The 144,179-nt window shown below is 43.8% G+C and overlaps 1 protein-coding gene across 1 annotated transcript; it reads right to left on the minus strand.

The window, feature by feature from the left end:
* Nucleotides 1–8,286: 8,286 nt before the first annotated feature.
* On the minus strand, nucleotides 8,287–63,670 carry LOC309551708 (uncharacterized protein). The gene is made up of 8 exons (XM_082252393.1): nucleotides 63,479–63,670; nucleotides 45,812–46,050; nucleotides 42,505–42,685; nucleotides 39,518–39,624; nucleotides 32,641–32,787; nucleotides 30,401–30,481; nucleotides 22,030–22,242; nucleotides 8,287–8,526 (listed from the first exon to the last, which is right to left on the minus strand). Exons 2-8 carry the CDS (start codon nucleotides 46,028–46,030, stop codon nucleotides 8,407–8,409), a joined length of 1,068 nt encoding a protein of 355 aa, XP_082108519.1. The 5' UTR covers nucleotides 46,031–46,050; nucleotides 63,479–63,670; the 3' UTR covers nucleotides 8,287–8,406.
* Between the last annotated feature and the right edge of the window lie 80,509 nt (nucleotides 63,671–144,179).

The raw sequence follows: 144,179 nt of genomic DNA on the forward strand, positions 1-144,179 counted from the left end.
TACACACAGTGCCAAACTCGCTGGTCAATTTTTTGTACAACTGGTGTAATAAACCAGTGCCCCCCCCCCCCCCCCCAATACCACATATTGAAGTTGGGTGTTATTTAACAGTATACTTTTCTAAGAGTGTATTTTAGTCCTGCAAAAATTTGGCCTCTTTTACTGCGTTAACTGTGCTACACACAGTGACAACAGTTACTGGCCCATTATTTGTAGAACTGGTGTGATAAACCTGTGGCCCCAATACCACAGATTGAAGTGGGATGTTATCTGAGTATACTTGTATAAGTTTATTTGTGTCCTGCAACAATATTGCCTCTTTTGCTGCATTAACTCTTCTACACACTCTTCTACACACAGTGCCAAACTCACTGGCCAATTTTTTGTACAACTGGTGTGATAAACCAGTGGGCCCCCCAATACCACATATTGAAGTGGGTGTTATTTAACAGTATACTTTTCTAATAGTGTATTTTAGTCCTGCAAAAATTTGGCCTCTTTTGCTGCGTTAACTGTGCTACACACAGTGACAACAGTTACTGGCCAATTATTTGTAGAACTGGTGCGATAAACCCGTGGCCCCCCAATACCACAGATTGAAGCGGGGTGGTATATACCTTGTTCCACATATACTGCGCTTCTCTAGAGACTTTTGTCAGGGGGAATTAAAAAAATGACAGGCAGAGGAAGAGGCAGGCCCTTACACAGGGGTGGTAGGGGTAGGGCAGGAGCAGTAGGCCGGAGCCAAAGTGGGAAGTTTCAGAAGGTGCGTTCGATTACATCAAAGAATGCACCAGACTTGGTTGAGTGGCTCACTCAGCCTTCCTCTTCTGCACCCTCCTCATCCTCTCTATGTGCACCCTCTTCACTCTCTGCTGTGTGCACCACCAAAGACACCACCACCATATACCCTCTGCTTGAGTCACAGGAAATATTTTCCGATCACAAGACATTTGCGATGCGCAGCGATTGTTGGCATCGGATCAGAAAGAGGAGGTAGCAACAGCCACCACTCAGCAGTCTGACGACAGTACCCAGATCAGCCCAAGGAGGTTGGTCCCCGCTGTTGCTGCCTACTCCGAGATCTCAAATGTTAGTGGTGGGAAAGGTGACGTGGATGATGACGTGTCTATGAACGTCACATGGGTGCCCACAAGAGAGGAAGAGGAGGGAAGTTCAGAGGGAGAGACGGACCAGCAGATAGGGAGGAGAAGCAGGCGGGACTTGCATTGCACAGGAGGGATAAAGCAGACTGCAAATGTATCAGGAGCGAGCCATCAACCATGTACGGTCACATCTGGCACTCCCAGGACGCCGCCACATGGCTCCACAGTATGGGCTTTTTTTTAATGTGTCCGCTGTTGACAACCGCGTTGCCATCTGCAGTCTTTGCAGTCAACGCATAAGTCACGGTAAGCCCAACACTCACATAGGGACGACCGCCTTAAGAAGGCACCTGAACACCCATCACCAAGCCCAGTGGGAGCAATGCCGTCAGAACCCACAAAGCCACACTCTAGGCTCTCACCCTTCAGCCTCTTCTCCTTTTCCTCTCTCCTCACAATTGTCCTCCACTCCACCTTCCATCATGCCGTCCTCATGTTGTTCTGGAAAAAGGCAGTCTTCCGTGGCCCAAATGTTGGAGCGTAAAAAAATGATGACGCCGGATAACCCTCTTGCCCAACGTTTGACTGCTGGCTTGTTGGAACTGATTGCCCGCCAACTACTGCCATATGAACTGGTGGACTCTGAGGCCTTTCGGAAATTTGTGGCCATTGGAACACCACAATGGAAGGTCCCAGGCAGGAAATATTTCTTGCAGAAGGGCATTCCAGAGCTGTATGGCCATGTTCAGCGGCAAGAGAATGTATCTCTGGCACACAGTGTCGATGCCAAGATACATCTGACCACAGACACATGGTCTAGCAAACACGGGCAGGGAAGGTATATCACTTTTACTGCCCACTGGGAGAACCTTCTGACGGCCCTCAAGCATGTAAACCGTGGCACCCGTGTAGATTTGGTTTTACCGCCACAGATTGCATGCAGGCCTGCCATTTCTTTTCCTCCTCCTACTCCATCCTCCCTCTCCTCCTCAGCTGACTCCTTTTCCGCTGCTACCGTCTCTTCCGCTGCGCCGCCCAAGATCCCCAGAACCTATTCCACATGCCAGGTGAGACGTTGCCATGCTGTGCTGCGTCTGTTGTGCCTGGAAGCCAACAGCCACACTGGTCCTGCACTCCTTTCAGCTTTGCATTCACAGGCAGATCAGTGGCTGACAACTCTCAATTTGACAGTTGGTAAAGTGGTGTGCGACAACTGTGCCAATCTGCTGAGCACGCTGAAACAGGGCAAAATAACCCACGTGTCATGCATGGCACACGTCCTGAACTTGGTAGTGCAGCAATTCATTGCCAAATACCCTGGGGTCCAGGACGTCTTGCGGCAGGCCAGGAAAATCTCAGGCTATTTCAGAAGATCTTACACAGCCATGGCTCACCTTGCTGACATTCAGCGGCGACACAACCTGCCCATTAGGCGTCTTATTTGTGACTGCCCGACGCGATGGAACTCAACGTTGCATATGCCTGATAGGCTGCTCCAGCAGAAACGTGCAGTTAACGACTACCTGTACGAACTCGGCGGCAGGACAGGTTGTGGGGAGCTTGGGTTTTTTTCACCTCACCAGTGGCTGCTCATGCGCGACGCATGCAGACTTCTGCGGCCATTCGATGAGATCACCAAACTGGTTAGTCATGGCCAGGGCGCCATCAGTGACATCGTACCTTACACCTTCTTTCTGAAGCGTGCATTGCGTCGTGTCATTGATCAAGCCGTCGGGGAGCAGGAGTAGGAAGATGAGGAAGTCGCAATGTTGGATGAATTCCCAGGGGGTGCGACTCCATCTGAGGCAAGTCAACAACAGGAGTCTGAAGAGGAGTCAGAGGAGGATGGTGCCGGGGTGGATGAGGAGGAGCAAGAAAGGCATGCTTTAAACCTGTCTGGGATCCCTGGTGTTGTCCGTGGATGGGGGGAGGAGAACGAGGACGAGATTATCCTGGATGATGAGCTGGAGCCAGGCCACTACACCGTGCCCAGTTTAGTGCGAATGGGGGCCTTCATGCTCCAGTGTTTTAAGGGGGATCCCCATATAAAAAGGGCAAGGACCAGTACTGGGTATAAAGGGAAAGGACCAGTACTGGGTGGCAATGTACTTAGACCCCGGTACAAACAAAAAATGTCAGAAATGTTACCACCATCACAGAGGGCGGTCCAGAATGCAGCACTTCCAGGCCTTGCTGTGAAAAAAAGCTGCATTCTGCTTTTGCGTGCGCTGGCAGAGGAATTTCCAGTCACAGAGAGACAGTTGTGGGTAGCAATCCAACAGTGCCTGCAAGAAGAGGGTGGTTTGAAGATGTGTTGGTCACTTCAGATATGAGATCCTTCTTTCAGCTGACCCATCGACAACTGTACAAGATCCAGCATCAGGGAACACCTAGACTGACAGGTGTCTGACTACATTGGGCTAACGGCCGATGTGGACGCTCTGAGGAGTTATGAACCCCTGGACTACAGGGTGGGCAGGCTTGACCTCTGGCCAGAGCTTGCAAAATTTGCAATTGAACTGTTGGCTTGCCCCCCATCCAGTGTCCTGTCCGAAAAGGACATTCAGCGCAGCAGGGGGGATCGTGACCGATAAGCGCACTCGCCTAGCTCATGACAGTGTAGACTTCCTCACATTTAAAAAAATGAATGAGGCATGGATCTCTGAGGAATTCAACACATGTGACCAGTAGTCCATGTTTCATTTAAATTCCTCATGACAGGCCACAAATATCTGCCAGACCACCCTCCACCCACAACAATTCATGGTCCTTGTCTTCGGCAAATACAGCAGCATAAAAGGCATTTCATGTCCATTGAATGCCTAATTTTTGGGGCCTATACTGGCCGACACTTACTTCTGTATCCTGTCAATGCCTAATGTACCTTCAGCCACAGAATACAACATTCTTAGCTGTCAGGTAAACCCATGTGGGCTAATTTATGGGGCCTATACTGGTCGACATTTACTTCTGTATCCTGTGAATGCCTAATGTACCTTGAGCCACAGAATACAACATTCTTAGCTGTCAGGTAAACCCATGTGGGCTAATTTTTGGGGCCTATACTGGCCGACACTAACTTCTGTATCCTGTCAATGCCTAATGTACCTTCAGCCACAGAATACAATGTTCTTAGCTGTCAGGTAAACCCATGTGGGCTAATTTTTGGGGCCTTTTATGGCCAATACTTACTTATTTATCCTGTGAATGCCTAATGTACCTTCAGCCACAGAATACAGCGTTCTGGAATTGAACTGGACTGAAATTGAAAATCAATGGGTCTGTAAACGTTCCGCCAAATTGTGGAATGGATGCGGACCCATTTTACAGATGTGTGAATGGACCCTATATGTATTTGGGATGTATTTACCGGCTGCTGTCAGTTTTGGCTGATTTAGGAAAAAAAAATGTTTTTTGCTGTAAAAAAATATATATATATTTTAAGGGCAACTTTTCCAATTGCAATACTTCTGTTATGACAGTGTCCATGTGGTGGGACTATTTGTGCACAGCTAGTAAGTCTTTTGTGGCTACAAATATGACCTAAAGGTTTTTAAAGTTCGCCTCCCATTAAAGTCAATGGGGCCCGCCGCGAACTTGCGGTTCGCAGACATTTGAGAATGTTTGCGGCTAACGTTCGCAAACCGCCGCGGCCGATGTTCGCCCATCACTAGATACTATCTGTGTGTTAATATGTTTTTAATGTTATTTATATTTGGTTAATAAAAGGCTGCTATGGCCATTAAACTCCAGTTGGTGTCGTGTCTGGTTAATTCATGAGAAAGGTTAGTGGGGAAAAAGCATCTTTGGTACCTAGTCATGCCTGTATCAACTCCATCTAGTGGTCAAAATGCAATATAGATTTCTGAAATACCTCAATGAGAAAACTATCCTGCATTTTGGCCACTAGATAGAAAGGATACTTTTGCTACATTGGAACGGTGTGTATGATCAACATAAGTACTTGTGTTGTGCCTCCGCCCCCTCACATCTAATTCGTATATGTGTGAACCCAGCCTTAAGTGGTTGTAAAGGCATGAAGGTAAACCCCCCCCCAATACTTACCTGAGCCCCCTCTCAATCAGTGATGTCTGCGAGAGTCTTGCCTCTTCGGGGACTTGCACTTCTGATTGGCGTTTGGCTCTAAAGATCTATTTAAAATCAAAAGCAAAAAATGTAATACATTGGAGCTTATTAGTCCTTCGGTGCAGTGGCCGCATTTGTTTTTTGTTTTTGTTTTTTCAAGACCTTTTCAGCAAGTCTCCAAAGTCCTATTTATCTCAGTAAAATTCCAGTCTTTTTTGCTTTCTGTGTACTGAACTGAGATCTCAAACAATGGTATCAGCTCCAACCAGTTATCATCTGTGAAATACAGAATGATTTTAACTCTTGGAAATGAGGAGAGGAGGAGACATTCATTATTCAGTACTCCAACTCATATCCATAAGGTTCACAGAGAGAGCTAGAATCACTAACTGATACAAGTGCAATACAGTTAGAGAATACAGGAAGTTATCAGTTCACTAGATTTCTGGCAGGGTCAGCAGGTATTTTTCTGCACTAAATGGATAATAATAATGGATAACAGCATGTTTGGAATGGTATATGTAACAGACCAAAAGGAAACAAAGTGTAGCGCTACCACCACAGGAGCTGCTGGGCCCTTGGTTCTTTGACTCAACCTCCTTGAGTACTTCAGCTTCTCTTGCATACTAGGCTGAGTTTACAAAGCAGCTAATATCACAGAAAATCACTGAACCTAATACCTGGTAGCCAATGATAGTAGTACTATGTCAAAGAAAACAGGCACTGAGCCAGTTAGTAAAGGCAGACTTATTATTTTATCACCCAATATGGTTGGTAACTAGGCAAGCATGAAAATGGATTAACAATTATAATAACATAATTTAGCATGCAGAATGCTTAGTAATAAGGACTAGGCAAAAGATAACACTTGGCGCCCAGATCAGCATAAACAGTAGCAAGGTCACCTAAAGGGAAGCAGTGGACAGTAGTAAAGCTTGATTTACAGGACACAGGAAGTATACTGCCAAAGTGCATCAATGGCAAATATGCAAAATCTAGACCTACTGGATGTACACTGTCCATTGAAATGAAGGAAATGGGAGAAGGGAACAAAGAGGACTTGCAGGATGATTTTTCAGGAGGGACAGTCCTTTATGTTGTTCTTCTGCCAGCTATCATTGGGGCCCTTTAATAAGCGTTGGTGAACTTAACGGCAAATTTAGCAAACCAGCATGCAGTATAGGTGGGGTTAAGGTACAGAAAACATGCAGTAAAGATGCAGTAAATGTGCGGTATAGGTGCCATACTCTTAATGTCCTATCTCCAGTAAGACAGTTCCTGCTAGCAGTGTGACCAATGGGTAGTGCCCTCTCACCAGTCCCTGTGTTGCGACTGTGAACTCTCACCATAGGAAGGGGGGGTCCCTCAGTTTCTCCACAGTATGCCTCCAGAGATTCAGCAGTGGGAAGTAGAGGGTGGGAGGATGTAGTTTCCCTGTGGCAATGGTGCCTAGGATGGCTCTTCTAGTCTGGCCTCTCAGCAGTCTAGTAAGTATGCAGCAGATGTGCTCTCATTAGTTCCCTCAGCCCCAAGAGGAAGAAGTTCTTAGAACAGTCTGTAAATAACTATTCCACCACTCACTGTCTGCCTCAATGTATATGGGAATTGTAGTGTAAAGGGTCTATAAGTCCCATTCTATGGCTGCTGTCCCGGACTTCAAATCCCTTCTTCTCTGGCTATAATTCTCCCTCTGCTGACTGGAGGGGATAGTGCAACAAACTATTCAGCAAAACAACAGAAAATGAAAGTAAACTCATTGTAAAGAGGGAATTGTCTCCTTCTCCATGTCCCTGTAGTCCAGCACCTAGCTACATAAGAGAAGTTCATTGTTAGAATTTACATACACTTTAACGCATAACTTGACCTAGAAACCTAACATTTACACCTTACCAGACCCTGAAAGCTAACCCTTACACTTAACTTGACCCTGTAACCTAAGCATTACACCTAATATGTCTATGAAACCTAACCCTTACACTTAACTTCACCCTAAGTCTAACCCTTACATCTTTGTCCAATAAACCTAATCCTTAAATTAAATTCTGACCCTAAAACCTAATTCTTACACCTAACCCAACCCTAAAATCTAACCCTTACACCTAACCTGACCCTGAAAACCAACCCTTACACATAATTTGTCCTGGAAACCTAACCCTTACACTTAATCAGACCCAGAACCTAACCCTCACACATTTACCTGACCCTGTAGCCTAGCCCTAACTTGACCTTAAAAGTCAACCCATACATGTAATTTGTTGCAGAAACCTAATCTTTACACTTAACTCAACCCTGAATCTGAACCCTTACATTTAACTTGGCCCTAAAAACCCAATATTTGTCCATTATTTGTTATTTTTACACTAAACCTAATGCTTAAACTTTAACCTGACCCTAAAACCTAATTCTTATACTTAACTGGACCCCCAAAACCTAATATACATCCTGACATCCTCACAATATACACCTAACATGATCCTGAAAACCAACCCTTACATGTAATTTGTTCCAGAAACCTAACCTTTACACTTAACTTGACACTAAAACCCAACCCTTACACTTTTTTTGCCCATGAAATCTAACAATTATACTGAACCTGTCCCTGAAACATAACCCTTACACCTCATGACTAGCATCCTGGCTCCATTACTTGTTGGATGACTTGCCTGGAGCAAACAAAAGCAGACCAGGCATTTTTTTTCTCCCGAGGATAATGAGTGGTAGAGGAGAAGACCTCTCCCTTTCTAACCCTCTACTGGCTGTATTCTACCAATAGGGCCCCTTGTACTATCGGGCCTTGTGCAGGAGTATGGTACACCTTCTCCCAGAATGCAGCATGTCCTATTGTCCTACGTTGAATATTTGGATACCAGTACACCAGTGTGTTTGTTTATAGCTCTAGTGCATCTGCTGGCGCCAGGAACTAATGCTCCTCACTCAACATGTGGAGGGAGCTGAAGGTAATTCAGTGAAATAAAACCAGAAGCTTATGCAGCAAAGAGGCTTAATATTGTTTGTATTTACTGGATACATTGCAAAGAAAGAATATATAGAATTGCAACTTAACACTTTAAAGGACTGATACATATAACTACATTAGACAATAAAGTCAGAGAACCTGCTTAAAAAAAATGACATTTCTCCAAATAATTTCTGAAAAACCCTGTACTCTACATCTTTGGTCATTATGGCCTTGACAATCATCTTATCTTTCAGGTCAGCAGAGCTCTGCGATGTGAAGATTTCCTCCGACTCCTGCTACTGCCACGGCCTGGCCACTAGGGGCAGCGTCTACTGTCTGCACAGCTTTGTGGGACAACGACACCTCTCCAAGGACCTGTAAAAGACAACAAAAAAAATTAACATGAATGGTTATTGTTTTATAAGATGTTGGTGAGTTTGTGTCTCCTGATAGTGTTGTATATCTCTCAGTCCTGCATAATCACTGCAACCATTACAAAGGGTTCCTTTAAGTCATGGATCCTCAAATTACAGCCCTCCAGCTTTTGCAGAACTACAGGTCCCATGAGGCATTCTAAAACTCTGACATTCACAGACATGACTAGGCATGATGGGAACTGTAGTTCCTGGACAGCTGGAGGGCCATAGTTTGAAGACCTCTTCTTTAACTGAATCAAATTTTGTTCCAGGTCAGTAACAAACTATGTTGTAGGACAAGAATAGAGATTAGGGTGCTGCATAGTCACATAGTTACATAGTTAGTCAGGTTGAAAAAAGACACATCTGGCTAAACCAATAAAAAACAAAAAAAAAAAAAATAAAGAAACCCCAACCATACAATCCCATACACACATTTCTATACCTGCAGTTGATCCAGAGGAAGGCAAAAAAAACAGCAAAGCATGATCCAATTTACTACAACAGGGGAAAAAATTCCTTCCTGATCCCCCCGAGAGGCAATTCGGATATTCCCTGGATCAACTTTACCTATATATATTAGTACGCATTTATGCTATGTACACCTAGGAATGAATCCAGGCCTTGAAGCAGTCAGATTTAGAGCCAAGAGGGGTAAAAAAAAAACCTAAAATGTATGTCAGGACAAAAATGTCAAATCATAATCAGTACATCTCTGCAATGCTAGTTTGTTTTGTCTCCAGAAGTTGGAAATCACTGTAGTAGACAGCACTACTCCAGAGATCTCCACTAGCTTCTGATTCCTGTCCTGCTGCATTGTAGACATACAGGAGGTCAGCCGCTTGGCTTGGGTGCCACTCAGAGAATGCTTTGCATTTTCTCAATAGATGCAAAGCATTCTCTGATTGGACAAGGTGGGAAATGTGACATCACCATGCCGCCTCTCTACTTCGCCCAAGCAGAGAATGCTCTTCATTCATTAGAAAAAATACAAAGCATTAGCTGAATGGTGCCTATGCAGAGAAAACTAAGCATGGGACCTAGAAGCTATTGGAGCTCACTGTAGTAGCAGTGTAGGCTGTCCTGCATGCAGAATGCAGCCCGCAGTGATGTAAACCCGGAAACTATTGGAGATCACTGTAGTAGCATTGTAGGCTGCCCTACATGCAGAACGCAGCCCGCAGTGATGTAAACCCGGAAGCTATTGGAGATCACTGTAGTAGCAGTGTAGGCTGCCCTGCATGCAGAATGCAGCCCGCAGTGATGTAAACCCGGAAGCTATTGGAGATCACTGTAGTAGCAGTGTAGGCTGCCCTACATGCAGAAAGATAGGCCCGGAGCAAAAAAAAAAAAAAAAATAAGCGCAGGGCCTCATGATAGGGTTGATAGGGGGCACAGAAAAAGGAGGTGGGATAGGGTTAAATGGTGGGCTGTGGCTGGTGGTGCAGGAAGAGGATTGGATTAGGCCAGGTAGGGGTGGGGGCTCAGTGTGGCTGCACTGGGTGGGGCTCTTTCCGGTCAAGCAGAATCGTGAGGATCAGCAGAGGAAGAAGGAGGAATCTGCTGTGCTGCCCCTGAGTTCACTCCTAAGATGGCGGACTTGGACTCTTTGCTCGGGAGGCTGAGGGAGGCTGCCGCTTCGCGCGGCTCCTCCTGGCTGCAGGCGCAGGTCTCCTCCATGCTTGGCGGGGAGCCTGCGGCGGCCGGGGATGGGCGTTCACGCGCTCGGAGGTCACGGCCTCCGGAGCGTTACAGCCCGCCAGTGTCCCCACGCGCTGAGCGCCATTTCGGGAGCCCCCCTGTGGACCCTCCAGGCCCGCCGGCCCGGCGCTCTCCTGCCAGGACCGGCGGAGCGGCTGGGAGGAATCCCCCTCGTCGGCGGAGCACGTCCGGGCGGGGCCCTGCCCGTTCTTCCTCGCCGGCCCCGCCCGTTCGCCGGAATGCAGCTGGATCGGCAGCCACCCCGACTGGTGAGGACCGATCGGTGGGGGCGGCTCAGCGTGGGAGACGGACGTCGGCGGCCATCAGCCAGTCGGGCCGAGCGGCTGGTGGCTCAAGTCTGCAAGCACCCCGGTCGGGGGTGGAGGCGGGAGAGTCGGACGTGGATGGCGGAGGATCGGGGCCTAGCGGGAAGAGGCCCAGGCGCGACGAGGCTGGACGGTCGTCAGGTCTGCGGCTGGGGGGGACTGGCGGTCGGCCTGGCCCCTCTGTGCTGGCTGCTCCTGCACCGGTGGAGGATCGGGACGATCGGGAGGAGCGATCGGAAGGGGAGCTGTCGGGCTCTGATGTCGGGGAGGTGCCGGTTCCTGTACCAGCGGGGGATGCCGGATCTACGGCGGCGGGGCCTAGCCCTGCCCGGCCTGGTGAGTCCTTTAATGTTCAGTCTTCCTTGTTGTCTGTGTTGCAGGCTTTGTCTGGGGGGTTGGGGACTGGGCCTGGCCGGGGGGGGGGGTCGGGGGGACGCCTCTGGGGCCGGGGGTCCCATCTGCCCCGGGGGGCGCGCCCGCTGTAGCGGGCGCCGAGGTCGGGCTGGAGGGATTGCTGGCGGGGCTGCGGTCTCTGGTGCAGCGCTTTGAAGGGGTGTCGGCCGGCGGCTCTCCGACTGCGGCTTGGGGTCGGGGGACGGCCCCTCGCTCGGCGCCGGCGGGCGCAGGTGAGCTGGGGGCGGCGGCTGCGGCTGCCGCCCCGGTGGTGCCTGTCTCGGCGCCGGTCGTGGCGCCGCCCGCGCAGGTGGTGGGGGACAAGGCTGCAGATCCCAAGTCCACAGGTAAGGATGCGGATGCGGTTCGGCTCGCTGATGCGGCGAAGTGTGAGGTTTATGTCTGCTTTGAGGGGCCCTTGGGGGCGCACCTCAAGCCCGAGGTCAGGGAGAAGATTTGGAAGGACGAATATGTGGAGATCTTCACGGTGCTTCCGTTGGAGAAGTTCAACCTGGATCGGGTGAAGCCGGAGGAATCCAAGAAGGAGGATGAGGAGCGGCGGTGCTACAGATTGATTCCGCGCACGTTTAGCAATTGGCTGCAGGCTTTCGCCATCTTTGCGAGTGTGGTGGGGGAGAAGAGGCCGGAGCATTGCTCCGCCTTGTTCTGTTATTTGGACGCCATTGGCGAGGCGTACCGGGTTTATGGCGGGGTTGCTTGGCTTCGGTATGACGAGCAATTCCGCCAGCGCAAGGCGGTCCGCCCTGCTCTGCGTTGGGACCATAAGGACATTAGCCTGTGGATGCGCCTCATGACGTCAGCGCGGGCGTCGTCTTCCTTTTTTCCAGGGACGGCCGGAAGTCAGAGTGCCCCGGGACAGCCGGCCGCAAAACGTCGAGTGTTTTGTTGGCAATTTAACGAGGGGACTTGCAAGTTCGGGCCCTCGTGCCGCTTTAAGCACGAGTGCTCCGGCTGCGGGGGCGCGCACCCCCTCTCTCGTTGTTTTAAGCAGGGCAAGTCACGCTCCGGAGATGCTCAGCAGAAGAGGGATGACGCCGGTGATGGTGGAAAGGATGCGTCCTTTTCTAGGTAGGTATCCGGATGGGGCGGCTGCTCGCTTGCTGGAGGCTGGGTTTTCGGGGGGTTTTGTTATTCCTTGCGCCATGTCCGCCGTTCCCCCGGTGGCGGACAATTTGCGGTCGACCCGGCTTAACCCCGGGGTGGTGTCGGACAAACTGGCTAGGGAGGTTGCGTTGGGCCGCATGGCGGGGCCTTTTCCTCGGCCCCCTTTGGCCGATTTGGTGGTCTCCCCTTTGGGGTTGGTGCCCAAGAAGGAACCTGGCAAGTTCCGCTTGATTCATCACCTGTCCTTTCCCAAAGGGGGGTCGGTTAATGACGGCATTGATCCTGAGGCCTGTGCGGTGTCTTACACTTCTTTCGATGCGGCCATATTTTGGGTGCGTCAGTATGGGCGGGGTGCGCTGATGGCAAAGACGGACATCGAGGCCGCTTTTCGGCTGCTTCCCGTCCATCCCCAAAGCTTTCGTCTGTTGGGCTGCCAGTGGCTGGGTTCCTTCTACGTGGACTTGTGCTTGCCCATGGGCTGTTCGATATCGTGCGCTTTCTTTGAACAGTTCAGCTCGTTTGTGGAATGGGTTGTGCGTGAAGTGGCGGGAGTAAATTCTGTCATCCACTATCTGGATGACTTCCTGTGTGTGGGCCCTCCTTCGTCTACGTTGTGCGGGGTTCTGCTGGCCACAGTGCAACACGTGGCGGTGCGCTTTGGCATTCCGCTGGCGGCTGATAAGACGGAGGGCCCTAAGACGGTGATTCGTTTTTTGGGGATCGTAATTGATTCCGAGAACATGGAATGTCGCTTGCCCGAGGACAAGCTGCTGGATCTTAAGTCGGAAATTTGCTTGCTGGTGGGGAAGCGGAAGGTGCAGCTTAGGCGGCTGCAGTCTCTCCTTGGGAAGCTGGCCTTCGCGTGTAGGATTATGCCGATGGGCCGGGTTTTCAGCCGACGTCTGTCGGCGGCCACGGCGGGAGTGCGGTCGCCGCATCACTTTGTGACGTTGTCCGCGGATCATGTGGATGATCTGCGAGTTTGGCATGTCTTCCTGACGTCATTCAACGGGCGGTCACTTTGGCAACAAGGCCCGGTCAGCAGCTGCGATCTTGAGTTGTACACGGATGCGGCTGGCTCTACGGGTTTTGGCGCCTTCCTCGGTGGTCGGTGGTGTGCGGAGCGGTGGCCGGCGGCGTGGAGCGAGGCTGGATTGTTGCGGAATTTGGTTCTGTTGGAACTTTTTCCGGTGGTGGTGGCGGTGGAGCTATGGGGGGCGGAGTTCAGGGACAAAAAGGTCCGGCTGCATTGTGATAACATGGGCGTGGTGCAGGTTATCAATCGGCTTTCCGGTTCGTCTGCGCCGGTAATCAGGTTGTTGCGCCACTTGGTCTTGCGTTGTCTGCAGTTTAATGTTTTCTTGTATGCTGTTCACTTGCCCGGGGTGGAGAATTCGGTGGCTGATGCTTTGTCTCGGTTTCAGCAGGTCCGTTTTCGGGAGTTGGCGCCGGAGGCGGACCTCCAAGGGGAGCCTTGCCCGCCGGAGCTGTGGCACATTGTGTCGGGATCGCCGCTGGTTTGCTCCGGAGGTCGCTGAGTGATGTCACGTGGGCTGCGTATTCCAAGGTATGGAGGGAGTGGTCGGTCCTGCTGGATTGGGTCGGGGCGGATGCGGTGAGTATGTCTTCTCCGTCTCTTGTGCTGTACTTTCTGTGCTTGAATTTCGAGCGGGGGGTGTCGGCGTCGGCCATCGGCCGTAAGCTGGCGGGTTTGGCCTTCCTGTTTAAGGTTTGGGGCCTTCCGGATGTTACGAAAGACTTTGTGGTCCGCCAGGCTTTGAGGGGTTATAGGCGGGGTTCGCGTCGGCCGGATGGCCGTCGCCCGATATCGTTCGGGATGCTGGGGGAGTTGGTGCGGCAGGTGGGCTGCTCCTGCTCCTCTCCGTACGAGGCGTTGTTGTTCCAGACGGCCTTCGTTCTGGCCTTTTTTGGAGCGTTCCGCATTGGGGAACTGGTGAGTGCTAATAGGAAGTCTCCTGGGGGCCTTTTGGTGGGAGAGGTGAGTTGCTCCGCTGATGCGGTGGTGATTTTTCTTCGGAGGTCCAAGACCGACCAGGCAGGCAGAGGTACGTATGTTCGTTTGTACAGGGTGGGGGGTTCTCCCCTCTGCCCGGTGGCGGTGGTTCGGGAGTTTCTGGGGGCACGCCCCCCGGTTGGGGGGTCTTTCCTAGTACACCTGGACGGGTCGTCTTTGTCTAGGTTCCAGTTCAGGGCGGTTTTGAATAAGTGTTTGGCTGTGTTGGGCTACAGGCCCGGGGATTATTCTTCGCACTCCTTCCGCATCGGGGCGGCTACGGAGGCTGCCAGGTGGGGTGTGGATGATTCAGTGTTGAGGCGTATTGGTAGATGGGAGTCTAACCGTTTCAAGTTGTACGTTCGTCCTCATTTGTTGTGATTTGTGGTACGTCGGGGGGCTCTGTTGTGTGTCTGGTTTTGTCATGTTTTCTTGCTGTTTCATTACAGAGGGAGCTGCATGCCTGATCTGGATCGTGGGGCATTCTTATGTGTTCTGGGGGGCCAGGAGGGCTGAGGTGGGGCCCAACGGGCGCCAATTGGGTTTTTCTCGGGAGGAGGCTGTTGTCCGCTGGATTGGCGTGCCGGGTTTGCTCTGGTGCAAGGTCCTTCCGGAAGTGCATCGTTTTGCGCGGCTGGACCGAGCCCCGGGCGTCCTGGTACTGCACGCGGGGGGCAACGATCTGGGGGTCCGTTCCATGCGCCTGCTCATACGAGATATCAAGTTTGATTTTCTCAAGCTGCGCACCTCCTTTCCCGACTTGGTTATAGTTTGGTCGGACATTGTGGGGCGGTCCTCTTGGCGTTTTGCCAGGTCCGCTGCGAGTCTGCACAAGGCCCGTATTAAGGTGAACAAGGCTGTTGGCCGTTTTGTTTGCCGTAATGGGGGAGTGGTGGTTAGGCATGGGGAGCTGGAAGTGGACACGTGGCGTTACCTGCGGAGTGACGGTGTGCACCTGAATGCTGTAGGTACCGACTTGTGGACTCTTGGGATTCAGGATGGAGTTCAACGGGCTCTGCGAGTGTGGCGGGGCTCACAGGTGTAAGGTGTCACACCTGTGAGCTGTGGCGGTTGGGGGTCTTTGGAGGCGGTAACAGGTTTTTTGGTCAGTGCATAGGGTGACCCATCTACGGTATGGAGCCCTATAGTGTATCCCGGTTAATAGGGGTTTAACCGGGATGTGTTAACAAAGGGTATCAGTGGAAAATGTGTTTGTTCCTGAGCTGGTGTCTCGCGGCTGGGGACCGTTGGGTTTTTGGATACTGATACCATTTTTTGAATTGGATTTTGGTGCCTCCCAAGACCAACAACCCCTGATTCTCTTATGTGTACTGGAGTATTTATGGTTTACTGTTTACAATGTTTTAAATTGGTTGTTAATAAAATGGCCTAACAGGCCACAATTTTATCCAAAGTCGTTGTCAGTATCATTTGTTTAGAAGGATTAGAAAGGGGTGGTTTATGCTAAAGATCAGGAGTGGGCATCGGTCATACCCTAATCAAGATAGGCCCGGAGCAAAAAAAAAAAAAAAATAAGCGCAGGGCCTCATGATAGGGTTGATAGGGGACACAGAAAAAGGAGGTGGGATAGGGTTAAATGGTGGGCTGTGGCTGGTGGTGCAGGAAGAGGATTGGATTAGGCCAGGTAGGGGTGGGGGCTCAGTGTGGCTGCACTGGGTGGGGCTCTTTCCGGTCAAGCAGAATCGTGAGGATCAGCAGAGGAAGAAGGAGGAATCCCCGCCCTCCCGCCCTTTGAGTTTGGGATTTCGGAATGTGAACGTGGTGGATGTTGATTCGGATTTGGAGTTGGGGTTATTGGGGTACTGTTGTTGTTTGTGGCGGTTGGGGGTCTTTGGAGGCGGTAACAGGTTTTTTGGTCAGTGCATAGGGTGACCCATCTACGGTATGGAGCCCTATAGTGTATCCCGGTTAATAGGGGTTTAACTGGGATGTGTTAACAAAGGGTATCAGTGGAAAATGTGTTTGTTCCTGAGCTGGTGTCTCGCGGCTGGGGACCGTTGGGTTTTTGGATACTGATACCATTTTTTGAATTGGATTTTGGTGCCTCCCAAGACCAACAACCCCTGATTCTCTTATGTGTACTGGAGTATTTATGGTTTACTGTTTACAATGTTTTAAATTGGTTGTTAATAAAATGGCCTAACAGGCCACAATTTTATCCAAAGTCGTTGTCAGTATCATTTGTTTAGAAGGATTAGAAAGGGGTGGTTTATGCTAAAGATCAGGAGTGGGCATCGGTCATACCCTAATCATGCAGCCCGCAGTGATGTAAACCCGGAAGCTATTGGAGATCACTGTAGTAGCAGTGTAGGCTGCCCTACATGCAGAACGCAGCCCGCAGTGATGTAAACCCGGAAGCTATTGGAGATCCCTGTAGTAGCAGTGTAGGCTGCCCTACATGCAGAATGCAGCCCGCAGTGATGTAAACCCGGAAGCTATTGGAGATCACTGTAGTAGCAGTGTAGGCTGCCCTACATGCAGAATGCAGCCCGCAGTGATGTAAACCCGGAAGCTATTGGAGATCACTGTAGTAGCAGTGTAGGCTGCCCTACATGCAGAATGCAGCCCGCAGTGATGTAAACCCGGAAGCTATTGGAGCTCGCTGTAGTAGCAGTGTAGGCTGCCCTACATGCAGAATTCAGCCCGCAGTGATGTAAACCCGGAAGCTATTGGAGCTCACTGTAGTAGCAGTGTAGGCTGCCCTGCATGCAGAATGCAGCCCGCAGTGATGTAAACCCGGAAGCTATTGGAGATCACTGTAGTAGCAGTGTAGGCTGCCCTACATGCAGAATGCAGCCAGCAGTGATGTAAACCCGGAAGCTATTGGAGATCACTGTAGTAGCAGTGTAGGCTGCCTTACATGCAGAACGCAGCCCGCAGTGATGTAAACACGGAAGCTATTGGAGATCACTGTAGTAGCAGTGTAGGCTGCCCTACATGCAGAATGCAGCCCGCAGTGATGTAAACCCGGAAGCTATTGGAGATCACTGTAGTAGCAGTGTAGGCTGCCCTACATGCAGAACGCAGCCCGCAGTGATGTAAACCCGGAAGCTATTGGAGATGACTGTAGTAGCAGTGTAGGCTGCCCTACATGCAGAACGCAGCCCGCAGTGATGTAAACCCGGAAGCTATTGGAGATCATTGTAGTAGCATGTAGGCTGCCCTACATGCAGAACGCAGCCCGCAGTGATGTAAACCGAGGCTTAGAGAGTAATCAGCTTCAATCAGTTGTAGTTATCAGAGTTTCTCTGGTATTGGAGTTGATATATATAATGAGAATGGGATTATCCAGGAATGTGACCTCCGTGCTGAATACTGAACACACACGCATGTACCATACACAAACCCAGGACTGTGTGTCTTTGTTTGGAGTCACATTACGTGTCTAAATTAGAACATAATATGTTCTATACCTTCCCCGAATCTGACGTCTTTGCTCCTTATCCAGAGTGTTGAGAAATAGGAGTAAAGCCTGTAATTAATCCTAGATTATCTGTGCTCACAGCAACCAGAAAACACAATACAGAAGCTATGTGACTCAAAATATGATACCAACTGAATCTCCCCTAATACCCACCTACAGAGGAGCCATTCAACGTAAATGTGAAACGCTTTGTTAAAGTTATCTAAACCCTGACCATGAATTTCTCTTATTTGCTTCCTTGTGGCCTGGTCAGGTCTATTCTAACTGTAAGATTAAAAGTTGAAATCAGCTAAATACATTCCCAGAGTAGCAAAATAACATTTGTGCAAAGTCTAAAGGGTTTGTTTTTTTTTCTCACTGGGTCACCCCCCTCCTGCCCAGGCCGATTTTCAGCTTTCAGCGCTGTCGAACTTTGAATGACAATTGCGCAGTCATGCAACACTGTACACATATTCCTTTTTTATAATTTTTTTAACACAAATATAGATTTCTTTTTGGTGGTATTTAATCACCACTGGGTTTTTTTATATTTTGCTAAACAAACAAAAAAAGGACTGAAAATTGTGGAGAAAAAAAATAAAATGTTTCATAGTTTGTTAGAAAATTTTGCAAACAGGTAATTTTTCTCCTTCAGTGATGTGCACTGATGGGCACTGATCAGGAGGCGGCACTGGTGGCACTGATCAGGAGGCACTGATGAGGCGGCACTGATGGGCACTAATAGGTGGCACTGATAGGCAGCACTGATAAGTGACACTGATGATGAGGCAGTGATTGGCAGCACTGATGGGCACTGATAGTTGGCACTGGTGGGCACTGATTAGCAGTACTTATGGGCAATAATAGATGGCACTGATTAGCAGCACTGGTGGGCAACGTTGGGACCGATGTCCCTTTAACAGAAGCCGGTTAACGGCTTTCTTCTTTTCTGCTCACGCTATCAGCATGAGGGAAAAAAGGCAGATAACCGGCTTCTGTTTACTTCCATGATCAGTGGTCATTGGCTGACAGCTGAACACGTGGTAAAGGGCTGCTGTGATTGGCCTTTTACCCTGATCTGTGATCAGCTGAGGCCGCAGGGGGTACACAGGCAGCACGAGAGCGGGATGATGTCCATGGGCGCCCTCTTGGCAAAGGTTGTAGCCGTCTTTCCGCTATAGTGTGGATGGAAAGGGGTTAAATAACACATTTGTTATACTTACCTACTCTGTGTAACGGTTTTGCACAGAGCATCCCCAATCCTCCGGTTCTCTGGGTCCCTCACCCGCGCTCCTGGTTTCTCCTCCCTTTTGAGTGCATGTCTTAGTTTGGCAGTAAAAGAGCATGATCATAAACACCATTAGGGTGTGCCATATGTGACCCAGCAGACTCCAAAGAAAAAGATTTTACAGTAAGTACACAAATCTTTTTTTTTTTTAACTCAAATACAGTCAGGGCATCCAAAAGTAGGCCAAGTGAGAGATGGACAACAAAGCAAAAAAAGGGGCCTGAGAAGTGCTTGCAGCCTAAGAGCATGCGCATCCCAGTTTTGATTCCAGCACAAGAAAACCAAACTCCTACGCTTACAAGGAAGTTACGTCACCCCCTGCTGGCCAATTAAAGTTGGTCAATATCCGGAAGAAGCCAAGAATAAGGTGCCGATGCCAACGTAGGACCTCACAGATGTCAAACCATTGGACCAAAAGTATGTATTGAAGATTTTAGTTCCACTTTAACCACTTTGCCACTGAGTACCATAATACTACTGCGGCAAAGTGGCTCGTTATCGTCTGACGACGTAGACCTACGTCGTCAGACACTCCCCCTTGTGGGCGGCGCTCACGCGCCGCCGGAGGCTTGCTCCCGCTGTATTCAGTCACAGCGGGAGTCGGCCAAGGGAGGAGCAGCGGCGATCGCCGCTGCTCTGCCCCGATCGTCTGGGATCTAGTGTGGAGATCCGCCCGCCTGTGTAAACACAAGCGGGCGGATCTCACAAGTGACAGGGAGTGACAGATCGGAGTGTTCAGCATAGCTGGACATCCGATCTGTCCATGACTCACTCAGTCACCTCCCCCCCTACACGTCAGTAAGCACCAGGCATACATTAACCCCTCCCTCTCCAATAAAAATAACCCCTTCCCTGCCAGTGTCATTTTTACAGTAACAGTGCATATATATATAGTACTGATTACTGCAGTAATGTCACTGGTACCCCCAAAAGTGTCAAAAATGTCAGTCAAGGGTCCGATCTGTCCGCCACAATGTCGCAGTCCCGCAAAAAAAATCGCAGATCGCCGCCATTACGCGTTAAAAAAAACCACCAAAAATGACAGAAATCTTTCCCTTTATTAGTAAACGCAATAACTTTTGCGCAAACCAATCAAAATACGCTTATTGTGAATTTTTTTTACCAAACATAGGTAGCAGAAAACAAATTGGCCAAAAATTTTAAAAAAAATTGATTTTTACATTTTTTTGGGGGGAATTTCATATAAAAAAATGTGAAAAATATTGTTATTTTTTCAAAATTTACGCTCTTTTTTTGTTTATAGCGCAAAAAGTAAAAATCGCACAGGTGATCAAATACCACCAAAAGAAAGCTCTGTTTGTGGGAAAAAAAGGACGTAAATTTCGTTTGGGTATGGCATCGCACGACCGCGCAATTGTCAGTTAAAGTCGCACAGCGCCGAATCGCAAAAAGTGTCCCAGACGTAAGACAGCAAAATGCTCTAGTGGTAAAGTGGTTAAAGCATAATACTTACCTCTGTTCCAGCAATAAGACTGCTGGATTTCTTGCTAACTGCTGACATTTCCCTGGGTGCTGAGAATTCGGCATCTTGGTTGGTTGGCTGGGACGTCATGACTTCCACACTTGTGCATGGGAGTCATTCATCCTGGCACACTGGCACTGTGCTGAGAATGGCTACTGAGCTGCACATGTGCAGCGCAGTGTACATACAGCAAAAGACTACAAGCAGACTATTAGGTTTGTCTTATTGCAGAGGAGATACAGCATGTCTTTGTCAATGATGTTGTTTAAATTTGGCCATGAGGCCATCATGGATGTCACCAGCCTCCCTACCTCTTTGTTACATGCGGCTGTGGGGTGGAAAACTCCCCTGCAGCAGCTGATTGGGTTAGTAGCCTGTTATCTGGGTTTAGTGAGAACCTTCGCTCATCACTAATGTGCAGCACCACACACACTTGACATGTAAGGATTCTGGATTGCCCATAACTCCCTTCCTTCCTCGCCACAATATATTTGGATAACTACTGTAGATATACTTATTGTACTGTTTGCCGCAGTGCAGTCGTACAACTCTACATCACTATTGTTCCCTGAATCTAGAGCAGTGGTCCTCAACCCTGGCCTACAGGGCCCACTAACAGGCCAGATTTGCAAGATAACTGAAATAAATCCCAGGTGATATCATTTGCTGCTCAGTGATTGCAGTACTCTAGTCTGCATCTCCCCAAGGTAATACCTAACATCTGGCCTGTTAGTGGGCCCTGTAGGCCAGGGTTGAGGACCACTGATCTAGAGTCATCTTATAAGGACAAACTTTATTTTGCCCCATTGGGTGGCTCTGCCCCTGCAGGGTGCTGCGATTATGACACGTGCGCAGATGTGCCCACAGGCTCTGCCTGGCCTTCGGGTCCTGGCAGAACCCATGAGCTTATCTGCGCATGCACAGTGTAATTGCCAATGCATGTGCAAAGACAGGGAAGGTTTCCAGCCCAGCAAAACCTGTGTTTGACACCAAATGTGCTGCAGGGTTCGGATCCCTAGAGAGCCCTGCGGTACATCTGCACATGCACAGGGTGTGGCGACAAAGCCTCGCCTATGCGACAGGAGCAGAAGTGCCTTTTTGCAACAGAAATAAAGTCCTTTTAGTGAAAAAAGGAATGTTCATTGGTAATAGAGGGAAGGGAAGGAGCAGCGGAGTACAGCTTCACAGTTAGAGCTGACTCACACAAGGGGGCGATGCGGGGAAGGTGCTTTCCGTGCGCGTGTTCCACATCGCTTTCAATACGCACTGCCTTAGCGATCTGCTGCGGGTGGCAATGCATTGGTAATGGCACCTCAAATGCAGGTCCCAACCACAGTGCACCAGATTGTGTGGTAGCACAGTGCATTCACTACTTTTTGTGCTTTCTAGTGCATTTTTTTTTTTTGTTTTTTATTGGTTGAGCCAGATGGACTTGTGTATTTTTTCAACCTGACTAACTATGTAACTAGTAATTAGCAGCCCATTCAAATTAATAAATGGCTGTCAAATCGCACTGCAGGGGCTCACAGAAGAATCGCACAGGACGCAAAACCTGTTCCTGTGTGATGCTGGTATGAACCAACCCTTACATGTCCACTTTAATTTCTCATCTCATCGCAGTACATGAAGGAGAAGAAATGCAGACATATGGTTATTGTACTGGTAATAAGTCTGTGGGTGGGATATGTATTATCTATTATTATCTTACCTCTTGAGTCTTGATATTGGCCACACGAGCGCTGCAGGTTCCGCTTCCCCCGGCCAGCACCACGCTGTCCGTACAGAATCTGGCTGCGTACAAGAACTCGCCCTGAAGGTGGGACGCTGGAAACGCAATGTCTTGTAGAAGATTACCGGTGCGGAAGTCCCACAGCTGCAGAGCGTTGCGTGCCGCCCAGGAGGCGGTGAGGACATAATTGTTCTGTATGTAGGAGAAAATATCACAATTGACAAACAATAACAGCACAACAACCAATCTAAACCTGTTCTGTACAATGAAACTTGCAGAACGAATGCTCTTCCCTCATGGAATGTTCTACAAGAAGCCATACTGGTGAAGACAATTTAGTCTTCCAAATGATGGAGGTGCCCCGGATGAGCTCTGTACACTGGCCTGGACTTTCCATCATACTCAGAGCTTTGCACCCTTCACTATCCAAAAGATTGAGAGTTAGGACCCTTTCACACTGCTTCGTAAGAAAAACGCTGGGAAAACACATATGCATTTTTTACCCCGATTTGTGGACTCCTGACTGGGGTGACCACATTTCCAAACTGCCATTCAGGGACATCCCCCTTCATCAATGTCCTCTCAGTTACCTGTGTGTCACCTTTATTAGTGTCCCTTTAGTTCCCAGTGTGACCTTCATTACTGTCCCCTCAGTTCCTTGTGTCACCTTCATTACTGACCCCCCAGTTCCCTGTGTCACCTTCATTACTGCCCCCTCAGTTCCTTGTGTGTCACCTTCATTAGTGTCCTTTAGTTCCCAGTGTCACCTTCATTACTGTCCCCTCAGTTCCCTGTGTCACCTTCATTACTGTCCCTTCATTTCCCTGTGTCACCTTCATTACTGACCCCCAGTTCCCTGTGTAACCTTAATTACTGTCCCCTCAGTTCCCTGTGTCACCTTCATTACTGACCCCCCAGTTCCCTGTGTCACCTTCATTACTGTACCCTCAGTTCCCTGTGTCACCTTCATTACTGTCCCTTCAGTTCCCTGTGTGACACCTTCATTACTGACCCCTCAGTTCCCTGTGTGTCACCTTCATTACTGACCCCTCAGTTCCCTGTGTGTCATATTTATTACTGTCCCCTCAGTTCCCTGTGTGTCATATTTATTACTGTCCTCTCAGTTCCCTGTGTGTCACCTTTATTACTGTCCCCTCAGTTCCTTGTGTGTCTTCTTTATTAGTGTCCCCTCAGTTTTCTGTGTCGCTTTCACTACTGTCCCCTCCGTTCCCTGTGTCACCGTCATTACTGTCCCCTCAGTTCCCTGTGTGACACCTTTATTACTGTCCCCTCAGTTCCCTATGTGTCACATTTATTACTGTCCCCTCAGTTCCCTGTGTGTCACCTTTATTACTGTCCCCTCATTTCCCTGTGTGTCTCCTTTATTAGTGTCCTCTAAGTTCTCTGCGTCATTTTCATTACTGTCCCCTCAGTTCCCTGTGTCACCTTCATTACTGTCCCCTCAGTTCCCTGTGTCACCTTCATTACTGTCCCCTCAGTTCCCTGTGTCACCTTCATTACTGGCCCCTCAGTTCCCTGTGTCACCTTCATTACTGACACCTCAGTTCCCTGTGTCACCTTCATTACTGTCCCCTCAGTTCCCTGTGTGTCACCTTCATTACTGTCCCCTCAGTTCCCTGTGTGTCACCTTTATTACTGTCCCCTCAGTTCCCTGTGTGTCACTTTCATTACTGACCCCTCAGTTCCCTGTGTCACCTTCATTACTGACACCTCAGTTCCCTGTGTGTCACCTTTATTACTGTCCCCTCAGTTCCCTGTGTGTCACCTTTATTACTGCCCCCTCAGTTCCCTGTGTGTCTCCTTTATTAGTGTCCCCTCAGTTCCCTGTGTGTCACTTTCATTACTGTCCCCTCAGTTCCCTGTGTGTTACCTTTATTACTGACCCCTCAGTTCCCTGTGTGTCTCCTTTATTAGTGTCCCCTCAGTTCTCTGTGTCGCTTTCATTAGTATCTCCTCAGTTCTCTGTGTGTCACCTTTATTAGTGTCCCCTCAGTTCCCTGTGTGTCACCTTTATTAGTGTGTGCAAGAACATGCAGCAAACGCAGTGAAGCGTACAGTTAAAACCTGTGTGAAGACCGAAGCACAAGAAGATGAATGAGCTGCTTTGACGCATTTGTCATGTGTAGGGTGGCCCACTGAACAGAATACGCTGCCTTTCATGCAAAGCGATGTCTGCTGTCATGCCACAATAGTGTGAATGGTGCCTATACAGTATATTCCCATTATAGAGAAACTCAAGCCACCAACAGATCAACCTTTTTTTCAAGCTGTTATTATACTGCCATCTAGTGGTCAGAATAGATATATATACATATCAGAAAAAAAAAGATGTTTGCTGCAAACTGATCTTTCCGCACCCTTTTATGTATGGACTTTCAAGTTAAAGCGGAGCTCCGATTCCCCCACCCAAAACATTTAAAGTCAGCAGCAACAAATACTGTAGCTGCTGACTTTTACTATTAGGGCACTTACCTGTCCAGGGGTCCCTCGATGTCCTCACCCAAGCTGATATTTTAATCGGCCTCCGGGTGCTGGTTCCGCCATCTTGGGTAAAGGAAATTAGCATTGATGCCTAATGGCTTCACAGCCGGTTTCCTACTGAGTATGCGTGAATCGCTTTGCGCATTTTCAGTGGGCCGGCTGTGGCGAGGGCCATACTTCTGGCTGGGTTTGCTGCTGTGAATTTAGCAGGAAGTGGGCACGAGTACCCAGGGCTGGGACAATAGGGTCAGCAGGAGGGACGGTTGCTCTGGGCGCAATGGTTTATTGCTGGGATGGGGGGAGGTCTTGACCCTAAACCTAAGGGAAGGGTAGCGCAGTTTGGCATACATACTTGCCCTGGGACCTGTCAAAACTAGGTACCTGCTCCCACCCCCCCGCGACAAGGTGCTAAATGTGGGGCCGAAGAGATAAGCCAGACTTCCCCTTTTGGGTGGAGCTCTGCTTTAAGGTAAAACTAAAGGCCCTGTATGACAGATGAAACAAGAACCCTATGGTGTTACTGTTCTCCGCTCCTCCCAAGACTCTCTAGTTCCCTTGTCACCTCTTTCCATGCTCACCTCCAGGACTTCTCCAGAACGTCTCACATCCTCTGAAACTCCTTACCTCAATCCATCCGGGTTAGCTCCTACCCTGTCCGCCTTTTGGCTATCCCTGAAAACTCATTTATTCAGAGAAGCCTACCTAGCCTCCATATAAAATCTGTATGTCAACCACCTGCATCAGATCTTTCCCTGCAGCTATTGCATTTTGTTCCATTTACCTTCAATTTAAATTGATATTGAACTGTATTGTAACTGTATTGTCTCTCTTTATATTGTAAAGAGCTGTGCAAACTGTTGGTGCTCTATAAACCCTGTATAATAATAATAATAATAATAATAATAATAATAGAAATATCACAATAATAGCAATAATAAGATGCATCATAAAAAAAGACAATGAAAAAAACTTCCTTTATCTTCTCTAACTAAGCTAAATCCTCCTTCATTTAGGTCTTTCGCGCTCCCCCTCCGAGGCACTGCAGCTCACAGTGGGAGGGTCTTAGCAACAGAGGAAGTGCTGTCAATCCAGAAAGCAGTGGGTGTGGCTAGGTGTGGCCAGATGCTGATTGACAGGCTTGTGACTCAGCAGTGACGTCACTGCCTACACCCGGGTTTAGGGCGTGCCCATGTGTACAATCACAGTGGGAGTCTGTCAGCAAATCCTGGCCAATGATTCATGGCTGGGACCCGCTGATCAGCCTTGTGCAATCACAGCCCAGAGCCAAGCCCCTGCAACATTTTTATATCCCCCTGTAGTGTAAGTAGACACAGCCAACATGAGAGTGACAACTCTACTCTGAATTCAGGAGCAGGGCAGCATTGTCGCCATACCATCTCAGAAAGCTGCATGGAACTTGCATCTTCTCTCTGTGTTTGTGTGGGTTTCTTCCCACACTCTGAAGACATGCTGGTCGATTATTTGGCTCCTGTCTAAATTGGCCCCAGTATGTGTATGCATGTGAGACTCTAGATTGTAAGCTCCTTGGGGGCAGGGACTAATGTGAATGTGTAATATGTAACACGCTGCATAAATTACCGGTGCTCTATAAACGGCTATAATAAGAAATATATTATTAATCTTTGGTTCAGTTTTGCCACCAATGTGCCAATAATAGTTTTGTATGATTGTGCAGCCAAAAAATGTCTGTCCACCTCTTTTTTTTTTTTTTTTCTATTTTGCCACCACTTCAAGCACTTACTTAGGGATGTACTTCAAACTCAGAGCTGTCCTAGAAATTATGACTACTGTTCTGCCTCCAGTAGGGAAATTTAGCAATATTCAATTTGACCACTAGATGGAGCCCTGAATAAATGTACTGTTTTGCAGAAGCCAAAGACTGTTCAACTTTAATATAAAAAATCTCCCATTATCCTTCAGGCTAAGAAAATGAAACCGGTGCATCCTGGGAGCTCAGACTCCATTTTAAGAACTGTGGAAGAGACAGGAATCATATCTGCAGCACATGTTGTGGATTAAACTTACATTCTCTACAGGCAGCATTGCTGGTAAACGTGGACTTATTGCCATCTGCAGCCTAGTTATTTCATTGTGTTCTGTATGTTTTATACATTGATTTATGTATTTCTTATCAGTTTTTTCCTAATAATTTCACCCCCACCCTGTTTTGTTAAAGACTTATCAACCATCTAGAATGTACTGCGGCCACTGTAGGCAAAGTAACGTGCCTGCACGTCACTGCCTACTCCCGGGTTTAGGGCGCGCCCATGTGTACAATCACAGTAGGAGTCTGTCAGCAAATCCTGGACAATGATTTTATGGCTGGGACCCACTGATCAGCCGTGTGCAATCACAGCCCAGAGCCCCAATCATGGCACAATAAATTGTGCTCCTGCTCCTTTTTAAGGTGCAAGTGTTGCGCGGTGTGATTTGCTGTGATTGCAGCGCGATTTATTGCGTGACAATCGTGGCATAATCACGCCACAATTGGGGTGCCATTAGAAAGTAATTGCAAAAAAAAAGAAAGTAATTGCATCGCACAAACGTTTTTGAAAATTCGATTTAGAATCGCAGGCAGAATCGTGGCGATTCCGCCCGCGATTTGGGTCACTTAGGTGTGAATGGAGCTTTAGAGATTAGTTAGTAAAAGCAGCACACTGTACACATATTGCACATAGTTAGGCACATATTTAACCCCTTGAGCGCCATAGATGTTAACCCCTTCCCATCCAGTGTCATTAGTACAATGACAGTGTATAGTATTATCACTGATCACTGTATTTTTGTCACTGGTGATGTCAGTGGCAGTTAGTTCCCCCCCCCAGCATCTGTGCCAGATCGACCACTGTAGTATCGCAGTCCGGTTCTAAGTCTTTGACTGCCACTATTAGTAGTATAAAAATAATACAAACTCAAGTATATATACCATAGCTTGTAGGTGCTATAACTAAAGGTGCGCCGAATGGGAATTTTGGTACCGAAACTGAAAATGCAGGATGAACTTGGCCGAAAACCGAAATTGACAGCTTTTAAAAAATATATTTTTAGAAATGATTGTATTATATTTGACTTTTTAATTATAATCGTGAATTTAAATGAATATGAATTTAACGTCAGCCATTATTGGAACCTTTAGTGCAAGAAAAAGGCACCCCTTTAAAGTAGAACTATAAAACATTTTTTTTCATTTGGATAGAGCAAGGCACGGTTACAACACCATTTGTGTCCCATTGCAGAGATTTCCCTTCACTTCCTGTCCCATAACCAAACGGGAAGTCAAAGGAAATTCCTGCAAATTAAAAGAATTCCTTGAGGACCCTCAGGTCACCAGAACTAGTGTCCCCATTGGAAGATTTCCCCTCTAATACTTTTATGGGGACAACCCAAAATTTGGGATTTTCTTTTACCTTTACTTTTTAATGATAATGGTAAACAGGAGAAATATAGAGAGAGTGAATCTCCTTAACCGAAGTACAGACAGTAATAAAAACTGACAGGGGTTCTAATCCCTCCCCAGTTTATCCAAAACTAAAAAAAAAAAGTTTTGCCTTTAGTTATACTTTAAATCCTATGAATGTCTTCTCTACACATTGCGCTTCCCATTGTGGTGTTAAAAATCCTGCTTAATGCATTTTTGGTCAGTTAAACGCTTGCCGACCGCCGCAAGTAGATATACTGCGGCGGTCAGCCCCTCACAGGCAAAGTGACGTATATATACGTCACTAGCCTGTGAGGCTCTGGGGAGTGAGCGCGCGCTGCCGCCGACGCGCTCCCACTCCCACGCGGTCACGGACCCCCCCGCGCGTGTGCCTGGCGGACCCGATGTCCGCCGGTCACTCTGCGATCGTCGGGGGAGAGGGAGAAAGGCAGGCGGCTTGTGTAAACAAGCCACCTGTCATTCTCCCCGGTGTAGAAACACTGATCACACGGTTCTACTATGTAAGACCGTTGATCAGTGTTCCTACAGCTCAAGCCACAGCCAATCACAGTTAGAATCACGCCCCTAGGGACACACACAGCCCCTCCCTCTCAAATAAAGTTAACCCCTTCACTGCCAGTGTAATTTTACAGTAACAGTGCATATATATAGCACTGATTACTGTAGAAATGTCACTGGTAACCCCAAAAGTGTCAAAAATGTCAGTCAAGGGTCCGATCTGTCCGCCCCAATGTCGCAGTACCGCAAAAAAAATCGCAGATCGCCGCCATTACTCGTTAAAAAAAAAAACAACAAAAATGACAAAAATCTTTCCCTTTGTTAGTAAACGCGATAACTTTTGCGCAAACCAATCAAAATACGCTTTTTGCGATTTTTTTTACCAAACATATGTAGCATAAAACAAATTGGCCGAAAATGTTAAAAAATTTAGATTTTTACTTTTTTTGGGGGGGGGGAATTTCATATAAAAAAATTTGAAAAATATTGTTTATAGCGCGTGATCAAAAAATCGCACAGGTGATCAAATACCACCAAAAGAAAGCTCTGTTTGTGGGAAAAAAAAGGACGTCAAATTCGTTTAGGTACAGCGTCGCTCGACCGCGCAATTGTCCGTTAAAGTCATGCAGTGCCGAATCGCAAAATGCCCCCTGGTCTTTTAGCAGCCAAATCCTCCGGGGCTTAAGTGGTTAAATGCACCTCCCCGTTGAAATGCTTTGAAAGCACAGCAAGAACGCATCAATAAAAGCACCCATGTTACTTATGTGGTTTTTGAGTCACCGGACCTATAAAAAACAAAACATAAGCACATAAAAATCTTGTTTTTAGCACCATTATCTGCACCTTTTTCTCTGAGACTACATTCACACCTCCATGTTTTGAATCGTGGGCAGATTTGCGGCGATTCTGCTTGCGATTTCAATGTGCCGATGTGTGAATGACAAATTGCAAGACGCACATTTGAGATTCCATCCATTTGAATGACACCTAAAAGCGCGGTGCAGGTCTGGCACGATTGTTGCGCAATAAAACATTCTGCAATCCCGGCAACCTGCATCACCTGAAGCTTGTCGTCCAAAAAAAGGTCAGGAGCTACTTTTGGATGACATGCTTCACATGATGTGGGTTGCCGTGATTGCACCGCGCTTTTAGGTGTCATTTAAATGAATAGCATCTCAAATGTGCTTCCTGCGATTTGTCATTGACAATCACAGCAATTCTGCCTAAGATTCAAAACGCAGAGGTGTGAATGCAGTCTTATCATCAAAATGCCGATAACACTTTTTTTAGCCGATATGTTTTGGCCACCGAAATTTCAGTGCATCACTAGCTATAACTTTTATGCAAACCAATCACTTATTAGTATTTTTTTTTTTTATCACAAATAATAAAAAAACGCAAATAATAAAAAACCCAGAGGTGATCAAATACCACAAAAAGAAAGCTCTATTTGTGTGGAAAAAAAATGATATAAAATTAAATTGGGTACAGCTTTGCATGGCTGAGCAATCGTCAGTTAAAGTAGCGCAGTGCTGAATAGCAAAAAATGGCCTGGTCATGAAGGGGGTAAAACCTTCTGGTGGTGAAGTGGTTAATAAAGCTTCAAGTTTACATTCAGTCTGGCTTATTGCAGAATAGGAGAGTACAGAAAAAATAGCTAGGAGCACTTTCACATGAACTTTCTTATGGGCTCAATTATTATGAAAATGCAAATGCCAATTTACGTTAATTTTCGTATGGACTTGTTTATTATGCAAGATGCATACAAATAAATCTTTCCCCAAATTACTTTTAAAATAGGACAAGCAACAGAATAACGACAGCACACAAAAAGACAGTTTTCATTAACATCCCCCTGTGTACCATGAGATCAGGCCGAGACGCACTCACCCTGATGTCAATTCCAGGGCCGCAGATGTGAGGGCCATTAATGACACGCCGCGCTTCTTTAGCCATGCGCTTGTCCCAGATCTACAATAAAACAAAACATTAGCCAATAAAAATGTAACAATGTATAAATGAGAACACAAAAAAGAGTATAACACTGTGTAGCAATACTGCATCTTTATTTCCAGTAAGTGGCTATGGGATCTGGGAGTAAGGTAGCTCCCACCTCTACAATTCAGCAGGGTCAGCTTTAGGATGTATGGCCAGCTGTGGAGAACATACCTTCTCTAGATGAACAAGGGTGGGACATGACATTGTAACCACTGCCATATACTGTGATCCGCCATAACTTTATGAGACTGCCCACCTAATATTGAGTAGCCCCCCCCCCCCCCTTCCTTTGTGCACTGGTCCGAATTATTTGGTGGAGGGGGGATTATGGTGCTGGTGCAGTGGCGGTTGGTGCGTTGGGGGCGCAGGGGCGCCGCCCCCCCTATCCATGGGTACAGCCCCCTAATCTACATGCGGGGCGCCAGACGCATGGAGTTCAATGGGGCTTTATTTTTATTTTTTAATCACCTGATTAGAGCCAGAGGCTCTAATAGGCTTCAGCAAAGGGTGGACCCGGGGCGCAGAGCAGTGCGCCCCGAGCCCACCCATTGCGTGACAATAGCGAATGAAAATTCGCTATTGTCACACGGATCCTCCTCCCACTTCTTGATTGGCCGAAAGGCAAACCCCATGCCATTGGCCGAGGAGGAGGCGGGAGGACTGAGGACTCGAGGAGATGCCGGGGGACTGAGGAGAAGCCGCCGCTGCCTGAGGAAAGTGCACTGGTCTCGCAGGGGGCACGCTTAGGCCGGTAACTCTGCATTGAAAGGGGGCACGATGATCTCTGCATTGAAAGGGGGCCTGATGATCTCTTTGCACGCTATACCTTAATTACTGAAGGCCCCTTTCACACTTTTGTGACCTCAAAGTCACGCAATTTTTTACAGCGTTTTTTGCCGCAAAGCCTATTACATTTTTCTGTTTGCGCCCCCCCCCCCCCAAAAAAAAATTTTGAGCACCAGCCGCCACTGGTGCGGGGTTGTTTTTCAGGGGTTGGGCTTGGCCCCTTAGTTCCAGTGAAGGGAACTCTTTAGGCGTCAGCATACCAAGACATTTTGGACAATTTCATCCTCCCAGCTTTGTGGGAACCCTTCCTGTTCCAACATGACTGTGCACCAGTGCACAAAGCAAGGTCCATAAAGACATGGATGAGCAAGTTTGGGGTGGAGGAACTTGACAGAGTTCTAACCTCAAGCTGATAGAACACCTTTGGGATGAATTAGAGGACTTCTGGAAGAATGGTCAAACATTCCCATAGACACACTCCTAAACTTTGTGGACAGCCTTCCCAGATGAGTTGAAGATGTTATAGCTGCAAAGGGTGGGCCAACTCAATATTGAACCCGACAGACTAAGACTGGGATACCAATAAAGTTCATGTGCGTGTAATGCGTCCCAATACTTTTGACAATATAGTGTAGATGGAAGAGTCGAGGGAACATTTTATTTGTTGATAGATTGATCATATAAAAGCATCCAATGCATTTTGGGGAACAAAGGGGGCTTATTACAAGATAAACCTTAAATAGACTTAAAGTGGAAATTGTAATCATACATATGTATATTAGGACTGGAATTATGCACTCCATGTGGAATAAGGTCCAATGCACACTGGACTTTACTGTGTAGCAGTTGCCACATAATAGCATACAAATCATGCAGCGATCGTGGGTACTTTAGAATGTAAGCTCCTCTGGTGCTGAGACTGTGCAGCGCTGTGGAGTATGTCAGAGGTATCTAAATGTATAATAATAGTGTGTGGCTGTGTTAGGTTTTTAAAGTGTAAGCTCCTCTGGTGCAGAGACTGAGGTGACTGGCTTAGTGTTCTTTGTACAGCACTGTAGTATATGTCAGAGTTATATTAATGTATAATAAGAATAATATGTAACTGGCAGGAATATTAGAGTGTGAGCTCCTCTGGTGCAGAGACTGAGGCCACAGGCTCAGTGTTCTCTGTACAGCACTGTGATACTGTATATGTCAGAGCTATTTAAATGTATAATAAGAATATGTGACTGTGGTAGGAATATTAGAGTGTGAGCTCCTCTGGTACAGAGAGTGATGTGATTGGCTCAGAGTAGGGTGAGATATGTCAGAGCTATATACTGTAAATGCATACAGCACAACCTCACCTTGATGGAGTCATCCCATCCCCCAGTTAAGAAGATGTGATATTCAGAAGGGTGGAACCTCAGTGCGAAGATTCTGCGTGTGTGGCCGCTGGTCAGGCTCAGGTCATAGTCATGGTGGAAATCCGGGCCCATCAAGATGTTCAGAATCTAAAGAAAAGAGGACCGGTCACATTGTTTGCTCAGTAGGCTGCATTGTACGTGACTTGCAGTTACATGCTAGCATATTCGCCTAGAAAGTTAGCCAATCATCCATAAAATGTGACAAAGTGGGCAGGGCCATGACGGCAGATAATGACAAAGAAGGAAAGGTAATTAAATATAATCTTCTCTTTTGCTGGAAAAAAAATCTTCACACATTATTTACACTGCACAAATTTTGTGATACAGTAATAAAGATTTGGTGAACCCCCTTAAAAGAATGCAGCTAGCAATCACAAATCACTAAGTGATTAATTCAACAAAAAAAAAACAGAACATTTCTCAGCATACTTACCAGCTAGTCTGAGCAGAAAAAAAAAATGGCCCTGTCTAACAATTCACATTAAAAAGAGAGAGTAAAGTTGCACACATTTGCAAATATATGAGAAAGCCGCAGTGCCTCCCCAAGGCTCCTCTGTATACTGCAGTCCTAACTCTATACTTCTATACTCTATAAAGAAAGGGTTAGTGCTTGCGGCTGATTCAATTACCTGTCACAGATAGGTACATGAATATGTCAGTGCCGAGCACTGAGGTTAGACTGTCCATAATTTTCCTGAAAATAGTAAGTCAGAATTCACAGTACAGCATTTCGTCAATGCAAAATGCACAAAAAAAAGCATGTTTTGCTTGCAGTGCCAAGTCCAGTTTAACCACTACTAGCTACCATAATTTAGAGCAAGGGTGTCAAACTCAATTTCATTGTGGGCCACATCAGCAGTATGGTTTCTCTCAAAGGGCTGGTTGTATCTGAGATGTGCTATGTACAGACTGCAGGGTTCAGGAGTGCACTATGTACAGAGTCCAGAGTTCAAGAGTGTACTATGTACATAGTGCACAGTTTAGGAGTGCACTATGTACAGAGTGCAGGGTTCAGGAGTGCACTATGTACAGAGTGCAGGGTTCAGGAGTACACTATGTACAGAGTCCAGAGTTCAAGAGTTTGCTATGTACATAGCGCACAGTTTAGGAGTGCACTATGTACAGAGTGCAGGGTTCAGGAGTGCACTATGTACAGAGTCCTGAGTTCAAGAGTGTACTATGAACACAGTTTAGGAGTGCACTATGTACAGACTGCAGGGTTCAGGAGTGCACTATGTACAGACTGCAGGGTTCAGGAGTGCACTATGTACAGAGTCCAGAGTTCAAGAGTGTGCTATGTACATAGTGCACAGTTTAAGAGTGCATTATGTGCAGAGTGCAGGGTTCAGGAGTGCACTATGTACAGAGTCTAGAGTTCAAGAGTGTGCTATGTACATAGTGCACAGTTTAGGAGTGCACTATGTGCAGAGTGCAGGGTTCAGGAGTACGCTACATAGAGTACAGAGTTCAGGGGTGTGCTGTGCATAGTGTGCAACGTCAAAAGCCCCCCCACCCCCAATAGCTTCCTCGCAATTTATTTTTCTACCTTGCCCAGCTCTAGTACCTCCCTGTGTAGGCGGCTCTGCCTCGCTTTGCAGGGAGATCGTTCTCTCTCATATTCTGGAGATATGTCCCCGCAGTGAGTTCGTGCAGGGATCTTTTAGTTTCCAGGGCCTTTGAGAGCGAAGCTGTCCCTTGTAAAAAGAGAAGGTTTCTGTGTGCTAGAGATAGATAGATGATAGAGAGGAGCTGGAGCAGAGGGTGAGAGCCAGAGGTGGCGGAATGAAGTTCTGCCACATTCCAGCTGCAAAACTGGTTGGAAGGACCACATGACAAGACCTAGCGGGCCGGATTTGGCCCTGGGGCTTGCAATTTGACGTATGCTATCTAGATAAATGAAAACCTTCAGACACCATAGATTGTTGATCCAGGGAATATCCGATGGCCCTTGTGTGTCAGAAAGAACTTTTTTCCCTATAAGAAAAAATTTGGTGTTTTATTTTTTTTTTTGCCTTCCTTGGATCAACCACAGGTTCTGAGGATGCAGGTTTTTTTTGTATTTTGTCTTTTGGTTGAACTCCATCTTTTTTAAACTATTGAAAAAAGGGGTAATAGGATGCACTAGTTCAGAAGACAGATTGCTGCACTTAGAAATCCTTGAATACCAGGAGAAAACGTGTTGAAAAAAATATATACTAGTGCGCTATCTAATGATCTCTCAAATAAACATTTGTATAAAGTGTCTCTCTTTGTAAAAAAGGATGTTATCTATAAACAGTAATATAAATAAAACATTGCATAAAACGTTTCTCTTTGTGACAAAAGAAGAGAAATTATCTGTAAACAATAACAAGGTAAAATTATCTTGCAAACACAAAATATAAACGATATACAATCAGCTCTAACAATCCTTAGAGAAGAGTCCCATTAATGAATTGTGAAAAAAGAAAGATTCAGTCCAAAGCTTGTGAAGCAACTCGGTGTGCTTATACAACGACCTCCTCCAAGTGCTCACTGAACCACCTCCATGCTAGTTAATAAATGATGGCCGCTTACCAGACATCAGCGGTCATACAGCATTTAGTGACACTCCACTAAACCACCTCCATCCATAGATGAACTCCCGATGCTCATCAGCGATCCAACTACATGAAACTAAGTGTAGCACTGCCTCCATAGGGACTGCTGGAAATTGCCTTGACGGGCTCCCCTGGTTACCAACACACAGTCATAACTAGATTAAACTCCTTGCTCCCGTGGGCTCTTCACAGTAATAAACAGTCTAGGGGTGTTGGTTTTGTTTGTGTATTTTATAGTTGGGATAGGAGAAGGGAATAGTGGGATACTCCAATGAAACTATTCACATAGATGAGAACTTCTATCTTCAGAACTTCTTCAGTACTTAGGAACAGCCAGGCTGTTAATCCACACTGCCACAAGTGTAGATGGGGTTAAGTATCCTGCTCTCTCTACTTTCTGACAAGATGACTTGGTGATTCATATCTTATCTTCAGGACACTCTCACTAGCATCCCCTTTCACTGATTTTCCCGTCCACACCCGTCCACTGATTTTCCTAGGAGCAGGGGTGCCCCCCCCCCAAGTCAGACCCCTTGACACAAGTTCCTGTACTCACAATACTGCAGAAACAGGACCACCAGTGTCTCCCATCTCAGTCAGCCTCCCTGGACCTCCAGGCTCAGCTCCTCCCGACTGCTCTCCAAGGAAAGACCTCGAGCAAATGTGCTCCTGGCTTTTATACATTATCGCAACATGCTTGAGGCGTCCTGCCCTCTGCCAATCATTAGGACTGTATCAAAAGCCCATGCACTCATTCATCAGGTTTCCTTCCACTATCCAATCTTCCTCCCTATTGGACCAGTGTCAAACACTCTCTAGACTGAATCAATTGCATACTGAGCATGAGCACAATGAGCAGACCTCACTAACAGATCCTAGGTAGGCAGAGAACAATATAGATTTACCTGCAGCCCCTCTGGTAAGCAGACAAAGCTCAAACTATACTTTCTCACTAGCACCTACCTAGGATGGTGCTTCATAAGTTTCATTGCAGCAAGCTCACTCGATATTGAAGGTGTCGTCTCATGGATCAGGAAAAAGGAGGAACTGATAGTGCATTATCTTCCACACAACTGTTTATTAAAAGTATATGTTGCGCTTACATCAATCAGGTTCAGTTTAAGACATCAAATATAGGTGAGCACGGCCTGCATAGCAGGACCGTATGATCTCTGTTCTTACACAGGGGAGAATGGCAGGCGGCTTTGTTTACATTAGCCGCCTGCCTTTCTCCCTCTCCACCCGACGATCGCGAGTGACCGGTGGACATCGGGTCCGCCGGTCACTCGCGCGGACTGCTTAACTCTTCTCTTAAAGCAGAAGGTCAAAAAAATGACTAGGAGTTTTTTTGTCCTTCCACTTTAAGAGAAGAGTTTGTGACGGTGCGCGCTACACTCTATTCCCAGTTGACGCCTGTAGAAGGGGAAACACATTGGACGGAGTAGCCGTGTCGTCACTCTGCACGGTCCGCACTGCAGGCGGCCGTGCTCACCTATATTTGATGTCCTAAACTAAATCTGATTGATGTAAGTGCAACACATACTTTTAACCACTTGCCGACATAGGGGTACGTCACTAGCCTGTGAGCCTATAGAGGGCGAGCGCGCGCCGCTGGAAATAACTTTTGTGCAAAGCAATCAAAATACGCTTATTGCGATTTTTTTTACCAAACATATGTAGCAGAAAACAAATTGGCCTAAAATGTTAAAAAAATTTGATTTTTACATTTTTTTGGGGGAATTTCACATAAAAAAATGTGAAAAATATTGTTATTTTTGCAAAATTGTCACTCTTTTTTTGTTTATAGCGCATGATCAAAAAATCGCACAGGTGATCAAATACCACCAAAAGAAAGCTCTGTTTGTGGGAAAAAAGGGACGTAAATTTCATTTGGGTACATCGTTGTACGACCGCGCAATTGTCCGTTAAAGTCACGCAGTGCTGAATCGCAAAATAGGGCCTGGTCAGGAAGGGGGTAAAATCTTCCGGGGCTTAAGTGGTTAATAAACAGTTGTGTGGAAGATAATGCACTATCAGTTCCTCCTTTTTCCTGATCCATGAGATGGCACCTCCAATATGGCGTGAGCTTGTGCAGTGAAACTTAGTTTCATGTAGTTGGATCGCTGATAAGCATCGGGAGTTCATCTATGGATGGAGGTGGTTTAGTGGAGTGTCACTAAATGCTGTATGACCCCTGATGACTGGTAAGCGGCCATCATTTATTACCTAGCAAGGAGGTGGTTCATTGAGCACTTGGAGGGGGTCATTGTATAAGCACACCCAGTTGCTTCACAAGCTTTGGACTGAATCTTTATTTTTTCACAATTCATTAATAGGACTCTTCTCTAAGGATTTTTTAGAGCTGTTTGTTAACCATTTATATTTTGTGTTTTCGAGATAATGTCACCTTGTGTTATTTGTTTATAGATAATTGTTAGATAATTTCTCTTCTTTTGTCACAAAGAGGAACATTTTATGCAATGTTTTATTTATATTACTGTTTATAGATAACCTCATTTTTTACAAAAAACTTTATACAAATGTTTATTTGAGAGATCATTAGACAGCGCACTAGTATATATTTATTTCAACACTTTTTTTAAACTATAACTATGTAATGTTTTTTTTTTTTTTTTTTTTTTTTACACAATATACTTTGGGCTGAAGGAATGCACACGGATTTCCCCCTTTAAAGTGTACTGTACATCTTTTACTGAAGAAGTGGCCACTAAAGAGCTACAAAACGCAGTAATGGTGCGCTTTACCCTTTTCTTGTGATTAATAATTACCAATCTTCCTGACAAATTCACATGGAGGCACCTTTTTACTATTTACCGGGTGCCTCTGTTGAACGCGTATTGGTTCTATTTTGGGGATTTATACCTTTTACTATTGTTCCCTGGACCTAACCACTGCTTAGAAAACCCCAATGACCATCAAGTGTGACCATCCATACTCCTCGTTGAGACAGTCATCTTCCCCACACATGTGCTAAAATAGGTTGTTTGACCCTTGGACAGATATCCAGCAACCTTATGAATGTGGAGTACATACTTATGAATCTTTGTACTATAATTTCCATTACTCTTTAAAGGATCTCTCCCAGTTTTTTTACCTTCTTTTTCACCTTGAATCTGCTCACCTTGAGCACCACTGGCGTATGGGGGGGGGGGATGATATACAAATACACTACAGAATGTCCTCTGGGATCCTCTCCCCTAAAATCATATAGCTCGGTGACACTGGCATCAGGAGTTGCCACTATAATATTACATGCCTGGGCCATTCATACATATGTAGCACCCTCCTAGATAGGTGCTAGTTTAAAAGCATTGTTATGCTCCATCTGCTTATCAGGGGTCGGAGCCTGGTCTGTTAGTTATGCCTGTTGCATATGTCCAGGTGTGAGCCACTTAGTCTGAGGAAGTGTCCCCACTGTATCCAATAGGGGGGCCTGTTGGACAGTGGAGGTAACCTGGCCAGTGAAAAACGGGCTTTTGTGGCAGTCCCAGTGGGAGGGTACCACTGTAGTGCAACCTGGGATTGACCATAAAAGCCAAGAGCACATGTGACAGGGTGTCTTTGGCAGGAAGCAGAGTCCCAGGAGGAGGTTGATGGCTGTCTCTCCTCCTGCAGTCTGAGGAAGGTGGTCACAGGATGTCAGTCTATTGAGCCAGATGTGGAGCTAAGCCTTGAGGGTCCTGGAAAGCTGACGGTGGAGCTGCAGGCAGAGTCAACTAGGAAAAACAGTGTCCGTGAGTACCAGGGGACTTGCCAAGGGGTCTGCCCAGGAAGGGGGGCTACTCAAGTGAAGTCAGAGGGCAGAAGGTCAGCTCACACAGTAAGAGTAAAAGGGTGCCAATTAGAACCCTGAAGAGTAAGAGTACGGGGTCGGAGTGCCAAGTGGGGCCCTGAAGAGTAATTCACTACAGAGTTTGCCTATTAAATACTTCACTTCAGTGGCAAGGTGAAGCAGCGGCCTTGCTGCACTCAATTCAGATAGAAGTCCTCCAGTTGTGCATAGTTCATCAAGTTGGAGTATCCCACTCATCCCTTCTCCTATCCCAGGTTCTAATGAAAAAACAAATCCCCTGACTGAGACAAACACTTAAAGTACTAAGAATTCATAAGTAGTTGCTATGGGTAACCAAAGGGGATCCGCATCAAGCAGCTCCCAAGGGAGTAGTGCTACACATAAGACCATTGATTATGCATGGGACAAAAGAACAATGTGTTACCTCGCTGGTGTGACTGTCATACAGACGGATGTGGCGGTCTTTCCCAGCCGTGGCAAAGACACTACCATCCATGCTGTAATCCATTGCATGGATCTCATTCTCTGGCTCTGTAATGATAAAACAGTTAATATGTACTGTAACTTCAATCAGCAGGAAAATAAACAGGCTATAAGGTCCAAAGTCACAACTCCTAATTATTATACCTATATAAGTTTGGACATCCCATACCAACTCCATGGGTAATGACATAGAGTTGGCCTCCATTTGCAGCTATGAGAGCCTCCACCATATAAACCTACTAATGCATCTAATGGAGGCTGTACACGCTTTGATTTTATTATCCAATCAATGAGCAATTCAATTAAAACTATCAAATCAGAAACCAATCAAATAGCCATAACATCCCACCAGATCAAAAGGATTGGTTTAACCACTTCCCTACCAAGTGGTTATACCAGTATCATGGCTGTGATTTGAGTGGCTCTACTTCTGCATATGCTGTATGATCACAATGCCAACAAAGATGGTATGAATGAATGTCATTAATAACAGCTGTGTTTGCTATTGAGTGATGCTGTGATTATCTATCACATGGTACCTGGGCCAATCACAGAGTGATCAAAGCTGTTATGAATGTAACCCGTTCATGACCGTCCAAAATATTGCTGCTACAATGAACAGCAGTGGAACAGCAAAGTGTAGAAAAAAAAACAAAAAAAATTCTCTGATCATCCTCCTCCGGAGTAGTACAGTGTTACTATGGTGACACTGAACTACTCTAATGACATTATGTAAAAAAAAAAGAAAAAGTTTAAAGTGTTAGTCCACCCTAAAACTAAAATCCCTGCATCTATAGACCTCAACAATCTAGTATTAACCTATCTAACCCTGTAAAGAAGAAATCAGTATACATACCTTTTTTTTAAGCCAACCTGATCCGGTCTCCAGCGGTGGAAACTCTGTAGAGGACAGAGCCGACAACGGCTATGAAATGAATGGGCAGTGACATCACCCATAAACTTAGTATGGGGCTTCTGTTGTCAGATATGTCCTCTGCACCCGCCTCCACAGCGAAGCCGCCACTGACAGCTTAGCGTGGGATCGGATCCGCTTCAAAAAAGGTATGTGTACTGATTTATTTTTCTTACAGGGCTAGATAGGTTAGTGTTAGATCATGAAGGTCTATTGATGCAGGGATTTTAGTGTTGTGTTAGGGTCGACTTCTACCTTAAACTTTTGAATAAAAAATTATGTAATATATATTTTTTTAATTTATTTTTGTTTTATAATGCTGTCATCAGTTACTATCCCGGATTACTGCCATACCAGTCATATGATGATGCTGTACTGCATTGGTGACCGTATGTACAAAAAAAAAAAAAAAAAAAAAAAAAAAGAAAGGTTATTCAATTTCTTCATTTTCCAAAAAATTGTGAGCAAAAATTTCAACTTCAAAAAACTTGGCATACCTCTTACTAAATGCCTCAGACTGTCTACTTTCCAAAAAGGGGTAATTTGAGGGGTATTTGTACAGTTCTGGTATTTTAAGTAATGAGATAGGCAATCCATACATCCAAATTGATCAATTTTCAGATACACAAAGGTTCTTCAAAAAGTTTCCCCATTTTTTTTTTTCTTAACTCAAATGTAAAGAAGTGCAGAAACTTTTTGAATACCCGTCATATATAGAAATTAGATAGGACATCAGTACATCAGAATTGATCAATTTTCAAATATATATGCCATAGTTTGTAAGACTCTAAAAAACAAACCAATTAATAAACACTTACTGGGATTTTGATTTTACCAAAGACATATAGTAGAATACATTTTGGCCTAAATTTATTAAGAAACTTTATTTTATTGGACATGTTTTCTAACAAAGTAGAAAATGTTGAGGTTTTTTTTTTCTTTTTTTTTTTTCCATGTTCAGTCTTTTTTCGTTTATATAACAAAAAATATAAAAACCCAGTGGTGATCAAAAACCACCAAAAGAAAGCTGTATTTGTGTGAAAAAAAAATTACAAGAATGTTATTTGGGTAAAGTTTTGTACGAGGACACAATTGCCAGTTAAGGGAGAACAGTGATATCCAAATATGACAATCGTGACAAGGTAGACGCGTTCGCCACACTGACTGTGTGCTTAATCATTAAGCACACAGTCAGTAGGTGAAACGCGTCTACCTTGTCACGATTGTCATATTTGGATGTCCAGTCAATAAACCTGGATTTTGACTCAACCTGGAGTGCTGCCAATTTCTTTTACTTTATCAAGTTTCCACGGAGGCGAGCCATAGCATGCACCAGTGTGAGTCATCAGGCAATTACACCACCTTGAGCAGTGAGTTCTTGTCTTTTTAAGGGAGAACAGTGCCGAATAGCAAAAAAAAAAAAAAATGGCTTGGTTATGAAGAAGGGAAAACCTTCTGGAGCTCAGGTGGTTAATAAAGAAAAGTAAAGTGAACCTTACATGAAAATGCACCTGGCTTATTCTCGCAGTATGTCGAGTACTCGGGAGGCCATAGTGATGTCACTGTCACCTGCAGGAAGTAAGGGGCATCATATTTTTTTTTTTTGGCACCCTTTCTTAACTTATTTTTATTTGGAGGTTAGGTGCTATCATTAGCATATGCATGCATGGTCCACTTTAATACACCTCTGCATAGCTTTTTGCTTTACGCTCTGCTGCAGGCCAACGATATGGAGAGAATAGGCTCTCCCACTTCTACATCCCACTGTCACCAGACCTGGGCAAATATTGAGCACCAGAGAAGTTGGAATTGGAAGAGCATTTTTTGGGGAGGCAGACTGTCATGTTATTGGTATGATCTGGCATCCCAAGGTGTCTATCACTCTACAGCAGCCTTACTATGTTACCTATTTATTCATAGCAGACTTTTACATTGTCATGTATGTGTAAGTACAGTATATACCAGTCTGCCCATACAATGATGGACCATCTCTCACAGAGGCAGGAGTACCATACCTGTTAGAGTGAGGACATTTATCTGAGACTGGATGTCATAAAAGGAGACCAGGCCGTCCGCTGCGGCCCCCACCAGGATGTTGCTGTTCTTTGGGTGGTAGTTGAGCGCGGTGATGGCTTGCCTGGTGCGATGTCCAGGGAAGAGAGTTGATAACAGAGAGCCGTTCTCTGTGTTTACAACCTAAAATAATCATTAGAACAAGCTTATGAAGCGCTGACACGTTCCACAGACCTACTGAGATACAGGAAAAAAAAAATCCCTGTGCTAACCAGTTGTAGGTGAAGAGGTAAACAACTGCAGCCTCCACATTTATATTGTAAGAGATTACCTTTAGGCTGTCTGAAGTCTGCTCTTTATCTCTGCTACTCTAAATCACTCTGTCTTATGTACTGTTGTCCAGGTTCATCTTTATTCAAACTAGGGAACTATTTGAAGCCGAGGTTTAATCTGCTTATGTTTTGCTTTCCCTGTTTCCCCTCTCCCCCTCATCAACATGCAGCACCCTGCTATTGGGGAGTGGGTAGATTTAGCTTTGTGGCTCTGTTGTAATCATTGGAGCAGAGTGTAATTGCTTTAGGTCGCTCTGGGCTCTACAGGCTAAAAGATTGATTGCTTCCCCTATTTTTGTGGGGATTTCCAGAATATAGTCAGTGAAGAATCACATAAACAGCCTGAATGTTTATGGGGCTCCAGCCAATCCCTGGGGATGTGTGCCCAGATTGTGGTTGGGTAGTGCATAAATAGTTTAGAGCAGTGGCCCTCAACCTCCCTTTCACCAGGGTCGCTCCAAGTTCAACCACCCCACAGACCGGAGGAGAGGTTGGGGTTGTTGGAGAGGAGGGTGTAGGAACCCAGAACCCAGTTTTCTTCAAAAGAGAGAAGGGAAAGATAGGAGTGCCAGGCAGCACAATTCCTACAGGATGTGTAGGATCCAGCAGGGGCTGACTGGCAACTTTTGGGGAAGTACAAACCAGAGACCCATGGTGCAGTAATTCAGCCCCCTCCCACACCCCTCTTCCCGGTCTCCTCCTGACCCCCATTCCAGGCTGAAGCTCCACTCCAGGTACTCTCTACTCACCGGGTAAATCCGGATTCCCAACCTGGCCAGCAGGGGGCGGTTTGGGGGAGTTGGGAAAGCTTGGTCGTGGCTAGCTATGGGAGGCGAGTCTCCAGTGGGGCATTGAACCAGCCTCTTCTCAGACACAGTTTACACATTTCATGCTGGGGGAGGAGGCCTGCACTCTGTCCTTATTTTCATCCTGCACTTAGTAGGTCAGCGGTGGGGACTTTTTACTTCTCTTCTCCAGGAATCTTTTAGGCATGTCTGTGGCAGGAGTGGTGCAGCCTTTTTTTACGGGGCATCAGATTGGTCCTCAACTGGATCCAGGGTCTGGAGTGTGAAATAGTGAACTGCTGCAGCAGGATTCCTACACTGGAGCCAGTGTAAAGACTGCTGGAGTCGCCTATGACTTCTCTCTTTTAGCACCGCCAAGAAGAACTGTCAGGAGCACCCTTTGGTGGTCGGAGGGTGGCAGTTTAAGATGTGCTTAATTGCTCAGCCCGCTGCCAACCCCCACTGCGAGGCATGGCTCTCAACAGGCCATGGCCCAGGGGTTGGTTGGATCCCCTGGTTTAGTGTACCAGAGAGCAGGGTTCTTTTCCAGGAGAGGTTCCCAGCCAGAAGGGCTGCCAGCCCAGCCATCTCATCAAGGTCCCAGCAGGGCTTAGCTTGGGGGCCTGTCTAGGTAAAAGTCCTTTGGGAGCCAAAAGAGGGGTGTCAATGAGAATCTGGGAGCCCTACAGAGGAGTCTGCCTGCCTGAGTCTGAGGGAGACTGTGAGTACAGACGTGAGGAAGAAAGGATCTCGGTGACTGCTGCTGTTGTTAAAACCTCACTACACTCAGTTTAAGGCTTGCTGGCCTGGAACATTGCAAATGGCATACCAGGGCTGTCTACTTCATGTCCCAATGCTCGAAGAACCAAGAAGCTGCTGCTAAGGGAATAGTGTCCTCACATTCCTGTTTAGTGTTTTGGAGTATCCCACAGCTCCCTAAAGCCCATCAAAGTTATTCTGCAATAAACCCCTAAACTATTTTCTGAACCAGAGGAGTCAAAGTCACTGTTTGCCTGGCTGCACTTGCGGGAAGACGAATCAGCGGCCCTTTCAGCAGTGAGTGCTACAAACATGCTAGGAAAAATGTTAAATAAAGCTATCCCATTTCATTACATACTTTATCTTAGAACCAGTTATGCCATCCATGGGTCTTTGTGCTTCTCTATGCAATGCAGGCAGATCATGGCTGGTAGGAGGGGTAGCCAGGGTACTGTACATAGCTTTCTGAAAATTTCCCAGCACCTGCCTCATTACCAGTGGCGTCGCTATGGGGGTGCGGACCGGAGGGGTGGCACTTTTGATTTTTCAAACTTGCCTCTTTAGGATTCCAGTAAACCAGAAGGGATGTCATGACATCGCTTTTGGGTTACCATATCCGAGACCCGATCAAAGCCGTCCCAACGGGAGACCAAAACAACCAGCCGGAATCGGCTTTGATCGGGTCTCAGATATGGTAACCCAAAAGCGATGTCATGACATCACTTCTGGTTTACTGGCATCCTAAAGGCACCAGTTTGAAAAATCGAAAGTATTCAAAAACACTAACCTTGGCGTTTTTAAATGCTTTCAAGTGCAAAGGAGGGATTTGGGGTCTTATAGACCCCAGATCCCTCCATAAAGAGTTCCTGTTATGTTGCTGCCACAGGGATGTTTACATTTCTTGTGACAGCAATAAAAGTGATCCAAAAAAAAAAAAAAATTAAAACAACAGTGTAAAATTAAAAAAATAATAATATAAATTAATAATTAAAATAAAAAATTTTAAGTGCCCCGTCGCCTTGTGCTAGCACGCAAATGCGAAGGTGTGCGTCAGTCCCGAACGCACGCAAACTGTGATTGTCCCACACGTGAGGTATCACCGTAAACATCAGATCATGGGCAGTAATTCTAGCACTTGATCTCCTCTGTACATCTAAAGTGGTAACCTGTAAAGGCTTTTAAAGTATCGCCTATGGATAGCAAAATTCATGTTGTTTGTCGCTGTTGTGCGGGCGTTCACAATTTTAAAGCATTACATGTTTGGTATCTATTTACTTGGCGTGACATCATCTCTTATATTTTTTTACAAAAAAAATTGCAAGAAAATGCCTGCTCTTCAAGTGGTTAATAAATATTTCCGTTGTTCCTTAATTTAATGTGATTTTTTTGATTTTCCTTTAAAAAAACAAAGCTTGATGTAGACAATCCCTTACCTGAATGGCACCATTTCCAAATCCCACAGCCAGTTGTTTCCCACTGGGGGAGAAACGGAGGCTGTAGATACTGTGTGTGTCTTTGCTCAGCGGGATGCGGTATCTCACAAAGAGTTCTCCATATCTCTCATCATCGTCAGAGCCCTCCTCTACGCTCTCTCCAGAGCTCTCCAACTCCTTTGATCTAAGAATGGCTTCCTCCAACCGTCGCCGAGACATAGCGGCTGAGATGATCCCAACTGCAAACCAAACCATTTGACAGACATGAGACAAAATGGACTGAACCAGTCTGCATAGGTGGCCTGTGATAACTTTGAAGTGGCACAATATGGAGAGAGAGCCCCCAGCTAGACTTTCCCTTCACTATATTGTATCCAATAGGCCAGTCCTTCTCAACCAGGGTTCCGTGAAACACTTGGGTTCCTCTAGACTGGTTTCTAGGGGATCCTTTGTGTTGTGGCTGATTGTCGCCCCATATGATGGTGCCTGCATAGTTCTGGGTCCAACACCATTTGGCAGAACAAGCTGCATGACACCAATGATCTATTTGGCCATCTGTTAGGGTAGCCTTTTACCCACTACTGTAAGCGGGGCATTCTTCTGTGATCATCATTGTAAGGGGCATACTACTCACTTATTTCTGATAAATACATTTTAGCCGGGGTTCCCAGAGACCTGGGAATTATTTCAATGGTTCCTTTGAGGCAAAAAGGTTGTTAGACACTGGATACATCTAATAGGTTCCCGGATTGGGGAACCCATGCCCTCACTCACTTCCTTTTCTCATTGGAAACCTTAGGTCTCCTCCAGAGATGGCTAAAGAATCCTTCGAGTTGTGGCTGATTGACCTCCCATATGATGGTGCATGCTTATAACCCATGCCCTCACTTACTTCCTTTTCTCATTGGAAACCTTAGGCCTCCTCCAGAGATGGCTAAAGAATCCTTTGAGTTGTGGCTGATTGACCTCCCATATGATGGTGCATGCTTATTTCTGGGTCCAACATCTTTTGGCAGAACCATCTACATGACACCAATGATCTGTTTGGCCACTTGTCATGGTGGCATTTTGACCACTACTGTATGTATCGCAGACCAGGGACTGGTCTGGCTGTTTGGTCCCAGGTTATATTCCCTGATAGGCACTCAGCAGCCAGGGAACATATAAAAGACTCTTAACTTTTTTCTCTCCCCATATTTTGAGCAATAAATTGAAGTGTTCTTTCTACATGATTTGGTCTGGGTTACTTTTGGTTCCCATTTCCCGTGGTCCATCTATCTACAAGTGACTAGTCATCCAGGGCACTGAGCGCTGTCTAATTTTTTTTATGTTCCCATGCTGCATTTTTCCAGAATATATATACTGACAGCTGCACAGATTAGCCCAGGTCCCATCACTCCTTTACTCACACGTAAATTTGGTGTGATTCACAGCCTTTAACACTTAAAATGGTGTTGTTTTTTTACACAGCTGCCAGGCACACGGTAATCCACAGAGTCAGGGAACAGTCTTTACATGTCTTTTTGCAGTTTATTTAGTTATAGAACTGAGATATGGTGGGGTGAGCCTAAGAATACTCCAATAAACTTCAACAAACTGCGGTAAAGGACACTAAATCTGATCTATTCCTTCAGGGTGAGGGCCCCCTCATTTAACCACTTCCCACCTGGCCTATTGCAAAATGATGGCCAAGCGGGACTTTCAGGATTCTGGGTGGACCTCAAATGGCAGATGACAGATCACTGTGCTGGACCGCTGCCGGTACCATGCAAATGCTGTGACCAATCACAGCAGATAACATGACAATTGAAAACAATGGATGGCTTCCTTTCATGCCATCCATTGTGTACAATTGTGTTACTAGCTGTGATTAGTCACAGTGTTTACATGGTACAGACAGGGCCAATCACAGACCATCTGTACCATGTGATTAGCTGTGGCCAATCACAGCAAATCACAACAATACTCACTGAATGAATCAGTTTCATTCAGTAAAATGGTTGCTTATACCAATGAAATTCATTGGTAGAAGCAATCATAATGTGTGAAAAAAAATCCTGATCACAGAGCAAAAAAATAAATAAAAAAGAAAAACAAAATTGAAAAAAAAAATTATTACATTTTTATTTTTCATGCTGTCACCAGTCAGTGTCCCTGATCACTGCCACACCAGTTATATGATGACACTGTACTGCACTGGTGATAGTTCATAAAAAAAAAAAAAAAAATCTTTATTTTCCAAATAATTGTGACACAAACAATTACAACTTTCAAAAACTTGCCATGCCTCATACTAAATACATTGGACTGTCTACTTTCCAAAAAGGGGTTAATGTGGGGGATATTTGTACTGCCTTGGCATTTTCAGGCCTCAAGAAATGAGATAGGGCATCAGTACATTAGGACTGATTAATTTTCAGATATATATATATATACAGTGGTGTATTTAGGTTTTGTGCTGCCCTAGGCCTGACTAAACTTGTGCACCCCCTAATTTAATGGATGGATGGATGGATTAATAGATGGATGGAAGTAGGGGTGAAGGAATGGAAGGATGGACAGGTTTATGAATGGAGGGATGGATGGATGAATGGAAGGAGGAAAGAGTGGATGGGGGGGATAGATGTATGGAGGGATGTATGAAGTGTAAGTAGCTGTCATGCACTGACTTGGTTTTCTCTGGACCAGCTTCTTTCCCCCACTACAGAAGTGGACTTTAGTGAACACCCCCGGACATACCTCTCGCACAGGGAGCGGTAGTCCTTGCTGGGTGCTGCTACATCTCTTTGAGGTACACACCCGATCACTGTTGGATTCCCTTGCCTGTCTCTTCTGTCGGATGAGAGAGCTGACTATAGCCACAGCTATAGTCGGTGTGGGAAAGGCTGCAGGTGAGGCTGAGTCCTCCCTATACTCTTATCCAGGATGATGGAGGGGAGAGGGTTCAGGACTTTCCCATCACTCCCAGTCCTGGAAGATCCCAACAAGGTCACCACAACCTGGAAGACATCCTGGAAGATCCAGGAGAGAGGGGTCGGTCACAGGGTATTATTCCTGGTAGGCAGAGGAGAGCCCATGTAATATGGCAGCACATCCTTGAGCCAGGCATTCTACATTCTTCTCCTATGGCGGGACACATCCTGGGTCACCCAGATAGGAACCCCCTGAGGTCAATGTGGGGGTTTCAAATAGTTTAGTTGTTTTTCTTTATTTAGCAAAAAAAAAAAAAAATGAAAAACCCAGTGGTTATTATATACCACCAAAAGAAAGCTCTATTTGTTTGAAAAAAAAAATGATACAAATTTCATATGGGTGCAATGTTGCATGACTGAGCAATTGTCATTGAAAGTGTGACAGCACTGAAACCTAAAAATTGGCTTGGGTAGGAAGGGGTAAAAGTGCCCTGTATTATAGTGGTTAAAGTGCAGGTGAACTAGTACTAAACAGGGACTCCTCAACAGGAGTATAGTCCTGGATACTATGAACAAGCTCTCCCAAATTAAACTAAAGAAAGTTTCCAAGTCTGAGAGGCTGGTACTCACTGTTTCCTGAATACTGTGTCCTGGATCCTTAGATGAGTTCTCTACAAAAATTCAAGAGGCTAAGCCAGAGGTCCCCCCCCCAAAGCAGAATCTAGGACCCCAAAATTAATTCTTGCAGGCTGCAGGTAATCTCCAGAGATGCCACCGCCCTCGTACTGGGTCTTACTCGCCCAGGAACAAAAGACCTCTGCTCTAGGTTCCAGCCTATTTATACCCCTCTCAGCCCCCTGCTGATCACATACTCCACTGACCAGGGATTGGCTGAAAAGGTCATAAGATGCAGGCCAGAGTCTGTGTTCTTTCATATATGCCATAACTCAATGGAATGTAGGAGAAAGTAACTGAGCCTGCACCAGAAAAACCCAGAGCAGACACTATTAAACAATTATTGCTTTCATAGGCTACAGAGAGGTAGTGATGTCGTGAACCTAAAATTTGCAGTTCGCGAACGGCGAACGCGAACATCGGCAAATGTTCGTGAACCGGCGAACCGCCATAGACTTCAATAGGCAGGCTAATTTTAAAACCCACAGGGACTCTTTCTGGCCACAATAGTGATGGAAAAGTTGTTTCAAGGGGACTAACACCTCGACTGTGGCATGCCGGAGGGGTATCCATGGCAAAACTCCCATGGAAAATTACGTAGTTGACGCAGAGTCGGGTTTTATTCCATAAAGGGCATAAATCACCTAACATTCCTAAATTGTTTGGAATAACGTGCTTTAAAACATCCAGTGTGTGTATACGATCAGGTATGATGTTGTATCGATCAGGTAGTGTAAGGGTTATGCCCGTTTCACAGAGACAGACCAAACTCTGACAGACCAAACTCCCCGTTTAACGCACCGCAAACAACCGCAAACAGACCAGAACCGACCAAAATGGGACAGGAACTGGGCTTTAAGGGTTAGGGTTAGGTTTAGTGTTAGGGGCTAGGGTTAGGGTTACGGTGAGATACTTAGGGTTAGAGTTAGTAACCCTACCCCTATGCCTCTAACCCTAACCGTCTAACCCTAAGCACTAAAAATAACCCTAACCCTAGCCCTAACCCTAACCCTAGCCCTAACCCTAATTCTAATTTTTTTTCTGGTTCTGGACATGCTACAGAGCTGAAACTTCACAGGTACACGTTTTAGACCCCCTCTGTAGCATGTCCGGAACCAGAAACAAATTACGAATTAGGGTTAGGGCTAGGGTTAGGGTTAGGGTTAGGGCTAGGGTTAGGGTTAGGGTTAGGGCTAGGGTTAGGTTTAGGGTTAGGGTTATTTTTATGGCTAGGCTTAGAGGGTTAGGGTTAAGGTTAGAGGGTTAGGGTTATGGTTAGAGGGTTAGGGTTAGGTTTAGTGTTAGGTCGAAAGGGTTAGGGTTACGGTGAGATACTTAGGGTTAGAGTTAGCAACCCTACCCCTACCCCTCTAACCCTAACCCTCTAACCCTAAGCACTAAAAATTACCCTAACCTTAGCCCTGACCCTAACCCTAGCCCTAACCCTAACCCTAACCCTAGCCCTAACCCTAATTCTAGTTTTTTTTTCTGGTTCTGGACATGCTACAGAGCTGAAACTTCACAGGTACACTTTTTAGACCCCCCAGACAATAAATCACACAAAAAAGTTCTTAAAAATTGTCCTTTTTGATAGAGAGCCAATTATTGGAAAAATTAAAAAAAAAAAAAAAAAGAAATAAAACATTTCTTTGGATTTAGCGTCTGGGGGGGTCTAAAAAGTGTACCTGTGAAGTTTCAGCTCTGTAGCATGTCCGTAACCAGAAACAAATTACAAATTAGGGTTAGGGCTAGAGCTAGGGTTAGGGCTATGGTTAGGGTTAGGGCTAGGGTTAGGGTTAGGGTTAGGGTTAGGGCTAGGGTTAGGATTAGGGTTAGGGCTAGGGTTAGGTTTAGGGTTAGGGTTATTTTTATGGCTAGGCTTAGAGGGTTAGGGTTAGGGCTAGGGTTAGGGCTAGGGTTATTTTTATGGCTAGGCTTAGAGGGTTAAGGTTAAGGTTAGAGGGTTAGGGTTATGGTTACAGGGTTAGGGTTAGGTTTAGTGTTAGGTCGATAGGGTTAGGGTTACGGTGAGATACTTAGGGTTAGAGTTAGTAACCCTACCCCTCTAACCCTAACCCTCTAACCCTAAGCACTAAAAATGACCCTAACCTTAGCCCTGACCCTAACCCTAGCCCTAACCCTAGCCCTAACCCTAATTCTAATTTTTTTTCTGGTTCTGGACATGCCACAGAGCTGAAACTTCATAGGTACACTTTTTAGACCCCCCAGACAATAAATCCAAAGAATTTTTTTTTTTTACGTTTTTTTTTTTTTTTAATTTTTTCAATAATTGGCTCTCTATCAAAAATGACAATTTTTAAGAACTTTTTTTTTTGTGTGTGATTTAGTGTCTGGGGGGGTCTAAAAAGTGTACCTGTGAAGTTTCAGCTCTGTAGCATGTCCAGAACCAGAAAAAAAGATAATTTTTCAGTAGAGCAGGGATGGTGGGATCCCCTTTTACACCTATATGATCCTTTTTTTCTGGTTCTGGGCATGCTACAGAGCTGAAACTTCACAGGTACACCTTTTAGACCCCCCCCCCCCCCCAGACACTAAATCCAAAGACATTTTTTTTTTTTTTAAGTTTTTTTTTTTTTTTTTCAATAATTGGCTCTCTATCAAAAATGACAATTTTTAAGAACTTTTTTTTTTTGTGTGTGATATAGTGTCTGGGGGGGGTCTAAAAAGTGTACCTGTGAAGTTTCAGCTCTGTAGCATGTCCAGAACCAGAAAAAAAAGATAATTTTTCAGTAGAGCAGGGATGGTGGGAACCCCTTTTACACCTATATGATCTTTTTTTTCTGGTTCTGGACATGCTACAGAGCTGAAACTTCACAGGTACGCTTTTTAGACCCCCCCCCCCCCCCCCCAGACACTAATCCAAAAAAAGTCATGCCTGCCACCGTATATATCAGTGGTGGGTGGGCAGTGGCACTGCAGTGGGCACAGTACACTCTGTGGACCTGACAGTCACTGGCAGCCCAGGCAACTGCAATAATAAAAAATATTTTTATTTTTCAATTTGCAACAAGATGCTGCGCCACTGTATATATATATCAGTAGTGGGCAGTGCACTGCAGTGGGTACAGTACACTCTGTGGACCTGACACAGCACTCACTGCAATTATGACAGAGGAAAAAAAATATTTTTTAAAATGCAAGGTACTGTGCCTGTACCACCCGAAATGAGTGTGGTGGTATATATATATATATATATATATATATATATAAAATACTCAAATACCAGCCCTCAAAAGGGCTTTTGGGGACAATAGGTATATATATATATATATATATATATATATCACAGAACAAAAAAAATTACACAAATACCAGCCCTCAAAAGGGCTTTTGGGGACAATAGATATATATATATATATATCACAGAACAAAAAAAAATTACACAAATACCAGCCCTAAACAGGGCTTTTTGGGGATAATAGATATATATATATATATATCCAAAAAAAAAACTCAAATACCAGCCCTAGGAAGGGCTTTTGGGGTGCTGTCCTTACAGCAGGAGTGTACCAAGAACACTGGCTAACAACAAGACCGGGAACACTGACTAACTGTCCCTAGCTATAACAGCAGCAGCAGCAGCAGCACTTTCCCTGCTCTCAGTAACACACTGCTTCAGAAATGATCTAAGATGGATGCTGCCCTTGCTTATTTATAGGAGGTGGGAGGGTGTGGGAGGGAGGTATGCTGATTGGCCTGGAATGTGTCTGCTGACTGTGAGGTTCAGGGTCAAAGTTTGCCTCAATGATGATGTATAGGAGGCGGACCGAACATCGCATATGTTCGCCCACAGCGGCGAATGCGAACATGCTAAGTTCGCCGGGAACTGTCCGCCGGCGAACAGTTCGGTACATCACTACAGAGAGGCCAAAAACTAAATGTAACACTAGTAGCCTACTGGGGTGCTACATGTAAGTGAAAAATTCTTCTCTGATCACCAATGTAAGAGGCATACTACCCACTTACCCCCAATAAAATCATTTTAGCTAGGGTTCCCCAAGACCTGAAAATTATTCAATGGTTCCTCTGGGGTAAAAACGTTGTTAGGCACTGGATACATCTAATACGTTCCTCAATGCCCACTTCCTTTCCTCATTGGAAACCCTAGGGTTCCTCCAGAGGTTGCTAGGGAGTTGTGGCTTGGTGACCAAATCAGTCAGCATAGGTGGTCTGTTATAACTCACAAGGTGCCATCCAGGTGACAGAACCCACAGCTGAACTTCCCCTTCACTATATATACTATATACTTTACTATATATCCAAAAGCCCAGCTATTCTCAACCAGGGTTCTGTGGAACACTAGAGTTCCTCCAGAGGTTGTTAAAGGGTCCTTTGAGTTGTGGCTGCTAAGGAAAAAGAGAACACTTGGATATCAGACTTTACAGGCCAGACAAAGGAGTTTGATATTGTTATAAAAATATACATTTTATTCAATAGAATAAGTTTAAAAGTCATATGACAATAATGACAAGAATAAATAAATCCAGATATTGCTATCAGATTATACAATTGAAAAGTTGAGTGCTCATAGAGCAAATACTCATGTTCCGACGCATTTCGCCAAAATTGGCTTTGTCAGGGCCTATAAAGGATATGTGGCACTCATCTGAGAAGAAACTACATTATGTTATGTCTGATTTATCTCCCTTATTATGGTACCTGCATCGTTCAGGGTCCAAGGCTACTTGGCAGAGCCAGTTACATTACACCAATGATCTCTTTGTCTGTAAGGATAGCATTTTGTCCACTGCTGTAGGTGGAACTTTCTTCTCTGACCACCAATGTAAGAGGCATACTACACAAAAAATTAATTAATAGCAGGGCCGGTACAAGGGGGCGCAAGAGGCAGAAGCCCTGGGCGGAACAAATTACTGGAGGAAGGGCGGCGCAGCCGCAGGTGAAGTGGCAGCAGTGTTCAGCTACAATCTGGCTGGACAAGTACACTGTCTGTGACTGTACACGCCGGTCGTGCTACTGCTTCATAGCTACAATGTTGTGCAGAGTGAGTTCCTGCACCCGGCACAAGCCTAGGATGGACCAGCTCTTCACTTCCCTGTCTGGCACAGATCAGGCATAGTATCTCTGCCAAACAGGCACTTCCTAGTCCCCGCCCTGCATGACATCACTGAGAGGCCAGCAGGCCGCGGGATGGGGGAGGAGCATAGAGTTCTGCATCCAGTCAGAGCTGGGACCTGCGAATGAGAAGAAGAGGAAGAGGAAGCATGTGTGTATCACACAACAAGTAAGCAGATTGCCACCAGCAGATTCATTTGTTAACTGTTTGGATTGGGGGGGGGGAGGTTAATTACCAATGGTATTTGTAATATGCAGCATGAGAGGGTTAATTAATTAATTACATATGCATCAGTGACCAGTGGCAGTACATTAACCCCTCATGCTGCATATTACAAATACCATTGGCAATTAACCACTTGTCGACCCGCCACAGTACATATACTGCAACGGGGTGACGCTCTGTAAGATTACCTCTACCCATCAGATTGTGTAATTTAAGAGACTTTCTGACATAAAACACTTACTGCGCATGCGCTATGCTTTCTAACATGCGTTCCATGATGGGTAGCGGTAATCTGATAGAACACCTATGCAGATATGTTACTACACGCAGCTACATCTTTAATTTCAGCAAAAAAGTGTGCAGATATAAATGAAAATAGTATATTGATATCTGTGATGCTGTTGATGTTACATTTTTAAAGAAGCTGTATGCCAGCAGTAGGAAGGTGGCATAGGCCATGTTGGCATACCTGCCCTGCTCATCACTAAACATTTATGCTTTCAAAATGAAACATCCAAACAGCATCACAGATATCAATATACTATATTTATTTATATACGCTCACTTTACTCTGAAATTCAAGACCTAGCTGGGTGTAGTAAGATGTCCGCATGGGCGTTCTATCAGATTACCGCTACCCGTCAGATAATAAAGTGTTTGGAACGCATAGCGGCGTGGAACACATGTTGGAACGCATAGCGCATGCGCAGTAAGTATTTTTTGGTCGGAACGTCACTTCCATTACACAATCTGATGGGTAGCAGTAATCTGATAGAACAGGTGGCAGTTACAGGCACTGTGATGTACCCGTACGTCACTGCCTGTTTCAGGATTTTGGACACATGCCCCCGCCCACCTACTCTCCTGTGATTTGACACATCGGGAGTCTGTCAGCAGATCCCAACCAATGATTCATGGCCACGACCTGCTAACCAGCTGTGTCACATCACAGCCCAGAGCCCTATGTTGGTAATAAATACAGGGCTCTTTACAGAAGGGATAACCCCTTTTTTTTCTATTTTCCCTGCAAAGCAGTAGTAAAAAGCAGCACGCATTGTTAGGCACACAATTAACCCCTTGATTGCCCCTAGATGTTAACCCCTCCCAAGTCAGTGTCATTAGTACAGTGACATATATAATCTATTGTATATATTATATGTATAATATAATCACTGTATTAGTGTCACTGGTTATGTCAGTGGCAGTTAGTCAGTTCCCACAAAGTGTCAGTTAGTGTCACTATCACAGTCCCACTATAGGTTGCTAATCTCTGCCATAAAAAAAAAAAAATCCTGTATATATATATCACATCTTTGTAGGCACTATAGCGTTCACACAAAAGTGATATACACTTATACACTTATTTATAATACCAGTTAAAGTAACACAGTTCTAATTAGCAAAAAATGGATGGTCAGGAAGGGGGTTAAATTTTCCAGAGCTCAAGTGGTTAATAAGCCCCCCCCCCCCCCCCCCATTGAACATTTGCTGCATTATTTTTTCAAAGCACTTTAAGTGCCTCTAATAAAAATACATATAATAAAATGTGTGAGTGAAGTATATTTCTATTGAATTACGTAAACCAAATGTAATTTGTTTTAAGTATTTAGGGGGGGGACGCAGTTTGCCATCTTCGCCCGGGGGCACCCGATGACCTTGTCCCGGCACTGATTAATAGTTCCTCCGGGGTATAAAAACTGCTAGGCACTAGATACATCTAATAGGTACCTTGACTTGGGTACCTATGCCCCCACCCACCTCCCTTCCTCATTAGAGGGGCCAAGAATAGTGGCATAGCCGGGCAGAAATATGTCAGGTATGCATGCTGCAAGGTATCCCCCTCCAGCTGGTGACAGCAAATCAGAAGGAAAGTATGGACAGACACTGCTGCATTGCAACTCTGTTGCTCAAGATATGAGATGTGAGTGACATTTGTAAGGCCGGTAAGGTTATTTTTTTTAGGGATTAGGTGGCTCCATATTAAAATATTGCACAAGGCTCTGACTTCCTGCATAGGCTGGACGTGAATAGACCTGTCGGTTGGTGACAACAGTAACTTGGCCGAAAAGCTTTGAAAAGATGCCAGGTCTCATTTTTGCAATCCAACACAATTACAAAGACCTGACAAGGGATACATTGTGTCTCATGCCACACAGATTGGGGAAAAAAGGAAACAGCAGTTGCAAGTACAGAATATCTAAACCTGAGAAAAATATATTCCAGTTTACTAGATACAGTGGCTGCATCCGTTTTCTGTTTTTATTTTTTTTTTTCCACCAGGTGATTCCGCCAGTAACCCACATCCAGTCCCAGGGTGACCACACTTACTTATGACGAAGAAGCACTGTCATCCTAGGACAGGACTACCAAACACCTCCCCCTCCCTTCATCTCCATAACATACGGTAGCATGGATGTGTTCTGTAGTCTTCAGAGAAAGCTGAGAACAATGTAGCTGATAAAAGAGAGAGTACAGGATGTTAACAGCTCTCCAGATTTCTGATAAGACCGGCATATTCAGTATGTGGCAGTATGGCGGTGGCCTTTAATGCTATGTTGCCACCTATAGGCATACATACCATGGCACTGTTCTGTTGTTCTGTGTTGGGAGTGTGCTCATCCAGTGCCTCCAGTACCCCAGTACTCTGACTGAGGTGTCACCAACAGGTCACGGTTTACATAAGGTAGCATTTCTCAGTTTACAGCTGTCAAACCCGGTTGGCTCTGGCCAGGGTAAGAAGCAGGTCAAGCCCAGTTTTTGCATGCTCAAGTAGAGTGGAGGGCAGGGAAAACAGAAGGGGTCAAATAGACCCCTAATGTCTCAATAACCCCCCCCCCCCGATGTCTCAATAAACACCCTGATGTCTCAAATCCCAGTGGCTCTGGCCAGGGTAAGAAGCAGGTTTAGTCCATTTTATACTTGCTCTGCTAGGGTGGTGGGCAGGGAAAACAATAGGGGTCAAATAAATCCCTAATGTCTCAATAAACCTCTGATGTCTCAAACCCCTGATGCCTCAATAAACCTCTGATGCCTCAAACCCCAGATGTCTCAATAAACACCCTGATGTCTCAAACCCGGTGGCTTTGGCCAGGGGAAGAAGCAGGTCAAGCTCAGTTTTCGAATGCTTTGCTAGGGTGTAGGGCAGGGAAAACAATAGGGGTTGAATAAACCCCAATCTTTTAATAAACCCCTTATTTCTCAATAAACCAATGCTGTCTCAATAAACACCCTGATGTCTCAAACCTTTAGTGGCTCTGGCCAGGGTAAGCAGCAGATCGAGCACATTTAATGCTTCTTCTGCTAGGGTGGAGGGCAGGGAAAACAATAGGGGTTGAATAAACCCTGATGTCTCAATAAACCCCTGATATTTCAATGAACACCCTGATGTCTCAAACTCTGGTGGCTCTAGCCAGGGTAAGAAGCAGGTTGAGTACATTTTATACTTGCTCTGCTAGGGTGGATGGCAGGGAAACAATAGGGGTAGAATAAATCCTTAATGTCTCAAACCTCAGTGGCTCTGGTCAGGGTAAGGAGCAGGTTGAGTACATTTTATACTTTCTCTGCTACGGCGGAGGGCAGGGAAAACAATAGGGGTTGAATAAACCTCTGATGTTTCAATAAACACCCTGATGTCTCAAATCCCAGTGGCTCTGGGCAGGGTAAGAAGCAGGTAGAGCCCATTTTATGCTTGCTCTGCTAGGATGGAGAGCAGGGAAAACAATAGGGGTCAAAAAACCCTAATGTCTCAATAAACCTTTGATGTCCCAATAAACACCTTGATATCTCAATAAACCCCTAATGTCTCAATAAACACCCTGATGTCTCAAACCCCAGTGGCTCTGGCCAGAGTAAGAAGCAGGTCGAACCCATTTTATACTTGCTCTGCTAGAGTGGAGGGCAGGGAAAACAATAGGGGTCGAATAAATTCCTGTTGTCTCAATAAACCTCTGATGTTTCAATAAACCTCTGATGTCTCAATAAACACTCTGATGTCTCAAACCCCAGTGGCTCTGGGCAGTGTAAGAAGCAGGTAGAACCCATTTTTTGCTTGCTCTGCTAGGGTGGAGGGCAGGGAAACCAATAGGGGTTTAATAAACCCTGATGTTTCAATAAACTTCTGATGTCTCAATAAACACCCTGATGTCTCAAACCATGGTGGCTCTGGGCAGGGTAAGTAGCAGGTCGAGCCCATTTTATGAAAACAATAGGGGTTTAATAAACCCTGATGTCCCAATAAACACCCTGATGTCCCAATAAACACCCTGATGTCCCAATAAACCTCTGATGTCTTAAAAAAAAAAACCTGTGATGTCTCAATAAACACCTCTATGTCTCAAACCATGTTGGCTCTTGCCAGAGTAAGAAGCAGGTCGAGCCCATTTTTTACTTGCTCAGCTAGGGTGGAGGGCAGGGAAAACAAAAGTGGTCAAAAAAATCCCTAAAGTCCCAATAAACCTCTGATGTTTTAATAAACTGATTCAAACCAGCTGCAGTGTTCCGATAAAGGTTTTCCGATAAAACTGGCACTAACCTAGGCAGAACTTGGAGAACATCCATTCCCTGACCCCTCCTGTGACTAATGACCCCAAAAGTGACATGTGTTACACCACTTCAGGGGTCACAGCTGTTATTCCTCAGCTAGGATGCAGCTATTCAATTACAATATGTGCTGCAATAGCTGCATTGCAGGGCAGGAGAGGCATAGGGAGTCTACTAGACCCCCAATGTCTCCATAAAGAGTACCTGTTACCTGCCCATGCTACCACATTGGAGGCTTCTTAATCTCCTAGTGATAGCAATAGCGTTACAAAATAGACAACAATAATTTAAAAATGTAAAAATAAATAAAAATGTTTTAAAACTTTATTTTTTTATTTTAAGCACTCTTATCACGGCCGTACAAACCACATATAAAAAGCATAGCATACAGCAAGCACATGTATGTAAACATTATGTGAGGTGTCATTGGATTGAGAGCAATCATTCTAGACCTGTAATTCACAGTTAACTACAATGATAACTTAGCTCGCCAGTCACGTGGGCTGGACGTAAAGCGTAGGGTGTGGGCGAAGGTATAACGGAAGTTATGTAGATACGGTGCTTGTGGATTGTTGCTGGTTTTTATGATTTTAAATGTGAGTTTTCAGCTGCTTATTTTAAATAAATTGTTCCAAACGTACTACACCATGAAAGTATCTTTTACATACACTTCATCCCGGATTAGATGGAGAGAGGAACCCTAGAAGCATCCTAGAGTACTCACTACCATCATAGAGAATAGAGTACTGTGGAAGAGTACAGAGGACACCTAGAGGCGAGCTGACTACACAGCACCACCAACTGGGAGATAATACTTTTTCAGGTGAGAGGCCAAAGAGCAGAGCGGTGTCACTTGGAAGAAGGAAAGAATTAATAATATATGGACACTAAATGGTGAAGGGGTAAACCATGAACACACAATAAGGACTATTTATATATTATAATGGGCCACATTGAGTGTAGAGAAATGTTTTCGACCGCATATAAAATATATACTATAGTTAAGGTATATAAGTAATAAAACGCCGCCGCGCGCCCCCCTCGCACTAATTTAACACAACTAGAGGATGATCAAATGAAATGGAATCAGTATACAGAGGAACACTCTAACCACCATGACCACTTCAGTGATTTGATAATTGTTGAGATGGTTAGAGGTTGTGGACATGGTACAGGAGATGGTCAGAGGCTGCGGTCATGGCAAAGGAGCTGGTCAGAGGCTGCGGTCATGGTACAGGAGCTGGTCAGAGGCTGCGGTCATGGTACAGGAGGGGGTCAGAGGCTGCGGTCATGGCACAGGAGCTGGTCAGAGGCTGCGGTCATGGCACAGGAGCTGGTCAGAGGCTGCGGTCATGGCACAGGAGCTGGTCAGAGGCTGCGGTCATGGCAAAGGTGCTGGTCAGAGGCTGCGGTCATGGTACAGGAGGGGGTCAGAGGCTGTGGTCATGGTACAGGAGGGGGGTCAGAGGCTGTGGTCATGGCACAGGAGCTGGTCAGAGGCTGCGGTCATGGTACAGGAGCTGGTCAGAGGCTGAGGTCATGGTACAGGAGCTGGTCAGAGGCTGCATAGACATGGTAGTTTCCTCCTATGCCCCCCTTACCTCTAGACATCAGGGTCCTTCTGTGCTGTCCCCTTTTCACCCCTCCACAGGCACATCACTGTGTCCTCCGACCTCTGCCCCCTTTATGGCTGCAATATTGTCCATCTCACTCAGATGAGTGTCTGTCTGCGAGCCAGTCCTCCTTCTCTGCTGTGGCGGTGAGGCGCCACCGAAAACGATTGAGTGCATTTCATTTAAAAATGGAGCCATTGCGCAACTGCGCATGCGCCTGCCCGGCCGTGCTTGTACAAGCAGGCATCGGAAACGGCGCATGCTCACTTACAATGTCGGCCCGCCGACCATCTTTTTTACGGGCACCGCTACCTGTAACGGGCATTTACGGGCAGCCCAGAAATTAACGAGCCGATGGCAACACTGCGGGAGACTGTCTGGAGTTCCACGGCCGGTGGGCAGCATTGCCTGCGGCTCCGGGCCGCAGGTTGGATATGCCTGCTCTAAATGTTAACCACTTCCCCACCACCCGCCGCCTTTTTACTGTGGCAGGGTGGCTCTCCTGCGCAAACCGACGTAGACCTACGTCAGATGCACGCGGGAAGCTAGGGGGCTCCTGGTGCCGCGCTCCCGCCCCCACTCAGCAGCGGGGAAGATGATGCACGGGTCAGGCGGCTCCAATTGCTGCCTGACACCCGCAATCGTTCCCCGCTGAGGGAGAAGGATGGGCAGCTGTTGTAAACACAGCTGACCGTTCTTCTTTCTGGAATGATCATAGAGCCCATCTATATAGGATCACAAGTCTCTATGGTCATCTCAGAAGCCATGCCCCCCCACTGTTAGAATTACTCCCCTAGGCTCACATTTAACCCACTGATCACCCACAGTGTTAACCCCTTCCCTGCCAGTGTCATTATTACAGTAACAGTGCACATTTTTAGCACTGATTACTGTAGTAATGTCACTGGTACCCCCAAAAGTGTCAAAAATGTCAGTTAGGGGTCCGATCTGTCCACCGTAATGTCGCAGTCCCGCATAAAGACGCAGATCTCCGCCATTGCTAGTAAAAAAAAAACAATAAAAATGACATAAATCTTTCCCCTAGTTTGTAGACGCAATAACTTTTGCGCAAACTAATCAAAATACGCTTATTGCAATTTTGTTTACCAGAAACATGTAGCAGAAAACCAATTGGCCTAAAATGTTAAAAAAAAATTATTTTTATTTTTTTTTTAAAAATGTCATATAGCAGAATGTGAAAAATATTGCTTTTTTTTTTCAAAATTGTGACTTTTATTTTGTTTATAGCGCAAAAAAAATAAAAATCGCACAAGTGATCAAATACCACCAAAAGAAAGCTCTATTTGTGGGAAAAAAAAGGACATCAATTTTATTTGGGCACAGCGTCGCGCGACCGCGCAATTGTCCGTTAAAGTAATGCAGTGTGAAATCGCGAAATAGGGCCTGGTCAGGAAGGGGGCAAATCCTTCCAGTCTCAAAGTGGTTAAAGTCAGATTCCAGAAAAATGGAAGGAGCCTCACCTGTTCAGAAATGGAAAGTTGTCACCCTAAATGCAACTATCACCAAAGGGAAGAGTCAGGAGCGCTTACCAGAGTTAGTGGACTCTACTACCAACAGTAAAGAGTCATTCAAGCAGGAAGTGGTTTAACACTGATGGCCCAATAGCCCCGGGTGGTTGTCACCGTCTCCTCAACTCTTTACTATGGGTATAAGAACTCGGGTACCCAGGACATTTTAAGACTTGACATGTTTGGTATCTATTTACTCGATTCAACCCCATCTTTTATATTTTGCCCAAAAAAAAAAAAAAATTAGGTATGATATTGAATGAAGTTTCTTCTAGTGTATTTTTCCCTAAAAAATATGTGTTTTGATAAATAACTGAGCAAATCCCCTTTGACATAGAAACATTGCAGATGCCACCATTTTATTCTCCAGGGTCTCTGCTTTCAGAAAGGGGGGCTACAGTTTTTTTTCAAGCAAAAAATTGAGATTTTAACATGTGCAAAAAAATATTACTGGTAGACAAGTGGAGTATCGCCATTTTATGCAATTTGGTGGAATCAAGCTATTTTAAGGTGCAACATTTGGTATCTAATAATACAAAAATAACCCGTGCTTGGTTGATGGCTAAAATACAATGAGCAGGTGCTGTTCACCCAATAGGGGAATAGACCGAAACAAATTATTTTTATAAAAACAGCGCTTGCTAGAAAAATATATAACAAGTAAAGTGTTTCACATGCTTAAAAAACGCGCTAGACGAAATATATATCAGCATTTAAAAATAAGGTGCAGAAAATTCTTTGATAAATTAGACTACTCTATGTACTTACAGTTGTCTTGCAATTTTTTTTTTCTTTAATGGAAATGACATTGTGTTATGTGCACAAAATTTAAATTGAATGCATTGTTATCAAAATTGTTGGTTAAAAAAAAAAAACAGTTGTGCAAATTTTGTGCAACTTAATGTTTGCAAATATCATCTCTTTATTCTACAGGTTGCAGAACATTTATATTTTGGGTGTTTTTTAGGTCCTTTTCGGATTTAAAATGATTTCAAATGTTTTTTAACATGTGTGCGAAAAAAGAAATAACAGCTCAGGCGGTGAGAGGATTAAAGAGGATTTAGTTTTTGGGGACGTACCTTTGTCTGGACTCAGGAATCCTGGGCTGACATTGCCGATGGCGTTGGTCAGTGTCGTAGGGTGTCATCGGCCATCTCCTCGGCTCTCAGGGAAAGTTATTGGCTTAGCTGAAATATAAAGACAGGCAGAGTGCAGAAGAAGGCAGGGAGGAGAGTGTGAGCCAGGAATGTGTTATATTCATTTCCCAGGCAACGGCTTGGACACCTTGTATACACAGCAGACAAACAATGCAAACAATGACAGTGCATGACACCTCCCCGCACCACCCGCACCACTCTCTATACATTGCATAGATAGAGGAATCTGTGCAAGCCAAACATTTTACACTGACCCCTGTGCAATGTTTAGATTTAGACGTAAAACTAAAACAGAACAAAAGCAACTGTACTAATATTTAAATATATAAAAATAACAATAAAAAAAAAAGAAAAAAAAGTACTGTCTGATTTCTGACTACAACCAGCAAACTGTTGGTAATACATAAATCATATATAATAAAAATAGTAGTAATAATAATAATAATAATAATGAAAATAGTAGTAGTATTAATAATAATAATAATAATAGTAATAATAATGAAAAAATAATAATAGTAGTAGTAATAACAACAATTTTCATAATAATATTGAAAATAGTAGTAGTAATAATAATATTATTTATAATAATGAAAATAGTAATAATAATGAACAAAAAATAGTAATAGTAATAACACAAATTTCCATAATAATAATATTAATATTGACAATAGTAATAAAAATGAAAACAAAAGAAAAAATAATAGTAGTAGTAATAACAGCTTTCATAATAATAATAATGAAAATAGTAGTAGCAATATAAATAATATTTATAATCATGAAAATAGTAATAATATTGAACAAAAAATAGTAATAACAACAATTTTCATAATATTAATAATGAAAATAGTAGTAATAATATTAATATTATTAATATTGACAATAGTAATAAAAATGGAAAAAAAAATAGTAGTAGTAATAATAATATTATTTATAATAATGAAAATAGTAATAATAATGAACAAAAAATAGTAATAGTAATAACACAAATTTCCATAATAATAATATTAATATTGACAATAGTAATAAAAATGAAAAAAAAAATAATAGTAGTAGTAATAACAGCTTTCATAATAATAATGAAAATAGTAGTAGCAATATAAATGATATTTATAATCATGAAAATAGTAATAATATTAAACAAAAAATAGTAATTATAACAATTTTCATAATATTAATAATGAAAATAGTAGTAGTAATAATATTAATATTATTAATATTGACAATAGTAATAAAAATGAAAAAAAAATAGTAGTAGTAATAACTGCAATTTTCATAATAATAAAAATAATAATAATAATAATAATAATAATAATAATAATAATAATAATAATAATAATATGAATGAAAATAGTAGTAGTAATAATAATAATAATAATATTAATAATAATTAAAATAGTAATAATGAAAAAAAAAATAGTAGTAATAACAGCAATTTTCATAATAATAATATTATTATTATTATTAAATTTTAAACTATTAAAAAAATAGTAGTAGTGACAACAACAAAATAGTAGTAGTAATAACAATAATAATAATAATAATAATATTGGCAGTAGTAAAAAAAAATGGAAAAAAAAATAATAGTAGTAGTAATAACAACAATTGTATTAATAATAATAATAATAATAATAATAATAATGAAAATAGTAGTAGTAATATTATTAATATTAATAATAATGAAAATAGTACTAATAATGAAAAAAATAAAAATAATAGTAGTAGTAATAACAACAATTTTCATAAAAATAATAATGGAAATAGTAGTAGCAATAATAATAATAATATTAAAAATAATGAAAATAGTAATAATAATGAAAAAAATAATAGTAGTAGTATTAACAGCAATCATCATAATAATAATGAAAATAGTAGTAGTAATAAAAATAATAGTTATAAAAACAATCACAATAATACCATTAATATTAACCACTTGCTCCCCATCTGCCCACAATGTACTGCAGGCGAGCTGCAGCTGTAGGCAAAGTGATGCACCCGTATGCCGCTGCCTAATTCCGGGTTAAGGGCCCACGCATGGGTGCCCAGTGACTGGCACCCGCTGTGAAATATACCCGTGTCAGCAAGTCCCGCCCAATGATTCATAGCCGGGACCTGGTGATCGGCTGTGTCCAATGGCAGCCCAGGGTTCTTGTGTTGGTAAACAACACAGAGCTCTGTACAGAGTAAGCAATCTGTCAGTTTCTCATCCCTGCATGGCAAAGCAGGGATGAGAAACTGAGAGATCAGTTAGTAAAAGCAGCACACTGAACACACATTACACATAGTTAGACATATATTTAACCCTTTGATCACCCCTGATGTTAACTCCTTCTCAGCCAGTGTGATTAGTACAATGACAGTGTATATTATTATCACTGATCACTGTATGAAAGTCACTGGTGATGTCAGTGGTAGTTATTCAGTTCCCCTCCATCGTCTAATTGCAAACAATAAAAAATGGTGATGAAATACTGGATGGATACAGATGCGTTCTTATCCTATTATAGTGCATTGTGTACGGGCGCTAATGGGGGGAATTCACTGAGGGCTTGTTCACATGTGAAGTAGATTGCTTATCATGGGGGGCTGAGGAGGTGATATTTCACCTCCTCACTGCCTTTTTTAACCAAAGCATTGCATGCGGTTGTAGTGCTGCCCCAATCACTTGAGTGGGTAATATTCAGCGGCAATTTAGGTGCACGGTCAGGATGGGGGGGGTTGGTTGCAGTAAAACCGTGGTTCAGCCGCCTACTATTACTGCCCTCTGGCGTATTTGCAACAACCTGTATGCTAAAACAGACTGTTTTAGGACGCGGGCTGCTGAAGTTGAGAGGGGCGGTGAGATGTTTGGCACTGTTTACTTTTTCTTTTTACTTTATTAAAGTGTCAAAATGTTTTTTTTTTTTAAATGCAGGAATAAACATTTCTTGAAAAAAGCGAAATCCTATAGTAAGTCACCAAAAATGTCTGAACGAGAGTGAGGAGGGAAGGGGTAAAACTGTGCTCAGGGCCTGGGAGGAGCTGAAGCCAGTCCTGATACTACATGTCCCATGATCCTTTGAGCCTCAGTATGCTTATCCACTTAACCACTTTAAGACTGGAAGGATTTGCCCTCTTCCTGACCAGGCCCTATTTTGCGATTCGGCACTGCGTTAATTTAACGGACACTTGCGCGGCCGTGCAACACTGTACCCAAATAAAATTGATGTTTTTTTTTCCCCACAAACAGAGCTTTCTTTTGGTGGTATTTCATCACCTGCGCAATTTTTATTTTTTGCCTATAAACAAAAAAAGAGCGACAATTCTGAAAAAAAAAAACAATATTTTTTACATACTGCTATATGACATTCTCAACAAAAAAAAAAAATTTAAAAATCAAAATTTTTTAACATTTTAGGCCAATTTGTTTTCTGCTACATATTTTTGGTAAAAAAAATCCCTATAAGCGTATTTGAATTGGTTTGCGCAAAAGTTATCACGTCTATTAACTACGGGAAGGATTAATGTAATTTTTATTGTTTTCCTTTTTTTTTTTTACTAGTAATGGCGACGATCTGCGATTTTTAGTGGGACTGCTACATTGCGGCGGACAGATCAGACCCCTGACTGACATTTTTTGACACTTTTGGGGGGACCAGTGACATTACTACAGTAATCAGTGCTAAAAATATGCACTGTTTTTGTAATAATGACAGTGGCCGGGAAGGGGTTAACATTGTGGGTGATCAAGGGGTTAAATGTGATCCTGCGGGGGGAGTGGCTTCTGAAATGACCACAGAGACCTGTGTTCCTATATAGAAGGATCACAGGGGCTCTATGATCATCTCAGGGAGAAGGACGGTCGGCTGTGTTTACAACATCCGACTGTCCTTCTCCCTCAGCGGGGAACGATCGTGGGTGTAAGGCGGCAATCGGAGCCACCTGTCCGCTGCATCAGCTTCCCCACTGACGAGCGGGGGCAGGAGCGCGCAGCTGACAGCACGCGCTCGCACCCTAGCCTCGTGCTTACGAGCACCATACATGTACGGCGATTTGCCTGGAAGCAGCTGCCTGCCACCGTATAACTGCGGCGGGCGGTCAGGAACAGGTTAAGGACCAAGCCTTTCTAGCACTTTTTGTTTACAAGTTAAAATCAGTATTGTTTGCTAGAAAATAACTTAGAACTCCCAAACATTATATATATATACAGTGGGTACGGAAAGTATTCAGACCCCCTTAAATTTTTCACTCTTTGTTATATTGCAGCCATTTGCTAAAATCATTTAAGTTCATTCTTCTTCCTCATGAATGTACACACAGCTCCCCATACTGACAGAAAAACACAGAATTGTTGACATTGTTGCAGATTTATTAAAAAAGAAAAACTGAAATATCACATGGTCCTAAGTATTCAGACCCTTTGCTGTGACACTCATATATTTAACTCAGGTGCTTTCCATTTCTTCTGATCATCCTTGAGATGTTCTACACCTTCATTTGAGTCCAGCTGTGTTTGATTATACTGATTGGACTTGATTAGGAAAGCCACACACCTGTCTATATAAGACCTTCCAGATCACAATGAATGTCAGAGCAAATGAGAATCATGAGGTCAAAGGAACTGCCTGAAGAGCTCAGAGACAGAATTGTGGCAAGGCACAGATCTGGCCAAGGTTACAAAAAGATTTCTGCTGCACTTAAGGTTCCTAAGAGCACAGTGGCCTCCATAATCCTCAAATGGAAGACGTTTGGGACGACCAGAACCCTTCCTAGAGCTGGCCGTCTGGCCAAACTGAGCTATCGGGGGAGAAGAGCCTTGGTGAGAGAGGTAAAGAAGAACCCAAAGATCACTGTGGCTGAGCTCCAGAGATGCAGTCAGGAGCTGGTTGTAGAAAGTTGTAGAAAGTCAACCATCACTGCAGCCCTCCACCAGTCGGGGCTTTATGGCAGAGTGGCCCGACGGAAGCCTCTCCTCAGTGTAAGACACATGAAAGCCAGCATGGAGTTTGCTAAAAAAACACCTGAAGGACTCCAAGATGGTGAGAAATAAGATTCTCTGGTCTGATGAGACCAAAATAGAACTTTTTGGCCTTAATTCTAAGCGGTATGTGTGGAGAAAACCAGGCACTGCTCATCACCTGTCCAATACAGTCCCAACAGTGAAGCATGGTGGTGGCAGCATCATGCTGTGGGGGTGTTTTTCAGCTGCAGGGACAGGACGACTGGTTGCAATCGAGGGAAAGATGAATGCGGCCAAGTACAGGGATATCCTGGACAAAAACCTTCTCCAGAGTGCTCTGGACCTCAGACTGGGCCGAAGGTTTACCTTCCAACAAGACAATGACCCTAAGCACACAGCTAAAATAACGAAGGAGTGGCTTCACAACAATTCCGTGACTGTTCTTGAATGGCCCAGCCAGAGCCCTGACTTAAACCCAATTGAGCATCTCTGGAGAGACCTAAAAATGGCTGTCCACCAACGTTTACCATCCAACCTGACAGAACTGGAGAGGATCTGCAAGGAGGAATGGCAGAGGATCCCCAAATCCAGGTGTGAAAGACTTGTTGCATCTTTCCCAAAAAGACTCCTGGCTGTATTAGATCAAAAGGGGGCTTCTACTAAATACTGAGCAAAGGGTCTGAATACTTAGGATCATGTGATATTTCAGTTTTTCTTTTTTAATAAATCTGTAACAATGTCAACAATTCTGTGTTTTTCTGTCAGTATGGGGTGCTATGTGTACATTCATGAGGAAGAAGAATGAAAAGTGGCAAAATTGGGATCAGTCATCGTATTGGGGGACTTCAATTACCCCGACATTGACTGGGAAGAGGGGACTGCACACTCACAGAAGGCCCGCCTATTCACGGAAACCTTACTGGATAATTACATGTCACAGTTGGTGGATTCCCCCACCAGAGAAAACGCAGTCCTGGATCTATTGCTCACTAATGACCCAGACATAATCTCGGAGGTAGGAGTCCAGGACAACCTGGGCTCTAGCGATCACAGGATGATCACATTTAGTGTAAATAACAACATAACAAGACAAGTGGGGAACATAAGAACCCTAAACTTCAGAAGGGCAAACTTTCCAAAATTGTACTCAATGATGGAAAGGGTAAACTGGGACCAAACCCTGGGATCCCTGACCACAGAGGAAAAATGGGAATGCTTTAGGAACATATTAGGCAAAGGCATCTTGCAGTGCATTCCTATGGGAAATAAATTTAGAAGAGACAAAGCCAAACCTGGCTGGCTAAACTGTAGCGTCATAAAACTTATTAGGGGGAAAAAATTGGCCTTCAAGAAGTATAAATCAGAGGGCACAGTATCGGCTTTCGAGCAATACAAGGAGGCAAATAAGAAAAGTAAACAAGAAATCAAGATGGCTAAAATCAACTTTGAGAGACAAATAGCGGAGGATAGTAAAAAAAACCCAAAGAAATTCTTTAAATATATCAACAGCAAAAAAACTAAGGCAGAGCATATTGCACACATAATTAACAATGATGGGAGGATGGTTACAGAGGACACTGAAAAAGCAACCGTGCTAAATGCTTTTTTCTCGTCAGTCTTTACACAGGAAAAGGAGGGGTACACTGACCATGACTGTATGGTTAGTAGTAATAAACAGGACTTGCCACCATGGCTAACAGAGGGGGAAATCAGGGAAAGGCTGGATAAACTTAACACAAACAAATCACCAGGACCGGATGGCATACATCCGAGAGTACTCAAGGAACTCAGTAAAGTTATATCGAGACCACTGTTCCTGATCTTTGCTGACAGTATTAGGACAGGAGATGTACCAGGGGATTGGAAGAAAGCTAACGTGATTCCAATATTCAAAAAGGGCCAGAGGCATATCCCGGGAAATTATAGGCCTGTCAGTTTGACATCAGTAGTATGTAAACTTCTGGAGGGGATGATAAGGGACTATATTGTAGAGTTTGCTAAGGACAACAACATCATCAGCAGTAATCAGCACGGGTTTACAAATGGGCGTTCTTGTCAAACCAATCTCCTTACATTCTACGAGGAGGTGAGCTGTGAGCTAGATAGGGGGAGACCAGTGGATGTGGTGTACTTGGATTTCGCTAAGGCGTTTGATACAGTTCCCCACAAGCGCTTAATTTATAAAATAAGGTCTGCAGGTATCGATAGCTGGGTTTGCTCTTGGATACGGAACTGGCTAAAAAGGCGGGTCCAAAGGGTAGTAATAAACAGCGCATACTCAGACTGGTCTGAGGTGGTAAGCGGGGTCCCCCAAGGCTCAGTCCTGGGACCAACCTTGTTCAATTTATTCATAAACAACATTGAGGTCGGGATCAGTAGTTCGATATCAGTTTTTGCAGATGACACAAAATTGGGCAGGGCAATAACTTCACAACATGAAGCAGATATCCTGCAGAATGACCTGGACAAAATAACAGAGTGGGCAACGACATGGCAAATGAGGTTTAACGTGGAGAAGTGTAAGGTTTTGCACTTGGGGACTAAAAACATAAAATCACAATACACGTTAGGAGGGGAGCCCTTGGGGGAATCAAAAATGGAGAAGGATCTGGGAGTATTGGTTGATGATAGATTAGGAAACAGCATGCAATGTCAAGCGGCAGCTTCCAAAGCCAACAGAATATTAGCATGCATAAAGAAAGGGATGCATTCCAGAGATAAGACTATAATCCTTCCACTTTATAAAACTCTGGTCCGACCGCACCTGGAGTATTCCGTCCAGTTCTGGTCGCCAGTCCTCAGGAGGGATGTGTTGGAGCTGGAGAGAGTCCAGAGAAGGGCAACTAAACTAATTAGGGGATTGGAGGACCTTGACTATGAAGAGCGTCTACAATCGCTCGATTTATTCTCCCTGGAGAAGAGACGTCTGAGGGGGGACATGATAGCAATTTATAAATATCTTAATGGGGATCCCAGCTTAGAAAAAAAGCTGTTCATTCGAAGGGATTGCATGAGGACTCGAGGGCATACAATGCGATTAGAGGAGAAGCGTTTTAACCTCAGGCAACGCGGGGGGTTCTTTACTGTTAGGGCAACAAGATTGTGGAATTCTCTACCACAAGAGGTGGTTTCTGCGGGTAGTATGGTGGCTTTCAAAAGACTCTTAGACTTACATCTCAAGGATCAGAACATTCAGGGGTATGGGAGATGATTACAGCCACACATGCCTACACAGGTTGAACTGGATGGACTATTGTCTTTATTCAACCTCACCTACTATGTAACTATGTAACTATGTAACTATGTAACCTAAATTATTTTAGCAAATGGCTGCAATATAACAAAGAGTGAAAAATTTAAGGGGGTCTGAATACTTTCCGTACCCACTGTATATATATTTTTTTTTTTTTTTTTTTTAGCAGATTTTAGCAGAGACCCTAGAAAATCAAATGAGGACCGTAGCAGTTTTTTTATGTTTAAATTTAGTTTTATATGTTACACGGTATTTGCGCAGTGTTTTTTTCAAATGCACTTTTTTTGGAAAACAAATACACTTTAATAAATTTTAATGCAATATATATATATATATATTTTTTTTTTTTTTTCAATATATCTATATATATTTATATTTATGTATTATATATATATATTTATATATTATATATATATATATATATATATATATATATATATATATATATATAGCACTGCCCCCTAGAGGACTGCTGAGAATTACGCTTTCTTGATTCCCATGGGTTACCCTTAGCAAATGACAGCAGATAAACAGCAATGAAAGTTCTTGGCTCAGTCAATAATCAATCCAGGGGATGTTGGTTTTTGTGTTTTTATTGAGAACTTGGATAGGAGAAGGGATAAGTGGGATACTCCAACTATTATCTAATCACAGTCTTAAGGACAGCTAACTGTAGAATGCGGCAAGGCCGCTGCTTCATTCTGTCACTGAAGTGAAGATACTTTAAATGTTCCTGCTTGAAAATTCTCTTCAGGGTTGGCACCCCCTTTACTCTCACTGTCTGTGTGCTGACACCTGTCCACTGACTCTAGCCTCTGGAGTGGTCCCCTTCCTGGGCAGACCCCTGGGCAAGTTCCTCTGTACTTACAGACACTGTTTTTCCAGAGTCACCGTTGCCTCCAAACTCCACCAGTCAGCCTCCACTGGACCTCTGGGTTCAGCCACACTTTCTGGTTCACCAGGCCGCCTGCCTATGACCACCTTTCACAGCTTAAGAAGAGGAGACAGCCGTCACCCTTCTTCTGGGACTTGGCTTCCCCCCCAAAAGGCCCAAAAGACCCCCTGCCACATGTGCTCTTGGCTTTTATACCCTATCCCAAGATGCACCTCTTGCTGTGCCAACCCACTGGGACGGTTACAAAAGCCTGGAGGTTTCCTTCACTGTCCAATCTACCTCTCCATTGGATACAGTGGAGACACTCCCTCAGCCCACATGAATACACACTGGACACACTGAGCAGGCCTAACTAGCAGATCCAGCTCTCTGATAAGCAGAGAGAACAAATGCTTTACCTGCTGCTTTTCTGTTAAGCAGAGAAAGCCAAAACTATGTCTGCTATCTAGCACCTGATTAGGAGGGTGCTACATACATACTGTATATATCCCAATTTTTTGGTAATATATAAAAAATGATGTTATGCCAAGTAAATAGATACCTAACATATCAGGCACGTTCGTGGAAAGGCGACAAACTACGATACTTAAAAATCTCCACAGATGACGATTTAAACATTTTTACAGGTTACCTATTTAGAGTTAAAGAGGAGGTCTAGGGCTAGAATTATTGCTCTTGCTGTAACGTTCTCGGCAGTACCTCACATGTGTGACCCCAAATATCTCCTCTATCTTTAAAAGCAAAAATTTGCTCTTTAGGGAACCTAAGGCCCCACGTGGGCTAACTACCTCCATGACCATGGTGCTGCATGCTTGGAAACTTGGATTACAGCTCGAGGGATATCCGGGCTGTCTCCCCCAAGGCGCCATTGTGGCACAACCCCACCCTGCCACACCTTTACTCTCTCCCTGACCTAGTGGTGTGGACCAAATACAACATCAAGAAGATCTCGGACATATCCTCTGATTTCTCTTTTCCTCCCTTAACACACTTTATCGACACCTTCAATGTCCCATCATCCCAGGTATTTTGGTATCTCCAGTTCTCCTATGCCTTCAAATCCCAGTTCCCGCCCAGGGGCTCGCAGGTAGTACAGCCGAATCTGGAGCGAGTTCTGCGACACGACTGCTCGGAGCGGGCGGTGTCGGTTCTCTACGCTCATCTCCTCCGGGTTCACTCTCCGGAGCTCTCTGGCCTCCGTGCTCGCTGGACCTGGGATGTTCCGGACTTGGACCCGGAGGACTGGATCAATATGTAGGAGCTCCCCTTCAAAATGCTGGTCTCCCTCAGGGATAGACTCATTCAATTCCAAATAGCCCATAGAGCCTACCTCACCCCATACCGTTTACACAAGATGAATGTCTCCCAATCCCTGGAGTGCTGGCGTTGCGGCCAGGATTCGGGGGACTTCCTACACATTTTTTGGACTTGCCCTCATCTCTCTGCCTTTTGGTCTGAGGTACTCCAGTTAATAGAAAAGGTCTCTTCAATAAAGCTAGACCTCTCTCCAAGGATATGTATACTAGGACTGCTGGATGATTTAGTGCCTCGTTAGCAGACCAGACGTTGCTGGGTCTCCTGCTCTTTTACGCCAGGAAAACCATCGTAATTCATTGGCGACGATGGACCCCACCCACGGTACTGCAGTGAAAGCAACTGGTGAATTCAGTTCTTCCTCTATATAAAGATACATATGCACATAGAGGCTGCCCGAAAAAATACGATAGAGTGTGGGCCAAATAGCTCTCTGATTCCTCCACAGCTGCGAGTGGCTGATATGGGTCTCACCCCTTGCCCTTGGGCACCTGGTGGCGCTCATCTCGGCCCTCAAAGAGTTTCCCCATGGACTCTGGGATATCAGAGCTTCTCCAGTTGCCCCCTAACAGACAGCATGTCCCATGGGGTAATTGCAACTGCCCTCTCTGTTGATTATTTTGTCTCATGCTTCTTATCTGGACCCCTGCGCGGGTGACATGCCTTATTTTCTGTAATTCTGGGAAGTTCAGTTGTGAACCATTGCACCTTTGTTTGTTGTTGTGTTTTTCTTGTTTTAAAACTTAATAAAGAAAGATTTTCAAAAAAAAAAAAAAAAAAAGAAAGGTTTTACACTATATACAGTATCCCACAAGAGTGAGTACACCCCTCACATTTTTGTAAATATTTTATTATACTTTTTATGTGACAACACTGAAGAAATGACACTTTGCTACAATGTAAAGTAGTGAGTGTACAGCTTGTATAACAATGTAAATTTGCTGCCCCATCAAAATAACTCAACACACAGCCATTATTGTCTAAACTGCTGGCAACAAAAGTGAGTACACCCCTAAGTAAAAATATCTAAATTGAGCCCAATTAGCCATTTTCCCTTGCCGGTGTCATGTGACTCATTAGTGTTACAGGGTCTCAGGTGTGAATGGGGAGCAGGTGTGTTAAATTTGGTGTTATCGCTCTCACTCTCTCATACTGGTCACTGGAAGTTCAACATGGCACCTCATGGCAAAGAACTCCCCGCAGCCATACATAACTAAGGGGCGTGGATGCTTGTGACAGCATTGACCCAAATATGGCCATATGGTCATTGACATTGTTAGAATTTGTAATATGTAGCCAAATTATGTCAATAATTGGACTGCTTTCTTCCCGGTTTGGATTGAACCTAAGTTTGGACCAAAACTGTGCCTATCCATCATAAGTCTAATGTTTTGGGTCAGTCTGCCCAGACTGAGAGAGTGTTCTTTTTTTTTTTTTTTAACTTGCTAGCTGAATACCCATGTGTCCCATAGGGATTACATTCTGTAAAGGGAACTCAGCATCTGGACTTCCCATCATTCCATGAAAAATGAACTCTTGGTAATGTTCTCTGTTGAACTCTTTATAATACAATCAATATTACAATTAGGGCAGCGATTTTTGAAACTTTTACTGTTTTTAAAAAGCGAATTATTGATTTTATCTGTGATTCATCATCTATTGTTATGAAGGATGCACTGCACATCCTATGTATGGAGACTAATCCTTCCTGGCCCTATTGTCAGGACCACATTTACCCATAGGTTCCTAAAAATCCTCAAAATCTCCCATTGCAGATGGTGCCACTGACTGTTGTAAATCAAAGCAGTATGGGTGAAATCCAACGACACAAATGCGCATTGAATCTGACCATTTTTTTTAAAACTACACTGAGGTCTATAACTTGTAATGATAGAAAAGACCTGCCAATGCTGACTGTGGGGAGGTGCAGCGTGGTGCAAGGACAATAATACTCAGAGCCCAGATGCAGTAACAGAATTGTTTTGTTCTGGCAGGGAGACAACCCTACCAGGTGCACTCACAGGATGTTGTGGAGAACATTGTAACATCAGGTCTTAGATAACATTGTCTGTCTCGAAGAAAAAAATGCAGTCTAGGCGTTCTGTGCCGAAATGGGGAGGCTTCCAGGAAGAACAGTGTGTCCCTGCTCTTTCCCTACTCTCCTGGAACCTCTCCCTACTGCTAATACTGCCCCAGTCAGACAGATAAACTGTCCCTATACTACCTACCCACAAAATGCATGCCAAGCCTGGGAGCCAGGGCCATAAATGGGCTCTGCCTGACCCAAGATGGCCACCAGAATCACATGGGATGGCAGCATCCAATTGGTTAGCTTCCCCAGTGACCATGGAAATCATAAAGGAACCATGTTCCTCTTGACTTTAGTGGAGAAACTGCAATGCCACTGCCATCGAGCACCACCTGTAGTGGAGAAACTAGACCTGCCTAAACTCCCTTTCCCCCTCCTCTTTAACAGATGCTGTCCTCGACATCACAACCCAGTAAAGAACAACATGAGATATGCAATGAACGTAATAAGGGCACAAAAGGAAAAAGTTCAAACATCATAATCAGAGTACTTTGCAGGGAGTTGCCAGTTATTAGAGTGTCCTCAGTGGAGTCCTGGTGCAAGTAATCATCTTCTGGACTGGTTGTGTCTCTGGGATCGCAGGTGAACAGGGCCCCCCATATCCCTTTACCCAGGGCCCAAGACTGATTCCTCTGTCATATCTGGACAGTCTGTGGTACTTGCAGTAATTGCTGGACTGTCCGTAGTGGCTGTACTGGGGCTTACTGCTTCTGAGTCTGAAGAGGTCAGAGGCTCGATCAAGAGAGGAGACTGGTACCATTCAACAGGAACCTCCGGCACTGGTGAGACATCCACGGGGTCAAGCACTTCTCTGTCTCCGACCGGTTTGGCAGAGCAGTCACCACTTAGCACACAGGTCCTCAGCAGGTTGCGGTGGAGAGGTTTCTTAACAAAATTGGGCTCTTCTAAGACTACGTCAAAGACAGGAGTTGGAGGAAAGAGCTGGGCAAACACACGTGCTGTGTGCCTCTTCGTGGCCTCCTCCTGGGACCCGGAAGTCAACAGGAGACTGCCGGAATCATCTTCTCCCACACCCTCCTGGTGTGTTCCCCGTCCTGGGCAGACTCCTGGCAAGCTTCCCGGTTCTCACAGACACTGTTTTTCCCTGGGTCGCTCTGCTTCCAACTCCCTTTTCAGCGTCCACTGGACCTCTTGGCTCAGCACCACACTTCTGGTCCACAAGGCCGACCGCCTGTGACCACCTTCCTCAGCAGCAGGAGGAGAGACAGCCGTCACCCTCCTCCTGGGACCTGGCTTCCCAAAGACACCCTGTCACATATGCCCGTGGCTTTTATAACGTATCCCAGGATGCACCACTGTTGTGCCTACCCACTAAGGTAGTCATAAAAGCCTGTGTGTCACTGGCTGGGTTTCCTCATCCATCCAACAGGCTCCCCTATTGGATACAGTAGGGACACTCCCTCAGACCAGATGAATCACACATGGACACATGCAACAGGCCTAACTACTGATCAGGCTCCCCTGTGAAGCAGGCAGAGCAAACTATACTTTTCCTAGCACCTACCTAGAAAGGTGTTACATGTATTTTTATCATGTGCTAAATTAAAAGTCTGCACTCAGAGGCGCTTTTCTGTTCTCCTTATGCATCCAGCATAAAGGTAGGCCTCCATCTACTAAACTACCAACTTGGAGACAACAGCAAATTGCAGTTACAAACCATACTAAGTACTGGGAGCCATACCTCAAACGGGTCCCTACAATGTATGTTTGTGCCCTATAATGGCCTACAAGGCCCTTGTGCTCAACCAGCTACCATGACACATCCACACAAACTTCAAAAAACAGTCTAACAGCAAATCAATGAACTAAAAACAAAAGGAATGGGAAAGAGTTGCCTTACATAGAAGAGCTGGCAATGTCTATAGGTAAGGTCTGATCCTATAGCCAGGGATGTGTTAGTGGCTTGTAGCGGTCCAGGCACAGTGCACAAGTTCCACTTCTCTTCTCACAATCCATGCCAATATAGTCTTGTCAGTCTAAGGCTGTATTTACATGTGACCTGTTGCCTTTTTTTTGGCAAGTTTGTCACATGACAGCATAGAGAAGCTCATTCACTTGACAAACACACCAAAATAGCTCTTACTTAATTTTTTTTTGCCACTGAGTCAAATGCATTTCTCATGATGTACTTTGCCATCTTTTTTGTGTGATGTAATGCGGGACAGCTATCACATTTGGAGTGCCAATAAGAAATGGCAATGCAAGCATGATGCTGGTTTTGCCTCGTTTTTAGCGCATTTCCAGAATGCGTAGGTGTGCATGCAGCCTACATCTGACCTCCAGCATTCCCTTCAGTCTTGCACAGTTGTACAGATGCCTCTGCTGTACTGAAATTACTTACTCTGATTTCACAGCACACTGTGAGCTTTCTCAAGCAAAGAGCCTTGCTGCAGGGCTGAGTATGCCAAGTGCCTTAGGAGCATTTAGCATGTATTGGTAACAATGTCAATTCTCTATGAGTTTAGGGGTTTAGCAAACTTTGCAAGTTAGAATTCCCACCAAGCAGTGCAGGCAAATCATAATAAATTCAAAGCAACCTAAATTTACATAAATACGCTGGGTGTGCTAGACCATTTGCTATTTGTGGATTTAATAAACTAGAACACTGGTCTCCGAACTGTGGCCCCGGGGCCAGATGTGGCTCTTTTCTTGCTTTTATCTGGTCCATTGGGGCACTATTTTATCCACTGACACCAGCAATGGAGCAGGATTCCCCCCATCACTGACATCAACAAAAGGGCACTATTCCTCCTGAAGACCCCAATGATGAGGCACAATTTCCCCCAATGACACCAACGATGGGGCCCAATGACACCAATGATGGGGTGAAATTCCTTCCAATTACGCCAACAATGGGGCCCAACAACACCAATGATGGTGCACAATTCCTCCCAATGACACCAACCATTGGGTCCAGTGACACCAATGATGGGGCACAATTCTGCCCAATGACACCAACAATGAGGCCCAATGACACCAATTATGGGGCACAATTCCTCCCAATGATGGGGCGCAATTCTTCCCAATGATGGGGCACCATTCCTGAAAATGACACCAAAGATAGGGCATTGTTTACTCCCACTGATGCGGGGACATTTTCTACTGTCACTGGCCACAGTCCTGCCCCCCTCGAATGGGCTGTCCCATTGCCAAAACAGGAGCTGAGAAAAACCCCTCCTAAGTGAGTTCTCTGGTTTCCTGGTTGTCAACAGAGCTAGTGTTCCCATTGGAAGATTTCCCTTCTATTATTGTTCTGGGGACAACTCAAAATCTGGGAATTTCTTTCACCGTCAGTGATAACAGTAAACAGGACAGATGGAGAGGGTGAATCTCCCTAATGGGGGCAGAGACATCAATAAAAGCCTGACAGGGGTTCTAATCCCTCTCCTCTCTACCCAAAACTAAAAAATTGTTTTAGTTACACTTTAACACAACATGCAACAGTACATTAACCGCTTCACCTCCTCCTTCCTGTACCTTAAAGTGGTTGTAAACCTCAGACATGAAATATGAATAAAGGATATCCCTCTATATTGTGTACTTGTCTCAGTCCAGAGCACTAAAGCCCCATACATGGGCCAAATAGTGGACGGTATCGGCTGGTTTAACCACTTACCGACTGCCCGCGGCAGTTGTATGTCGGTACTTTGACGCTAAATACCGGGGTTATGGCAGTAGATAGCGTATTCGCCGCGGGATCACCCGTCGGCAGCGGGGAAAAACTATCCAATCCTCTTTCCACACAGACAGGAAGTTGAGTGAGGGCAAGATGGCCCTCACTCGACTCTATGGTCTTGGAGGACCGGAGCGACGTCAAACGTCCTGGCCTAGCAACCGGCTTAAAGAGCCGATTTTTTTAAACCCTTTTTCTTTTTCTTTTTTAGTGTACTTGTTAGATCTGAGAAATTTTTGACTCCAGATCTCACGATAAAGAGGTCCTGTCATGGCTATTCCTATTACAAGGAATGTTTACATTCCTTGTAATAGGAATAAAAATGATAAATTTTTTTTTTAAACTGTGTAAAAATCAAATTAATAAATATAATAAATAGGAGAAAAAAATAATTAAAGCGCCCTGTCCTGTTAGTTCACACGCAGAAGCGAACGCATACGCAAGTCCCGCCCACATATGTAAACTGTGTTGAAAACACACATGTGAGGTATCGCCGCGATCATTAGAGCAAAAGTAATAATTTGAGCCCTAGACCTTCTCTGTTACTCTAAGCTCATAACCTATATAAGTTTTTAAATTGTCACCTATGGGATTTTTAAGTACCAAAGTTTGTTGCCATTCCGCGAGCGTACGCAGTTTTGAAGCATGACATGTTGGGTATCTATTTACTCGGCGTAACATTATCTTTCACATTATGGAAAAAATTAGGCTAACTTTACTGTTTTCTTATTTTTTAATTAAAAAAAGTGAATTTTTTCCAAAAAAATTGTGTTTGGAAGACCGCTGCGCAAATACGGTGTGATAAAAAATATTGCAATTATCTCCATTTTATTCTCTAGGGTCTCTGAAAAAAAAATAAATAAATAAATAAATAATATATATATATATATATATATATATATATATATATATATATATATATATATATATATATATATATATATAATGTTTGGGGGTTCTAAGTAATTTTCTAGCAAAAAAAAACGGAAAATTGTTATCAAATACTTACCGTAATTGTCCTTTCCTGATGGACTCCATGGCAGCATACGTTCGGGTAGCCCCGCCTCCTCTCCCACTCCCATAAATCTTTGCTCCCTTTCAGCATCTGTGTTCTGTAACTAGCCTACTCAGGAATCGGGAGGGGACTCCTGCTGCCACGGAGTCCATCAGGAAAGGAAAATTATGGTAAGTATTTGATAACAATTTTCCATTTTCCTGACAGACTCCATGGCAGCATACGTTCGGGAAATAACTCACTATACACTCCCGGGTGGGAAGATGCTGAACAAAAAGCTTTAATTAGTACCATCAACTGACAGCACTTGAACACCAAAATTATCAGAAGATAAGGTGTAATCTCTCCTCTGGTCTTTGATCACGAGTTGGATGAGAAGGCCAGGGGTCTGATACCCGCCCCGTCACATAAGGCAGCTGGTTCAACACAATAATGAGACAGAAAAGTGTTGATAGACGACCAAGAAGCTGCCTTGCAGATCACATCAGGAGCGACATGCCTAGAGACTGCCCATGACGTGGAGATGCTTTGAGTCGAATGTGCCTCTGGAGGAGCCAAGCCTTTTGCTCTGTAGGCCTATTGAATGGCCTGGACAATCCAAGCAGCTACCGCTCTGGAAGAAGCACGCATTCCTCTTTTTTTCTCTTGAAGAAGGACGAAGAGAAAATCTGACTGACGAAAGGAGGACGTGGTTGCCAGATATTGTTTGAAGGTATTACCGACATCGAGAGGATGAGACGGAAAACCTTCATCAGTCCTGAAGGTGGGAAGACTATATCTGTATTTTCATGGAAGACGGAGGTCACCCTGGGATTTGACCCCAGCATAGGAATTAGGACCACTCTATCTTGGAAGAAGGTTAAGAAATTCTCTTTCGATCCTAGGTTATGAATTTTGGAGACTCTCTTAACGCAGGTAATAGCCACCAAAAATGCTGTCTTTAGACTAAGCTCTTTGACTGAAAGAGAAGCCATATCAAGAGATGAGAAGAAGTCCAAGACTAGAGGGAGGTCCCATTTGGGGAACCTTGGTTTCCTTTGTGACCTGAGCCTAATTGCGCCCATGAAGAACTGCTGGACTAGCTGATGTTTTGCCCATGATACTCCTGTAAATGCAGAGATGGCCGAGACTTGCACCCGGAGTGAGCTGACCGACAGGGAGAGATCTAGGCTGGACTGCAAGAAACTCCTGGACCGTAGGTGCGTTTACTGAACCAGACCCAGGAGCTTGATGATTTACACATTTTGACCAAATTCTCTCATAGACCCTATTGGTGCTACTCCTTCATAAGTGTAGGTATCACTTCCACTGGGCATCCGAGGGCCTCCAGCCTCCCCCTCTCAAGAACCAAGTCTTGAGATACAGGCGTGCAGGACAAGTATACAGTGTAGGGCCTTGAGACAATAGATCCGGTCTGAGGGGCAGAGAGATTGGATCCTGGAAGCTGAGGAGAGACAACAGAGCGAACCAAGGTCTTTTGGGCCAATACGGAATTACTGCCAGGACTTCCACCGCCTCCATCCTCAGTCTCCGTAGGAACTGGAGAATTATTGGTACTGGCGGGAAAGCATAAGCTCTTTGGAATTTCCAGCTGTCCGTATGAGCATCTACTCCAAACACCCGAGGATTCCGAAACCTCGCATAATATTTTCGGAGCTTCTTGTTGCGGGGGGGCGCAAAGAGGTCTACCTCCGGAAAAAAACCCAGAGACAGAATCCAGATGAACCCTTGTATCTGGAAAGGAGATCCGCTTCCACGTTCAGTATTCCTGGGACAAAAGCTGCTGAGAGATTGGCCAGGTGCTCCTGAGCCCAGTACATAATCGGCTCTGTCTCTTGGAGCAGTGACAGGCTGCGGGTCCCTCCCTGCCTCTTCACATACGCCACTGCTGTTGTATTGTCCAACCTGAGCATTACCGAGGCTCCTTGGATCAGATGGCGGAAGGCTTGCAGGGCTCTGAAGGCAGCCCACAGCTCCAGGACATTGGAGACTACTCCGCGTGCGGGAAAATCCCATATGCCTTGTGCCACTTCTGACAGGCAGTGGGCTCCCCAACCGATACTGCTGGCGTCCGAGGTTACTGTGATCCACGTAACTGGAGCTATGGAATGGCAGTTGGCGAGATTCTCCCATAGTAGCCACCAGGGAAGGCACCTCTTCTTGGATGAAGTTAGATGGATGTGTTGGGACATGCTCTCTGATGTCCACTGTTGGAGGAAACCCCTCTGGAACGGCCTCAACCTCCACAAGGCCCATTTCACCATGGGGGCTGTGGCCACCAGGGTTCCTACTATCCTCAGGCACTGCCGAGCAGTGAGACGGGAGGAAGCCAGAGCGAGAGCCACTCTGTCTCGAACCACCAGGATTTTTTCCTCGGGCAGGGAGATGGTACATTTCACCGTGTCGAAAAGTGCCCCTAGAAACACAGTTATTTCTTAGTTATTATTGTTAGTTATTCCTTAGTTATTATTATTATCAATTCATTATTTCCTAGTTAATAGTTATTATTATTAGTTATTTTTTAGTTATTATCATTAGGTATTTTTTAGTTATTAGTTTGTTAGTTATTTGTTTAGTTATTAGTTTGTTAGTTATTTCTTAGTTATTATTGTTAGTTATTCCTTAGTAATTATTATCAATTAGTTATTTATTAGTTATTATTATTAGTTATTTTTTAGTTATTATCATTAGCTACTTTTTAGTTATTAGTTTGTTAGTTATTTCTTAGTTATTATTGTTAGTTATTCCTTAGTTATTATTATCAATTCATTATTTCTTAGATAATAGTTATTATTATTAATAATTTTTAAATTATTATCATTAGCTACTTTTTAGTTATTAGTTTGTTAGTTATTTCTTAGTTATAAACCACTTCTGGACCGGAAGGTTTTCCCCCTTAATGACCAGGCCATTTTTTGCAATACGGCACTGCGTTAATTTAACTGACAATTGCACGGTTGTGCCCTTCAGTACCCTAAAAGAATTGATGTAATTTTTTCCCCCACAAATAGAGTTTTTTTTTTTTGGTGGTATTTGATCACCCCTGCGATTTTTATTTTTTGCGCTATAAACAAAAAAAAGAGCGACAATTTTGGAAAAAAAAAAAACAATATTTTTTACTTTCTGCTATATAACATTCCCAACTGCTGCATGAACACAGAGACCTGTGTTCCTAAAAAGGAGGAACACAGGATCCCTGTGTTCATTACTGAAAGAACAGCGGTCTGCCGTGTTTACAATGGCAGACCGCCGTTCTGTCTCCACGGGGAGCGATCACGGGTGCCTGGAGGCAATTGCACCCGCTGAACCCGCTGATTGGCTCACCTTGTGGCCAATAGTTATGTCGTTTCGCGGGACAGAGCCTACCTGTGGCAGTAAGACTACGGCTGCCAAAAGAGAGCCCTGAGGCGTTTCGTCCTAATGGACGTGGTCACAGGGTCCTACTACAGCGGCTGGTCGGCAAGCAGTTAATATTAGTTATTTATTAGTAATTAGTTCGTTTCTTACATATTTCTGAATTTACTGAGCCTTCTACAATAAATATAGTTATTCTTGTGTAAGCTGACCAGTGTTCTCTGTGTAGTTAAGTGACGCCGCAATCTTTATCAAAATAATGCATTGAGATATAGCTCCTGCCATATACTCACTTCACTGAGGATATTTAGCTACTACACTTTGTACAATATGTCCATTTATATTACATTGATGTAATGCTTTTTCTTGTAATTTATTTGAGGTTGTTATTTGTTACATTCTCAATGATCATTTATGTATTCGTTTTTGTGCTAACCTATGGCTTTAAATTGTTCATTAAAAAATGTGTGGCCTCTAAAATATGTGTAGTTATTTTTGGGGAATTAAGTGCACCAGTTGAAAGTCCCATACTTTGCTCTGCATTTGTTTCATACTTATTTATAGGGAAGTGGTGCATTTTGCACTGTCCAACATCACATTTTGACACTAGAATCTTCATTAACCACTGGGACTGTAAGCAGGGCTCTGCAAGATCATTTTTTTCTCTATTGCAGCTCATTTCAGATTTTTGGCCCAGTGATTGAAATTTAGGGTGTGATTGATTGCTGGAAAACAGAGATCCAGATGAATTTATCTAACTCTCCTCTCCTGAAATACTCTGTACTGCTGAAGGACTCTGCTGATCTTTTATTGAAAAGAATCAAGCAACGAATTTTGTACAAAAAGTAAAAAGCAAAACCATAGTACAATCATGCTTTAACAGAAAACAAAGGAATACACATCCATGTTCAAAAAATATACAATATATATACGCACATAGTCCATTACTAAAACTTTCAAACCATAGAAAACAAATTAAGTAGAGCAGCAGAGAGGGCCTAAGTGGCACAATCCATCACCTATGTATGCAACCATTTTTTAACAATTGGGGATCATTAAAAAAAAAAATAGGTTGATAAGAGACAGACACCCAGGAAAGAGACTCCTGGCAGTTAAGAGGCTTAAAACCTCTCCGTGTCTTCAACCAAGATCCCTGACCCCATTTGTCTCTCTCAAGCACCTGAATCTTCCGTACAAAATGTCACATACCACCACCTGAACAGGAAAGATTTTATGCTGAGTGGTGACCTGACACTGTACGTTTCTGGTGAAATAACGGACTACTAGGCTAACTAAAAAAAGTATCCAAACAAAAACCCCACCAGTATTGAATGCTCCGTACATCCACTCATAACTCATAACGCAACCCAGTCTAGAGAGGAAAGGAACTTTGAGGGACCACCCCACCTGTTTGTATATCTCTATGTTAAAAGGGCATCAAAGAAGAAAATGGTGCATATTCTTCTCCTCGCCTACACACTCCTCCCGAGAACAACGACGATCCATCTGATTGAGGTTTTTCAAATTGCCCTGAACATAGAGGTTCTGTGGAAGCACAACCAGGACAAATCCCTAAATTTAAGGGGGACTCTATCCAAATTAATCAGTCGTGACCCTTTCCTCAAAATTAGGCATGGGCAGTCTTTTAAGGCCAGTGGGTCATAAAAGACTTTGCTCAAGACTCGGCTCATAAGGACTTTTCTCGAATTAGATCTGAGATCTTCAGCTGACAATTGCCACTACTGCAGCTTCAGGCACAGAGCAACATAGGCTGTAAGCTGACCACAATGACCCTTGATATTCTTCACTTGGCCACCTTCTTCAAAAAGTCATAGAAAAGGCCTAAACCAAGATCCACACAGGCCTGCCATTCCAGGAGGTTCCACTGCAAGCCTATTACCAATATGAAACTTCAGAAACAGCAGTAAGAAGAAAGGAACTGGGTTGACCATACCAAAGCCACCCTCCCTCCTGGATAGATAGGTGACATTCATCTTGATGAGGTTCAGTGTGTTCCCCCACAGCATCCAGAAGAACACACTATAGACCCTAGCATAAAGAGACACTGGCAAGATGCAAACAAAGTTGACAGACAAAGAGACAGGAAATCGGGTAAGTCTTAGTCAAATCAAACATTTTCCTCAGAGATAACTTCTATCTCTTCCAACTGGTCACCTTAGTATTGGCAACTTCCAGCCTGTCTTCCCAATTTTTGAGCCCATAATCATGAGGTGTCAGAAAGACATCCAGAGGATCAAACCCCTCACCTTCCTTTCCCATCCAGAAAACCTCACTCTTTTCCTGGATGATCTTGGTGCCTGATGATTCAGAGTGCTGTGATGTCAGAGAGACTACCTCATCTGCTTCATTCGTCCCAGTGACAATCACTGACACATTGTCCGCATAGGCAACAACCCTCAAAGGCGGCTCACCCAGGAGCTCCACTGGTACTCCACACAACATGCTGCTCTCTAGCCCAGTGTTTCTCAACTCCTGTCCTCGGGGCACACCAACAGGCCAGATTTTAAGTATTACCTTGGGGAGATACAGACTAGAATGCTGCAATCACTGAGCAGCAAATTATATCACCTGTGACGTATTTCACTTTTCTTGCAAACCTGGCCTGTTAGTGTGCCCTGAGGACCGTAGTTGAGAAACACTGCTCTAGCCTACTAATTAAGGGGTCAATTGCAAACACATAGAGCAGGGCACTCAGAGGACATCCCTGGCTCACCCCAGAGCCAACCTTAAAGGACTGCCCAGCCATTAACAAGAGGAAAGCTTTCCGCCTTCTTTTACAAGACTTTTCACCATTTGACAAAGCCATCCAATGCAGACCTTACTTACTAGGAGCAACCACAGGAACTCATGGTTGACCGGATTAAAAGCCTTTGCCTGATCCAATGCCATCAAATACTTTCCCCAGCCTGCAGCCCTGCACTGCTCCAAGGCTTCCTGGACAGCTAAAACAGCTGTGAAGGTGCTATTACCCTGGACCGAACAGTGCTCATGGTGAGAGAGCAAATACGCTGCTACTGATAATAAGTGCCAGAAGACTGTCTTCACCAGCACCTTTCAATCAATATCAGGAGGAGCCCCGCTGGCCTCCATGACTTCCCCAGTAAGGAGCCAAGAGAGCTGGGATAGATTTTACCGCATTTTATCTCACACAAAGTACTTGGAGCTCCTTCTGAATCTCAGCAACTGACAGGGAGACTCCTCCCTCCTGAAACATCTGTGCTGCTCATTGGAGGACTCTGCTTCTTCTTCTGTCCTGAAATACTCTGTACTGATGATGCTCCTGCCACTCTCTCGTTCACACTAGAACGCGGTGCCGGAAACACCTTCAAAATGCACTGGGCGTGGTATCTGCTGTATGTGTCAGTGCAATCCTAACCACACCCCAAACACAGATTTCAAAAACAGTTAATTTGCCTGCACCACAGTACTGTGCAATTTGGTTACAGTGTGTTTTTAGTAGTGCATGCACTACTTTTGGTGCAATCCACTAAGATTTCAGCTCATTCAAATGAATGGGCAGAAAATGGCATTACACTGATTACACTGTGAACTGGTACTCCTCCTATCTCCACCCTCTAATGATGCCTTTCTCAACTTTGATATCCCAGAGGCACGCTTGAAATAATGTTCAGGTCTTAGGGAACACTTTCTAAAACAAATTCATGGGGGTCAGTGGGAAAATGCCACTTTTACCATGTTGGTCAGAATGCCTCCCTTATAGACAGCTAAAAGATCATTAATGTTCCTGTTACCTAATCTGCTGCCCAATGGCCACATGTAGTCCTTTGGTATATGATGTGTGGCCTCCGGACCTCAACAGTTTTTATTGGGAACATTGATTAGTGTAATAGCATTGATCTCTGTTAGCCTCTTGTAACATTTCCCCAGTGGTTTATTACCTTCTGTAGCATATCCCCAGCCTCTGGCCCTCATTTTCTCTATTAGTTCTGCAGTTTCTGTCCTCTCAAGCAATACAAGGGCCGCACATTGAACATTATGTGCGGCCCTTTGGTGATGCCAGGGGCTGCAAAGCCCCCTTTAGCTCGTAAGTTGACAACCACTGAATAACATCATGCAGATGGTTAGGTCAATCAGCCACAATTCAAGGAACCCATACCAACCTTTAGAAGAACCCTAGGGTTCCACAGAACCCTGGTTGAGAAATTCTGCTCTAATGCATTAAACATCAGCATGGTGGTCCTGCTTTCATTTAGAGGGAGATGTAGGAATGGACAGATCTATTTGCCACTGAAATTTCCCAAGCTAATGTAATAAAAACTTTGCTTCATTGCTCTTGCTGTGTTATCTGAAATGCAAAAATAAGATGAAGAGAAATATTCATCTCCAGCCACGAATATTATGAGAAACATTTCACTCTGAACTTTCACGGGAGCTGTTGTTTCGTTTGATTCATTTCCTCATTAGTGGCAATTTGCGTGCGATGCCGGTAACTTATCACTGCAGAAAGCAGATGAGGACAAACAGAAAAACAAATCAAAATCCGGACAGAGAGGTATTTCTCAACGCTTATTTACATTCCTACACACAGAGCACATCTCTGAAATACGAGCTCAGTGGAACTTATTCTTCCTATAGAGGACCTGCCAACAAAATTCACACTTCACAGGGATCGATAGGTCACATGGCAGCATAACGAAATTACATTATTGAAAACAGATTTTCCCTCAAGAAAAAAATAAATTCTTTAGGCTAGGGTGACCAGATGTCCTCCTGACATTTTAGACCCCAGGAAAAAAGTGTCCCTGATTTTGTCCCTGGTTGAAAGGCTGTGTCCCAGATTTTTAGTCAAGCGTTAATAATGGTGTACCTCACCTGTGTAATCCATTTTAGCAACATTCTTGTGATTGGCCTAGAGCAGGAGGAAGGAGGGGAGGTGTTTGTCTGCTTCTGGCTGTGTCCGGGGTTACTGATGATGTCGCATGTTGATATTATGTGGTCTTTCCTGTCTACCCCCCTCTCGACTTCTGCAGACTTTGTTGAGGGAGTTTAGGATGTGGATTATTTGGCATCTTGCCCTTGCTTGTGAAACATTTTTTAAATTCTGACAGCAAGTGGGGGGTAATGCTAAAGGCTTATTATCGGGAATTCTTGTACTGGGAGGGGACTTTAATGTTGCCTTAAACCCGCTCGAAGATACATCCTCAGGAACATCTTCTATGCCATATAGAGCATTGTGCCAAAATTTTAATTCAGCTACAAAATCTCTTACTTCACGATACTTGTCTTGGCGCACCCTTAATCCAGGAGTAAAAGATTACATGTTACTTCCCCACCCCCCAACCATTACTCAAGAATTGACTATATATGTTCCTTTCACAAAAAGACTTACCACTCCTTTCTAATGCACGCATTGAACCAATGTTTCTCTCAGACCATCACCCTATTACTATAACTCTTACATTACCTGAGCGCCTCCATTTCACCAGACTATGGAGACTTGACTCTTCACTGCTAACTGATCAAACCAATATTTGCGAACTCTCCTCCCAAAATTTCAAAGTTTTTTTAACTTAACAATATCCCTGAAACTAACCCTCTTATTCAATGGGAAGCACACAAATGTGTGATTAGGGGGATCTTACTGAAAATGGCTGCAACGCGTAAAAAGATCAACCAGGAAATTATAGATAATCTCTTATCTCAAATACACTTGCTTGAAAGTTTACATAAGTTATTCAGAGCGCAACACACTCTTCTGGAACTTGGAAAAAAAAAACGTGCCCAATTAACCAAGGAATTAGGTCCAAAACAAGAAAGAAATATGCCCTCTCACAAAAACTTTTCTAACAACATAGCAATAAAAGTTGGAAACTCCTGGCTAAAGCTCTACTGTCTAAAAAAGCTAAATTCACTGTCCATACCTTACGCACTTCCTCAGGTCAAACACTCTCAGCTAGTGACGATATTGCAAACCATTTCGCCCAATATTATTCAGGTCTGTATAACCTCGACCCAGAACAAAGACCGCAAAATGATCATAGATCAAGAAAATCCATAATAGATGATTTCCTTAAAAATATAGTGCTATCCCTATTTCGCAGAAACAAGCTCAAGAATTAGATGGACCCATATCAGCTGACGAAGTCATAATGGCCCTTAAACAGATGAAACTGGGTAAAAGTCCAGGCCCTGATGGTAGTGTTGAGCGAACACGGACTGTATTATTCGTGTTCGTACCGAATAATTGGATTTTTGTTACCCGAACACGGACACTTTACTGTATGTTCGGGTAAAAAATCCGTGTTCGGTCGTTTTATTTCCGGGTTTTGCATGTTTTGGCGCTCTTTTCATGGCGGGCTTTCAACAGCCAATCAACAATCATTTAACTGGTGTGCCTTAAGCTATCCCAGCCATGCCTGCAAATGTATGAGTAGCTGTGATTGGCCGTCTGAAGCATGTGACCAAGTCTTTATAAGTTCGAGGCAGCCGCAGCGGCGTCATTCTGCTGCTTAGCTCAGGGACAGAGCACACATACGTGCTGGCTGCTGATTAGGGAAAGACAGGCAGGGAAAACGAATTGGTGTCCGGATAGAATTTAGGGTCAGGTCGGAGTGTTTAGGCAGGGCGAGTTGTAGGCATTTTAGGGATAGAGTCTGCTGAATTATAGGGTCAGTGTGTTCTACAAACTACAATCGATATTGCTGTGTAGTGTGGGATAGGAGATAGGCAGGTGTCAGTGATCCACATCCATTTTTCTGTGTGTGGGCTGCAGTGAACACAATCTTTTTGGGGTGCAGTGAACACAATCCTTTTGGGGTGCAGTGAACAAAATCTTTGTGGGGTACAGTGAACACAATCTTTGTGGGGTGCAGTGAAGACAATCCTTGTGGGGTGCAGTGAAGACAATCCTTGTGGGGTACAGTGAACACAATCTTTGTGGGGTGCAGTGAAGACAATCCTTTTGGGGTGCAGTGAACACAATCTTTGTGGGGTGCAGTGAACAAAATCTTTGTGGGGTACAGTGAACAAAATCTTTGTGGGGTACAGTGAACACAATCTTTGTGGGGTGCAGTGAAGACAATCCTTGTGGGGTGCAGTGAACAAAATCTTTGGGGGGTACAGTGAACACAATCTTTGTGGGGTACAGTGAACACAATCTTTGTGGGGTGCAGTGAAGACAATCCTTGTGGGGTGCAGTGAACAAAATCTTTGGGGGGTACAGTGAACACAATCTTTGTGGGGTACAGTGAACACAATCTTTGTGGGGTGCAGTGAAGACAATCCTTTTGGGGTGCAGTGAACACAATCTTTGTGGGGTACAGTGAACACAATCTTTGTGGGGTGCAGTGAAGACAATCCTTGTGGGGTGCAGGGAAGACAATCCTTGTGGGGTGCAGTGAACACAATCTTTGTGGGGTGCAGTGAAGACAATCCTTTTGGGGTGCAGTGAACACAATCTTTGTGGGGTGCAGTGAACAAAATCTTTGTGGGGTACAGTGAACACAATCTTTGTGGGGTACAGTGAACACAATCTTTGTGGGGTGCAGTGAAGACAATCCTTGTGGGGTGCAGTGAACAAAATCTTTGGGGGGTACAGTGAACACAATCTTTGTGGGGTACAGTGAACACAATCTTTGTGGGGTGCAGTGAAGACAATCCTTGTGGGGTGCAGTGAACAAAATCTTTGGGGGGTACAGTGAACACAATCTTTGTGGGGTACAGTGAACACAATCCTTGTGGGGTACAGTGAACACAATCTTTGTGGGGTACAGTGAAGACAATCCTTTTGGGGTGCAGTGAACACAATCCTTGTGGGGTGCAGTGAAGACAATCCTTGTGGGGTGCAGTGAACAAAATCTTTGGGGGGTACAGTGAACACAATCTTTGTGGGGTACAGTGAACACAATCTTTGTGGGGTGCAGTGAAGACAATCCTTGTGGGGTACAGTGAACACAATCTTTGTGGGGTGCAGTGAAGACAATCCTTGTGGGGTGCAGTGAACAAAATCTTTGTGGGGTACAGTGAACACAATCTTTGTGGGGTACAGTGAACAAAATCTTTGTGGGGTACAGTGAACACAATCTTTGTGGGGTGCAGTGAAGACAAACCTTGTGGGGTGCAGTGAACAAAATCTTTGGGGGGTACAGTGAACACAATCTTTGTGGGGTACAGTGAACACAATCTTTGTGGGGTGCAGTGAAGACAATCCTTTTGGGGTGCAGTGAAGACAATCCTTGTGGGGTGCAGTGAACAAAATCTTTGTGGGGTACAGTGAACACAATCTTTGTGGGGTGCAGTGAACAAAATCTTTGGGGGGTACTGTGAACACAATCTTTGTGGATTACAGTGAACACAATCTTTGTGGGGTGCAGTGAAGACAATCCTTTTGGGGTGCAGTGAACACAATCTTTGTGGGGTACAGTGAACACAATCTCATACTTCTGAAGATTTGAGGGTGCTGCCTGTTTCATCCTCCTCCTCCTCATCCATCCTTTTAGGGGTACAAACAATAGTAATTGGGGCCTAGTGTGCTTCTGTACGTGTGAAAAACATACACTTTTTTTTTATCATATTTCCTATTCCGCTATTCAATAAAAACCTTTGGGGATCAATTAAATTGCGGGATAGTCTGTGTCGGTACGTGTGAGATCCACCTTTCCAAGTTTTTGGGGTTCATCTCATACTTCTGAAGCTTTGAGGGTGCTGCCTGTTCCATACTCCTCCTCCTCCTCCTCCTCCATCCTTTTAGGTGTACAAACAATAGTAATTGGGGCCTAGTGTGCTTCTGTACGTGTGAGACACATACACTTTTTTTGATCATATTTCCTATTCCGCTATTCAATAAAAACCTTTGGGGATCAATTAAATTGCGGAATAGTCTGTGTCGGTACGTGTGAGATCCACCTTTCCAAGTTTTTGGGGTTCATCTCATACTTCTGAAGCTTTGAGGGTGCTGCCTGTTCCATACTCCTCCTCCTCCTCCTCCTCCTCCATCCTTTTAGGTGTACAAACAATAGTAATTGGGGCCTAGTGTGCTTCTGTACGTGTGAGATACATACACTTTTTTTGATCATATTTCCTATTCCGCTATTCAATAAAAACCTTTGGGGATCAATTAAATTGCGGAATAGTCTGTGTCGGTACGTGTGAGATCCACCTTTCCAAGTTTTTGGGGTTCATCTCATACTTCCGAAGCTTTGAGGGTGCTGCCTGTTCCATACTCCTCCTCCTCCTCCTCCATCCTTTTAGGTGTACAAACAATAGTAATTGGGGCCTAGTGTGCTTCTGTACGTGTGAGATACATACACTTTTTTTGATCATATTTCCTATTCCGCTATTCAATAAAAACCTTTGGGGATCAATTAAATTGCGGAATAGTCTGTGTCGGTACGTGTGAGATCCACCTTTCCAAGTTTTTGGGGTTCATCTCATACTTCTGAAGCTTTGAGGGTGCTGCCTGTTCCATACTCCTCCTCCTCCTCCTCCATCCTTTTAGGTGTACAAACAATAGTAATTGGGGCCTAGTGTGCTTCTGTATGTGTGAGATACATACACTTTTTTTGATCATATTTCCTATTCCGCTATTCAATAAAAACCTTTGGGGATCAATTAAATTGCGGAATAGTCTGTGTCGGTACGTGTGAGATCCACCTTTCCAAGTTTTTGGGGTTCATCTCATACTTCTGAAGATTTGAGGGTGCTGCCTGTTCCATACTCCTCCTCCTCCTCATCCATCCTTTTAGGTGTACAAACAATAGTAATTGGGGCCTAGTGTGCTTCTGTACGTGTGAGATACATACACTTTTTTTGATCATATTTCCCATTCCGCTATTCAATAAAAACCTTTGGGGATCAATTAAATTGCGGAATAGTCTGTGTCAGTACGTGTGAGATCCACCTTTCCAAGTTTTTGAGGTTCATCTCATACTTCTGAAGATTTGAGGGTGCTGCCTGTTCCATACTCCTCTTCCTCATCCTCCCTTTAGGGTAGGAAAAAATTTAATCGGGCCTAGTCTGTGTTTGTACGTGTGAGATACACAGTTTTTTATCCTATTCCGCTATTCAATACACACCCTTTTGGTGTAAAAAACATTAAATTGCGGCATAGTTTGCATATTTGACTGTAAGATACACCCGTGCGATACTGTTGTTCTTTTGTTCTGCTATTCAATAAAGACCTTTCTAGGGCAAGATCTTAAATTTCAGAAATATGAGGAGAGCGTCAAATAGGGGCCGTGGCCGAGGTCGTGGTGCTGCTGCTAGAGCTCCTGTTGCAAGGAGAGGACGTGGTCGATCTGTGCCAGCTACACGCACAAGTAAAACACCTTCCTCAAGTGTGAGTAGGCGACAGAACCTGCAGCAGTATTTGGTAGGGCATCATACGCCTCTAGAAGTGATGAGGCCAGAACACAGAGAGGCGATAGTAGATTGGTTTGCTGCTGACAGTGCCTCCAGTTCCTTCACATTGTCTCCCACCCAGTCTACTGCAGAAAGGTCAGAGTTGGCACCTGCAGCCAATGTCCAACCGTCTTTCACCTCACCCCCTTGCAAATCAGGCAAGCAGTCTGAGCCCCAAGCCATACAGCAGTCTCTTATTCTTTTTGAGGACTCTGTCAGCAGGGTTTCCCAGGGCCATCCACCTAGCCCTGCCCCAGAAGTGGAAGAGATTGAGTGCAGCGATGCCCAACCACATATTTCTCAAGATGAGTACATGGAAGGACCATCACAGTACGTCTCCGATGATGACGAAACGCAGGTGCCAACTGCTGTGGCGTTCAGCATTGTGGAGACCGACAGGGAGGGCAGGGGTGAAGACTGGGTGGAAGATGATGTGGAGGACGATGAGGTCCTCGACCCCACATGGAATGAAGGTCATGCAGGTGACCTGAGTATTTTGGAGGAAGAGGCGGTGGTCGCACAGAGCCACCAGCACAGCAGAAGAGGGAGCAGGGTGCAGAAGCGGAGCGGCCATGCCCTAGACACTACGCCTGCTACTGCCCAACGCAGCAAGGGAACGAGCGCACCAAAGTCAGCTCAAAAGAGTTCTCTAGCGTGGAAGTTCTTTAGAAAATGTGCTGATGACAGGACACGAGTGGTTTGCACCCTGTGCAATCAGAGCCTGAAGCGAGGCATAAACCTTCTCAACCTGAGCACAACCTGCATGATCAGGCATCTAAGTGCAAAGCACGAGCTGCAGTGGAGTACACACCTTCAAAACCAAGAAACGTCTCTGGCTCATCCTGCTTCCTCTTCTGCTGCAGTCTCGGCCGCTCCAGCCACCTCTGTAGTCATACCGGCACCTGCCACCCCGCAAACAGACGATTTGTCAGCAACACCACCACCTGGGTCACCAACAACCATCTCCACAATGTCCCGTGGAAGCGTTCAGCTTTCCATCTCCCAAACACTTGAGAGGAAGAGGAAGTACCCCCCTACCCACCCGCGATCCCTGGCCCTGAATGCCAGCATTTCACAATTATTGGCCTTTGAAATGCTGTCATTCCGTCTGGTGGAGACGCCCGGTTTTAAAAAGCTTATGTCGGTGGCTGTCCCACAGTACGTCGTGCCCAGCCGCCACTACTTTTCCAGGCAAGCCATCCCTTCCCTGCACAACCAAGTGGGGGAAAAAATCAGGTGTGCACTGCGCAACGCCATCTGTGCCAAGGTCCACCTAACTACCGATACGTGGACCAGTAAGCACGGTCAGGGGCGTTATATCTCCCTAACGGCACACTGGGTAAATGCAGTGGCGGATGGGCCTGAGGCGGATAGCAATTTGGTGCATGTCCTTCCACCACCGAGGATTGCAGGGTGCTTCAGTTTGCCTCCTGTTCCTAACTCATCCTACTCCGCTACCTCATCCTCTACCGCCTCCTCATCCGGACAGCGTAATACCTTCACCACCAACTTCAGCACGGCCAGGGCTAAACGACAGCAGGCAGTTTTACAACTTGCCTGTTTGGGGGACAAACCACACACCGCGCAGGAGTTGTGGAGGAGCATGGAACAGCAGACAAATGAGTGGTTGCTGCCAGCGAGCCTCAAGCCCGGCCTGGTGGTGTGCGATAATGGGCGAAATCTCATAGCAGCTCTGGGCCTAGCCGGTTTGACGCACATCCCTTGCCTGGCGCATGTGCTGAATTTGGTGGTGCAGAGGTTCCTTAAAAACTACCCCGATATGTCAGAGCTGCTGCAGAAAGTGCGGGCCGTCTGTGCGCACTTTCGGCGTTCTCACCCTGCTGCTGCTCGCCTGGCAGCGCTGCAGCGTAACTTCGGCCTTCCCGCTCACCGCCTCATATGTGACGTGCCCACAAGGTGGAACTCCACCTTGCACATGCTGCAAAGACTGTGCGAGCAGCAGCAGGCCATAGTGGAGTTTCAGCTGCAGCACGCACGCGTGAGTCGCTCTGCGGAACAGCACCACTTCACCACCAATAACTGGGCCTCCATGCGAGACCTGTGTGCCTTGTTACGCTGTTTTGAGTACTCCACCAACATGGCCAGTGGCAATGACGCCGTTCTCAGCTTAACTATCCCACTTCTATGCCTCCTTAAAAAAACAATTCGGGAGATGATGGAAGAGGATGTGGCACAGGAAGAGGAGGAGGAGGAGGAGGATGAAGAGGTAACATTTCAAAGGCTTTCAGGGCAGTCATTCGCAAGGGGCTCCGAGGGTGGGTTCCTGCACACACAAATGCCAGGGACACAATTGTCGAGCAGGGGCACAGTTCTGGAGGATGAGGAGGAGGAGGAGCTGGAGGAGGAGCTGGAGGAGGAGATGGAACCATGTTCACAGCAGGGTGGCACCCAGGCCAGCTCATGGCCATCACTGGTGCGTGGCTGGGGGGATACAGAGGACACGGACGATACACCTCCCACAGAGGACAGCCTTTCGTCGCCTCTGGGCAGCCTGGCACACATGAGCGATTACATGCTGCAGTGTCTCCACAACGACCGCCGAGTTGCCCACATTCTAACTTGTGCTGATTACTGGGTGGCCACGCTGCTGGATCCCCGTTACAAGGACAACGTACCGTCCTTAATTCACTCACTGGAGCGCGATCGCAAGATGCACAAGTACAAGCGCACGCTGGTAGATGCGATGCTGCTGGCATTCCCATCTGACAGCGGGGCCACAGTGGAAGCACAAGGCAGAGGAGGAGGAGGAGGTCGCCAACGCAACCAGGGCACTGCCAGCACCTCAGAAGGCAGGGTTAGCATGGCCGAAATGTGGAAAAGCTTTGTCAGCACGCCACAACAAACAGCAGCACCAGCAGCTCAGATGGAACGTCTTAGCAGGAGGCAGCATTTTACCAACATGGTGGAGCAGTATGTGTGCACACGCCTACATGTAGTGAATGAGGGGTCTGCCCCCTTCAACTTCTGGGTTTCCAAATTGGGCACATGGCCTGAGCTTGCCCTTTACGCCTTGGAGGTGCTGGCGTGCCCTGCAGCCAGTGTATTATCTGAACGGGTATTTAGCACGGCTGGGGGCGTTATAACAGACAAGCGCAGCCGCCTGTCCAGAGACAATGTGGACAAGCTCACGTTCATTAAAATGAACCAGGCATGGATCCCACGGGACTTTTCCGTACCTTGTGCAGAATAGCAATGGATACCGACCTTACCCACCCATTGTTCCATTTTTGCTCTTTCTCACTCTTTTGGTGTGTACCCTCATTTAAAATTTGTGAAAAGAAGCAGTGTTGGCTACCTCGTCCTCCTCCTCAGGGCCAGATTAACGTAGGGGCTATTGGAGCTGCAGCTCCAGGCCCCTACCTTTTATATAGGCCCCGGGTTGGCCATATTCACTGTGACCGCTCTTCTGTCACTTGTAAACACAGAAGTCTGGCTTCTATGCTCGCATCCACAGGCAGCACCCTCAGAACCTCCCCACACAGCGCGAAGGCCTGACAAGGAGGGACAGTTGCCGATGCATGGATGTGTTTATGGGCTTCAGAGACAGCATCCCATGTTGAATTAGGCATGCATGGCTGCACCCTTCCTCCTCTGGGTGCATGCCAAGGCACGGCCCCGTAAGGCCCTTCAAAATCCTCAGCACCAAGACCATGATGCTCTTAATCCGGCCCTGGTCCTCCTCCACCGCCGCTTCCACCTACACCGCCCATAGGTGTGCGCAGCCTATTGCATTAGGGTGTGCACCCCAAAGTTGAAATACACATGCATGTGTTTGCCTACATGTACATGGCCCCGATACATTACTCTCCCTGCTGGCAAAGAGAAATAGAGCAGAGCAGGTCCGAGGGAGATCTTTCCCATCTCCTCACTGGCAAACAGAGCGATAATGCTATGTGCCCTAGGTGATTAGGGTGTGCCCAGGTACACCCGGCACACCCTGTGCGCACGCCTATGACACCGCCACATCCACCACCACCTCAACCTCCCTCCTACTCCATATGGGCCTCGTCCTTCAGAGATGAAGAACATTGTTTTATTTTTCTGTTTTTTTTTTGTTGTTTTAAGTTATTTCCCTATCCACATTTGTTTGCAGAGCACTTGCCATGCTCTTAACTACGTTTTGCTGCCATTTGCAGCACTCTAGCCCTTTCCATTGGTGTTTTAGAGCCATTTTAGTGCCTTAAAGTTCGGGTCCCCATTGACTTCAATGGGGTTCGGTGTCCGGGAAAAGTTCGGTAAAAGTCCGGGACACGGACCCAGACTTTTTTTTAAAGTTCGGCCGAACCCGTCGAACACGGACATCTAGATGTCCGCTCAACCCTACCTGATGGCTTCTCCTTAGCATATTATAGGACCTCAAATTTACTAACTGAACCCTTCCTGCGTGCCTTTAACCTTCTATCCGACTCCAAAATAACACCAGGCAACCTTCTAGAAGCACACATATCAGTAATTCTCAAACCTGGCAGAGACCCCTCTCTTGCTTCCAACTACCACCCCCATTTCGCTTCTCAACACGGACTTGAAAATCTTTGCTAAAATCCTGGCAAATCGCATCCTCCCCTTAATTACGACTCTAATTAATATAGACCAAGTGGGATTTGTCCCAGGGAGAAAAGCAAGTGACAACACACTAAAGGCTCTGAACATCCAACTTTGACTCTCTAAATCCATACAACCTGTTTTTTTTTCTATCACTTGATGCTAAAAAGGCCTTTGACAGGCTGGCTGGGATTACCTGGAAGCAGTGCTTCGGGCATTAGGCCTGGGTGATCGCCTGATTAGTCTAATAATGTCCCTATACACCAACCCGACTGCCAAAGTCTGTGTCAATGGCCTCCTGTTTCAGGCATAAAAAATGGTACACGCCAGGGATGCCTTCTCTCCCCCCTACTTTTTATTCTCGCATTCAAACCCTTACTTCGTCAAATCCGTGAAAACTCTAATATTAGGGGAGTTACAGTTGGAAACAAGCAATACAAATTGGCTGCCTTTCCTGATGATGTGTTACTGTTTCTTACTGAACCGCATATAACACTACCAAATCTTTTAAATGATCTCTGACTTTTTCAATTTCTAGCCCACTTCAAAGTTAATTATACCAAATCCTGTGCTCTAAATGTCACACTATCAGACTCCCAATTACATCATTGCAAACAATTCTTTCCATTCCAATGGCAACCTGAGGCCATAACCTATCTTGGGATCCAACTAACATCAAAACTCTCCAACCTATAAATCACATTTCTCTTGGTTTGGAAGAACAGCTATAATAAAAATGAACATTCTACCAAGTTGTACTTATTCCAAACACTCCCTATTCAACTGCCAAAAAGCTTTTTTAGTTCCATTAAAGCGACGATCGGGTCTTTCATTTGGAATCTCACACGCCCGAGAATTAGCTATGTCCAACTTGTGAAGCCCAAACACAAAGGGGGAATTGATTTACCCGATGCCCATCATTATTACTGGGTATGCCATATGCAGCGTATTATAGATTTGGCACACCCATAGTCAACTTAAAAACTGGGTTGCTCTTGAGAATTCCTTCTCGTTAGGCTCTGTAAAACATGCTCTCTGGATTTGACGCAATCTTGAAAGATCATCCCACCATAGGACCAACATTGCACTGCTTTCAAACATTATGCTCTAAACTTGGCATATTCTCAATCCCAGGCCCTCTCTCCCCCATATTAAAGAATCCAGATTTTCCTCCAGGACTAGGGAAACACCCCTTATCTAACTGGATCCCCAACAGTGGTCTGCAGATACATCATCTTCTCCGTAATGGTAAATTCCCCTCCTACGAACAAAGTAAAACATCATGGGAAAGCCCACAGTTGAACATCTGGGATTACACCCAGTTACAACATTTTGCCCACTCCATCCAACGTGCTCATGACCTATCATCGCCCCTAACCTCATTTGAGAAATTATGCTTGAATCCAACTCCCCAAAGACATGTCATCTCATCTATACATAACCTCATTTGGAAAAATACACAGGCCAACGAGGGGAAGGCCTGTAAGGCCTGGGCTTAAGATATACAGCTAGATCTATCCGAAACTCAATGGGAAAACATTAATCGTCACACCCTCAAAGGATCTATCAATGTTTCTATTCAGGAAAATAATTACAAACTTCTTTCCTGCTGGTATTGCACCCCTACCCTTTTACATAAATTCAACGCTTCAATCCCTGATCTTTGCTGGAGATGCCATTGAGGGAACCATCTTGCACATTTGGTGGGACTGTACTTCCATTCAATCCTTCTGGGAAAAGGTACATAATCAAATCCAAAATATAACTACTTACCCTATAGATTTTTAAGCAGCACAATTTCTTCTCCATCATTGAACTGATACTGGTATGCCCTATTTTAAATCTTTAACCATGATGTTAATTAACGTGGTGAATATGTGTGTCCCAAAATTATGGGGCTCCTCAAACCCTCCCTCTCTTGTATGGTATGCACAAATAAATAAAATAGCTGAAATGAAAAAACTCATCTCATCTCTCCTTCCAAATACTCCACTATGTGGGAATGCTGAAGAAAACACTTCCGTAACACCAGCGAATACCTTAAAGAGATGGGTTAGCTTAGCGTGGGCAGGGTCCCTTGTTCCCTCCATTTATTACTACCTGACTTTACCACCAGTGACATCCAGATCCCCCTACATTGCCTATATATTCTACCCCCCCCCCAAAAAAAAAATATATATATATATATTTTTTCCCCCTTCTTCCCCTTCCAACGTTCCATCTTTCTTTCACCCTCCCCCCCCCCCCCCCCACACTTCCTTGACCTGATCTTTTCAATATCTGCCCTCCCTAATAAAATTCAATCTGCCGTGGCATTAGGCAGAGTATAATAATACCAACACTATCTCTGGCTACAGAGTTACATAGTCTTGACCAACACCTAGTTAGCTTTATACCCAGTTTTGCGCATAAGTCCACTCATACATAACATCAGTATCCTGAGACTTTATATCAAGAGTTTTTCAGAGTATTAACTTTCTTACAAGGTGTTATCCAGATGGTATCTGACCCCATACAAACTACACACCTTTTACCCATCACACTCCCCTCTTTGTTGGAGAGATTGTGGTCAAGTGGGAAACCTCCTCCATATCTTGTAAATGCCTCACGAGTTTCTGGCACCAGATCTTCAAGCTCATATCTTCTGTCACAGGCATTCTCACCCCTCCAGACCCCGCTTTGGCCCTCCTAAATCTCCAAATAGACAACTTCCCCCCTCATCTCAGAATTATAGTGGCACACATTCTCCTGGCATCCAGAGTGCAAATCACCAGGAAATGGAAATCATCATCCAACCCCAACATTTCAGAGGTTGTCACTTATGTAAACCTCACGCATGAACACAAACGACTTATCGCCAACAGAATCAACAAGGCATCGGCATTTCAACGTGCTTGGGATCCATGGCTACCATGGGTCATTAATTGATTGTTTATTGCACATTTTTTTACTCATGTAACTGTGCTGTCATGTGTTGATGTATCTTGTTTGTATGTATACTTGTAACACCCCCCCCCCCCCCTTATTACTTGTTTTGTACTGTTTTTGTTGAAACCTCAATAAAAATTTAATCTAAAAAGAAAAAATAATTTTTCAGAGTATCAAAATGCTATATATATAACCACTTTTGACATATTGGATGAGAAGCATAGTTTTCTTTATAGTAACCCTACTGTCTGAGCAAGAACGCCCACTCTGGTGATAGTTGTTTAACTTTTTCGGCTACTGGATACGCTTCTCTCCTTCAAGTCCCGATGGAGGGGATAACCAAATCTGTAGGCTAAATCTAAATCTTCATTTTTGATTGGGTTGTTTCTCAGCCCGAGACACAGGTTGATCCCAATAGGGGTGTCTAACGGAAGGGATGCTACCCATGTTATACATTTTGACATGATGCCTTACCTATTACTCTTCTACAAATGTTATTTTGGTTCTATTATTACCGTTATCATTTTTTGATGTTATCCTCCATCGAACATTCGATTGTAAAACAGGATCTGTTGTTATATTAATTTCATTGGTCGTACCTTACTGTATTGATTTTCCTACTGTACTGATTTTTCTTATTGTATTGACTACCTTTGAAAGATTTAATAAAAATGTATTGGAAAAAAAAAAAAGATGGGGGGGGGGGTTTCAGGGTGTGCGGGGGCTGGTGCATCTGTAAAATGTTACAAGGTATGCCCTCAATATGGGTGTAACATGCTACGAAAAGGGGAACTCCTCCCTTTTAGATTGTAAGCTCTAACGAGCAGGGCCCTCTGATTCCTTTTGTTCCAAATTGTAGTGTAACTGTAATGTCTGCCCTCATTTTGTTAAGCGCTGCGCAAACTGTTGGCGCTATATAAATCCTGTATAATAATAATAATAATTTGAAAGATATTTCTGTGTAGCATTAGTGATAAAATGTATGAAGTAGCCCCCAGTGACCACATGGTGGCAGCATTGAACAGCACATAGAGTGCAGCTCCCGCTTGGTTTGGACTCGGCACTCTTAGGCATTTCACTTTCAGTACAGTACAATAGATCAATGTGAATAGTGAGCTATTAATGTTCCAGAAAATGAATGATGTTATATAATGTGGAATTAACGTGGCAGCTCAGGTAACATTGCTGTACGGTTTATTCATCATAATGAAGCAAATGCATCTCATTTATATGCCAGCCTGTTTTACTAGCAATTTATAAAGACAAATAAAGATGATAATAATTCATTTACAGCAAAAGAATGCCGCTTTCATTGACATCTTCAATTACCAACCTAGCGATTATGGCTACAAGCATTATATAGGATTCAGATATTTCTATGCATTAATAGAAGCCTGTATGGAGAGAAACATGAAAGCTGCCATTGATGACTTCCTTCTAAAAATGCCAATTGCCTGGCTGTCTCTGGGTTTTAAACACTGAAACACTTGCCTGGAGAACGTATTAACCACTTCAGCTCCGGAAGGTTTTACCCCCTTAATGACCAGGCCATTTTTTTGTGATTCAGTACTGCGTTACTTTAACAATTTGCGCGGTCGTGCAACGCTGTACTCAAATACAATTGATGTCCTTTTTTTCCCACAAATAGAGATTTCTTTTGGTGGTATTTGATCACCTCTGTGGTTTTTAGATTTTGCGCTATAAACAAAAAAAGAGCAACAATTTTGTAAAAAACACAATATTTTTTACTTTCTGCTATTAAACATTCCCAATAAAAAAATGTAGAAAAAAATCAAAATTTTTTACCAGTTTAGGCCAATTTGCATTCTGCTACATATATTTGTAAAAAAAAAAAAAAATCCCAAAAAGCGTATTTTAATTGGTTTGAGCAAAAGTTATTGCGTTTAGAAACTACGGGATAGATTTTTGGACTTTTTTTTTATTTTTTTTGTTTTTATTAGTAATTTGGGCAATTAGCGATTTTTAGCGGGACTGCGACATTGCAGTGGACAATATCTGACACCCTGTGACACTTTTTGGGGACCAGTGACATTAATACAGTAATCAGTGCTAAATAATATGCACTGTTACTGTATAAATGACACTGGCAGGGAAGGGGTTAATACTGGGGGTGATCAAAGGGGTTAAATGTAAGCCTAATTGTGCTTGCTAACTGTGGGGGGGGGGGGGCTCTGTGAAAGGCACACAGAGATCGGGGTTTCAGTTTAGCTGAGACACACAATCTCAGTGTGCCTGTCTGACAGGAGAGCCGTCTGCCTTGTTTACCTAGGCAGGCGGCTCTCCTGTCAGATTCTGTGAAGATCGCGGGAGGCCGGCGGAAATCGATCCCGCTCCTCCTGCGTTCTGGCTCCGGCGGTGAGACCGCGTGCACATAATCACCTAGATCTACATGATTATGCGCAGCCGAGCCGTCCTGTCACAGTAAATCTGCTTGGGGCGGTCAGCAAGTCGTTAAAACGCAACTCGGGACAAAACAATTTCCATTAAATATATTTCTTAATGGCCACAAAGGATATAAATCTACTTTAAGTGCACCAAATGCCTATGCAAATCTAGATATTACATTGTAAAGTAGTAGTGACATCATCATTGTGCTGTACATACTGTAGCCTGTACAGAGAGCAGAGCTGTGGGATGAACCCAACAGTTCCTGCCCACTACAGGCTGCCTGCAGAAAACTACAGGAGGGGGCGTAGACAAGACCAGTCACCCTGTGCAAGGAGAGAGAGCAGTAGTGAGCGGTCTTTATTACAGGAAGCTGCACAGTGGATTACTGCACAGATCTGGAAGAAATACACGAAGCACGCCAAGATTCAAGAAATTATACACATGACAATTGTATTTAGACATTGTTTGCATATCCCAAAATTAAAGAGACCCTGTAAGTCTCTAAATAAAATAATGTATATATATATATATATATATATATACATATATATATACAGTATCTCACAAAAGTGAGTACACCCCTCACCTTTTTGTAAATATTCTATTATATCTTTTCATGTGACAACACTGAAGAAATAACACTTGAAGGGGTGCGGGTCAGCCTGTCAGTGCTCAGGCCATACACCACACACTGCATCAAATTGGTCTGCATGGCTGTCGGCCCAGAAGGAAGCCTCTTCTAAAGATGATGCACAAGAAAGCCTGCAAACAGTTTGCTGAAGACAAGCAGACTAAGGACATGGATTACTGGAACCATGTCCTGTGGTCTGACGAGACCAAAATAAACTTATTTGGTTCAGATGGTATCAAGCGTGTGTGGCAGCAACCAGGTGAGGAGTACAGAGACAAGGGTGTCTTGCCTACAGTCAGGCATGGTGGTGGGAGTGTCATGGTCTGGGGCTGCATGAGTGCTGCCGGCACTGGGGAGCTACAGTTCATTGAGGGAACCATGAATGCCAACATGTACTGTGACATACTGAAGCAGAGCATGATCCCCTCCCTTCAGAGACTGGGCCGCAGGGCAGAATTCCAACATGATAACGACCCCAAACTCACCTCCAAGACGACCACTGCCTTACTAATTAAGCTGAGGGTAAAGGTGATGGACTGGCCAAGCAGGTCTCCAGACCTAAACCCTTTTGAGCATCTGTGGGGCATCCTCCAACGGAAGGTGGAGGAGCGCAAGATCTCTAACATCCATCGGCTCCGTAATGTCATCACGGAGGAGTGGAAGAGGAATCCACTGGCAACCTGTGACGCTCTGGTGAACTCCATGCCCAAGAGGGTTAAGACAGTCCTGGAAAATAATGGTGGCCACACAAAATGTTGGCACTTTGGGCCCAATTTGGAGATTCTCACTTAGGGGTGTACTCACTTTTGTTGCCAGCAGTTTAGACATTAATGGCTGTGTTTTGAGTTATTTTGAGGGGACAGCACATTTACACCGTTATACAAGCTGTACACTCACTACTTTACATTGTAGCAAAGTGTCATTTCTTCAGTGTTGTCACATGAAAAGATATAATAAAATATTTACATAAATGTGAGGGGTGTACTCACTTTTGTGAGATGCTGTGTATATATACAGTGGGTACGGAAAGTATTCAGACCCCCTTAAATTTTTCTCTCTGTGTTATATTGCAGCCATTTGCTAAAATCATTTAAGTTCATTCTGCTTCCTCATGAATGTACACACAGCTCCCCATATTGACGGAAAAACACAGAATTGTTGACATTGTTGCAGATTTATTAAAAAAGAAAAACTGAAATATCACATGGTCCTAAGTATTCAGACCCTTTGCTGTGACACTCATATATTTAACTCAGGTGCTTTCCATTTCTTCTGATCATCCTTGAGATGGTTCTACACCTTCATTTGAGTTCAGCTGTGTTTGATTATACTGATTGGACTTGATTAGGAAAGCCACACACCTGTCTATATAAGACCTTCCAGATCACAATGCATGTCAGAGCAAATGAGAATCATGAGGTCAAAGGAACTGCCTGAAGAGCTCAGAGACAGAATTGTGGCAAGGCACAGATCTGGCCAAGGTTACAAAAAGATTTCTGCTGCACTTAAGGTTCCTAAGAGCACAGTGGCCTCCATAATCCTCAAATGGAAGACGTTTAGGGCGACCAGAACCCTTCCTAGAGCTGGCCGTCCGGCCAAACTGAGCTATCGGGGAGAAGAGCCTTGGTGAGAGAGGTAAAGAAGAACCCAAAGATCACTGTGGCTGAGCTCCAGAGATGCAGTCAGGAGATGGGAGAAAGTTGTAGAAAGTCAACCATCACTGCAGCCCTCCACCAGTCGGGGCTTTATGGCAGAGTGGCCCGACGGAAGTCTCTCCTCAGTGTAAGACACATGAAAGCCCGCATGGAGTTTGCTAAAAAAATACCTGAAGGACTCCAAGATGGTGAGAAATAAGATTCTCTGGTCTGATGAGACCAAAATAGAACTTTTTGGCCTTAATTCTAAGCGGTATGTGTGGAGAAAACCAGGCACTGCTCATCACCTGTCCAATACAGTCCCAACAGTGAAGCATGGTGGTGGCAGCATCATGCTGTGGGGGTGTTTTTCAGCTGCAGGGACAGGACGACTGGTTGCAATCAAGGGAAAGATGAATGCGGCCAAGTACAGGGATATCCTGGACAAAAACCTTCTCCAGAGTGCTCTGGACCTCAGACTGGGCCGAAGGTTTACCTTCCAACAAGACAATGACCCTAAGCACACAGCTAAAATAACGAAGGAGTGGCTTCACAACAACTCCGTGACTGTTCCTGAATGGCCCAGCCAGAGCCCTGACTTAAACCCAATTGAGCATCTCTGGAGAGACCTAAAAATGGCTGTCCACCAACGTTTACCATCCAACCTGACAGAACTGGAGAGGATCTGCAAGGAGGAATGGCAGAGGATCCCCAAATCCAGGTGTGAAAGACTTGTTGCATCTTTCCCAAAAAGACTCCTGGCTGTATTAGATCAAAAGGGGGCTTCTACTAAATACTGAGCAAAGGGTCTGAATACTTAGGACCATGTGATATTTCAGTTTTTCTTTTTTAGTAAATCTGCAACAATGTCAACAATTCTGTGTTTTTCTGTCAGTATGGGGTGCTATGTGTACATTCATGAGGAAGAAGAATGAACTTACATGATTTTAGCAAATGGCTGCAATATAACAAAGAGTGAAAAATTTTAGGGGCTCTGAATACTTCCCGTACCCACTGTAAATATATTGCTCATTATATGGAGTAAAAAATATAATAACATGTTGTTATTTATGGTTATAAGGTTTGAACATGCACTACAGACACAGATTTCGCCATTGTGATATATAATGTCTTTAGAAATAAAATCAAGTTTCATAAACAAAACAAAAATATTGCTTTTAAATAAACTTTAAAATAAAAAAACAAAAATGAAAAATTAAACTTTATTGGCTTTAAGAGCCCATTCACACTGCCGCGACTTGTCAGGCGACTTGTCAGCGGTCCATTGAGTAGTACAGGACCCTTTCTAATAGGAGCGACACAAGTCACTCCGACTTAGAAAAAGGGTCCTGTACTACTTCGGGGCGACTTCGGAGCGACTTGCATAGACTCCAATTATGTGAAGTCCCTGGAAGTCACGGTGCACAGCGGTGCACGCGACTTCACAGTGAACCGGCACTAATGCCTTTGCACATATTACCTGAATATATTACCAATATTAAATATTAAGAAAAAAAGAGACGGGGGGGGGGGGGGCGACCCAGGGGCGACCCATGACCTTTGCATACCCTTCAACGTTTTGAGAATGGAACAAGGGACACCTATTAGCAAAAGTATGTCGACATAGGACACACCCCCTGTCACTCCCCCTTAAAGGAGAATTCAATAAAAAAAATGCTTAGTTAAACCCACAAGAGCTTTTTTTTTACCACTACTATTCCTTTTTTTTGGTTTTTGAAACTTACAAATGCCGCAATTTAGAAATTGGATGAAAGGTTTAGCACTGGGAAAAACTTTTTGAAAGATAAATAGTGCATTTTATATACAACTATATAGATCAGACCAAAATAAGGGACAAATGAGGAGTAAAGAGGGACAGAGGGACAGTCCCTCTAAATCATGGACAGTAGGGAGGTATGCCTTTGGTTTACAAAACCAACACTTAGCACTGTGCCCAGCAGCTCTGTGCTTTAAAATGAGATATTTAATGTTTGCAAGTAGACTACATTAGGTGACAGCCACATCTGATCCTGAGCCTCCATGACTGCATGACAAGATCTGAAATCCAATGAATGAAAGGGGCAGCCCAGAGATAGGCAGGCAGTAGAGGAAGGAGTTAGATGATATCAGATGTTCTTCAGCCAGGAAATGGGTCTTTGTTTGACTTGCTGCAGCTTCCTTATGCACACTAAGCCAAGTTCTCCTCTGTGAACTACACAGATGAATTGTGTGTGAGAGAGGGTTCTGTAGTCCTACCATACTTCCTATCCTAAGGTGCCAACTCTGCTCCTCCCTCCACAGATACAGTGATTAAGAGTTGTCACCCTAGGACAGGAAGTGTGTTACTGGCAGAATCACCAGCTGAAAATAAAGAGGGAAAGAAGAGGAAAAATAAAACAAATGCAGACACTACGCCTAGGAACTGGTAAGCTGAAACTTATTACATTTTGGTTCTTGGGTTTGGATACACTTTAAGCTTAAAAGCCAAACTCTAGGCCAGTGATGGCGAACCTTGGCACCCCAGATGGTTTGGAACTACATTTCCCATGATGCTTACCTACACTGCAGAGTGCATGATCATCATGGGAAATGTAGTTCCAAAACATCTGGGGTGCCAAGGTTCGCCATCACTGCTCTAGGCCCTTTGAAATCCCATGAAAGTATATCCTCTGTTCTTCTATAAAGCACTTTTTTAATGACCTTTGAAGGAATACATACAGCAGGTGAACGAGAGCGTATTTTTACATCCATGCCTTGCAGCTCTCCTTTATAAAGTGTTGCTGGCAGCAGATACTTCTCTAAATTAAGAGATTCAACATGAAAAAAGTGCTTTATATTTAATGAGCAGCAGGGTACGCTCTGGCTTATTCCGTATTCCCAACTGCAGCGTTTGCGCTCGGCCACCGAAGCATTAAGTTGAATTTTTTATCTGTTGTTTGGTGAAGAGAAGAACAGGCGGCTCATCTTCCCCTTCAACTGAGAGGTTAATTGTCACTTTTTCAGACAGAGGAGAATTAATATAAATACAAAGGTTTAGAGTCAGGATTTTTAGCAGCCAAATAAAAGTGAGAGAATGGGTAAACTGTGCCGTAAAGCTGTGTAATGTGTCAACATAATGAATACATGGTGTAGCTGGAAAGGTCATCCACCCAACTCTGATATTCTCAGTGGATGCTGGAGAGGTAAACCACTTACCCTAGGTTCACACCTGTGCGTTTTTTTAGTTTTGCAGTTTGCTGAAACGCACTACAGTCCATTAAACATGGTTTCCTATGGTACATGCTAACATCTATGCGTTTTACAGCTGGTGCGTTTTTTTGAAAGGGACAGGGACATTTTTTTCCTGTGTTTTGCATGTAATTGACTTCAATGGAATCGCACCAGAAACATAAGTGTTGTGTTTGTGAGTTGATATTTGATGTGTTTTGCATTTTGCGGTTTTTATTTTTTTGTTTAATCACTGTGTATAGCTGGTTGCTAAGGAGCGGGCAGGGAAGCTGGCCGCTGCGTCCTTAACAACCCATGAGTCATCAGCTATCAGCTGAATGTCAAAAGAAAAATTTGACAGCTAAAAAAAAATTGTGAAAAAAAAGGGCATGGGGTCCCCCCGAGGTCCATACCAGGTCTTTTGAGTCTAGTATAGATTTGGAGGGGACCTCCCCCCACACAAAAATTTAAAAAAAAAAAGACACCAAACCCCTCTGCACCCCTCTGCAAGGCTGTTTTGAATGCTGTAATTGTTTTTTAAATCTGGTGCCTTTAGGGTTCCAGTACCCGTAAGTGATGTCATGATATCGCTTCTGGGTTTTTACATCGGAGACCCGATCAAAGCCGAATTCGGCTTTGTACGGGTCTTCGGCAGCCGGTGGAGGTACCAGCTGGTCATTCTGGTCTCCCGGTGGGACGGGAGACCCGGTCAAGCCATGGAAGGCGGTGGGACGTCCCCTCCCACTCCTTGTAATGACAACAGAGTGGCTGCTCAGCAGCATCGGTTGTCATTATAAGAAATTTGACCGTCGGCTCTAAACAACGGTACCGGGGTGATGCCTGTGGCTGCAGGCATCACCCCAGGACAACCCCCTGAAGCCGAGGCCGCATATTTCCGTCGGCATGAAGGGGGTTAAACGAAATCTCTCTAAAACAGAACTGGTAATATTTCCCCCCGCCCATGCTCCCCTCCGTGACTTTTCCATCAAAATCAATAATGCAACTATCAATCCCTCCCCTCATGCCAGGGTATTAGGTGTAATCCTAGACTCTGACCTGTCCTTTCCTTCCCAAATCCAATTGTTGTCACATGTTTGTAGACTTCATCTCTGTAACATCTCTAAAATTCGCCCCATTTTAACAAATGAAACCACCGCAAGCTACTCATTCACCCCCTTGTTATCTCTCGCCTTGACTATTGCAACTCCCTTCTCATTGGCCTACTTCTCTATAGGCTTTCCCCTCTTCCTTCTATAATTAATTCTGCTGCTAGACTCATCCACCTTACCAACTGCTCAGTGTCTGCTACCCCTCTCTGCCAATCCCTACACTGGCTTCTGATCGCCCAGCCAAATAAATTGAAAATACTAACCACAACATTCAAAGCCAATCAAAACTCTGCCCCGAGCTCCATCACCAAACTTGTCTACAAACATCACCCAAACCATCCTCCCCACTCCTCTAAAGACCTCCTATTCTCAAGCTCCCTTGTCTCCTCCTTCCATGCTCATCTCCAGGATTTCTCCAGAGCCTTCGCCTATTCTCTAGAATGCTCTACATTAACCTGTCCGGCTATCTCCTTTTCTAGCTGCCTTCAGACAATCCCTGAAAACTCATCAAAAACTCATCTTTTTTTAACTAAGTTATATATATAAATGTATGGAAGCTTTTTGAAGACCCCTCGTATTTCATTTTGTATGCTTTGTCTACTGAAGCCAAAGTCCTTGGCATTATACTTACTCTTTTGCCGTGTACCCACATTCCTTACACCCTGATAAGAAACGACCCTGCCTATGTACTGCTTACAATTGTAACAATAATGTGATGCTTACGTAAGCATAGTTGTAAAAAGCAAAAACCATAAATGCGCCGAATCAACAGAACAATTATTTGGAAAGATGATGAGTGTATCTTTTTGTATCTGTCCCCTTCCGCAGTTGTTTTTATTAATTTGGAACCGCTGATCAATATTAGGATTGGAGTTGTCAGGACTTCCTTATTTTTTTGCTCTGCCAATGAGCTTTTTATTATTTCTTAATGTTTGGAAGATTTTAAAATGATATTAAAGGCATACTTTTTTTTTAAACAATAACAAACATGTTATACTTACCTGCTCTGTGCTGTGGTTTTGCACAGAGCAGCCACGATCCTCCTTTTTTTGGGTCCCTCCCGCCAACGCTCCGGACCCCTCCGTCCTGATAAGTGCCCTCATAGCAAGTAGCTTGCTCCAAAGCCACTGTTCTGTGTGCCCATTTACACAAAGAGAGTGGCTCAGCCCCGCCCCTGCTTTCTCCTCACTGACTGTGATTGGCAGTAGTGGGAGCCTATGGCTCCCGCTGCTGTCTCAGCCTATGAAGAGGAAGAGACACAGAAGAGCTGCTGCTCTCGGGCACACAGATGGATCAAGATATGTCAGGTATGTATTTGTGGGGGGTGGGGGCGCTGCTGCACACAGAATGCATAAAGGTAAAAAAAAACCTTGAGCCTTTACAACCACTTTAAACAGTTTTTTTATATAAATTTATGGGGTGTACGCATAATGCGTTCATTATGCAAATGTGATATACATTCACAAAATCAGAGCGCAAAGTGCCATACGTCCTCTATTGTGTGTGATTCCTATATTTTGCCTATATTTTCAGTGCCACCTAGTGGCAATAATGAGTTTTTTTTCCTAGAAATTCCTCAATCGGGAAAAAAAGTACTGTGTTCACTAGGTGGCGCTGACGATATAGGAATCTCACATAAGAAGTATGGCAATTTTCACCCTGATTATACAAATGTTTTTTGCATCTGCACAATTAATGTTTTTTAAATAGACCCCCTAAGTATTGTTCATATTATCTAAAAGATGGGGTTTGTTAAAAAATAAATAAATAAATAATAATAATAATCAAGAGAAATTGTCTTGATGGCCTTTGATTGAAATTTAAATCAACAAGTATTTTTTTGCTTTCGACATTTAACTGGACATTCTGTAATGTTGAAGACGTTCCATAGCTTATGTAATCCATTATCTTCAGTTCTAAGGAGCATCAGAAAACATCCTCCACCATGACATGCATTAAAGCAGATGTGGGTTGTCGAAGATTTTGCTGTTGGATATTGCAATATAGGCCAGTGTTAAGTTAAGATATATTAAAAAATATGTGGAACTTATTCCATTTTCACCACTAGATGGCAATAAAGAGGATTTGTTTAACAATTAGTAAACATGGAGGGTTAATACCATCAAAAGGCAGCATATGCAGTCAATTATAACCTATAGCTGCCATGAATTAAATGTAGCTGTTCCTGCTTAGTGGTGGTGAATTATTATTTATATCTGATAATGTAATAATATTTTTGTAACAAATGTTTTGTAATTGTTGTTATGCCGTATAGCCTAGACGTGAATTGCGTAGGTTTGAATGAACTCCTGTTCTAGGGAATTAAGTCCCGAAGCGAATACAATTGATTGCTAAGTAGTCAATGCCAGATGGGTATAAATACCAATAACAAACATGGCGGAATCAGAGCTTCCTGAAGAAGACCAATTAGGTTGAAACGCGTAGGCGTTTTGGTCACGTAAGCCAACTTCCGGCAACAGAGTGAGGGGTGGCCATCATCCCCCCCCCCCCCACACACACACACACACACACACACACAGACACACAGACACACAGACACACAGACACACACACACACACACACACACAGCTATTTACCCCCAGTTCCAGGTTATAGGGCAAAACTACAAGTGAGTTTAATACTGTATACTTTTTTTTATTATTTTTATTAATACACTTTACAGTTTTACACTATGAGCCTTTTTCCTGTTATCCTTCCTTTCTGAGCATGATGGTTGAATAGAGTATACAAGCTATTGGAGGCACACAGAAGATACAGATATACCAGGGGATTCCCCACAAGCATTTATAGGCCATACTAGAAATAGGTGGTCAGATAATTCTGGTGATTCTACATCCATGTGGGATACAAGAAAGCACTTTATATGTCTATAAGGAGCAGTTGCACTTTACTTTATCACGGGAGGTCCATAGAACCTCCCATAAAATAATGGATGTTTGGCAACACTGATAGAGTTTGGTGGAAACAAAAGTTGCGCTAAATAAATACAATAATATTATGTGAATTCAATAAATAATACAGTGAAAAAAGTCCATAATCCTCAATATGAAATACCTGTAAAGCGAAAAGGTATCATAAAGTATATCCTTCCACAAATATGTGATTGATATCACCCAAAGTGAAATTCCTTCCACCAAATAAAAATGGCCTCTTACCAGAACAAAAAGACCTATGAAGGTCAACAACGCCTGTGGTGTAACCTCACCGGGACCTTGCTTGTATTCCAGGGAACAACTACTATTAGGCACAGGTAGGGAGAGAACGTGTGATATTTGGCAACTAAACTAATTAGGGGATTGGAGGACCTTAATTATGAAGAGCATCTGCAATCGCTTGATTTATTCTCCATGATAGCATGACATGATAGCAATTTAAAAATACCTCAATGGTGATCTCAGCATAGACAAAAGGCTATTCAGTCGAAAGGATTGCATGAGGACTCGAGGGCATACAATGCGATTAGAGGAGAAGTGTTTTAACCTCAGGCAACGCAGGGGGTTCTTTAGTGTTAGGGCTACAGGATTGTGGAATTCTCTACCACAAGAGGTGGTTTCTGCGGGAAGTATGGTGGCTTTCAAAAGACTCTTGGACGTACATCTCAATGATCAGAACATTCAGGGGTATGAGAGATTATTACGGCACACACACCTACACAGGTTGAACTGGATGGACTATTGTCTTTATTCAACCTCAACTACTATGTAACTATGTATGTAACTTCACAAGAACTTCTTACTACTAGGCCACTTTGCCTAGCATCTGCTTGCCTTCAAGGGCAGACCTGTAAGTTCAAAAAGGGGATATTCCTAAAAATGGGAAATGGGGGGGGGGGGATACCCAGGTTAAATGGTCTTGATTGCACTTGACTGAAACCTGAATCAACAAGTATTTTTTTGCTTTGTAGAAAAAGGACCAGAGACTAAAGTGGTATGGGATGGTGGACAAAAAAATTGTGCCTCCTGATACAGCCCAATATTTAATTGACGTGTATTCATAACTCCATAGAGCTGTTAGTGGCTTGTTGGCCACCAATGGTGTAGTATATAAAAAACATGGCTTGTATGGAAAGGGTTTATGGATTTCAGTAAAAAAAAAAAAAAAGTATAAATAGCATGCTAAAAATAATTAAAGACTCTTGTTTATCTAGGTCATGGTGTAGACAGAGACAATCAACTATACTTCAAAAGATATTCCATAGCTTATCCAAGCCACAGTTCTAATAAGTTTCAGAAAACTTGCTGTATCATGTAATTCTTCAATGCAGATTGTCCAAGATTCTACTCCTTGATATTGCAATATAGACATGCATTCTAGAGAACAGCTGGGACTGAACCCATATTCTTTGGTTCCACTTGGCTAGCACACCATGAAATGCATCAAAGCATTTGTGGGTTGTTCAAGATTTTACATGAAACCAAAAGAAAGACCAACGCCTTACCACTTGACAACTGCAGCTTCTAATATTGGCTTGTTAAAGGGAATAAAAAATATGCAAACCCATGACAAATTATCTGTAGAGTAGTCTAAAAAAAAAGTGCACAGCAGAATCGGTTTCCTTTCACACAATTGATTGAAACTGTAAATGGAGCCCTTAGGGGAGATTAGTTATTGCTCTGACTCATTCAGTTGGGTGTGTAAGTTGGGTCTTAAGCTATTGACCTCAGTACACAATGTGCTTTTTTCCATGAAATGCATTTTAATGATAGGTAAATACAAATAAATAAATAAAAGTGTATGAGGATATATCATGGGGGGGATTTACTAAAACCAGAGCAGACAGAATCTGGAGCAGCTATGTATAATAGCCAATCAGCTTCTATCTTCAGCTTGTTCAGTTAAGCTTTGAAAAATGAAAGACAGACACTGATTGGATCAATGTGTTTCAGCCAATAATTAAGTCACGATTAAGGCCATTATTGGCTGAAACATGATGACATTTGCAGAGGATATACTGCGGTGCTGGCTCTCATCCACATCTAGATTGATGTGGAGGAGGCTTCAGCTGCCTTAACCTGGACGCCAGTATTATTATAACAGGAGGTAGCAGCACCTACTGTATATGATTGGTAGAACTACAAACCGCTAGACCCTGGTCATATGTGGTCAGAACTTTCTAATATTTTCTGCCTATGAGCTTCAAGACAAACTACACTCTTTATAGCCCATTGTATATTTTCAAATATTGGAATTCTTTTAAAATGATGTTTTACTTGAGTTTATGTATTGTTCATTATATTTAGTGATAAACTAGGAGTTGTGGCTACATACTGAGACTTTAGGAAAGTGGTAATCTCAAGCAAGCACTCATCGGGATCTTTGGTTTCAGGGCCTTACCACTTGGTAAACAGTTATTTAAACCTAGTCTGTTAAAAAAAAAAAAAAAAAAAAAGGTAAAATTACTCTGAATGAATAATCCAAAAAGATTTAAAAAAATGAGATCCAGAAAAACACAGGCTGCAATCATCATAACATATTTGAAATATATTCTCAGGACTTCCTTTATTGTTTTCCTGCCAACGGCCTTCAAGGCTAGCTTAAATATTTTGGGTCAAATGTTTTTTCTTTCTAATGTTTAAATATTATGGTGTTTTACATACAGTATATTTAGTAGTACATCCCCAGCTGGTGAATTCTGGGGAAATGCTGAGACAATTAGAAATATATAGTATATTAGGCACATGTAATGTTTTTGTGAATGGCTTCCACCAGGCACAGATAGAGATTGAACGTGGAATCTCAGGTTTACGAGACCAATGCCTTAACACCCCTACTTCATAACATGCAGACAATAAAGTGCACAACAATGAGACAATGTTACAGAGTATTATGTTTTTTGTTTTTTAGAACTGCTTGCCGACCGCCCACCGCAGATATACTGCGGCAGGCTGGCTCGGCTGCACGAACCGCCGTACCTGTACAGCAGTTCGCAGGAGCGCTCCAGGGGGCGCGTGCGCACCGCCGGAGGAGCAGGCCCGCCCCCATTAGGAAGTGGGGAAGCTGATCTACGGGACCGGCGGCACCAATTGCCACCGGACACCCACGATCGCTCACCGCTGAGAGAGAACGACGGTCTGCAGACTGTCGTTCTCTCTGGAATGAACACAGAGCGCCTGTGATCCACTTAGTTAGTCTCTGTGTTGATTCCACAAGTCCCTCCCCCCTACAGTTAGAAATTACTCCCCTAGGCTCACAATTAACCCTTTGATCCCTCCTGGGATAACCCCTTCCCTGCCAGTGTCATTATTACAGTAACAGTGCATATTTCTAGCACTGATTGCTGTAGTTATGTCACTGGTCCCCCCAAAAGTGTCAGAAATGTCAATTAGGTGTCCGATCTGTCTGCCACAATGTCGCAGTCACGCTAAAAATTGCAGATCGCTGCCATTACTAGTAAAAAAATAAATAAATAAAAATGACATAAATCTTTCCCCTAGTTTATAGACACAATAACTTTTGAGCAAACCAATCAAAATACGCTTATTTGGATTTTTTTTTTTTTACCAAAAATATGTAGCAGAATACAAATTGGCCAAAATGATGAAAAAATTTGATTTTTAATTATTTATTTATTTTTTTTGGGAATATGAAATAGCAGAAAGTGAAAAATATTGTTTTTTTATTTTAATTGTCGCTCTTTTTTTGTTTATAACGCAAAAAAAAAAAAAAAAATCGCACAGGTGATCAAATACCACCAAAAGAAAGCTCTATTTGTGGGGAAAAAAGGACATCAATTTTCTTTGGGTACAGCGTCACACGACCGCACAATTGTCAGTTAAAGAAACACAGTGCAGAATCGCAAAAAATGGCCTGGTCCTTAAGGGGGCAAATCCTTCTGGTCCAGAAGTGGTTAAAGCAAGCATGCAGCAGAAATGTTCTCTGTTGTCTAATCTCTGTACAATCTTCTTTAGGTGTGTTTCATATTACATAGTTTTGGTATATCTAAATAATCCATTCACACTGTATCTAATTAAGCAGTTGTGTGCACTACATACTTGATGACAGATCTAAAGGAGCATGTACAATCAGGTTGTATAGTGCATGGCCAGTTTTAGATAAAGTCCTGGGGTTGGAAGGAAGGGAGAAGACACTGCTTTGACTTATTTAATTGTTTGTGTTATTTTGGTCTTGAGCTACTGGACTCTCTGAATTCTCGTAAAAGTATATCTAAAACCAATTGAATTTTCCTATTTGCTTCTATTTCCTGTGCACACTTATCTTTTATCTCATCGATTAGCCTTCTAACGCTGGATACAAACTATACAATTTTCTTTAGATTTTGTTCCTTTAGATTTACCAAAACCATATAATATGAGGTCAGAGCTAAACACTTTCAATTTGTATGCAATCACGCAGGCCCTTGCACTACATAGTTGAAGGTAAATCAAACAACAAAAGTTGTATCGTGTGTATCCAGCTTGAGTTCTTATTTTGGGACTTATACAAAATAAACCAATCAGCACAAACACTGAGAAATATAAGAAATATAAATGCAAGCTGAACACTGCAGATATTTTTCACAATACCTTTCAAGACAAAAAAAAAAACAGAAAAGTGCAGAACATATAAATGTACAAATAAATAAACAAAATCAATGAGAAATATATAAAAAGTCCAAAAGAAACCAATGAGAGCAACCAGTGTAGATGATAAATTTCTAATTAAAATGATTAATGTGCTGAATCCCACCACCAAGGAGTAAATCAGCCGCTCACCTTATAATTATGACCCCTGAACCAATAGGAAAGTCATGAGAAGCATTCTCTGTTCTAAAAGTTTAATAACACTGTGACAGTACTCACTGTCACAGGGAATGAAAGATAGACAATATGCTAATATCATCAGCTCAACCACCTGTCTTCAAGACATTGTTGAATATGCTGATGTGCTAACCTGTTATCTACAATAGCTACAATGGAGGGGGGCAAAGTGGGACTTTAACGGTGCAAAATGATGGAGAAAAATCTGAATTCTCAAAAATTGTACATTTTATTACACATAGGAGGTGAGGACAAGACAGTACATCAATATAAAATGATAAAATCAAGAAAATGCACTCGAAAATATCAACTCTACATGTTTCGCCATCTTCATAATAGCTTCTTCAGGAGTTTTCATAGACATTTCTCGAGAGTGAACATTTCTAGGGAACAAAAGAAAAGAACATAAAAGACATAGAATGTGTTTATACATAGGGCTTATCTCAATGGTCCTAAAGTTGAGTGCCCAATTGATTTACATATTAGAAAGACAATGATACCAATAAAAGTACCTTAAGATGACCTGAACCCTTTCTTATGCCGAAGGTGGAGGCAATAAAGGTGACGCCACCCAAGCGAGCACAGAGGGGGAGGGGAACCGAGACATCCAACCTCTTAAAGTTGACCCATAGAGAGGGTGACAGCCAAGCTAGGAATGATGGGTAGAAATAATGAGACCAGAGCATGGAAATACACTTCAACCCAAGATTGCTATATCTCCAGTTGTATAGGACTAAATATCAGGTTGAAAAATTGCTAAAATATTCACCTGATTATAATGAATGTGCAGTTGATTCACTAGGTACCCCAATGTAAAAAAGCAGGGAGGGAAAACAAAGTTTCCTTAGTATCCCCAAATGGGAGGTATCCCTTAAAGAGAAAAATGGAGTTTATTAATAACAATGACAAACGCAATGCGGGTCTGTCAAGTGTTGAGGCTATGCATACTTACCCAAAATTGGCAAAATTGGGCACATGGATTATCATGCAGTATTCAAAAGTTCACCGCCATTGTAATTGAACAAATTTTCCAATAGTACGCTCAAAATGAAAGAGACTGCACGGGAGGAGAAAGAAGAGAGAGGCATGGAAGGACATAGTCAGCATCTAATATACAAAAGATGTAAGGAGAGAAGCAGGGTTTAGAAGATTTCATTTACCGCAAATGGTCTCGAAGCTCATATGTCGTTCCCCGGTGGTCTAGTGTAATACTGACCGTATTGCGCCGGCATTTATACACCCTCTCCACTCCCTCGGCGTCTGACGTCACCGAGGGAGTGAGAGCGAGATACGCCCAGTGGTCCAATGGAGACCAAAGAGGAAGTGCGTCATCAAGACGCGACCGCATCGCATTGTTCCGCTGGAAGCGGAAGGTCGGGGATGGCAACATCCGGTCCGGACATAATGTATGCAGAGGAGGTAACAGATCGCCAGAGACAATCTGAAATGGATCCAAATGAAACTGACAGCATTATTAAAGGCCAGATTTCAAAAAATATATCCACAATGCCTGTATAATGGGGAAAATCTAAAGACACAAAAGGTCATAAAGAAGAAGATTAACCCAATTAGTAAATCAGTCAGTATTGTAATAGAAATGAAAATTAGAAAGAAGAGGTTTTATGAAACTCCATTGAAGGACACCTGGGAGTTTGAACGCGGTGCTGCTACTGACCAGGTTGGACCAATTTTCCTGGAAAATAAGTGTAGGGTACCGCGGGTGCCCATATGGGCAACAAGGACAGAGGCTGGAAATAGGCTCGGATCCAATGGGTCCCCCAATGTGCTCACCTTAGGGTCTGCCACCCACAGTCGCATCCACATGACGGCAGGGGTCAGGAAAAAATATCCAATGGGCAAATCACAAAATGTTCTTGTTCTTTGAAAGGTAGATAAACTACATCTGAAAAAATAAACATATAATTGTTGTAAGGCAATTTTACCGAAATATATGTCATGTGCCAATATAGGCACCTAGAAAAAGGGGACTTTGTAACAAGGGTTCAAAATCCAAAATGCTGGCCAGCATCAGAAATCCTGTACTGAATCAGCAATAAATACAATTGACATTACCTAGCCAAGAAAGGGTTTGAAACTAATGGATTCATTTATACCAGGATACTGAATAGCCGATAAATTAAGTATCCACTTGGTTTCACGTTGCAATAAATTTCTATCTACACTTCCACCTCTTTCATTGAGTGGGATGTGTTCCAAAGCAAAAAAGGTCATCATCCTATCATCAAAGCCATGGTATAGACCCATATGTCGGCTAATGGGACTTTCAAACTTTTTGTTCTTGACAAGTTTGACATGGTCACGAATTCGATTAAAAAAAGGCCTTTTTGTTTTGCCTATGTAGAAGGCTTTACAACTGCAATACATTATATAGACAATTCCTACTGTTTGACAGTTTGCATAGAAATTCGGTCTATACAATTTTCCATTGGGAAGAATAATTTCACTTAAATTAGGCAGATATCTGCAGAAATTGCATTTTCTGCAGGAATATGTGCCTGTAAGTGTTTTTTTACATTTATTTGAAGGAGCATAGTGACTATGCACCAATTGGTCCCTTAAGGAGCGAGACCTTTTAAAAGTTATCTGGGGGCGGGCATCAATAAATTTAGATACCTTTTCATCTGCCTCTAAGAGGTACCAACATTTTTTAAGAATTGACCGTACCTGGTCATGTTGACCAGAATATCGTGTAATTAGACGTACCCCATCAGTATTGGTTTTATTCTTTGTTTTTTTGCCAAAAATCAAGTCAGTCCTGTTCCATTTTTTCGCTCTATGATAAGATTTTTTCAAACAGGCCCTACTATAGCCTCTACATAAAAGTCTCCTCTGTAAGTTTTTGGCTTCTCTCTCGAAATCTTCAGATTTCGTACAATTACGCCGTAATCTTAAATACTGGCTATATGGTATACTGGATACCAAAGGTTGAGGATGGGAACTGTCTGCCCTCAGTATAGTGGTACCTGCAGTGGTTTTACGGAAGAGGGTGGAACCCAAAATGCCATCTTCATCTACATAAATGGTAATATCCAAAAAGTCCAAAGACCTTTGGCTATAAGTGTAGGTAAATTTGAGATTGAAGTCATTGACTTTCAACACCTCAAAAAATCTCAACAGCATGCTTAGATAACCTGTCCAAATCATAAAAATGTCATCAATAAATCTTCTCCAAAGGAGTATACAAGATAAAAGAGACTCCAGGTTATCCCTGGAAAAAAGGTCACGCTCCCATCCCCCCAGGTGCAGGTTGGCATATGAGGGGGCACACTTGGTCCCCATAGCCACACCCTGCACCTGGAGGTAATGGGAGCCATTGAACAAGAAGACATTGTTGGACAAAATAAATCTAAGGAGTGAGATGACAAAGGCATTATATTCCACTGAAGAACCTCCTCTTTCTGATAAGAAGCCCTCCACAACTCGAACCCCACAATGATGTGGGATGGAGTTGTAGAGGGCCTCTACATCAATGCCCACTAGCCATGCCTCCTCAGGGACTTGGATGCCATCAATGGCTTTGATGAGATCACTGGTGTCCCTAATGTAGGAAGGCAAAGCCAGTTATCTACAATAGGTTCTGTATTTACACCTATTGTTTGTGTATTGTATTGCAGGAGCTCGAAGACGGCCGCCTGCTACTTAATTGGCTCAGGTTGATTGAATCACGGTCAACTATTAGTTGCTGAGTGGAAATAATATACTGTTTGTGTTGGTTGTTCTTTAGATATGTTAATTCTATTTCTGTAAAGAGATGTCTTGAACTATTCGCCGGCGAACAGTTCCCGATGAACATCGCTTGTTTGCCGCGGTGGGCAAACATATGCGATGTTCGGTCCGCTCCCTATACGTCATCATTGAGCAAACATTGACTCTGTACCTCACAGTCAACAGACACATTCCAGCCAATCAGCATACCCTCCCTCCCACACCCTCCCACCTCCTTTAAAAAAGCAAGGACAGCATCCATCTTAGATTCATTCTGAAGCTGCAGTGTTTGTTAGAGCAGGGAGAGTGCTGCTGCTACTGCTAAATTAATAGCTAGGCCAGTGTTCTGTGTCCACTCCAGTCCTCAAAGTCTCACCTGCTGTAAGGACAGCGTCCTGTGACAGCACCCCAAAAAGCCCTTTTTAGGGCTGGTACATCAGTCTGCTTTTTATATATATATATATTGCAGTTGCCTGCCTGTGTGTGAGAGGCCACAGGCCCACAGACTGTACTGTGTGCACACCACTCATGTAGGGTAGCACAGTACATTGCACAGCACACGCGCAGTTCCCCAAATTGAAAGTAAGAGGACCGACCAACCATCTTTTTCCATCTCCCGGTTCCTAAAATCTATTCCTTACACTGGCCCCTGATAGGGGACAAAACAGAGATTAAACTGTTTTTTTTAATTTGAAAAAAAGAGGACAGCCTCTGCGGAGCTGGGTATTTTTTGGCCGCGTTACTGAACGCTCATGCACAATGGCTGTAGGCTCATGCGTCCTTTTGCGGAGGTGACAAACCTGGTCAGTCAAACCCAAGGTAACATCATCGACCTCATCCCATATGCATTTTTTCTGGAGCGTGCCCTGCGAAGAGTGCTGGATCAGGCCGTAGATGAGCATGAAGAGGAAGAGTTGTGGTCACTATCAGCACCAGAAGAAGCCTTGTCGTTGTCCATTGCTGGACCTGCGGCAACGCAGAGAGATAAGTCTGAAGAAGAGGAGTCAGAGGAGGAAGGTGGCTTTGAGGAGGTGGAAGACCAACCACAGCAGGCGTCCTAGGGGGCTTGTTGTCACCTTTCGGGGACCCTTGGTGTTGTACGTGGCTGGGTGGAGGAAGAGACCTTCAATGACATCAGTGAGGACCAGGAACGGGACATGGCTAGCTTGGTATCCAACCTTGTGCAAATAGGGAGTTTGCGGTTGTGCAAATGGACTGTTTGTGGTTGTTTGCGGTGCGTTAAACGGGGAGTTTTGTCTGTCAGAGTTTGGTCTGTCACTGTGAAGCGGGCGTAACCCTTACACTACCTGATCGATACAACATCATACCTGATCGTATACCCACACTTGATGTTTTAAAGCACGTTATTCCAAACAATTTAGGAATGTTAGGTGATTTATGCCCTATATGGATTAAAACCCGACTCTGCGTCAACTACGTAATTTTCCATGGGAGTTTTGCCATGGATCCCCCTCCGGCATGCCACAGTCCAGGTGTTAGTCCACTTGAAACAACTTTTCCATCACTATTGTGGCCAGAAAGAGTCCCTGCGGGTTTTAAAATTTGCCTGCCTATTGAAGTCTATGGCGGTTCACCTGGTTCGCCCGTTCACGAACATGTGCGAAAATTCACGTTCGCCGTTCGCGAACGGAAAATTTTATTTTCGCTACATCTCTATTTCTGTATACAATTTCATCTGCATATGATAATGTAGTCAGGCAACCCCTGACCTGATGGGTTAATTTGATCAGGAGGGGGCTGTGCTCATGTGTGTGTAAATTGAGTGTGAAACTATTCAATAAAGGATAAGGTTCCAAAACTTGTACAAGCTAAGTTGTCGGCTAGCTTTGTATGAGGGCAGCTAGGATTTGATATCTATGTTCACGACTGTGGGAAGCCCTATTCTGACAGAAGACCACAAGTACAGTGTGGGTCAGCTGTTTCGTTACAAACACCATGTTTTAAATTACACTCTGCATAGGCACTGTCCCCAGTGTATGAAAAAAAGTGCCTGCACACAGTATGGAGCGATCACAAGATAGCCGTGGATGACGTCATCCGTAAGGTTCCACCTTATCTCGGGACTACCTAATGGTTAACCTTTATGCTGGTGATATCTAAAAGTGGGTGCATCTGAGTAAAAAAGAAGACGAAAAGTGGGCAGGGCTGACACCACTCAGTCCACTTAGTCCCCTTAGAGGTCGATATACTAAGAGTTATATAACGGAAAAATAAAATTCAGTAAAATACCGGATGCAGGAAATCAGATGTGAAAGTTCAATTCACTAATTTAGCGTTAAATAAAGTCAACAGTATTCTTTCGATTGTGCGGTAACTACCGCATATTTGACTCCTAGTTCTTATACTGGGACTACAGAAATATTAACCTGTATGTTATAGAGCTGTAAGAGTGGGTGGGTCTTAGTAGATTAGCAAAAGAAAACTAGGCATGGCTGACACCACTTAGTCCACAAAAAGTGATTTGTGATGTCTGACCAGATAGAGCCTAAAATTACAGAGACATTTATTCCATAGAGCTGTTTTTTTTTTTTTTTTTTTTGTAGTGTATGGAAACTGTGGATTCTATGTAGTAAGGGTTGTGGGTTTCAATGAAAAAGCATAAATGTCTTTCTAAAAACACTTTACTTTTCAAAATATGTAGAGTAAATGTATGGATTATTATAATGACTATTAATAATAATTCCATTTAAGCATAAAAAGGTTTTAAAAGTTAATGGCAAGGAGGCTACAACTATTACTAGTACTTTCTCAGGACTATCAGGCGTTTTTCTGCCAATGGCCTTCAAGGCATACTGTACTGCTTTGGGAATATTTTATTTTGTCTTCCTTAAAAATTCAGAAGTGTTTCAGCCAAGTATTAATATTGATTTCTCTGTTACGATCTGTATACGTAGTAGTAAAGAAGAAGATGATGATGCTTCAGTAATTTCTTACACATATAGCCAACAAATAGGAGGTGGGGTATTATGGGAGGCATTTCAAAGATTTTGGACAAAAGCAGCCATGAGGCACAGATGGGGATTGAACCCATGATCTTTGGTTTACGAGACCAACGCCTTACCACTTGGCCACTGCGCCTTGCATAGTTGTAGGCTCTGATTGCCATGAGTAAACAATAGACTATATAGACTATATATATATATATATATATATATATATATCCTTTTTGTTTTACATATGCATTTAGAAGAGGGAGCACCCATAACACCAAATTTTCAGTGTTTCTCTACACAGAACAAATGGTTTCTTTTCACACATTCCACTGATACTGTACAAGGGCTGCATTAACCCAACGCATGTTAATGCACAATATAATGTAACAGACTGGATCAGTGTGCATGGGCCCTAAAGCTTGACTCCAGATAGACAACCTAAAACGTTTGTTACCCCAACACTCCATATACCTCATATGTGTCTGCTGTTTCATGTACTTGTAGTAGAAAGTATCCTGTTCTCTTTTTATAGCTTCCTTTATGTGAAATCCCTGGTGTTCCTGCCAGTCCCTCTGCTTTCCTATTAAAAACTGATCACACTAAGCAGGAGAGCACAGCGTGGTCAGTTCTCTAGCTATGTTGGGAACTCAGCCTGCTCGCCTCCAATGAACAAACTTGTCCTGACATGCTCCCCCCCCCCCCTCCCCGCTGCACAGCCAGCACAGTGTGCTGCTGCTTCTCCTCTCCCCAGCATATATGCAGCTGAGAACAGGGGGAATGTGATCACTTATAAAAAAGGGGAGAACAGGTATTTATAATGTATTTTATATCTATACAAAAATGTTTTGCCTTTTATTTCTATTTTAATCTAAATGAGTTGTTTTACAAGGTGATCGTTTACAATCACTTTTATATACAGATGAAATACATAAATGGGAGCTTTTCTTCCTACTGTAAAGGATTTGTATTTCTGTCCACTCAGTTCTGAGATTTACGCAGCTCTGTCTGAAAGAGGAGAGGAGAGGAGAGGAGCTGCTCTTTCTCTTCTACAGCTGTACTTTCACTTACAGTCTTCTTCAAGATCCCCAGCCTGTGACTAGAGAGTGAAAGGAGGAGCAAAAGAGGCCATATCTCCATCACTCTGCTCTCCCCTCCTTTCAGCATGCCCTTTGAACAGCAACACATCTGACCGGCTCCTTGTGCTGTTCATACCTCCCTTTCTGTCATATGGTAGGCAAGTCAAATTCAGGTACTTACACTGCTTGCATTCATTATGACAAACCTTCCTGTAATATTTATGAATATATTTAATGTATTTTATGCATTTTTTTTATAACATGAAGCTGTCCATTGCACCAGATGAAACGCGTGTAGGGTGAGGCCAGTGGCATATGATGTTGTACACCTGCTGACTGTTGATCCCTGGTATGGTGTGATGTGTTTTGCCAGTGTAATCATGTGGTTTTAGCATACTACTCTATGTTTTTTTATCCCTTCTCCTACCAACTATTATTTTGAGGTGCTGGCTTTGGATAACCAGTGGAGGACAGTAGAGGCAGTGGAGTCAGCGGTATCCTGATTGGTGGCCCCCAATTGGATGATTTCTGCGCTATTGATCTCATAACATTTGGGGTTTTTTACTGTTTGGTAAGGGAACTGGCACACTTGTATGTAAGGTAATTTTTGGATTCTTACACATGGATCTATTACACATCATTTTCAAGATATTACATTTGGACTTTTAAATATTTCTCTTACATAAGTGAATTAAATGTTATGGGACGGTTATTTCACCATTTATTTGATGCGCATTGTTCATTATGGTTTAATATGAGTTAACTTTATTTTTTTCAAAATCAGATTGTATTTATAACTTTATTTTTTTCACATACATTGTTTTGAATTAATCACTACAGAGATACTGGGCACAATTCACTAAAACTTATTGCATGCCTTATGTCGGTCACATGATCCCTTAATGCAAGCAATAACGAAAAAAGCAAATTCACTATCGCTCATTTCCAGTATTTAACAGAAACACCAAAAACGCTTGGTAAATAATGCATACAAAGGCAATAAAGTCAATTCAAAGACAAAAAAGAAAACAAAATTGAATTAAAAAGTTGGGACTTTAAATGAGGCATTGTCCTACAGGGGCTAAGTGCCTCCATCCCTAGTCATGTAAATATAAAAATATAAAGGGGGAGGGGGTAACATGGTTAGTACCAGGTACAAAGCAATCGGCATACTGGGTAAAAAAGGTAATAATTCATATATAGTATATAATATAGGATCCATAAACTAGACATTAGTATTATGCAGCCGATTCGCAAAATGTTACTGACAAGGAAAAATGGGAAGGGGGGGGAAAAAAGCGGGACTTTGTATGAGGTGTGTGAGGACGATTGGCAGATAAACATTAAAATCATTGGAACAGAGGAACAGTTTAATAATAAATCTCATCATGGTATATGGCACAACAATGGATGCATGATACAAACAATTTCTAGTACAATAAAGAACGTGGTGATTGACAATTCATGCAAAGCTTGTAGGATGTACATTGGAGAGGAATGTATAGTAATGGTTATTGCCATGTAAAAAGTCCAGGTATTCAAAGATTTAAAAGATGCACATTGATAGGCTCAACGCGTATCGTGGATATATTCCACTTCATCAGGAGCGGGTGCATCCCCAATCCCACTTGACAGTGGAGTCATAAGGATGAGGTGAAAATATGGTGGACACGTGAAGTCCATCTTGCGCTCAAACATTAGCGGGATTTGCGGTGCCATCATCCTGGACGAGCTCTCTTGCCCGCGATGCAGCCGCCTCCTCCCTCCACTTAGCGTGGACGTGACGCTGGGGACCTCACCGTGACCGGCTTCGGGTAAACTTTTTTGGACACTCCTCACTTCTACTTATTTCTCTTTTCACATTTTTTTCATCTTTGTCTATTTCTCCTTGAGGCACCTAGTACACATCCCTCCCTATTAGGGATGATCAAACTTTCAAAAGTTCGGTTTGGCCAGAACATCCGAACTTCCCGAAAGTTCGGCCCGGATTTCAGAACCCCATTGAAATCAATGGGACCCGAACTTCGGTAATCAAAAAACACCATTTTGAAACCCTAAAACCCAATAAATGCCCCTAAAAGTGCCTAGGGTTCTGGGTCATACCCCAGGGACTATTAGTCACACAAAAAAAGTTCTTAAAAATTGTAATTTTTGATAGAGAGACAATTATTGAAAAAATGAAAAAAAAAATAAAAATTAAAAAATAAAAAAATTTCTTTGGATTTAGTATCTGGGGGTCTAAAAAGTGTACCTGTGAAGTTTCAGCTCTGTAGCATGTCCAGAACCATTAAAAAAAAGATTGTTTGTATTAGGTCACTTATAGAACAGGATAGTGGCTTCTCTCTTTTCACACCTTGCCGGTTTAGTAGCAAGCGTTTTTTTGGGCATTTTTTGGGGTCTTTTGAGGCAGGCAAAACATCTGAACTTGTGTATACGGGTATATATACACACATACTTATATGTATATATACACCTAGACATATATAGGTGTGATAGTAGCAGAAATATATGCTTGCGCTAATGAAATAATTAACACTAATATGGCTCCGCTCCTATAACACCTATATATGTGTAAGTGTAATATACATATAAGTATGTGTGTATATATACCACTATACACAAGTTCAGATGTTTTGCCTGCCTCCAAAGAACCCAAAAAAATGCCCTAAAAACCGCTAGCGCCAAAAAAAAAAAAAACGCCCAGGTGTGTTGTTGCAGGCATTTTTTGGGGGTTTTTGGAGGCAGGCAAAACATCTGAACTTGTGTATAGTGGTATATATATACACACATACTTATATGTATTTTACAGTCTAATTACACTAGATATCCCTTTCCTCACACTAAAAAATGCTAAATGACACTTTTAAAGTAAAATTAACAGAACTGCTTCCACTCTCTTCCATGTCCCTGTATTACAATGCTAGGAATTTGGCGGGGGCTATCTTATATACTGGGGGGCGTATTCACTAATGATTGGCCTAGGGACCCCCTAGTCACTCCAATCACATTCCTAGCATTCTCCTGCCCCCTCAATTGGCTTTTGCTAATGGTTCTGGTCCAATCATGGGCTTTTAAAGAACATTTCCTGTCCCATTGCATTTTGGTCGGTTCTGGTTGCCGAATTCCGATCTTTTTCAGCAAAAAGTTCTAAATTCGGCTGAACCTCGAACAGTAAATGTTCGGGTCGAATCGATGGTCGACCCGAACCGTTCGATCATCCCTAGTCCCCAGAGATAACTGGGAACAACGTCTATAGTCCTCAGAGATAAAAGGGAACAACGTCTATAGTCCTCAGAGATAACTGGGAACAATGTAACTGATAAGAGAGCCACACAGGCAGAAAATACAGGAAATTATCAGCTGACAAGGTTGCAAAAACAAGAGGAAGGAATTTTTCTGCAGTTATTGAACAGATATATCAAAATACTTTCAATGGCATATTCAAAGTGGAACTAAACCCATCGATTTAACAGTTTCACAAAACAATTACATTCCCTGAATGAAAGAAAACATGAGGCGCTAACACCTAATAAGCAATATATCTAAAACACAACCTCAGTAAATTATTATGAAAAAAATGGAAAAATCACCAATAAAAGTGCTTGGTGTCTGTGCACAAATTATTACCTATAAAAATAGGTGATGGTACAAATATAAGCAAATGTAAACATATAATAAATAAGTAAAGTGCTAGTGCTCAATCCTACACAGTTCACGTGTTGTGAGTATGTGTGCTACAATGGATACATAAATAACTGCACGAGGACCAGCGCGTCCGGCGTCCCATCCGGTTTGCGGTAATTACAGTGTGGAACGCGAGGAGCGGCTTCCTGGCGACCAGCCAAGCGGCTCCACTGCCTGTCATTTTTACACTGCCTATGTCAAGTGCCTGTGTGGCACCAGAAAACGTGAGTTGTTCTCTCTGGTATTCACCATGAGTTTTTCTCTCTGGTATTTTTCTCCGCAGCATTGGGGGAATTGGTGATCCTCTGGCCATCTTGACTTCCGAGAGACACTGCCACTCTGAGAGGCTCTTTTTATACCCAATCATGTTGCCAATTGACCTAATAAGTTGCAAATTGGTACTCCAGCTGTTCATTATATGTACATTTAACTTCTCCGGCCTCTTATTTCTACCCGTCCCAACTTCTTTGGAAAAGGTACAGGAATCTGATCGCTTGGGTGTGAACAACCATGCAATCCGATTCTAGTGAAGACCAAAATAAGGGTCCTGTACTGTTTTGGTCCGAATGCAATGCAAATTCAGCTATACAAATTTCATGGCTGAATTTGCATTCCACAGACATCGCATATCATGCATAGCAATGGGATAAGAATTACATGTGATGTCTGTGTTCACACCAGTGTGAACCCAGCCTAAAAGTTTTCAGGCAATTAAAGATCGTATGTTTTAAAAGCTGGAGATGCCGGGGATTGAACCCGGGGCCTCATACATGCAAAGCATGCGCTCTACCACTGAGCTACATCCCCATGTGGTGCACAATTCACGACATCACTTCCTGAACTGAAAGGTCTCACAGAGCTACATGGCATTTCACATGTCCTGCGACTTTGGATCTCACAGAGCTACATGGCATTTCACATGTCCTGTAACTTTGTGTCTCACAAGTCAGATCATAAGTTGCAGAAATGTGAAAGGAGTCTATCAACATGCAAGTAAGCATCATCTATCAAAACATGGAGATGCCAGTGATTGAACCCAGGGCCTCATACATGCGAAGCATGCGCTCTACCACTGAGCTACATCCCCTTGATATGTTATCTATATTATATTGTGAATAAAATATAAGTTTATGAGATTTGTAAATTAGTCCATTCCTTTTTTACTCACAATTTGTACAGTGTCCCAACTTTTTTGGAATCGGGTTTATAGATACACCATTCCCAAATATAGTAGTAATGTAGACAAAAAGTTTTTTGTTATAGACACGAATGCGTAGGCATGGAAACACATTTTTATTGTAGCACCCTCCTAGGTAGGTGCTAGGAAAATGCATATGTGGCCCTGTCTGCTTATCAGTGGGGCCTAAATTGTTAGCTAGCTGTCACATGTTTCCAGGTGTGTCTGTTCAGTCTGGCGAGTCTCCCTACTGTATCCAATGAGGGATCTTGTTGGTCAGTGGAGGAAACCTAGCCAATAGCACACCAGGGTTTATGACTGTCTCAGTGGGCAGGGCTTACCGCAATGCACCCTGGGATTGGATAAATCTGTGGGGAGCATGTGAAAGAGCGCCTTTTGGCAGGAACATCAGTCCCAGGACGAGGTAACGGCTGTCTCTCCTCCTGTCAGACAGTGAAGGTGGTTTAGGCAGTCGGCCTACGAGGACCAGAGGTTGAGCTGAGCTGCAGAGAGGGATCCAGAGTGTTGCTGACCGAATGGAGCTGCTGGGCAGAAGTCTTCAGAAAAAACAATATCGTGAGTACTCAAGATCTGCCCAGGGGGTCTGCCTAGGAAAGGGGACCACTCCAGAAGGTCAAGGGGATCCAGGAGCCAGCTAACCTGTAGTATTGGTAGTGAAAGGGGGTGCCAAGTGTTCAAAGCCCTGAAGATAGGGAAGTGAAAGAGGCCGCCAGTGTGGGTCCTGAAGCGTTCAGCAGTGCAGCAAAAGTGTACAAGTAGCTACCTCAGGCAAGAGTACCCCAGGGAGCTAAAATGGACTTCCGTAGTAAAAAAGGGAAGTTACAGAATCTAGTCAGCGTTAATCGGCATTCGGCCAGCATTAACCAGCATCAAGCCAGCGTTAATCAGGGTTAAGCAGCATTTATTCAGAGTCCCCGTCAAGTCGTGTATAGTTTAATTGCAGGAGTATCCCACTCATCCCTTCTCCCATCCAAGCTCCAAAATAAACCTAAAAACCCAAAGATACTGGACTGGTTCTTTTCTTAGTCCTCAGAGATAACTGGAAACAACGTCCATAGTCCTCAGAGATAACTGAGAACAATGTCTATAGTCCTCAGAGATAACTGGGAACAACGTCTATAGTCCTCAGAGATAACTGGGAACAACGTCTATAGTCCTCAGAGATAACTGAGAACAACGTCTATAGTCCTCAGAGATAACTGGGAACAACGTCTATAGTCCACAGAGATAACTGGGAACAACGTCTATAGTCCCCAGAGATAACTGGGAACAACGTCTATAGTCCTCAGAGATAACTGGGAACAACGTCTATAGTCCTCAGAGATAACTGAGAACAACGTCTATAGTCCTCAGAGATAACTGGGAACAACGTCTATAGTCCACAGAGATAACTGGGAACAACGTCTATAGTCCACAGAGATAACTGGGAACAACGTCTATAGTCCTCAGAGATAACTGAGAACAACGTCTATAGTCCTCAGAGATAACTGGGAACAACGTCTATAGTCCACAGAGATAACTGGGAACAACGTCTATAGTCCTCAGAGATAACTGGGAACAACGTCTATAGTCCCCACAGATAACTGGGAACAACGTCTATAGTCAGCAGAGATAACTGGGAACAACGTCTATAGTCCTCAGAGATAACTGAGAACAACATCTATAGTCCTCAGAGATAACTGGGAACAACGTCTATAGTCCACAGAGATAACTGGGAACAACGTCTATAGTCCCCAGAGATAACTGGGAACAACGTCTATAGTCCTCAGAGATAAAAGGGAACAACGTCTATAGTCCCCAGAGATAACGGAACAATGTAACTGATAAGAGAGCCACACAGGCAGAAAACACAGGAAATTATCAGCTGACAAGGTTGCAAAAACAAGAGGAAGGAATTTTTCTGCAGTTATCGAACAGATATATCAAAACACTTTCAATGGCATATTCAAAGTGGAACTAAACCCATCGATTTAGCAGTTTCACAAAACAGTTACATTCCCTGAATCAAAGAAAACATGAGGCGCTAACACCGAATAAGCAATATATCTAAAACACAACCTCAGTAAATTATTATGAAAAAAAATGGAAAAATCGCCAATGAAAGTGCTTGGTGTCTGTGCACAGATTATTACCTATAAAAATAGGTGATGGTGCAAATATAAGCAAATGTAAACATATAATAAATAAGTAAAGTGCTAGTGCTCAATCCTACACAGTTCACGTGTTGTGAGTATGTGTGCTACAATGGATACATAAATAACTGCACGAGGACCAGGGCGTCCGACGTCCCATCCGGTTTGCGGTAATTACAGTGTGGAACGCGAGGAGCGGCTTCCTGGCGACCAGCCTAGCGGCTCCACTGCCTGTCATTTTTACACTGCCTATGTCAAGTGCCTGTGTGGCACCAGAAAACGTGAGTTGTTCTCTCTGGTATTCACCATGAGTTTTTCTCTCTGGTATTTTTCGCCGCAGCATTGGAGGAATTGGTGATCCTCTGCCCATCTTGACTTCTGAGAGACACTGCCACTCTGAGAGGCTCTTTTTATACCCAATCATGTTTCCAATTGACCTAATAAGTTGCAAATTGGTCCTCCAGCTCTTCCTTATATGTACATTTAACTTCTCCGGCCTCTTATTTCTACCCGTCCCAACTTCTTTGGAAAAGGAACAGGAATCTGATCGCTTGGGTGTGAACAACCATGCAATCCGATTCTAGTGAAGACCAAAATAAGGGTCCTGTACTGCTTTGGTTCGAATGCAATGCAAATTCAGCTATACAAATTTCATGGCTGAATTTGCATTCCACAGACATCGCATGTCATGCATAGCAATGCGGTAAGAATTACATGTGATGTCTGTGTTCACACCAGTGTGAACCCAGCCTAAAAGTTTTCAGGCAATTAAAGATCGTGTGTTTTAAAAGCTGGAGATGCCGGGGATTGAACCCGGGGCCTCATACATGCAAAGCATGCGCTCTACCACTGAGCTACATCCCCATGTGGTGCACAATTCACAACATCCCTTCCTGAACTGAAAGGTCTCACAGAGCTACATAGAATTTCACATGTCCTGTAACTTTGTGTATCACAAGTCAGATCATAAGTTGCGGAAATGTGAAAGGAGTCTATCAACATGATCACCATTGCTCAGCAAGTAAGCATCACCTATCAAAACATGGAGATGCCGGGGATTGAACCCGGGGCCTCATACATGCGAAGCATGCGCTCTACCACTGAGCTACATCCCCTTGATATGTTGTCTATATTATATTGTGAATAAAATATAAGTTTATGAGATTTGTAAATTAGTCCATTCCTTTTTTACTCACAATTTGTACAGTGTCCCAACTTTTTTGGAATCGGGTTTATAGATACACCTTTCCCAAATAAAGTAGGAATGTAGACAAAAAGTTTTTTGTTATAGACACGAATGCGTAGGCATGGAAACACATTTTTATTGTAGCACCCTCCTAGGTAGGTGCTAGGAAAATGCATATGTGGCCCTGTCCATGCAATCCGATTCTAGTGAAGACCAAAATAAGGGTCCTGTACTGTTTTGGTCCGAATGCAATGCAAATTCAGCTATACAAATTTCATGGCTGAATTTGCATTCCACAGACATCGCATGTCATGCACAGCAATGCGGTAAGAATAACATGTGGTGTCTGTGTTCACACCAGTGTGAACCCAGCCTAAAAGTTTTCAGTAAAAATAAAAATTCAGCGCTTAAAATCAAATAGATGGGTAAGCAGCTGTACACCAGGATAAGTCAAACCTACCAAAACCTATAATATGCAGTAAAAGAAAATAAAGTGCAGCACTATAAAATTACAAATAGTGCATAAAATCATTCACATTAAAATGTATAAAATGCACAATAAAAAGCATGTGGATCATAAATCATAAAGTCCTTAAAAGCTGATTTCCAAAGTGAAAAACAGGAATATTTAAAACGACACTGCAAACGTGACTCCTCCACCACAGATAATACAGCCTCTCACCTCCTGTATTCGACCACTAGGGGTCACAACACTTTGTATCAGTAAGCCAGAGGCAGCCAGAAGATCTGTATATCCAGGATCCAACAGGTTCACAGAAACTCGTGTATGGCAATCCGGAAAAGATAAATAAAACGATCTAATGCTCTCCGCTTAATTAAAGCGGAGTTCCGGGCACAAAAAAGATTTTTTTTTTGTGCCCCTCCGCTAGGTATGCCGCACCTGAAAAGGAATTGGATAGTTATTTTTTTTTTTTTTGTTTACTCACCTTTTTATTGACGATCGTAAATACTCACCTATGACAGCTTCCTCCTCCAGCGCCGCGGCTCACCCCGTCATTTCCTGCCTCGCGATGATTCCTGGGAGCTAAACGTCATAGCTCCCAGGAATCAATGCGCCGCACCGGCCCCACTCGTCATTTCCGGGCGACGCCGCATTCCCCTGCTAAACAGCTTCTGGGCATGCCCAGAAGCTGTTTAGGAATGCGGCGCCGCGCCGGAAGTGACGAGAGGGGCCGGTGCAGTGCATTCTGGGACACGAAGACGCGGAAGAAGAAAGAGAAGAGGACCGCGCCGGCTTCAGCTGCCCACAACCGAGATGGAAACGCTGTGGAAGAAAATTTCTAAGTAAGTATTTCTTCTAAAAGGTAAGTGCGAACCGGGACAGATCAGAGGCTAGCCATTGTGGAATGTGCTAGCCCTGACTGTCCCGGGGGTATGTTCAACAAAAAAACGTTTCTCTGCCCGGAACTCCGCTTTAAGGACATTTATTAAAGTAAAAAATAAAGCATCACTCACAAGCAAGGCACTGTCACAGTGCCAGATGAAAGCGAAAGTGCAGACATGTGTTCCAGGATCTCAGAGAGCTGCGGGTGACGTCAGACTCCTTCCCCCGTATGCATTACGTCAATAAGCATGACTTCCTCAGCAGGGGTAAGGAGGGAGATCGCACCCGCTCATTATAAAGGCGTCTCATAGCAACCAGAAGCCAGGTCATTACAAAACAGGAAGTGAAGGGGAATGGAAATCCTCCACCCCCTTCAACCAAGGACCAGCCCAACTTCCTGTAGACACAGGAAATAAGAATAACAGAGCTGAACAGCAGTGGTCAGAGGAAATAAACAACACGGATTAACCCCTGAAGCTCCGCTGCAGCTCACCATCAGTGACTAAATAAATTATGGCAATATAATTGGAAATGCCCGAATAATTCACTGCCTAACATAGACAGTCGAGCAAAATATTAAATATTAAAATAAATATCCAATTTAAAACCAATATAAAAATCGGAATATGACAACAACCGCAGCTCTCCGATTGGAACATCATACGGATTAAAAACATATACATATAAAACCTGCGCATAGAGAAATACATATATGTATAAATATAAATATAAAACATACAATATGCATGACCTACATGATACATGCAATAAAATTCCAAAAGAAAAACTGAATAATAAATAAAACAGATCTATTAACTATTAGAGATAAAACAATTCAAATCAAAATCGGCATTTAAACCTCCTGGTGACAGCACATGGGTCCGATAAATCCAGAAGGATTCTCTGCGACTCAATTGTCGCACGAAATTCCCACCCCTCCAATGATGGGCTGTTTTTTCAATGCCCCAAAATTTTAAACTGGTAGGGTTGCAATTGTGGTGTTTCTTAAAGTGTCTCGGCACGCTAAGATCCTGGTGTACAGCTGCTTACCCATCCATTTGATTTTAAGCGCTGAATTTTTATTTTTATTGTATATTTTCCCAATCCTATTTAATTTGGCTGCTGCTCTGATTTATATGGATATCTTCGTTATATAGAAGCCCGTGAAATCAGGTTAGATGATGTATTTGATGATGTATAGATGATGTATTTTCACGGGTGGCAGTTTCCAAGGAGCCCAGTGATTTGGTGTACAACTTTAAGAAACTGGGGCATATCTTTGAGAAAAAGATTAAAACCTGGTGGGATATTGTGTCCTTCCAGCAATATTTATCTGCCAAGATTATCCCTCGCCGTTTGCGTTGGGATATTCCACCTAATGACGGATTAATGGATATTGATTCTAACAAAGAGTGGGGGGATTTTTTCACCTCCAAGGGTCTAGAGCTCTTATCTTTTTTGCTATCACGGAAGCAGAGGAAGATGGAGACTCTAGAAACCCAAATTGATACTATCAAAAAATCCATTGAAAAGGATAAAGACAAACCTGAATTTATTAGGTTGTCTGATGAGCTTAAAAATAAGCTTATTAAATGGGATAAAGAGTCCCAAGAAAAAGAAAAAATTCCTCAGGGATGTGGGAGATTTTGGAGCAGGCCTGATCTATAGGTGGCAGGTCCCGTCTGGGAATGCCACAGTGCCCGATATTAGTACAGGTGCAGCACCTCTCCCACATTCTACTGAGGAGGATGATTTACCCGAAGTGGTGTCCCAATCAGGGACCCCCCTGTCCCAATCTTCCTTTAAGGACCGGCCCACCACCTAGAGGGAGAGGCCGTGGAGGAAGAAAAGGGAGAGGGAGGGGTAGAGGTAGAGGCAGAGGTAATCTACCTAGTTATCGATCATCATCTAGGGACGATTGGAATAGTGGTGTATATCATCAGGATGACCATTATTGGCAAACAGTCCCATATCAGAATAGAGGAAGTTTAACCTATTCGAGGGGTGGCCATCCAACTATTAACCGTCCAATTCCCATGGATAATAGGTTCCAGCCATTGCAAAATTATAATGATGACTCTCATTTTTTAGGGGTGCAGAGGACCCCCTGGATGGATCCTCCACCGGGTCCATCAACCCCAAAGGGAACCAACATGAGGCACCCCCCATCGTATCCCATGAACAGATCGGGAAAAAGAAAAAAAGAGGATGTAGGGGAGGACGCAGGGCACAAAAGGCCAAAACCCCAATAGGTACAGGGATTTATAACCTTAGCGGTGTTACCCTAACGGAGGATGAGGTCCGAGTCCTGGATAGGGGGTTAAAATTTGCACCTGTAAAAAATATGAATAAGTTTGATACTTATATCAATATTCAAAAATTTGTCAGGTCAATGAATATTAAAAAGTATTTTTTATCAAACCCAGTCCAAAGAAATGTGTCTACGGACACCACTATCCATTCACAACTGAGGAATAAGTCTGTGTTCAATCCTCCGAATGTTGATACCAGACATCTGGAAGTGTTTAAAAATCTGGTCTGCAGAGATCTTGATTTACTTAAGCTGAAGAGGGCGAATGACCCTCAGCAGATTAAGAAAGGTATCAAAACATTAGAAGGTAGGAAGGACATTGTGATCCGCCCTGCGGATAAGGGAGGAGGACTGGTTGTTATGAGTGGTGCCTATTATCGGGAGGAGATGCAGCGGTTGCTCGGTGATGGGGAAACATATTCCCCTCTCACGAGTAACCCTATGGTTAGGTTTAAAAAGGAGTTGGGAGGTCTTGTGGATAGGGGCAAAGTACGGGAGATTTTAAGCTCTAAGGAAGCGGCCTATCTAAATCCCCGTTTTTGTAGAACCCCTATAATCTACTTCCTACCCAAAATCCATAAACATCAAACCAGGCCTCCGGGCCGCCCGATCGTTAATGGCATTGGGTCTGTGACGGCCAGACTTGGTCAGTACATCGACTGTTTCCTCCAACCGATAGTAGTTGGCACCACTGCATACTTAAAAGACACTAAGCATGCGATACAAGTGTTGTCTGACTTACCTGACATTTCGGATAGTATATTAGTGACCGCAGATGTGGGGTCACTATATACTATCATTAATCACAAGGATGCCCTGACCTCTGTGAAATGGGCCCTATCCAAGTCTGAATTACCTTCTAGGCATTGTAAATTCCTGCTGGAGTGTCTCGACTTCTGCCTGCTGAAAAATTACTTCTGGTATGACCAGAGGTATTTCTTACAGACAAAGGGAGTAGCTATGGGGGCACGGTTTGCTCCCAGTGTGGCTAATATCTTTATGTCACACTGGGAGGAGGAAGCCATTTTTGCTAACCGTCCCCCCCAGTTAAGCTGCTATCGTCGTTATATAGACGATCTGGTCTTGGTATGGAAGGGTGATATGTCCAGTTTGGAATGTTTTATGCAGAGGCTTGATGCCAATACCAAAAACATTAAGTTAACATGGAATGTTAGCGACTCAAAAATCGTGTTTTTGGATCTGGAGATATTTAAGGAAAATGGAGCCCTAAAAACTCGCACCTATTTCAAGCCGACGGACCGGAACTCCTACATACCTAAGAACAGCTGCCATCACCATCTGTGGCTATGTAATATCCCGAGAGGGCAATTCATGCGCATTAAGCGCAACTGCTCCTCGGAAGAGGATTTCCGGTCTCAGTCGCAAGTACTTGCTAAGAGGTTTCTTGAGAAGGGTTATGATCCGGCACTTATTGATAATGAAATAGTGAAGGTCAGCTCAGTGAATAGGGAGGTAGTTCTTGCTGGAACGCAAAGGACACCTGCCAATAATGAATTCAGTCTGGTTCTGGACTATAATGTCCAGTTTAAAAAGTTTGTGGGCATTGTAGCTAAACATTGGCCCATATTAAAAAGCGATCGTATTTTAGGCCCCGCCCTTCCAGAACGACCTAAGTTCATCTATAGGAGGGCTCCAACTCTCAGGGATCGCTTAGCACCTGGGGTTGTTGACCCCCCGTCTAGAGCTGAGAACAGGTTGTTCCCAGATTTAAAAGGGTTTTACGCTTGTGGCAGATGTGCCGCTTGCAAGACTTCTAAAGCAAATCTAAAAAGGAGAAAGGAGTTTATTGCTACTGCCACTCATGAGACCCACGTAATAAAAGATTTTGTCACCTGCACCACACGGGGTGTAGTTTATATGCTCCAGTGTGGGTGTGGGTTGCAATACGTGGGTAGAACTACTAGACCGCTCCATGTACGCATATGTGAGCATATGATTAAGATCAGGAAAGGAAAGACTAATCATAGCGTGCCGAGACACTTTAAGAAACACCACAATTGCAACCCTACCAGTTTAAAATTTTGGGGCATTGAAAAAACAGCCCATCATTGGAGGGGTGGGAATTTCGTGCGACAATTGAGTCGCAGAGAATCCTTCTGGATTTATCGGACCTATGTGCTGTCACCAGGAGGTTTAAATGCCGATTTTGATTTGAATTGTTTTATCTCTAATAGTTAATAGATCTGTTTTATTTATTATTCAGTTTTTCTTTTGGAATTTTATTGCATGTATCATGTAGGTCATGCATATTGTATGTTTTATATTTATATTTATACATATATGTATTTCTCTATGCGCAGGTTTTATATGTATATGTTTTTAATCCGTATGATGTTCCAATCGGAGAGCTGCGGTTGTTGTCATATTCCGATTTTTATATTGGTTTTAAATTGGATATTTATTTTAATATTTAATATTTTGCTCGACTGTCTATGTTAGGCAGTGAATTATTCGGGCATTTCCAATTATATTGCCATAATTTATTTAGTCACTGATGGTGAGCTGCAGCGGAGCTTCAGGGGTTAATCCGTGTTGTTTATTTCCTCTGACCACTGCTGTTCAGCTCTGTTATTCTTATTTCCTGTGTCTACAGGAAGTTGGGCTGGTCCTTGGTTGAAGGGGGTGGAGGATTTCCATTCCCCTTCACTTCCTGTTTTGTAATGACCTGGCTTCTGGTTGCTATGAGACGCCTTTATAATGAGCGGGTGCGATCTCCCTCCTTACCCCTGCTGAGGAAGTCATGCTTATTGACGTAATGCATACGGGGGAAGGAGTCTGACGTCACCCGCAGCTCTCTGAGATCCTGGAACACATGTCTGCACTTTCGCTTTCATCTGGCACTGTGACAGTGCCTTGCTTGTGAGTGATGCTTTATTTTTTACTTTAATAAATGTCCTTAATTAAGCGGAGAGCATTAGATCGTTTTATTTATCTTTTCCGGATTGCCATACACGAGTTTCTGTGAACCTGTTGGATCCTGGATATACAGATCTTCTGGCTGCCTCTGGCTTACTGATACAAAGTGTTGTGACCCCTAGTGGTCGAATACAGGAGGTGAGAGGCTGTATTATCTGTGGTGGAGGAGTCACGTTTGCAGTGTCGTTTTAAATATTCCTGTTTTTCACTTTGGAAATCAGCTTTTAAGGACTTTATGATTTATGATCCACATGCTTTTTATTGTGCATTTTATACATTTTAATGTGAAAGATTTTATGCACTATTTGTAATTTTATAGCGCTGCACTTTATTTTCTTTTAAAAGTTTTCAGGCAATTAAAGATCGTGTGTTTTAAAAGCTGGAGATGCCGGGGATTGAACCCGGGGCCTCATACATGCAAAGCATGCGCTCTACCACTGAGCTACATCCCCATGTGGTGCACAATTCACAACATCACTTCCTGAACTGAAAGGTCTCACAGAGCTACATAGAATTTCACATGTCCTGCAACTTTGGGTCTCACAGAGCTACATGGCATTTCACATGTCCTATGACTTTGGGTCTCACAGAGCTACATGACATTTCACATGTCCTATGGCTTTGGGTCTCACAGAGCTACATGGCATTTCACATGTCCTGTAACTTTGTGTATCACAAGTCAGAGCATAAGTTGCAGAAATGTGAAAGGAGTCTATCAACATGATCACCATCGCTCAGCAAGTAAGCATCACCTATCAAAACATGGAGATCCCAGGGATTGAACCCGGGGCCTCATACATGCGAAGCATGCGCTCTACCACTGAGCTACATCCCCTTGATATGTTGTCTATATTATATTGTGAATAAAATATAAGTTTATGAGATTTGTAAATTAGTCCATTCCTTTTTTACTCACAATTTGTACAGTGTCCCAACTTTTTTGGAATCGGGTTTATGGATACACCTTTCCCAAATAAAGTAGGAATGTAGACAAAAAGTTTTTTGTTATAGACACGAATGCGTAGGCATGGAAACACATTTTTATTGTAGCACCCTCCTAGGTAGGTGCTAGGAAAATGCATATAGGGCTCTGTCTGCTTATCAATGGGGCCTGAATTGTTAGCTAGCTGTCACATGTTTCCAGGTGTGTCTGTTCAGTCTGGCGAGTTTACCTACTGTATCCAATTGGGGATCTTGTTGGTCAGTGGAGGAATCCTAGCCAATAGCACACCAGGGTTTATGACTGTCTCAGTGGGCAGGGTTTACCGCAATGCACCCTGGGATTGGATAAATCTGTGGGGAGCATGTGAAAGAGCGTCTTTTGGTGGGAACATCGGTCCCAGGAAGAGGTAACGGCTGTCTCTCCTCCTGTCAGACAGTGAAGGTGGTTTAGGCAGTCGGCCTACGAGGACCAGAGGGTGAGCTGAGCTGCAGAGAGGGATCCAGAGTGTTGCTGACCGAATGGAGCTGCTGGGCAGAAGTCTTCAGAAAAAACAATATCGTGAGTACTCAAGATCTGCCCAGGGGGTCTGCCTAGGAAAGGGGACCACTCCAGAAGGTCAAGGGGATCCAGGAGCCAGCTAACCTGTAGTATTGGTAGTGAAAGGGGGTGCCAAGTGTTCAAAGCCCTGAAGATAGGGAAGTGAAAGAGGCCGCCAGTGTGGGTCCTGAAGCGTTCAGCAGTGCAGCAAAAGTATACAAGTAGCTACCTCAGGCAAGAGTACCCCAGGGAGCTAAAATGGACTTCCGTAGTAAAAAAGGGAAGTTACAGAATCTAGTCAGCGTTAATCGGCATTCGGCCAGCATTAACCAGCATCAAGCCAGCGTTAATCAGGGTTAAACAGCATTTATTCAGAGTCCCCGTCAAGTCGTGTATAGTTTAATTGCAGGAGTATCCCACTCATCCCTTCTCCCATCCAAGCTCCAAAATAAACCTAAAAACCCAAAGATACTGGACTGGTTCTTTTCTTAGTCCTCAGAGATAACTGGGAACAACGTCCATAGTCCTCAGAGATAACTGAGAACAATGTCTATAGTCCTCAGAGATAACTGGGAACAACGTCTATAGTCCTCAGAGATAACTGGGAACAACGTCTATAGTCCTCAGAGATAACTGAGAACAACGTCTATAGTCCTCAGAGATAACTGGGAACAACGTCTATAGTCCACAGAGATAACTGGGAACAACGTCTATAGTCCTCAGAGATAACTGGGAACAACGTCTATAGTCCTCAGAGATAACTGGGAACAACATCTATAGTCCTCAGAGATAACTGGGAACAACGTCTATAGTCCACAGAGATAACTGGGAACAACGTCTATAGTCCACAGAGATAACTGGGAACAACGTCTATAGTCCTCAGAGATAACTGAGAACAACGTCTATAGTCCACAGAGATAACTGGGAACAACGTCTATAGTCCACAGAGATAACTGGGAACAACGTCTATAGTCCCCAGAGATAACTGGGAACAACTTCTATAGTCCTCAGAGATAACTGGGAACAACATCTAAAGTCCCCAGAGTGTAACGCTCCTGCGTTTCTTATATGGTGTGGATTTTCAGCTGCAGAAATAGTTCCACGTCAGTAGTCATGTAAGAGATATGCTGAGATACCATTCCCAACCTCAATGACTCATCATGTGTGGAAGGTCTTATTTCAGCCAGTAAATACACACAATTAGCAAACTGGTTCCTAGAGTGACTTTATGTATGTGGTAACACAATGATGAAGGTTGAGGGATAGGTTGAGTGGAGGTGGTAGGTGATAGACACTTGAAGGTGAGACAGTAGCAGATGGATGCAGGAAGGTTTAGCAATGTTGTATGATAGCAGATGATAGAATAGCAGGTGGACATACAAAAGAGATCAACCCAGTGCAGAA

The sequence above is a fragment of the Pelophylax lessonae genome (assembly GCF_965119305.1).
Source record: "Pelophylax lessonae genome assembly, chromosome: 3".
In the NCBI taxonomy this organism is placed as follows: Eukaryota; Metazoa; Chordata; class Amphibia; order Anura; family Ranidae; genus Pelophylax; species Pelophylax lessonae.

What these genes read in the sequence shown, in the direction of transcription:
- LOC309551708 (XM_082252393.1), bottom strand. Translation starts at nt 46,030, where the DNA reads ATGTCTCGGCGACGGTTGGAGGAAGCCATTCTTAGATCAAAGGAGTTG. An exon ending in ATGACAGTCACACCAGCGAG is followed by an intron (nt 32,788 to 39,517) that starts GTAACACATTGT and finishes TCTTTTCTTTAG; the next exon opens with ATTCTGAACATCTTGATGGG. An exon ending in CCAATATCAAGACTCAAGAG is followed by an intron (nt 8,527 to 22,029) that starts GTAAGATAATAA and finishes TGTCTTTTACAG; the next exon opens with GTCCTTGGAGAGGTGTCGTT.